A 128,497-nucleotide genomic window follows, 5' to 3' on the forward strand; every position below is an offset into this window, starting at 1 on the left:
CTAGCAATTATACGTTCTTGGGGGCCCCCTACCGACCTGGAGGCCAGATTTATTAATTAAAGAAAGTGTAACAGACTGAAATATTAACTAAATTATAGTAAGTGATGAACTAATTAAACTTATCAAGATGATAAGGCATTAACAGAGACGTTCATCATGATAACTAACTAAATAAATAATCCAACATAGATTTTGATGTCAGGAAAAGATTCATATGTTTTTCACAACTCAGTTTCCTTAAGTTATCGCCTCATTATCTGAACATCACTGGACTCGCTGCTCCACATGCAGCTGTGGTTTGAGTGGTTTCCAGTTAGAGAAAAATCAGCTGTGCAGTCAGTTGCGTTTGGACGGAGAGAGAGGGTTCAGGAGAGACAGAGAGAGCTGCTGTGCGCGACAGATCTCAGCTCTCAAAATCAACCAGTCAGTGTCCCAAAACACGAGAAGAGCTTCTGATCATCAAACCAACCAGCTCGCAGACTGACTTCGCTCTCCGCGCAAACTTCGCGCCGAAGCTCCAGCATGTCCAGCGGGGGCCAACACCGCGGATGTGCCACATGACGCGGACCCGAGAAACTGAAAGCAGTGCTCAAACTTTGCCCACGGAGATCAGTGTGACTCTTCACGAAGCGCACACGCAACTTTCGGCGTGTTTTCCGCTCCTGTGACACTTTCCGCCCGTCACCTGGCCCGTCACTTGGGATTGCTGGGATTCAGCGGCGTGTCTCTTTTATGTTCAGCCGAGGAGACGTGTAGTTTTTCAGGGTGGTCCGCTCTAAGGAAGGTGACATGCAGGTTCTCGGTTGGACCACAGTTCTCCTCTGTCAGTGGATCCTACAGAAGGTGAGTTGTACTTAGAATAGATGAAGAACAAACTGATATTTTTCTTATTTCCTAGAAATCACCTGCTGAAAACTGCACAGGTGCATGCACTCAGTGGCGATTGAACATGTTTACAACACAAGAAACATCCGTAGTTAAATGAAAAATAACTACGGACAGCCTGGAAGACTTGAAACAGTCCTGATGTGTCTTTGTTTCTTGCATTTTCCTTTTTCCGTTTTGACTGGAAAGAAAGAAAGAAAAAAACCGCATGTGCGCCTCCGCTTCCATGCGCGCAGATTTGTGCTGCCTGAGCGCTTCCTTTTCATTCCCAGTTAAGCAGCCCTCCTTATCCATTTATCTATTTGCCCTCCCAGCAACTTCCTCTAAAATTTTCTTCAGAAGTTGAACACGCCCGTGGCTTGGTTTATTATCTTCCCATCGCTATGTGGCAAAGAGTTGGTGCGCTCAGTCGTGTTTGCTGAAGCTGCTGCAGTGTGAGTTAAATGTGCGCTTATGCACACACATAAGCGCAAGTGGCTATTTTGGAACCAAAGTTTTCATCAAAATCTCACTTTAACCTTAATGTTGCTCTTGTTCTGTCTTCACTCCCAGGGATAGAAGATTAAGATGCACCTGAAGTGAAAGGCTGATACACAACAGACCTCTGTCTGCTTTAGCTTTTCAGACTAAATATTATAATTATTTTTTTTTTTGTCTTTCACCAACTCAGCCTCTAAAATATCACACAAACTTTGCTTCCTTTCTGTCTTGTTCATCTTCATCTCCACATCTTAAATTTTATGGCACATATTTTGTTATCTTAGTAAAAAAAGGAAAGTCCTTAAGTTTTTTTGTTTTCACTTCTCTACAATTTGTTTCCTATATAAGGTGCACCTTAATAAATTTCAATATTGAGATGTTCATCTATTTTAATATTTCAGTTTAAAAAAATAAAGTAATATCTTTTCTAGATTTATTGTTCACAAACTGATATATTTTGATTGTCCAGCTGAAATGTCTGCTTATGAAACTGTACACAATATATCCTGAGGACCTGTTTGGGGCTCCTCTTACGTTATTTGCTGCATCAGCGCAGTGTGACATAGAGGTGATCAAACCTGTAGCTCTGCTGGGATGTTAACGAAGCCCAGATTGCTTGTATAGAGCTTGTCTGTGTTGTTCGGTCTGGCATCTGAACTTCATCTTGAAAATCGTTCATGGACTCTACGTGGTTTAGGTCTGGTGAATTTGTGGTCCAGTCGGGCGCAGTATCAAAAAATGTGAAAACTTCACACCGAACCTTATGCACCTCAATTTTTTTGAGGTGCATAATCTTCCTCCAGACCGTGGGGACTTTGTTTCCAAATTAAATTCAAAAATCACTTTGAATAAAGGTCCTGTCCTGTTTCAGACCTTTTCTCCTCCAAGAGTGGCTTAACACAGATACTGTTGCAACTGGAGCACAGTTCTTGGAAACATGTTCCTGTGGCTGAAGCTTCAGCCTCAGCCACAGTTTCCCTTAAACTCTTGGATGAACTTTACTTCACAATTCTTTAATAACTGTGGTTGTATCTGCTGCTTGTGCAACATTTACTAGCATGCATTTTCCTTACACTCAACTTATCTTTCATATACTTGAACACAGTAAACTGAATAGCAACTTTATTAACAAGGACCTTCGGTGACTTATCTTCCTTATTAAGGATGTGAATGACTGTTGCCATGACTACTGTCAGGTCAGCAGTTCGTCCATGATTATGTATGCCAAATTACTACATTTCTGTATCAAATATACTTTTCAAATCATTTTTATGCAATGCAATATTGAAAATTTTAAAGAAACACAATTTTTGATTTTTGTTTTCCGTCTGCCAAAATCCTTCGAATTAAAGAAAATTAACTTCTGAAATAAATCTCTCTGCACAGAATGGCTCTTCAGTAACACTTAAGAAAATAAATTAACTATTACAGTATTCTAGTTCACTGAGAGGCAGTTCAGGGTTCAATGAGCTGCCCTGATGTGTAAAGCAAATCTTATTAACAGTCTAATGTTGCTTGATTAGAGAGACTAATTGAAGTGTTATGAACTCACAGAGGTGTGGATGGGTTGGGAATCTTTGCTGCCCACAGATTTGCCTGGTGACAAGAAACCACAAGTATTTTTTTTCCTAAAAAGAAATACATACTTGTTCTTTGTTTCTGTTGGATTGTTTCCAAATCAGGAGATGGGAGGGCTATTTTGTTTTGTGAAAGGTGAGATGCAAACCTGTTGACAAGACTAAATGCAAATGGTGTCTCTTGCAGGGGGGGGACTGCCACAGTTTGGGGTTCAAGTGTTAGGATTGATTCTGTATAAGATTATTTTCAGCCAAGCGTTGCAGTCTTTGTGTCTGTTGGTGAAAAAAAAAATCACTACTGTGGCGCTTGAGTAATTTGGCTGACATTGCGTGACAAGTTGCATCTTTGGGAGCACAATTAGCTTGAGGGACATAAATGTGAAACGGTAAAATATGCAATGAAAAAAAGCTGAACACAGATAAAGTAAAAAATGAGAAAAGGGGGTAAACAGTGTAGAGACAACCTAAATATGATGATTTGTGTAAACTAAACCAACCCAAAGTCATTACTCAAGATCACTTAGACATTTAGCAAGAAAAATGAAAAGTGGGTAGCATTAATCTAAATTTTCAAAACTGTTTATTTTTGATTAAATTTTAACCGTTTTAGTATAATTAAACAATTGATAAAATTTTTTGGTAAAGAAAGTAATGAAACTGTAGTTTCCCCTGTGCAAGCACTGCAACATTATAATATATTTCACCTTGTTCTTTGAAATCATATCTCCAGTAACAGCACTACAGAAGAAGAAAAGATGTGTGAAAAGCTTCTTTGCTCCTTCATGCTCCCAGGAGAAACAATAGCATTAGCCAGCATCTCAAACTGACGAAATCCTCTTATCTCCCCCCATAAAACAACTATCCGTATACCCCAGGGACATTACGGCAACTGAGTCACTTTAATTTCATTGTATATCGCCCCTCTTCCTTTGCAATCATGTCTCATGTATTCTGCATAGCTTTGCATTTCAGTGTGTCTATGTGTCTTGGTAAAACGTGCAGGAGAGATGCACCCGTGTGTTATTCCATGCCCACATGTTATGATTCCATTCTCAACATGATAGTGGTGGAAGGAAAAAAAATGATCAATCAGCAAACAGCGGGATCAGATGTTTTTCCATCATGGATTAATCCAGGTGGTTGGTGCTTTCCCTCCCACTCTTGTCCTTTCGCCCGTCTGTGGATCATCTTGACTGTCAAAACATTCCAGCTTCAGTCAGCATGAGCCACCACTGCTCTGTAATCTGTGTGAATTATATTCTCTATTCACTGATTAGATGTGTAATCTGTTGAATCATGATGACAGAAGCAATCACATTACTGCCATATCTGTTGTCTCTGAAATTGCTCCCAGAGATCAGATACTCCTTTAACCTAAAAAAACCCTAACATGGATTCCTACAGCGTCTTAATGAATTCTGACATGAATTGGTTGGGATTAAACCAACAATTCATTTTATCTAACTTCTTTGCTTCCTTTCTAGCATCCCTATGTCTCATTTTTGATCCACCATGGCTCTTGAAATGAATCATTACGTTTCTTTGTGTGGTTAATGTTTACATTTTTTTTGTCGTCCTTATAGGAGAGATTATTCCGTCTAAAGAATATATATGGAAAAGAAATATAAATTTTAGCTTAACATAATTTACAGCATCATGGCTTCTTACAACTAACAAATGAAAGCAAGACCAGAGTCAGGCGTGCGTGCTGCTAGAAGAGCTTTACTGCAGCTCTAACAATAACACTTTCTGTGAGAAAGAAGAAACAATGGAGTTTAAGTGGGGCGGAAGAGAGCTGCACAAAATAACCACCCAGAATCTCTTTTGGTTCACATGTGGTGAATAAAAAGGTCTTTGCACGTCATTTTTGTTTCACTCAACAAATCATTCATGAGAATCATTTGTATGTTACGGCACAACGCTTCCATCATTGTAGGAATTAGGGACATACCAATCCATCATGTTTGAAATATGCCAATTTTTCTTTTATTAGGTTTTTATCGGTTACTTGCAAGTAAAATAGTGAACCATTTAATTTTTTTCAAGAATCCTCACAGTGTTCAATAAGTAAACACACCAACAACATTTACTTTTGTACTCTTTAGTTTAGCAAAGATCAGATAAAGGTTGGGAGAACAGAATACATCATGCTTCTAAGAAATAAAATAAGAATCTTACAGAATCACAATTAGCAGGTCTGACCTCTGAAAACGGACACGACCGAATGTCACAATCTCACCGTTACAAATGTACAACGAGGTTGTTCAGTCAAGTCAAGGAATTGTGCAATGTTGTGGCATGTCTAACATAACGCTGCATAACTTAAATATTTTTATGATGTGCCACCATAACTGTCTTATGGCTCCACAATCAGGTGAAAGATAAGCATTAAACTCCAGCCGTGGTCAAGAGTGGAGGTAGGATTATGCATATAGTAAATGTTATTAAACTTAATAGAATGAGTATGGTGGTGAACTGCTTTTTATTAGAAGAAGTCTGACCTGCTTAAATGATTCAGCTCATCACAGCTTAGCTGAATTGATCAGAGAACTAAGGAAAAACGTGATTTAATGTCACTGTCAAAATAATTTCTCATGTCTTTTGACAATCACTCTGAGATAAACAAAGTCACAGACACGAGCCCACTGCTCTGTCTATATGAATGTTTTATGGTTGTTTTGCAGAGCAATAAAGATTATACCACACAACTTTCTAATGAAAGTACTCTCAATAACAAACTTGCAGAGAATACTACAATTGTTTAAAAAATATATTTAATAATGAGGATCAGATATCCAAGAACTCCATAATTTATTTTGGAGAAAAATAAATACTGATGTTTTCAAGAATAGTGTTGAAGATTTGCCCTTTATTTTTATTCTCATATTTGTAAAATCGAAGTTGTGATGGAACTGTTTCCTTGCAGAGAAAAAATAAAGTGCCTCAAATGTATGTATATTGTTGAAAAGAATGTGTTGTGAAGAAAATTGTTTGTATATGGGCATTGAGAGTATTTTGAGTTTATGTTCTTGATTTAACTAGTATGTGGAATTAGGCCCTTTGAAAGAAAAATATTTCTAATGACTAGTATTCATGCTACTGGTGAGGAACAGAAGTAAGTTAGATTCTTTTTCTTAACTTCCATCCAGCTATGATGAATCAGATGTATGAGGTTTAAATACAGATACATATCAGAACTTTTCAACCATAACAGAAGAGTCGAAGTTGTGTTTGAAGCTGGTTTCAGGGTCAGGTCACTAAACATTTTTAAATCAAGATCCAGATTGGAACTATGTTCCAATTTAGACTTACTGACCCGTCAAAACAAGCCTGGCTGTGCTGCTTTCAGGATGTAAGATCCAAGGAGATGCTGCTGCACTTTGGAACACTTTCTTTCCTTTTAAACAAACAAAATAGTCAAAAATAAACCCGAACATATCCTTGCTACAAATGATTCAAAACAGTGCAGCTTAATTTAAATGCTGGAAAAAAAAAAATCTAACTCATTCTTATTCTTTGTAAATGCCATGTTTTATTAATACCAGGAGTTGCTTCCAAACCAGACTACAAAACACGAGGACATTTAAAATCAGATGTGCTTACTAAGCAGATGAAAAGTTGGTTTAAAAGTTTTAAATGATTGCTTTGCATGTAGCAGGTTTTGTCCATCAAGTCCACAAGTTTTATGCTTTATTGCTTTAGAGTCACACAGAGCTCAGCAACATTTAAAGCCTCAAACAAGGTCTGACTTTTTTTTTCATCGCTCATCATTTTGTATTTTACGCCCTCACAGAATAGTTTTTTAAAGACTGCTGATGTTTAATTTTCTCTTCTTAGTTAGTGCTGAAACACCCAAATATTTATTACCATTTCTACTGCTTTTTAAACACTTTAATCTAAATGTTTGTTTTATGGCCGACAATAAAAGATATTATTTAACTCAGCCAGCAATTTTTCAGTTCCCAAAAAGACATTTTCTAATTATTATGTTTCTGTTTGGTTTTATATTGTTATATATTAGGCTTTAAGTTATGGCCAACAAAAGCACCAAGTTAAACCTTTTGTTTATCTGAACTAGTAAAGTCTACTTGAACAAGCTGATAAAGATTGTAGAAACATGAACAACCACAGACCATTGGTAACTTTGTTGATGTTTTATTGATGCTATGAAAAATGAAGCCCTTTCACAGTTTTGAATTGTAGAGTGAAGAGTCTGGCAGTTGCACTGACTAGTGATTTCCAACTTATGCATGTAAAAACACTTGATTATACCTTATTTCTAAGGAATACTGCTCGGATTCACTTCAAATGACAGCCAAACAAAAGCTCGCCAGATGATGATAACCCTGTTGAAGCAGAATCTTACTCAACATTTTATCCTAAAAAATGTTTTTCTTTACCCTGAGTGCTTTAATGCATTATATAGATAATTTTATCATGATCGTTTCCTGATCTCCACCACAGACCAAGTATTTATGTTTCTGCACACAGTGTTATTATGGTTTAGAGTGAAATGTTTTAATCATGCACCAGCACAACTTTAAACAACCCACTGTACATATTTTATTAGTATTTGAATTGTTTACGTTGTATTCCACCTTTTATTTCTTCATTATCTATGCAGTATTTTTGGCATGAGGTAGACGTTAGATGACGGGGAGGTTTGAAGAAGCACCTTCGACATTTTATCTGCATGAAGTTTGAAGAAATGGCAAGAAGCAGACATAAGTGCTCTAACGAGAAACATGACTATTGAAGTTGAATCACACCGTAGTTGTAAGAACGGTCTTAATGTGTGATACTCAAAGAGTAGTTTTTTCTTTGAATAATTATAATTTTTGTTTGTTTTGGGCAGTAAGAATTTTGACTAAATTCTAATTAAATCATATATCAGTGTATCGGATTTGGTTTTCTTTGATTATTCAAACTGGAAATAGGAGGATTTTCACATTGTATAGCAATCTTCTGTTTTTATATTCTTTTTATATTTAACCTAAAGAGGAGGTTAGTAAATACTAGTAAATAAAACTTCAGAGCTAAATGGCATTTTCATTTGACTCTTAAATTAGTAAATAGTTTTACAATCCTTCAGAAGTGAAGTTTTAATTGTCAATTCTTGTTCAGCAGTATTTCATTAGTGACTTTCTTAAGTTCAGATTTTGTGCCCAAAACCCAAAGTTAAGGGTTTCTTAAATATACAAGTTTGCAATAATCTGTGTTAATGCACGCAGATGGATAACAGATCATTTTAGAAAAGGCCAATAAGACAAAGAACATCTGCCTTTAAACTGCTTCATAAACAAGAAGATTTTTGAGTGGCCTAATCAAAGTCCAGACTTCAAGTTCAATGCTTTGGTTTGATCTTAGACAGTTGCTACTGTAGCAAAACCAGTGATTAGACTTATGGGACAATTATTATTCCTCGTAGGGCCAAGCTGGTTTGCTCCTTTAATGGGTAAGTTGATCATTTTAAACCTGTTTGTTGTATTTACTAATGTTATTTTTGATTTAATGATCAAAAACACTATGTGCTGTGACAAGAAAAAGCTCAATTAAAGCAAGTGTGTGATGGGCCAAATAAATTTTTAAAGCACTGTAATGAATTACTATTGAACATTACGTGGGGAAATTGACTGCCTGAGAGGAGGCAGTGGAGGCTGAAAGGAGAAACTTGGAGGAGATCGACGGGATCGGCGAAGAAATGACTTGCTTCTGCTGCGTTTGTCACAAAACGCAACGCAAATCATCCCTGAAGGTGTTCATAAACACATTCTGAGCTGAGGGGGAAAAAAAAAATTAGCAAATGCTTGAAGTAGTTTCCTAATTTCCTCCTGTTGTCGTGAGCAACATGGGCGCCACAAGGAGATTGTCTTGTGAAGCCAGGGAGGGAAGCATCATGATAGAGGTGGGCGTGTTGTTGTCCTGTACAGTCTGACAAGATCAAACATCAATCACTGAACAACATATGCTGAGCAGAAGACCAGAGGGAACTGTTTATCACCTCCCTTGATTAGAACTGATGTCAATATTAAGGAAGATCAGTAAATTAGCACATTGTTGAAAATCGTTATAGGCATGTTTTATTTTGTGTAGAAGTTTCCTCATGTGTAGAAATTGACATAATCACCGACTTAATTATTTGATTTATTGTAATAATTGTTTACCATTTTTATGTTTGTCAATGATAAAACAAAGAGCTATATATAGTCTTGGTATGAACAAGTCGTTTTGTTTAAACAATCCCATCCCTGCTTATGAGAAGAACAAAAAAAATTGGGATTTTAACCAAAAATGGCAGATTAAGGAATCAAAGTCACCAAAAGGAGCGTGAGGTCACCTGGTATTGAAGCTCGTTAGACATCAGTGTCACAGGATCTGAATAAATCTGATAGAAGTAAGGACCAAAGATCTGCTGCCAACAGGAGCCTCACTGGTCAGGAGTTTGTGCGTTGGACATGAATCAAGCTAGACTGATTAATAACTTGATAAATGGTTTCCTAATTTTTTATGTTTTTAATTTTTCTGTTTTAAAACACTGAATTTCTGATGTAACAAGGCAAATATGACAATTATATTCTTAAAATGCTACTGAACTATAAAAGAATTAGCATTCTCTTTTTATTCTTTATAAGTAAGGACATAAAGATTTTTGTTTGTAAAATTATATTAAAGATCATTGGCAAAACAAACCAACTACAACGACAAGAAAAAAAAAATTCAAATGTGTCTTGTTGATAGGATTTGACTAGTACCAGCAGTATCAGCAGTACTTATAGTAGTAGACATGCAAGCGTGAGCCAGCTGTTGCAAAAAAATTTAATTCCCTTAATTTGGGAACTTGATGTGCACAGATTCAATTGATGTTTGGAATGTATTTTAATTGGGTTTTAAAATCTTTAGTTTTATGATTTGTTATTGTCGGCATGCTGCTGCTGTTCCTGACCACGTCTCGCTTGAAAAAGGGATTTTTATCTCAACGAGGAATACTTGGTTATAAATAAAGGTTACAAACAAAACAAAATAAGCAAATTATCATTATTTTGGTTTGTGAAATTGGAGTTTAGGACAAATTCATACTTCCAGGATAAGAAACAAAACACATTTTATTTATATACAGAAAAAAAAAAACAATGCACAAATTCGCACACAAAGTATGACGTTTCCTGTTAAATTCACAACAAAAAAAGTGTCACCATTTGAAGAGAAATTCATACACTTTGCAAATGTATATATTTCGCTGTCAATAAACAATGTTGCAACAAAGAAATAATGGACCAAACGTAAATATATGTTCATAATTGTGTTGTTGGAGTGACATTACCCAGAAACATAAATCTTTGATACAAACATTTAATCAGTGATGGCGACTTCACAGCTGAATGTTATTGAAAATAGAAGAGAAAAGACAAGAAAAAATATTTTTTTTTCCCTCCATGTAGAAATTATGTGAAGGTGGAATGGAAATGAGCAGATTTTCTCAATGGTAAAACATTACAACAAAAACTAAGAATAAAACATCTTACAGTAAGAACAAGTTGACAATTCAAAAAATACTTTACAGGTATAAAAGGTAGAATACGCATATTAAGGAAATGTGTAGAAGTAGGAGAGTAAAGTAATACATGTCCAAGTGTACATGTGCAAAAACATAACAGACCAGTTACAAAATATGGAAATCTTTGCACATAATAGCAGTCTGAGTTTGTTGGAAGCAGTGATGACTATAAAATTTAACCGCTGCTGTCTGGAAGGATGTACAGTTATGCTCATAAGTGCGCCTAGGACGCAGCAGTCTGTCAGTAGGAGCTCTGCAGTCCTGCAACAGCCTTACGCATGGGGTGGGAAACATTGTCCAAGAATGATGTTTACGCCAGAGTGCTTCCGTTTCCCAGAGCTGGCCTTCCTGATGACCTTATCTAACCGCTTCCATACAGCTGTAAAAATCTGCTGATTCACAAACTACACTGCAGAAGATGGCTAATGCCACCACTAAGTGAAAAAGGCCTCCAGGAATGCCCCCTATAAAGTCAAAAAGATCTCAACAGGAGAAGTCTGCAGCAGACCCTTCCTTCAAAGAGAATCAGTGTTGTGATTCCGGTCCAGTTTCTTACAGATGAACACACTCTTTTCTATTCTGTGTTGGACATCGTAATTTATAGAGAGTCTCAAAAATTATTTTCTTCCTCAACTTCATAGTGACAGATATGCTTTTGTTAGAAAACATTCTATATTATGTGCATATTAGTCCCATTCTTACATTTTAACATAAACTTGTGTTTTTTGTCAAGTGTAGTGTTGCTTTTCTTGCAGCTTTAAAAGTGAAGTAAGTATTTTCCAAACATTTTAACACTAAAATGTATGGAATCTCCAGGTCTGAACAAAAAGTGCATCTTTTTGTTAAAATGTTGGAATTGTTATCATCTTCTGTTTGTATGGAAATTTCTCTTCACATTGGGTGAAAATGTTACTTGTTTTTCTTTTTCTGGTAAAAATATGCCGCTCTTGTTTTGACCAATTTTCTTCCAGAGTTTGTTTTTGTCCTCTTTTGCATTATTTAATAAAATAAAGTGGCACAGGGAGGTTATGGGTAAAATGGTCAGCCCTATTTACTCATGTTGCTCCACTTTGAGAGGTCCCCAGTCATCTTTGTGATATGGGCAGGGTGTGAATCTCCCTCCCCCCTCTCTTTTTCCTGGCTGTGAGGAGCACAGTCGAGCTTTGGAAATAGATCACATCAGAAGGGACGGTTGGCTCTCGATGATGGACACCATGTTTGTTTCATACATGCTTGATGAGTAGCTCAGCTCTCAGAGGGGGCCACCAGTTGTGGCGTAACACCACTGCTGATGGTCAATGTGTTGCCGAGTCTCAGTTTCCCCAGGGAGGAAATGCACACTGTGCTTCATACTCTAGCTATCTGATCCACCGGTGTGGCCCTGTGTTTGCTGATGTGAGAAGCATGCATTATAGCTCAACACTAGCCCACATGTTGTACTGAAAGGAAACAATTGAATATATAACACTGTGAATGCAAGATATTTTAAAATGATCTTTCCTGTCTTCATTTTCAAATAATATCCTCTTCTGTATTTGTGTGTGAAATAAAAAGTGTTCTGGATTTTCTTCCAATGATCGAGTAATAATTCATTATGCCAGTGAATCAACCAATAATCAGCCTCAGTGATCAGCAGGTGAAATTCAAAAAATGCAATTTTTTAAAAATTCCTTTTAGTTTATTGCATCAATAAACAAAATATTGATCAATGGAGTCTATTTTGAGTTTAGTAAATTTAAGATAAAGGATGTGAGCATACACTTTCATGGCTAAATGAGGATAATACTGCAATTTATTCATTTCTCATCAAATTTAAAACGTCTACCCTTATTAAGAAACCTGCTGCTCCAATTCTCCTTATAAATGTGAATTCATTGTAATTCTTCATCTAAAACAAAGTTCTAACATAAAGAAATCAGTCTTTATGTGTTTATTGTAGTAAGAAAACTTGAAATAGAAATCAATACCAGTTAACCCTATGCAACGGAACACCTGCTTGCTGTTTTTCTATTGTATTTTTCGGAGATGAGGATTAATTTTCACCCCCGAAAAGTAAATGGAAAACCAGAACGCTGGCATTCCACTGCAGGTTAAGGGGTTCACGTTTGATTTGTGCTTCTTTATTCTGTTTCATACGCATTTAATTTCACGTGTCAATGCTTCAATTCATGAGTTTAGAGCTGAATAAAACTAACGTGTTCACAGGAAAAAGAAAAATAAAATTTCTCAAAGAAAAGCTTTTCGATTAGATTTGAACGCCCTGACCTTTTTGGTCTTGATAACAATGGTCGACACAGAATTACCTTGTAGCTACCAAGAAAATACTTGAGATTTAAAGTTGGTCACAACATACTTCAAACATGAGAAACATGATGATCCAAACTTAACTTTTTGACCTATAAAGCAAATTACAATGTGAAACATACTGGTGGCAGGATTATGCTGATTGGTGGACTTCCTTTAGTTGAAGAGAGGATGGATGGAGTTATGTGCAGGATAAACTACACAAAAAACAGATTGAGGGTTTAAAACATTTGAGGAAACGTTCAATGACACTAAACATTACAGCCAGAGCGGGGATATGATAGATCACAGCATGTTCATGTGTTAGAATAGATCAGTCTTAAACGTAAATCTAATTGAGGACCTTTGGCAAACCTACAAAACAATCTGATGTATACCAACCTGACTTGCAAGATTTTGGAAAGACAAATGATTAAAATAATATTGTATATAATAGAAATCATTAGAAAATAGCTGTTTTTGTGGGTAAAGCACGAAAAACTAGAAGAGTTTTTTCCTTTGTAAATTATGTTGGCATAGTCACAAAGGTGAGAATTATACTTCTTAACTCTTTCTCATTTATTCAACTCTCACCTTTTGTAATTAATGAACAGGGCTTATGTATTTACATCTAATGAATGATAGTAACTTACCAGAGAGAGACACAGGACAGGACTTTATTTGAGTAATGAGATATTAAAGTGTAATCCAAGCGACATGTAATATATAACTCATGGCGCAGATGGCGGTGAATGCTCAGGGTCAGATCAGTGTGAAGACCTTGCACCCCACAGGGGCGTGGAGGATGGATTAGTTTTTATCATTTTTTAAATATCTCTTACAGAGCTTGTAATGCATTAATTCATACAAGCATTGGATTTATTTGAAAACTGAAGCAGAATGAGAAGAGGAAACACGCACACACAGCTAGATTGGTGACCCCTTTAGTAAGCTCCACTGATGTTCAGACAAACACACTATCCTAATAAATAAAAGATTCTGTGTAAATCCACTGGTGATAAAATCTGGGGGATTTGATGCTGCTGTGTTGTTTTTTAAGAAGACATGTAATAACAGACCCTTGTTTGCATTCCCTTTTAGTCCAGGCAGCACTGCAGGATTTGTGTTGGGTGCATTATTAAGATGAAAGCAAGACAATATGATTGTGTTTTTTTCTTGTTTTTCACAGTTTGTTCACTGTAGACTGTTATTCCAAGTCAAAACTTTCTTCATATATTGTTTCCTGAATTCAGGTGTGTTGGAGAGAGGAGATTTAAGTCCAGATCGGGGCACTCAGCAGAACCATTTGGTCACAGATCCCCTGCACATCTCTCAGTCTTTTTCTGTCTTTCTTTCTGGCTTTCATCTTACACCTCTCTCACCTGCCACCTGCCTGTCAAAACCGTCACAATTGAGCTTCTATCTTTTTCTCCATTGCTCATCCTGCAAGCTGTTCTACCTGCAAGCTGATTTTGTCTAACCCTTCAACTATTTGGCCAGTGTCTTTGATTAAAATGGAAAATTAGAAAAAATATATATATATATATATAAGGATGATATTCTTGTGTTAGTTTCAGCTTATTTTGCTCTGAAAGTTTCTACAGTAGAGACAGGATTTTATATTTCTCTTCCGCTCTCCTGGTGGTTTCTGGCTCCAGTCACTGTGTTTCTCCCTGGGTGTTTCTGAATTAAGACATGGCTCTTCTGACTGCTGAATTATATAAAAATCTCTGCTTGGTTTTTAGTTAATTAGCCAAAGCAGAGAGCAAATGGATGGGGGGAGAGATGGGTAGGCTCATGGCAAAAGCCGTGTGTGTTTGTGTGTGTGTTGATGTGGCTACGATAGACTCTCCCTCCTTTAACTTGGTCCAACTTGGCCGAAAGGAGGCTGCTGGGAAGGGAGACTGGGTCAGAGCTGTGGATGAAGACGAGCCCACAGCAAAATGAACTTGAGGCTGTGTGGGCAGCAGGCAAGATCAGAAAAAAAAACATCTGATGTCTTTAGTTCTCACATTTTGGCATTGTGATCCTCACAGATAGCTTAAATGTCATGGTTGTGTGGTATTTAAAGGGTTTAAGGTATGCCACTGCTTCAAAATCTCATTTTGTCCTGTTGTGCACCACGATATGACCAGATATGACACTACGATGATTTTAAATGCCTTCAACATATAACAAAACATCCATGCAAAAATTATGTCAAATTTCTTCATCAGAAAAGTGCAAAATTTCACTCAGACAATTCAAGTGTTTAAAAATGTATTTGCCAACATAACAGTAAGTCTGAGTTTGGCTCCAAAGTATTCACTAGTGGACATGCAGCTCAACATTTCATGGAGTGATGAACTGACCTCTACCCCCTGAACGTGTCTTTCACACGTCAGGCAGTGGGGAGAGGGTCTCTGACCTCGAGTCCAAGGGATGTGCTGGGGTGGTGGAGACTGAAAAGAACCAAGGAAAACCTGGCAGTAGCACCAGCAGCTCATGAAATGAAATGCAGAGTGCAGCAGGACACTTTGTAGCTTAAACACACATATTAGGAATGAGCTCATCCAGATATCTGTATCGATATAGGGTACCTTAGGATTACTGCTTACACCATGTCTCAGGCTTTGCCTCTTTTATTAAAATATAGGAGAAAGAAATGATCAGAATCTTAACTAAAGTTTATTTGTAACTATACTGATCCCAAATCATTGATAAAGAAATAAAAAACTGGTAGCTTCTGATGTCTGGTGTCCATGCCAACAAGTGGAGGAAGTGGTCTGGTCACTCTTATGGTGCTTCCACACCAGGATAGTTCAAATAGGTCTTTTTGATTGGGGAGGGGAATGCCAAAATTCAATGAAGGCCAAAAGACCTTCATTGAATTTTGGTTCTATTTGAACCTGCACTTTAGAAACTGCCTGGACGACATGTTGCGGATACAACAGCTGCTCACTTGGAGCACTAGCACAAGACGTTGCCCAGTATGAGCAGCAACAAACTATCCAACATGTTGCTCTGCATATGTTAGATAAATACAGCTGTACAAAATAACGATGAGGGAGATGAAAATATCATCATGTTATGCTACTCTTACGTTGACTCAGCAAAGTGTTGAAAGGATTTAAAAATTTGGAGTTCAAAGATGTCTGTAAATCATACATTGCTTCCTTCATTTGCTTTACTTTTTCTCATTGTTTGGTAGACAGTCCAGGAGTTTTCCCATTGAAAATCAACGGTACCAGGGTTCACTGTAAAGGTCAAAACTGACACTGACGTTTCCAGGTGGGTCAGGGTTTGTTTGTTTGGTCCACATCAGAGATTAGATGAGCTTTCACAAGTGCAAAAAACAAAGTGGTCAATCCAAGAAAACTCTGGTCTACACCAAACAATACAGTTTAGCAAACCCTTTGTAGCTGCAGTCATATGGTTACATGTGGGGATTTCCTCAGGGTTCGTGCTGCTGATATGAGAGAGAGAGAGTGTTGGCTTGTTGGCTTGTCCTCTGCAGACAGATCTCAGTTAACAAAACTTTCTTGTGATATATATTTTATGGAGCTTTGACATTAATATCTGTTGTTGCTCTCAATGGAGCAAACAGTGGAAAGTTGTGGTAAAAGTAGCAAAAGTAACAATTCAAATGATGATTTTAGTTTTGAGGGTTTCTGAACTTTATAATGTAAAGTATATTGCTCTCATGATAAATCTAAATTCTTAAGAAAAATATCACAGTAATGATAAAATGATTGCACATCCCTAGTCCAAAACTTAAGCAAAAATGGAGGACAAATGTAATCATGACTATTTGAAATAAGTACTTTCACAAAAAGGTCAAAATTTCAGAAAAAAAACAGTATTTTATTTTCAGTTATAACACAAAACTATCAAATTTTTCTCTATTTTCAGGCTTTTTAACGCTGCTGGAAAAAGTTATGGATCAGGCGGAGTTATGGCAAACTGTGAGCTTTCCCTCCTCTTATCTTTTTCTTTTGCTGCCAGTCAGTTGGCTGACTAAACCATAATTTTCCTTGCTTAGAGGAAGGACACATTTAGCTGTTTTACGCAACCAAAAGTTGTGTAACAGCCAATAGTTTTGGTTGTTAAAAACATGTCATTGAAACTACATAAGCATCAGCCATTTTACTTTGGTAACTGTGTTTTCCTGGTTAAAATCCCAGTTTTACTCTATTAAAAAGAGAACATAAATAAGAGATAATGGAAAAGTACTGCTATATGTAGATGTTATTTTATTCTGTTTTGCCACAGTATCAATAATTAAAATAACAACAAATGCTATTAACAACATAATGTTTGTAATTACCAATATTGATAGCAGCAAGTTAAAGAAAAGTTTTAAAACTTTTCATAGGTTTCCACACAGTGAAACTCTAATGCTAACCTACGCCTAGCTTGTTACTGAGATCTCATACATTGCACGTTGTTACACCACATATCAGTGAAAATGAAAGTTTATTCTGTTAAACCAACTTAGTTTGGGATTTTTCAGAGACAGAAAATTATTACCAGTACCTAGGTCATCCCAATTTAAGCAAAATAAAATTAATTCCCTTTAATCCAATCAAATCAAGTGTATTTTGAGATTTTAAGATTTATATCAGAACGCTAACTTTCTCTTTTTTTTTTTCTTGCTTTACAATAATACATATTGAGAGGATTCTCTTAGTCACATTAATGGACTCAGCAGACTTTTCTTCCACCCACTTTTTCTCTTTATGTAGACCTGAATAACAACCTTTTCAAAGCAGGATATATGGATGGTCAAGAGGCTGGTTTCAAATCAGCCTCAGCAATTATTTTCCTCTCTTACACAGGTAAGAATATCACAAAACCTCTAAATGTGAGTTATTCACATTATTAAAAAGGCAATTAGCCATCTATTGAGTTAGTCCATTCTGTTCATTTTTAAACCACTTCTGCTGCACCACTGATTAATCCATGGTTGACACTCGGTCAACGTTTTCAGTGTGCTTATCAAAAGAGACTTGTAGAATCTGGAGACTAAGTATAAAACCATGATGTCCTTATTAATTACAGCATGAAGAAATGTTGATGAAACTTGAATGATCTGATCTTTTCATTATGCCTCATTTTGACAAAGCAGTCATTCTTGAAAACTGGGTTAACATTCTTGATTTAACCCAGGTGAAGTTACATTTCCCCAACAAGATTTGGGAAAACAGAGAACAGAAAACCTTTAGACAGACTGAGTGTCCCGAAGCCTCAGTTCGCTCTGCTCAGCAGATGTCACCCTCCCCTCAGCAAAGTCTCAAAGCAGACCCTAACCTGCAAGTAGCAACATGACCAGTCAGTGACAGTGACATAATGTGGCACCTAGAGGACCAGTCAGACAGAGAATGAAGGATGAGAGGTGATAGATGGGGAAAGAAATGGAAAAACTACCACATATGCTGCAGCAGTGAGAGACTGGACACCTCTCTACACAGGACTGCACTACAGTATGTTCAGCCAAGGAGAGTGTGAACAATGTAAATCAGCCTTTTCAAGAAGGGCAACAGCAGAACAGCTTGATCCCTTAGTGGCCAGCTCTGAGACTCTCCTTATAACTCTGAACTGAGTGGATGTTTGGATACTGCTGAAAATATGTTGCATGAGTGAGAAGGAGGAAAAGTTAGGGTTACATCAAGGCAAACTTTCCCATGAAACTGTTGGGAAAGTAAAGGAACGCATTTGCACAGAATAAAATAGTCACTACAATTTCTCCATGTGTCAGGCTGAAGACTTTTTTTCTTGAAAACTTCCAGGCAAAGCAAAATATACTAAGCACACATTCATTGAAAAAAAAAGTACTTTGAATCATCAAGCAAAGCTCCATTTAGTAAACTGCAGAATAAAGAGGATTACCTACCAACAAAATTAGCTAATTAGCCAATTAGAAAAGAGCTTCTCTTTTTACATTATTGTCATTATTCTGTTTACATGCTAAACACCGCTGTGTTCGTAGTCAATACCATTGGCAAAGGAACAGAAAAATGCTAGATTCAAACACGTAGATATTGTTTACACTGCATCCTTATTGCTGATCAACTCAGTGACTTCTTAGTTTCTTTGCAGCCCATTTGACATTTATTTTTAAGAATCGCCTGGTGAATTTTTTAAAAAAGTATTTGAACAAAAATCTTGTTTGCCTCAAAGAAAAAAAATACAAAACAAGGAGTTTGTAAGCTATTGACTTCAAAATAAAATATCTTACAAAGGAAGGTAAAAACCTACAGACTTGACCTTGACTTGCCAGATAAAGACTGTTTCTGCAGGAAACAGTCAATCTGACCTTGATTAGTAAACAAACTTCCATATTTATTACTTTTGCACAGCTGAATGTAATATAAAATGCTTTAGAGAAGTTATAAACAAAGGAAAATCCTTCAAACAACGATTTGCACTGCAAAGAGTGCAAAAAGTTCTCCATGCAAAAAGTTTTAGATGGTGTGATTTGGTTGTAAGTTTGCACTAGAGCAGATCAGCAATTTGTATGCAAAACATTTCATTTATAAGGAGTTGGTACTTGCAGAACAATACCTGAGGGCATAAATGACAGCAATTGGCCAGGATCTGGGAGATACAGAAGAGTCATGCATGACATAGGTGCCCTCATTACCCACTGGATGAAACATCTGCCACATCTGGTGACAGTTATTTAAGAATTATGGCAGACATTTACTGAACCTAGTAGACAAGTTTGTGACCATATTATGACAATTTGACCATAAGACAAGTGCCCAGTTGATCAGAAATTTAAAAGATGTATCTCTTTGCAATCATTAAAAGTACAACAACTATCACAGTGCTACCCAGTAGTCCTGACACGACATTCTTCAATGTGGAAGTAGCTGCTGAAGTTTAAAATGTAGACATTTTTAGTGTGGCATTTAAAAAAATAAGACAAAGACAGCAGAAAAGCAAGCTGTTGAAAAGTAAAGTATATGACCTATATGCGGAAAGGTGAAGTTCGGTAAGGGTAACACACTGTAACATACACTACATACTGGGCATTCTTTACTCCACAGAGTACTGTGCATACTCGACAGTACATTTTTACAACTGTGTTCATGTATTTGGTGGTGCACAATAAACTACTCGGTGGAAAACAAAGATGACAAGGTTCAGAGTCAGTGCAGTCAGTAGTAAAGACACCACATAAGCCAGACTTGAACTTTAGGCAGCACTATGGGGTGTGGTGGCTGTCCTGGTGGAGATGAAATGGAGCTAAGTGCCCAACTAGCTCATCAAACTAATCTGTCCTTTCATATTACAGGAAATGAAGGTCTTTGTTATGAGGAATGAATACAAATATTATGTTTGACTATGAAATTTCAACTGTCCACGGACAGATCTCTGCAGCTCACAGAACACTCTCTATGCCTGAGTGTGTTTGAGCCTTAAATTATGAACACTGCAATCATTTAAAGTAACCAATATTTGCTTCACTTTACAATTACAGAATATGGGACAATAAGACCAGAAGGATACAGAGGGCATGTTCGTTCACAAGACTTGATCTGACCTATGTTTGAGGTTATTTAGTTGAACGACCTTGCAGAATATTTTGATTTCGTGAGATCTCCTGCCAGTGCTCTGAAAAATGTCCCTGCATTGTCTGAAGGAAAAGTAATCACATAAAAGTTGCCACCTTTAAATTGTCAAGATAACTGATTTGGAGAATACATTGATTATGTTAATATTTTATTTCTCAAACACATTTAGAAAACAATAATGAAAAGAAATACTGCTGTTTTGTTTGTTATAACAAAATTCCTCTCACTGACTGTCTTTGTTTTTATCTCATAGACTTTTGCTTTGCTCCAAATTGTCTTGTATTTCAGGTAGTCATATCCTCCTCCTTTTTTCTCTGTCGTTGTGCGTGGTGTGGTGAGGTGTTTTTGTGCAGTCTAGATAAGGAGGCCAGGGTGAACCTACGTCTTGCTGCATCAAGCAGTGGAGTATTGAGAGGCCAGCTTTGTGTCCCTGCGACCTGCTGAGACTCATAAATCAAACAAATGCACACACAAGGACAGAAAGAAAGAGATTAAAAAGATATCTATGAGTGATTGAGCACTATGTTGCCTTGTGAAAAAGAAGGCCCAACACAAATACTACTGTAAATATACATATCTGTGCAGGAGTGCCTGTGTGAGACCTTGAACGAGTAAACCCTGACATCAGGAGGGACATGTCCTCAAAATTTATGTCCTTTGCGAACATAATTTCTGGGATCGACTTGACGGCTTAACCTTAAAGTAATATCAGAAATGACAAATCCACAAATTTTGCCCCAGTATAATTGTCTGCCTCAAGGTTTATTACATCTAACAGAATCTCATCAGCCAGAGCAATTTCTGCTAACCAGAGGTGCTTTATGCAGAGATTGCCACATCCACTGGATCGAGATTAAAATGAGGTTACAAATGAATGTGCCTGATAAATGTTTTGTAGTTTTTAATCCACAAGGCCAGTCTTTTGTATGAACCCCATCACCCATCCAAGCTGACATGTTTTTATGCTAACATCAATTTAAATCAACAACAAAAAGCCGTATGTTACAAAAATATTCAACATCTATTGCTTCTATTTTTGTAAAATGTCTCTAATAACTTTGCAGCTCATCTAAACCTGCTATGTTTCTTTATGTCACATAATTATTTTTGTTTTGATTTTTTCCAGTCATAACAAATGTTTTTTTTTCGTTGAGATATGAACCCACCTTCACATTTTCATTCGCTACATCTCTGGTTGCAACGATTAGATTCAGTTGCCAAATGGCTTGGTTAATGATTTCATTCTTGTCCTGCATTGAGATATCAGACCTCTCTGTCACCTTTTTATTCACATATCCAATGCTGCACAGACTCTGCTACGTAGGAGGGTAATTGTATGCTCATTTTATACATCAGGTTCAATGTCATGTTGGATAACACGCTGTCACGGGTCATGCTGTTTTATTTCTTTGGAGATGTTTTTGCAACTTTTTCTCAGTTTATCAGTCATGTTTATGTTTTTTTTTCTTGCAGGCAGAGTATTATTTTCTTTCCTCAGTGGCACAGATAACATAGTGATGTGTCACATAAAGAAAAATGTGAATAGCTGCAGATGCGTCTGATGCAATTTATAGAAACTTTAAATTTGTTTTATTATTATAAATTCTTCCTGGAAAATGTAATATTATATCTATATAGTGCTTTGATTAAACTTTTTTAATGTCAGTAACTGTCAACTAAAAATGTGGTACCATGGGAAAAAAGCAGCGAATGCATCAATAAAAATCCTACAGTTTTTAAAGCAATACCTCAATGGACTTCTGCTTGTGCTACTACTCTGCGATTAAAGTGGTAGGTGGTATGAGTTAACCTTGATTATAAATACTACGGGCTTATGATATGACAGTTTAAATCTGATGCCAGCTTTGGCGCATTAGCATAGACAATAGGTAAAATACATCAGCTTAAAATGTACTCAACACTACAAAGTAAAATGTATTTAGGAGCAAATGCGCTAGAATGTGTTATATTTTAGCCTCAGCATTATTTAAAATGGTCACAGTGCAAAGTAAATATTGAAGTCTTTCTTTTATACTTCAAAAAGAATAATCACGCAAGCATTACCCTGCAGAACAGCTGGGTGGTAGTCATGTCTGATATATTTAGTCTTCTTTAAACAGACCAGAGGTTGTTTTACCTGTTGGTCCAGACTTGTTGTGCAGGTGTAAATAAGAGAATCCTGGTGTGAATCAAACAACCCGCATTTTTAGATGGCCTCCGTCTGCTTCTGAATGAATTTAATGAAGCTTAGTTCCTCGTCTGATTACAAATTGACCTCGCTCTGGACAAACTATTTTGAAATATACATCTTTTTGGTCTCTATGAACCACCATTGGTGGGAATTATGGTAAAAATGCTAATGCTATTGCTGAATGCACTGAAATTGCACCTGATCTCTGTGCTTTGTAATTGTGCTTGCAGCATGTTATGGGTCAGGACACGCGGAACATGTCATCTAATTTACCCCACGGCAGCATTTGCCAGCTCCATCCCAAAATAAATATCCAATACAAAACTTGCATTTTATGAGCTGCTCATCATCTATAGGACCTAGTGGCAATAAAAATAACTTTTATATTTCCATTTTAAATGAAAGCTGCTGTAAAATGAAGCTGTGATTTTCACTGAGCTTCATTTTTCTTAATGACTTCTTGTGAATTTGCAATAATTTTGGCACCAAAAGGAGGGGTTGATATCTGTTTTTTTATTTCCTTGTAATCGAATTTCCTTGAAACAAAGTGAGCAGCTTTAACAAGAACAGAAACAAATGTGTAAATAAAGACCAGGCTGCTGGCTGTATTGACTTTGGAGTGTATTGGCAATACTAACACAGTGTGCTGGATTGGTTGTTTATGGGTTAATTGCCCCCTTTAGCAACAAAGTAACCATAATGAGAGTATCTGAAACTCTCAGCTGCTTCAATGCTGCTGGAATGGAGGATGGTTATGATCTGTAAAAGAATAAGAAACTCGCAAGATTTTGAAGAGAAACTCAACGCTTTCTTTTCACTTTATGAGGAAGTGTCCTTGCTAAAATAAAATATTATTGTTTTTAACAATAATTAACCCCTACTATTAAGTTTATTAGCAAAGTTGTCCACGTGGTTCCAATAAAAAATACACAAGACCCGTTAAGACCAAAGTTATGAGGATTTTATGTAATTTCAGCACAAATGTTTCTGCATAATTCACATTTGTAGATCAAATTTTCTCCTGGAGATGCATTTAGAAGAATAGTCCACAAGTTTAGAGTTAAAAGACCAGTGGGTATTCCACCTAGATGTAGCAAAAAGAGGAGGTTATCTTGAGGAGGTCGGTGTTCAAAACGTTTCAACTGAATGCAAAAGGCTTACAGCAAGAATTCAGTGGCCGTAGCCACTAAGGTTGATGTTTCTACGGTATAACGTATGCTAAAATATGAAGTGCAGCACCTGAGTTTCCAAACATCCACCACAACTAATTACCCTAAATCACTAGAAAGGTGGTGTCCAATTAGTTTAAAACTAAATAAACAGGCCAAAAAAGTTTCAGTTTGGTGGCAGAGGATTCAAAATTGGATCATTTTGTGTCTGTGGAGCAGCAGTATGACTGTAGGAGGAAAAATGAAGCATAAAAATCCAGCATTCCTTCAGTGAGACGTTGGTGTGGCTCAGTTATTTGCTGGAGCTGCTTTGTTTGCTCTGGCACTGGAAACACATGGGGAGCCAATCAAGTGTCATGTAATCCTGGGAGAAAATGTCATGCTGTGTGCATTGGACCTTCTAATGAGACAATGATTTGGCCCAAATATCAAAGGTTTGAACTAACGAAGTTCTGGAAGACACTACAGTGGCGGTCATTGTCAGCTGACTTGAATTCTATTGAAAATCTCTATTTAGTCTAACACACACGATGCTTGCATAAAAAAAATAATAGCAGATGATCTGATGTTGCTTGCATGGTTCTGGATGGAGGTTAATTTAAAACCTCAGTTGAGATGTTTTCTTTTATTGTCTTCAATTGATTTCTCTTAAATATACAGGTAAGATACAAATAATACCTCTTTTTATTCTTTTAATTGAAGTGAAATCTTGATGAACAACTGGTCTTTAATATGACATATCTCTCGAAAGGGGCTTGACAAGCAAAACATATGCACATTGCTATCTAAATTACATGTTTTTCTTAGTGTGGCGAAATGGAGATATCCAATTGCCAGGAGTTATTGTTTGCTTTGCTGAAAGCTTCAGAGTGCAAGATGTATAATGTCATTACCGATTCAGACGGCAGAGGGGTTTTGTCAGGAAGGGTGCAGGGAAGGAGGAGAAGAGGAGTGAGCAAAAAGAGGGGAAAAAAGTCAGCTGAAATTAAAAAAAATGCCACAGAATGAAATAAAGATGAGTGCTCCACTGAGCCACAGACTGAATATAAAAGACAATCCTGTGAAATATACATGGCTGGCATGAGAGCTGAGCCGAATGCTAAGCTCCATTTTCTACCTGTTACCCACAATGCACGCCCTGATCCTGAGCCTGTTGATCACCGCGCAACATTCAGGGATCATCCCAATGGCTCTGATCTCTGCAATGGAGCTGTTTTTTTTTTTATCACACAGGCAACAAGAGACAAGAAGGCAAGGAAGAATAGAGACCAGCTCCCATTTTTAATAAGATTTAATGTTATTTTTCCCTGTCTGTAATGCTTTTATTATTGCAGATCGGCTTAACAGTGAAAGGTATTGATTGTGAGTGAGAGCTCCAACTGGGACTAAAGGAAGGAAGAGATGGGAGGTGAGGGCTGTTAATGGCAGGTTATTTGTTTTTGTTTAAAAAGCATGTTTTTTTTTTCTTTCCCTGCTTTGTGTAAGATTTTGTTTTCCAGCATTTTATCCAAACGAGGAGAGTGCATTTCTGTATTCGAATAAATCATGTCAGTCAATCTTCACTCACTTAAGAATCCACATCTGGAAGATTCTGACTAACAAGTCCTGACGTGCAAACACAATCTAACAGCAAGAGTAGGTGTCTGGAGCATGAAAATACGACCAATAAAAAACACATTTTTACTGGCGATGCAGTGTGAGGAAGCAAGTGAAAAAGGAAAAAGCGACTCGCAAAATGATTTATGTATATAGAACTTTTTCTGCACTTTGTCATATTAAAACCTACAAAGTTTAAGGAATTTTTTGGGACCCGAACAGTAATGTACAATTGGGAGGTGGAAGGAAAATGATTTTGAGACATTTTTCTACAAATATAAATCTGTAAATTGTGTCACTTCATGTTTTGCAACCTCTTTTCACTCCAGTCACAGTTGCAGGGCTTTTATGGTATGTTTTGTCCCATTTTGCAAAAAAATAGGCTAAATGTTTTCCCATTCTTGCAAAACTGCTCAAGTTCGGTCAGATTGAATCAACATCTGTGAACACAAATTTTTAAGACCTTTCACAGATTTTCAATTGCATGTAGTTCTGGGTGTGACGAAGCCATTGTAACATATGAATGTGACTTGATCAATTGCCACCACTGCGTTTTACAGCTAGAAAGTGTTACAGGTCAAACAAATGATTTGGTCCAGTCTAACTAAATAACCAGAAAACCTTCTTCAACAGGTAAACTTCTGAAAATCATGTATCTACTTGCTTCCAGTTCACAATTATGCATTAATTTGGGTTGGTATATTATAAAATCCAAATAAAATGCACTGATGTTTGTAGTTGAAAGTCAACAAAATATTATAATAAATATGGTATGGTGATAAATATGTAAAAGTATTAATACACCTTACAATACATTTTGTAAACAAAAATATTAATGCATTACTAACAAGCTGTTAATAAATTATTAATAATTAATAAGTAAATTGCACTGTTAATTAATTGTGTTGGTTTGAATAGAGACAGATTTCTCATTTCTAATTAAATTGCGAGTGCTAACAAATCCATAACTTTATGCTTAACTGATAGGTGGCTGCTCTCTTGTTTTTCAGTTAGATTCATTAAAGCCCAATTTATGACAGTAATTTATTTAATTATCTTGGCCTTTGAAGTACACCCTAAGCAGAAAGATTAAATGAAACTAAAGAAAAACACAAAAGCGGAGCCACACAAAGATGATGAGTGGGAAACGATGTTCCTATTCTCAGCCATGCAGTTGGGAAGCAGGACTGATGATCTTCCTAACCTTAATATGAAGCAGCCAAGGTCAGTTGTCCACTGATGCATTGTGGGCAAGGTGTCCTGGACCTGGAGGAGTGCTGCTGTTTGTGTTGTCTCAGTTGTTTTTTTTGTGTGTGACATTGCTGCAGAATTGATCTTCGTTCTATGTGAAGAAAAGCAAAAAAAGATACATCCAGCAGGGCAGCACTTGTCTTGTGAGTTATACACTTGATCTGTCACTGTTTTCACAACTTATACAATGATTATCTTACACCTGCTCCTGGTGAAAAGATAAACTTTGTTTCTTTTGTAGACATTTATCTTTAGGAAAATAAACCACTGAATAACAATGAAGGCTTAGAAATGATTGTTATTGATTGAGATATGAGCACGTTACACAATTATTTTTCACAATACTTTGCTTTTCTCCCAGCTGAGGACATTTTTACATTTTCTGATGATTTTGATCAACTTGATGTATTCCAAATTTGATAGACTGCAAAACAAAACAGGTCACTTTTTGTTGATAAATGTAAATATTAGTAAAAGAACTTGAGATTAATTAGTGTTTTACAATAACATAATCTTTCATTGGGAAAGTTAGAAAAATTAAGCCTTTAATGACTTATTTGAGGGGAAATCAAATCAGTCATTAGATCCTGGTGGTCTTGCTGTGAAACAAAGAAACTGAAAATGGAGGCATAAGGGTGTAAAATCCCTTTATTCGCATTGTTAATCATGGTGGAAGATCTGTGATTCTGTGGGTCTGTTTATTCTTGTTGAAGTGGATGTCATTGAAATACCAGAAGATTTTAAATGAAATCTGGCTTCCTGAGCCAGAAAACTGACAGAGTCATGACTGAGTGTTTCAACAGGATAGTAATCAGAAACATTCTCCACCTTTGAAATATGCCGTATAAAAAAAGAGATTGTATAAAATGTTAACAGTAGAGATGCCAATAAGTGTTGCAGAACTGACCTGACTCCAAAACAGGTATGTTTTAGAGTGAAACAGTTATGTTTCACTCAGGTATGTTTCAAACAGGTATGTTTCAATCATCAAAAACATACCTGAGGTTTGCTTTAATTCATTCCTACTTGTTTGAGAAATCCTTGAATCTCCAGCAGCAGTTAATCAAGTGTGCCTGATGATGTGTTTCTTTTATAGTTGGAACTCAGAAACTCCCATTTTCCAGTAATAAAAATCAACTGGAAAGTGTGAGCAACTGTGTCTTTTAAAGGCCGACTTTGCATTTCAATATGGCCGCGACTTGCATCAACAGTAGTAACCTGAGGGTTATTTTACACAATACTTTTTTATAAGAGCGCATCTAATATTAATATTACTCTAACCTAAACAAATTAAATGTTGGTGGAAAGTAAAGCTTAAAAAGATGTTCATATTGCAAAAAATGAACTTATACATAGTTATCACCATGTTGAAATCCTGAGTTCTGCATTTTGATTGTAAAACACAGATACTGTGTTGTATATCGCACCACAAAATGTGGTGAGAGATAAAATCTCTAATATCTAAGATCTGATACTATTTTTTTAAGTATTAGATCAGAAACTGATTGAAGAATTTCACCTGACTTGGAAAAAGCAAAAACAAATAGAAAAAGACAAAACATGAAGCTGTGTAAACATTTTAAGGGAAGCTAATGTGGTGGAAGATGGAGCAGAAGGGAGGGTGAAACATTGACTAGAAAGAGGAAGAGTCAGGCTGTCTCTCGTGCTTGGGTCATTAATTTGTGTTCTAATTAGCAGGAATGCCACAGTTGAAATGTGACGCCTGCATAAGGACGTCCGGGCGTGTGTGAATGTGTCTTTGACCTGCCTGAGCTCCAAGTCTCCTGGCTTGTTAGTAATGACAGATTGACGCTCTCCTGCACCCCTCCATGCAGCCCACCCCCACCATGCACCAGGCCCGATTCACTCCTCTACCCCACCCACCCATCTGCTCTGGAAACATGCCAGATCTTTAGACCTGTCTTCTGTTTACACCATGTGGGCATTTGTGAGAGTGTGTATTTCAATCAGTTCAGTTTTGTTATTATTGAACTGGTTTCACCAGCAGGGAGTACAAAAGAAAACGTAGTCATGCTTCGGTTGCATCCATCATCGTAGCTGCTGGGATTTTCAAGGCCAGGCTAACTTTAAGTGATGTTTTGCTTTTGCATCTCAAAGAAAAAAAAAATCTATTTCTGCTCCACAAAATATTATGGCAATGAGATTTATCAATAAATCAGGTTCGTTTGTTGAAGATGAGAAGAATTAGGAGTCCTTGAGTTTACATTTTCAAGGGCCCAGCCCAAACATCCCGCTCGGTTCTCTGAGAGAGCTGGAATTGACTGTGCAGGTCACTGTTCATTTCCTGTGTTTCTCATTGTGGATAAACTGCTTCAACCAAGCTTTTCATCAGCTGTCCCCCGACTTTTTTTTAAAGACCCAACCGTGCAGAAAGCATTTGCCTCCCTGGGGCCTGAAACATTAATTTAGATAGTGCCAATATCCAATTTTCCAATGTTTCTTTTGGACATATCTTTAAGGAAGAGGGCAGAAAAATGTATCAGTGTTGCTATCCTCTGGTCAGTGACATCACATTTATTAAGGCTGAGTGTTTGTGTGCTTAAGGGGGGGTTGTTTGTTTTTGTGTGTGTGTGGGTGTGCATGTGTGTGTGTGTTTCAAGCTATTTCACAGGAGCGTCTAGCCCAGGGACAGAGCCGAGCTGGTCCTCCCTGTAATTGAACCAGAGATCCTGCCAGACTATTAGTCACATGTCTCGCTCTGTCCAGAACCTTTTATCGTTGTTGAATCAACACAATCTGCGCGAATGAGAGCCGCTCAGTAATACAAATGTAGCTCTCAAAGAAGGCGGCGAAACATTTTTCTTTAGACAAATGTTGAACTTTACTCTTTTTGTGCCAGAAAAAAATTTAATATTTAAAGGATAACTTGAGCGCAGAAAATTCAAAACATGCCCTAAATTTGGTCAAGTGTTTTGATTTATGAGTTAAGATTAATTTCTTTATTATAATGATAATAATTACTGTGCATCTCTTGTGGTTTTTTTGAGTACTTGTATAGTTATTGGCTATGTTGTACACCACTATAATAAAGTAAAGGTTAAAAATGAACAAATACATGGAAATGATAAAAGAAAATACACTAGAATCTATTGCAGTTCAAGCACCTGCATCTTGGATCAGATAACGATATTAACTTATCTCTGGATAAAGTATCTACTTCTTTATCGATAAAGTATCTATTACTTTATCCAGTGTATTAAAACATGAAATTGGAGACAAGAATTTTAGTTTCCCCAAATTTAAGTTATACTTGAAAACCAGCTTGAAAATACTTCAGTTTGAACTGAGCCTTTAGAAAGCTAGAATATTCATATCATTCTTCTGAAAATATTAATATAGAAATGTCGACAATTTTGTATTTTTGTCAGTTTATGTTTAAAAATAATACTTCAACAGTATCAGAATTAATAATGTTTGCTAAATGTGTTCTATTTGAACATATAACGCTTCTTTTCCAGTCTCGTATTGAGCAAAACTATTTACCTCAATAACTCTATAGAAGCCTGTTAATCATGAATTAGTAGATTGCAGTGTGTTGTGCCCTGAAAACGCCCAAAACATGCAAGAAAAAGTGTTTCAAGGAAGACACTGAAATAACTTATAGAAGGTATTCTTGCTCATCTTCTGTTAGATCGCAGGTATTTTATTTCTTCTGAAGAAACTTGAGCACTTCAGAACAGCCAACATTTTGTTAGAATGAGAAAAAGATTTGGAGCGCTAACTTTAAACTTCTTCATGATAAAGTTATGTAAAAAGCACTTTTCATTGTCTTTTGGAGACATTTCTGTAGTCACCAATAATTTCAATATGCAAGTTTAAATGTCAACAATGAGCATCTGTGCACCGCCTGCGAGAGATGAACCAGATTGTTTGATTATGCTTGTCTGAGTAACAATGTGCTTCTTTTCTCTCTTCATGTAAACTGTAGTCTTGGTTCTTAAAATGCAAACCCAGGTTATGTAAATAGATTTCTTAATTAAAGAGAGCAGAAGAGACTTGGAGTGATAAGAAATGTTTCAAATCACTTGAACTAGTCTCTAACATTTCCTTTTCTCACTGTCTTATCTTGTTTTTTCTTTTATTTTACACCTCAAACTATCCTCACGCCTGCTACCTTCCCATCCCCTGTTAAGAGTTTATATGAAGTCCGGTCACTCTGGTCCATTGTGGAATTGATTGGGTTTCTATACGCAGTATATGCTCAACACCCCCCATGTTGCAGTTCATCCTAAGAACAGAACAGAATGAAAGCAGGTCTGCTGGTCAGCACTCTGATTTTTCTGCATCCAGATGGTGGATGTGAAAGATCCCAGTATGGGGTCCCAATGCTGCGTCCTTGAAGCCAGGTGATTTATATACTGGCAAAGGCATCCGAAAGGCAGCAGAGGGGGGAACTGACTATACATTGTGCGCTCAAATAGTACATGCTGCATCACGTCGGATTTGTTTTTTTCTTTCAATTGTATGTCGTTTTAAATTCTGTTAAATTAAATTATCCTTGCTCATTAGAGTTGTGGTGAAGCTAATCTTGTGCACTTTGCAATGATAAACAAATGTTGTCAGTTCAGCCTCAGCAGCAGATGTGTGGTGTGTTTGCATAGTGTTGAGGTGAAGAGGGGAATGTTGCAGTTCCCTGGTGCCTGCCTCTCCTCAGGGTTTTATCCTCCAGCACCTCCCACTGTTTCCACTTCAATTAACCCCAGCCTTGGTTGTGGTTAAAATGGTTCTGCACACCACCAGAGAGCCATGGCTCCCCTCTCAGGCTTAAGTTTGAGTCCTATCCCTGAGCCCCCCACACATGGAGAGCATCTTCCACAGCAGGGGAGGACCAAACATGGAAGCACATAGTCTTTTCATCTTTTATCCCATTACATCCTAAAAGTCAACTGAATCCCAGACCAGGGAACCGAGGCTGGAAGGCTTTTGGTTCTGGCAGAAAGATGAAAGGAAAATGTGGAAAGAAGCAACAGAAAAGGGAAAGAATTGATGATGAAGAATGAAGGGGTGGGAAAGTAAGAATAGAAAGATGGATTTATGGAAGAATGGAAAACATTAAGACAGACAGCACAACACAAAGCATTGATACATTTGGACTGAAGAGCTCTGGGTTTCCTTACTAAGCTTTGGAACCAATTTCAATAATGAACATAATTTCACTAACTAGGATCAATTTGAAATTATAAGAATTAATTTGGAATTTAATCAATTCAATAACTTATAAAATTAGATAACTTTTGTTCCCAAGAATTCAAATCAAAGTGTGGCTAAGGTATTAAACATGTAGATTTGTTCAAGTATGGTTACATATTTTAAGCTTTTGTTTTGGTTAATTTTATAGTTTTTGCCTTAAACTGAACAAAAAGTCTTGATTAAGTTTTTCCTAGGCAACAAATGTCCCAGTTTTTGGGTGGTGGCTCTTGAACCACAGACTGCTGCTGTTATTCCCACTTTTTTATACACCACTCAACTTTTCATCAATATGCTTGGACAAAACATTATACATTTTCTTTCTTCTGTAGCAATGGTCTTTAGTTGTGTGATTTCCTTGTGAATGCTATGACCTGATGTTTCAGGTCATAGGTCAAAATGTAATTGTCTCATGTCAAATTCTAATTCCTACATTCAGTTTAACAATCAATACATAAATTCAGTTATTGGCCTGAATTATTACAGATGTCCCAATCATATTCTAATCATTGATTAGATAGTGCTAGGTTTCTGATTTCAAGGTTTTCCAAAAGTTTTAAGAGGTCACAGTTTTGAAACAACAATTTGGGGTCATGATGTTTTTGCACTTCAAAAGTTTTTTATATCAGTTTCTTTCCGCGTCTCCCCAAAATGTGGTTGAAGTCTGACGGATGTGTATGAAAGGAACCCTCTGTTTTTCTCTCATTTTTGAAAACAGAAAGAGAGTGACAAGGACCAATTTTTGATACTTTTTATGGAAGGCATAGGGTTCTATAAAAAAAATTATTTAGGTGTGAAGAAAAGAGGAAAAGCAAAACTTTTTCCCTCTTTTTTTTGTTGCAGTTGTAAGAATTTCAAATAACATTTTATTTAGTAAATGTAAACATCTATGGTTATAAAAACACATATACGCACATCATAACCAAGCCCCAGGATTATTTTCTTGTATTTCTCTTAAAATTCAGCAGTTTTTTTTTTTTTCCTCACCCACCAAAATGAACCCCTGACCCTTAAGCAGGATGGAAATCACTTTGGGATCCTACCAATTTCACCAACTAAATAATGAAGCTTTTGAAATGAATTATTATGATCAACACAGCCGAAGACGGCATTGAGACTAAGCAGAGCAAAAATCAAAGCTCACTGTTATTACTGTTGATCTTGAGGTCGTCATTGACTTTAATTAAAGCAGTTTCTGTGTGGTGATTGTCTCTAAAGATCATATGCTATCCAATTTACTCAAATATAAAAATGGATCTTAGGAGAAAATATTGGAATAAAGGAAATGGAAAAGGGAACTGAAGGAATTAAAAAACAAAAGCAAAATTTACAAAATCGCATTACAGCTATAGATAAAGAGCAAAAAAAAAACAAACAATAAAAAATACCAATGAAAAATCAAAGACTGGAGAAGAGAAGACATTAGTAAATAAAGGAATGAGATATAAGGATTGGGTGAGAAGCAACGATTAAGCCATTCCATAATGATATAATAACGACATTAAAAATAAAGGAAACAAAGACACAGCAAGTCCTGGTCAAAGCTAAAAAGAAATCTGATTAAATTTATTAACAATCTCTGCAATGAACAGTTCAGATGAAATATGGATTTAATTTGATTTAATCTCTACAATGATATATCTGCTTCAACATCAAACTGATCCAGTCCAAACATATGTTTTTATACCACTGATGTCTGTTATTTCTATTCTGCACACAACCAGGGATCATTTTGGAAGCTCTTTGTTGCCATCTAGTGGCCAGTTGAACCCATATTACTGGATTTTGCTAATTTCTCTACTAAATACCTTAAAATGAGTTTTACTGAACATAATTTTTAAATATATATTTGTTTCTCTATTCAGGCAGGCAGGAAGGGGTTAGACACAGAATATTTCTCTTGGTATTGTATTCATGATTGAAATTGCAGTATTTCTGTTTTGGTTTATTTCCTCTTTATTTTTATCACATCTAAAATTCTCATAATGATTAATATGGAATAAAAAATAAATACAAATAGTTTTTTGATTTACTTTCGTCATTTTGAGGTTGCCCCTTTGTACCTGTGTTTTCCCTGAAAAGTAAAGATCTTTGTTTAAAACATGTTTAGAAATATAATGAATTTCATATTCGTCATATTCAAAAGTTTGGAATTTTGAAGAAAAGAAAAAAAGCATTTACATGTGTTAATTAATCAACAGATTTATTTAAAAATTATCCAAAGAAGCAGCTCTAAAATGTTGCTAAAAGGTCTAAAGGTCTAAAATTTTGCCAGCCAGATTTTAACAAGATGTTTTATCAAGGGGATAAGATATGTTGCACCATTTGGTTTTCCTATAGATGTTTTTTTGATTACATCAAACTTTTTTTCTCTCCATTCCCTGTGAATCTGAAAATAAGTGAGTTCGTGTCAGCTGGGGTTTAGAGTGTGGAAGTGATAAGTGACCTTTGTGTAAGCATCTGTAAAAATGTGACTTTATCTCCTCTTGAAGCATCTTTCAAGACTGTTTAAAAAGATAAACACATGGAGCCTCCGGGCCTTTTAATAGGTCTTGTTGCTGGATATGAGACATTTTCTCTTACTTTGGGTTCCTGTTTGCAGAGTACATTTAATCCTGATTGCCGTTGGACCTGTCCCTGAAACAATTACTGATATATTTATGTACATCAATGCTTGATATGCAAATGAATCAAGTGAATTTATGAACTGGCATGCATTGTCTGTGTATTGTGAACAAAGCTGATGCCATTACAGAATGTTAAATTTCATATTTGGTGTCCACTGGGCCTTGTATTGTGTTTAAGCAATGCAAAATGATCAGAAAACACACATTGTCAACAATCACAGATGTTTCCATCACGGTCTATAGGGCAGCAATATGTTGTCAGATTTTCCAGGGTGTGACTTCACAATGCACAAAGCTTTGCATGTTCTTACTCAGTATGTTTTCTTTTGAATAAACCTGTAAGCAGTTCAACAAGCTAAATAACTGTATGATGGCAAAACTGAACAACTGACAGTTTTAAAGAACTTATTCATGCTCACAACAGAGAAAATTGAATAAACAACATTTGGTACAAATAAAGGGAAAGACAAACATTAAAAACTAAATATAAAAATGTTTCACGCTACGGAGAGAAAGCAGGCGAGACACAACTGAATATAGTTTAAAATGAAATGAAACAAGTTTGCGGTAGCAGAACCGCAGGTGGTTGGAAAAAAGGAAACGCCAACGGAATGAAAAAGAACAGGTCTTTATTACAGCAAGTAACTTTGACACACTCGTGTTGTGCCCAGTGCCAGTCCATCCGTCATCCGGCTCTCCTACTGATGAGCACTGGAAACAAATCTGAGGGAGCCGGGCTTTAGTTTGCCGCCTGGGCGACTTGTCGGAGTTGTCACGATCCTGCGTGTCCCTGTATCCCTCCCCAGCTGACGTCTCCCAGGCTCAGTTTCACCCGCTGGGAATCTCTTCCTCCCTGCTCCATCCTTCTTTCCATCTCTATCTATTCATTATGCAGATATGCTATTTTTTTCTGTTCCAGTCCCTCTTGTTTATTCGACTCTTTATTTATCTCCAACGTTGCTGCTGTTTATCTGTCGGCAGAGCCTGTGTGAATTTGCGCTTGGTAAGTTGCGAAACACAGGGCATCAATCACTGTCACTTAGCTGCTTAACATGTCAGCTGCAGACAGAGCTGTTCCTCCACACTTTTACTGCTTCGTCTAACCTCGATGAATTTTCAACTCCTTCAATACATAAATCTACAAGAAGGGGAATGAGTGAAAGAGGAGGCGAGAGAGCTGGATGAGGACAAGTACTTTTGTGCTTTTGCAATCTGAGTCGAATATATGTTTACACATTTGCAAATGAGAAATCTAGGAGTAGAGTGTCAGATGTCATATTCTGGAAGCCCCTGGCAGCCGGCCTGGCTCTGCAGCCGCTCCTGCAGCAGACTTCTGCAACAGTTATTTAGATGAATGATTAAAGTTAAGCCACAGCCAGCAAGAGCCTCCCCATTCTTATTTAAGGGAAGAATGGGCAAGCTGTCATCTTTTGATGCATTGCCTGCCATCCTGCATGCAAACAACACACGCTCTGCCTACAGTCCCTCTCTTCATTTCATATGTGTCCCTAAAGATATTCCTTAGTGATTGATCAGGTACTACTGTGGCATCATTGGAGACACATGGGAAGTCTGCCCACCCAGACAACTGGGGGGAATACACCCCCACAAGTTGATCTGATTAGTAGGAGGAATAAAGGAGGAGTACAGCCCTTTGTTAATCCATGTGTGCTAAAGTCTGGTTACTGAAAAGGACAATCCAGCAAAGGATTTAACTAACAGTGTAGAGAGATCTAAACCAGACTTTGGTAAAAAATAAAAAAAATAAAACAATAAATGATGCAGTTATTGGAATTGACATTATGCAGTAGGATTATTTTACATAAACAATTGATTGGTAAATTAAGTGAAAAGACATAGCATCATATTTAACCTAATTTTATTTTACTTAGCCTATTTTAGTTAAGCACTATACTTCACAACATTAATCTGAACATTTGTTGGATGTATCATGACTTTTATTTTTAAGATAAAAGATAGGCTGGACTGGAAATATTGTGATATATCAATAAAAGAATATCAGTAAATCTAATGGGTGTCAAAAGAACAAAATCTAAAACACATCAAGTGTTAAACCTGAAGTTCACCCTAAACAAGAAGCGGGTCTAACTTAAGAAGACAAAACTAAGTTATTGTCATAGTTCACCATTTGTTTTAAATTCACATTCAGAACATAAACCTGCTGTTGTTAATTTACATTCTTTTTATTGAATAACATTAAATTGTATAGAATATGGCATCAGCCACCAGTAAACATATTAAATGTGTCATTGCATAGCATTTGCAACATGGCCTTTCCCATCTTATTTACATCTGTTTAATTCTCCTGATTTCATTGCTCACATAAACTGTATTTTAATTTGGGCTACCATTTACATATTTCTGTGCTTTATTTGTCAAAAAGCAAACTCACTAAAATTCTGTTTGGAAAGTGATTCATTAGACAACAATTGTGAAAGTAGTCACACTCTGAACTTAACGTACCTCTGACAAAATAAATAAATAAATAAATAAAAAATAAAAAATAAAAAAACGAATTATCTTTAAACATGTCAATATACAAATATGTCTCTCAATTAAATTTCCCACATGTATGTTTTAATTCCAACTATATTTAAAATAGATGGAGGCCATTTTGAGATGTGGGTTCTTTCTTCAGCTCCACATTGTTGTGCCTGGACTCACAGCCTGTGGCACACAGAAGCACATCAACAACAAAAACAGGATGCAGGTACAACCTTGCATAATCTATTCATTTTGTTGTTTACTTAAACTTTTTCCACACCATTTTGATGGTAAAGTTTAGTCTGTCTGACCTTTCAGAAACTCTTTTCCACTGCTTGATTTCTAATGCAGTCTTTATTTTATGACTAAGTTTTTGGCCTAATGTGAGGCGCCAATGCAGTTAGATGCTGCTTTTATCGCTAAAATAATTCAGTTGTTGCTGTTGTGTTATTTTAAAATTTAACTGCGTAAAAACAAACAAACAAAATAGTAGGAGGTAGACATGTAAAATATATTTACAAATCTTCCAGACTTCTTTTAAGCCATTATTAAATGAGTGGTTGAGCGGATGAGCACAAATTAAGGACGTATACAAATGGCGTCTTTAGGACCTAATCTAATCTCTTCCCCATATAAATAACAGATTGGTAAAAAGAAAAAAATTGATGACATTTTAAATTTTAATTAATGGGATTTAGCTAAATTGATCAGGCTAAGTGCAATACCTGCATATTGATATAAAATACAATTTTAACTGAATAATCTTGTTTTTTAAGTTTCTTTACATTGGGCTATTTATGTTGTTAAAGTTGTTACATTTCTGTGAGAATACACTTCTATCGTTATGTGCAAAATTATTACTTGAGTTATGATGGCCTTCTTGCTAAACCTAAATCTGCAAAAGCCATAAATAAAAAAGAAAAATAAAATAAATACTATTTCTACCTTAGAATGCAAAACATATCTGGATATTTGTTTTCTGATGCAACCCTAATGACATGGTTGCTTTTAAGTGGACAAGAGGATCAAAAATTACACTTGATGTTTTGAAGTCCTTCTACAGATGGCTGACTCATCCAGAAGTGGACCAAATCTTAAACTAGAGGACACTTCAGCGTCAAATCGAGCCCATTGAAAGTATGAAAGACTAAACTGACATATCCTGCTAAAAAATAACACTCGGGTTCTTTACTTCATTATCAGAGGCCAAATAAAGCCACCCAGATCAATCAGCAGGGAATCTGGTAAGAGGGGTGAAGCTAAAATCAGGACAATCCTAAAGAAAAACCTACTGGAAGCTGCAAAAGACTTGAGGTTAACCTTTTAGACTGACAGCAACTTTTAGCATTCAGCCAGAATGTTTATTTTTTATGCAGCATTATGGCTTATGTGAGTGTTGGAAAGGGTCAAAGTTTAAATTTAAATCCAGTTGGAAATGTGTGGTAAAGTTTATAAATATGATGGTGTAACCATATATGTTGACTTTTATACACTAAAAGGTGCAGTCTCATTGTGGTAGAGTCACATTTTACATTCGAATGTACTTTTTCAGTTTTTCAACATGTCTAAAAAAAGGAGAGAGACATGATGCATCATGATGGTGTGCTTTAAACATCTTCATATCATTTGTTGACTAAACAAACAAGCCAAAGAGTAAAAAGACAGTTGATTCAAAAGCATTAGTTTTAATGGATACAATGGGATTTCTCAACTTTTCTCTTTCTGAAATTATATTGCATATTGCACTTGAACTAGAATGTATATATTTTCCCTCTTGGATTAGCTATTTTTCTTTGCCTTTACACAATCGTTTCTTCTTTTGTTTCTTTCTTATAAAAACTTAAAAAGAGAAAGTTTCTCTCGTGAGAAAACTTATGTTTTCTCCTAAATTCAAAAAAGAACTTCAGCCTAACTAAAATTATTTCAGAACTGAACAGGTCTTCTTGAAACAATATTAGAGATATTACTTCTCAAGAAACCTCTGATTATTCTCTTTGGGCTGAAGTGATTCTCATTTTTGTATTATTGCACTCATAATCTCACTGTGTGTCGTATATATATTGTCTTTTTACCTTTTTTCTCTTTCTTTGCACTTTCGCCTCATATTGTCTTACACACCTCTCTTTTCTCTTTTCCCCCCCTTTGGACTTTTATTCTTTTATTCGTTTTCTTTTTCTCTCTTGCTGTGTTATCTGCCTGGGCTCCATTTCCTTGCTCTCTGATACTCCCTGACTCAGTAGCTTTCATTTTCATGATAATCCAGAGACGCCACTGGACTGCGAAATCGCTTTTACTGCCTTTTTTTTCTCCTTGCCTTCTTGCCTCTCTCCTTTATGCTTTTTTTCTGCTTCTTTCCCTTACTCTGTTTTTCCCCCACAGGTCTGGTTTATCTATTTTCCTCCTGGCTTTATTGTGCTTTTTGTAATTAAATTTAATTTTAGCACTCCAGTTTTTTTTTTCTTTTTAAGAGGAGTGTTAAAAGTTTGCAAAGTTTCCTGTTATTTCTTTATTTCGTAAACAGAGTGAAGTTACTGCTCTGTTTAGTGATAGATCAGACTTATTGTGAAAGAACTTTAAAATAAATGGTTTAAACAATACAAGTTAGCATTCTTTTTTTTTCTGCCAAAATATGCTGGATCAAAATGTAGATATAAGGCCTACTATGACACATTTGCTCATAAAACTATACGGTAGGAGATACAAAATTTGCAACAATAATTTGAAATGATATTTTAACAATGTTTTTCAAAGAAATTACAGCTTGCAGCAAGATGGATGAAACAATAATCAGAAAATTGTTTTAATCATTTGCCAATTTTAATCCTTTTAACAAAATAAACCAAAACAAATATCATATCAGCGTCATACATTTTTCATTGAACTGATAACTAAGGCATTAAAGTCATAACTAAGGCATTAAAGTCACTGCTGAAAATATCCTCTATAAAAACATATGGTGCACTTAAAAATATTTACCCCAATACAGTATGCACTAATGACTTCAACTAATGAGTTTTAAGAGATGGTATTTTATGAAAATTTGTTGTCATAAATTATATGTTTTGAACAATAGCATACAGATTCTCCATTTTTATATTACCACAAAGAATTTACAAACAAAAACTGCAGTGCTGGTGGGTTTTTTTGAGAAATCTCTAAGTCCAAGAGGAGATCAAATGAAGTTAAAATGTCTTTAAAGAAATGCTTCTTTGATTTAGCTACAGTCAGAAATAACCTTTGGTCTGCTGTGTGTATGAATATTTGTGTTTTGTCCGGTCATTAATAGTATGTATCATCACTTTACACTTAACTGAAAGGACTGTAGTGATAATCGCACAACAATCAATGGGTAAAGACTGTGCTGAGTTATGTCTGCGGTGGTAGCCCACTGGGATCTGCTTCATTCATGGAGTGATTTAAGATGTCTACTCAGAATCAAAGCTAAGTCCAGCCAATTGCTGGAGAGAATTTGTTACTTCTGGCTTTTCCAACATATTTTTGAAAAGGACAGAATAGAAGAAATTATAGTACAAAATTTACAATTTATGTAAATTACAAATATTGTTAGTAATTTACATAAGTGAATATTTTGTCATTTGACAATCAATAGTAAATATGTTGCTTTGACAGCAGAAATAATTAAATATGAAGTCCTAATGGTCTCACATTTTTAGAGTCTCAATTTGCTTTCTAGAAAGCAAAACAGCAAAATATGACAAGAGAGACATTTTCTAAAACCACCTGATGTATATGTGAATTCACCTAGTAAATGTTACTCTACAAGAAGAAAAAAGACCCAAATCCCCTGGAGGAGATTTCAGGTCTTGCTCCACTGAACAGAATGAAGAAGTCAAAAATCCAGAAGCAATTTGCAGTGGCCAAAGGCCCAGATTCTTCCAATAAAACGGATCAGTGACGGTTGCTTTAGGCAGTTTCAGTGCACCAAACTGTATAGCTTGTCTGTAGGAGCACTGTGCAGATACAGAGATATCTGTGCAGGAACTGCAAATACAGTTAGTCTTGAACATGGTAGGATCCAAAAATGAGTATAGGACATTGGTTCAAAAAGAATATGAAAAGTTAGCCAACTGTTGTTAGTATCTTGTAAAGGAATTATAAAAGACTTAAGCTTTTGGACGTCAGAGTGAATATGAAATAACCTGACTTAGGGAACAAATTAATACCTCATTTTGCATACCCGAAAAAAATTGTGGTACAAACTTAAGGATACTGTTTATAATCCTTCTAATGTGGTACACAACATGTCAAAAGTAAGTTTTCTCTTGTTTTGTGCACTGTTGAGTTACGCAACTCCGTGCCTCCCCATCCATCGCTCTTAACTTTAACTTGACTTTTATTAGTTTTTATCTTGTATTTTTGCTTTAAATGATACTGAAATCAGAACTTTTGGTTTCATATTTTTCCACAGTGGGAAACTTGTGCTCATCATTACATTTTGAGAACCTCGGCAAGATGTTAAATTCTAACCATTCAAAATGTCAATGATTTTTTGGCATTAAATTGCAACAAGACCATTATATAAGCAACACATTCTTAATCTTCTTAATCCAAAAAAATAATTCATAACAGAATTTTCTTCCACGCAAATTTCTTTCCTGTTTCCACACATTTTCTCACTCAGCAGCTTCTGATTCTTAAAGTTTGGTAACGCTCTTGGAACAGAAAAACAATCTGTAAAATTAGAACCTGTGGTTTGTAGTGTGGTGGGCGTGGAGTTGTACATTTGACTCGCCTGTGTGACAGCGGATCAATGCACCCGGGAGCAGGGGTAGAAATGAATTGATTGTCACCAATAAAATTCCAATTAAACTACGGAGAAGGGCTCAGAGAAAGCTTGGAGACATCAGCTCTCATCTTCACATCAGTCCTTGCTGGGGTTGGGACTAGGATGTGGGCAGGAGAGCCAGCTTGGTCATTTCCTCTGAATATTTTTGCCATCATGTGTGGAAGTTATAGATGAATGGAAGATTGAGCAAACTGCGGATGGGGGATCAGATAGCCGATAAATAGAGCATGAAAGTAGTGAGAGGAAAGGCAGCGGTGTTAACCATTGATCCAAAGCATTGTTAATGATAAAAAGAAACCTTAACTGTGGTGATATGTGTGAGATCAGCTTTCAGCAGTCAATTGTGAAGCTCATTTGACCTTATTTAATCAGCAAGAATATATTTCTCTCTCTAAACCAGTCTCTATATTTTCAGTAAGGTGAGTCTTGTTACTTTGGTCTAACTATCTTTGCTGTTCCTGCAGTCTCCTTATTGAACAGACATTTTATTCTTACATGTACTTCCAAGTAAGTTAAAGGCCTTCCATCTAGGCAGCAACTAAGTATGCTTTTTGCTCATATGAAGCTACAAATGAAGTTATAAGATGATTCATGTTCTCCTTTCCAAGAAAATGTACAAGATCTCCTTACCCTCCCCTCTTCTCCGCTCTCTTCTTCACTAATAACATTTTCTTCACTATATCCTTCTATCTCCCAAGCTCAGTAATCTGATTGTTCCTTTTATGATACTGCTGTTATTGAGTTGCCTGCATCATACATATGTATAAGTCTGCCACCATACTTATATCACCTTCTGCTGCTGTTTCCTCCAGGATCTGACCAAACAGCAATATTCAAACTAATGCTGTGTTAAACATGTGTAAAAGAATCGCTCTGAGAGGAGTTCTGCAGACTTCCATCACAAGGGACTCATAATAATCAATTTGTCTTTTTCTGATGGTTTTGCTGATGCCATTTGTGCAGCCTTGTGCAATGTCACACTTAATAAGAACAAGATTAATATTTAGATTACTCAGAAAAATTCTGAAATGTTGAATGCTCTAAATTCAAGATTGAAAGTATATGTGAATTTAAAGACTAAATTTTGGCAGATCTTAATCTTTTAGAAACTATGTTCATTTTCATCTTTCTTTTGTCCTCATTTGGGTTTTTTTGTTTGCAAGAATGTTAATTTTTGACACTCAGGACTAAATCTCATACAGCTGTGGCTGTAAAAGCACTGTGAGTTTAATATATAATTCCAGAACAAACCAGACTCAGCTATGTTTATATACATGTTGATCAAAGACCAAAGTTACAAACATCAGAATGGTCCACGTTACAGCAGCCAGGTAACCACAGCTTTACAGGAGCTTCACTTATGAGCAAAATTTGATTTTGCATATTTTAAGTTCTATAGTCTCCTATTGAAATGCTCCATTGACAACACAAGATCCTTCAAGGTACGTTGTAGTATGGGGCACTAAGATGATAATAGTGAATCCTTAGAGTCTGTAAATTGTGTGTTGGGTCGTCTATGGATTGGAGTTATTAGTGTAGTTCCATGCACGGATAAGAAATTGAAATCTAGATCAATTTGAAAGCCAAGCCAAAACTTCTAACTCATTATTGTGCTTCCTCAATCTTTATACTGCAGTGTATTATTCACCTGAAGAAGGTCACTGTCTTCTGGAAATACTATTTTTTTTTAAATATATACACATTGTAGATAGTCTGCAACAATACCTATGCACTGTAGATATATGTGTCTAATCAGTACTTACATTAAAGGCTCGACCCAGGGATTTCTGACAAAACATTGCACAAAGGATCACACTTCTGCTGTTGGCTTGCATGTCTCATACACCCAGTCATTCATGTAAAGTAAAGGAAAGTGATTCATCACACCAGGTAATGTTTTTCCAGTTTTCAACGTTCATGTTCCTATGCTTGGTTATTTTTGCAGTTAAATAAATTAAAATTCATTATTTTAAGAATCCCACAGGGAAATTAAATGTTCTTGTAACTCATCATTTTCTTCAAAGAGTTGTAGATGCTGATGGCTGTCGGCAGAAAGGACCTCCTGTAGCGGTCAGTATCACATCAACTTTGAAGAATCCCGACACAAGACAGTGATGTTGTCTGAGATTATAAAGAGGATGCTCAGGGTTGTCTACCAAGTTCCTGATTTTATGAAGAGTCTTTCTTCAAGTTATAACTACCAAGGTTCCACAGTAGACCCCAGTACAGAACCACCCTTCTTCATTAGGTAGTCAAGCCTTTTGAGCTCCTGGTTCAGATGTTGCTATCTCAAAGATGATGGCAGTACAGATTATAGTTTTGTCAACAGACTTATAAAATACTGTCAGTATCTTACAGCAAACCTCTAAACTCAAGACCTAACCTAAAAAGTATGACCTGCAGAAGCATGCTGTACTACTTGGAAAAAAAATATGAACAGAAACTTACTGCTAAGAGTTCAGTATGTAGTTTGCAGAGATGACACTTCACAGTAACATGTCCTAGATGACAGCATTTTTTATTGACAATATTTCCTTTTCCTGCTTCTCTTCAATGGATGTGATCATGCAGCCATGCCTCAGTAGAACACATTATCTGAGTTCATGTCAGGGCTTGGGGTCCATCCAACTTGTTAGCTAACAACCTGACACTGTTCTATCATGACTGATGGAAGAGATGGTTTGAGCCTCCTCCTTCTCTCTCTCTCCTCTGCTTCTGCTCTGTGTCCATGCTGCCTCCTTTCCAACTCTACTGGGATTTGTGGTTCCAGTTGTGGTATTATTCAGTTTTGGGGATGTTAATCAACTGTGTCTGATTGCTGTAGTTACACATAATAACAAATTACCAATATACATATAACACATATATATATATGTGTGTGTGTGTGTGTGTGTATGTGTGTGTGTGGGGGTGTGTGTGTATGTGTGTGTATTGGGAATTCTTATACAATTCTATAAAGCAGAAAAGCCATAAACTTCTCCCCGTAGTTGAATTGAACTACACTCCCTATGTCTATCAGATAACCTTGCTTCTTTTGAGAGGCAGTGATGTTCCTTCCTTGAATCAATACTTAGAGAAACTCACCACTGTAGAACATCTCAAAGAACTGCAGTTTTGTTGATAATTTGACCCAGTTATCCAACCATTGATCCCTTCTCTAATGCTCTCAGACAAAATGTTAACTTTTTGCATGCCATAACCCACCTCTATGCTCACCTACATAAATGCCTTTTGTGATTCTTTGCTCAAAATTTCTGCAAAAGTTGGTAGCAACATGTAATAATTCTTTTAAATGTGTAACTTGTGGCATGAACTTAACATCTTTAGAGAAATCATGGTAAGAACTGGATAACTTAAGTTAATTAGAATTTGTAGTTACATTTTGCATATCATTTCTGTTCAACACAATGTAATATGACTTTATGCCCTGGTCAGAAACGTTTATTCATTAATCTTATTATTTTTTAATTGTTTTGCTGCCAGAAAGTTTTAAAATCAACTTATAGAGTTCTTCCCATAGATAACATTTAACCCTGCAATGGCAAGGTTAAATTGAGGATCTAAAATCCAGCATTGATTATAACTCCTGAGAAAAACTTCATCAAAAGTTGTCATATTGTAAAATTTTGAAACTTTTGGACATAATGTAGGGTTTATGTCTCTCTTCCTCTGCGTATTTCTAACCTTAAATTCAACAAAATATAAAATTTCCTGATGTTTCACCGGACCTTTGAATATCACTTTTTATTTTTGGCTGCCACTTATAAGCCTGAGTTTGATCTTTCTGTTTTTGTCCCTTTATCATGCCAACAGTACCCCTCTGGGTACCACTCTTCAAGTTATTGTAATGGAACTGATTGGCACCTGAAGGTAAAGAAAAGCACCGGGCTTCATTTCCAAACCCTTTCCTGGATGCAACAGCCTGATATGACCTTACAGCAAACATTCCCTGTCTCAAAAAGTCCATAATTTATAGATTTTTCTGTCAAGAGAAAATATCAGATATTTCTTCTAACAAACCCTCACCCTTTAAATGGATTTACTGTCAGCCACAAAATATTTCATATTTATGCTAATGGAAAGTCCATCTGTTTAGTCTCTGCTGACATTTTATTACTTCCGTGCCACAAATGAAGAGGCCCTTCTTCCACACTCATCTGCCCTCCATCTCCATCCTTCCTTCCCCTGCCTTCGTGTCAATGTTTGTTAAAGTTGCTGACCGTGAACACTCTCATTCTCCATCTTCAGTCAGACTTACGTCAACCTCAGACCTGATCATGAAATCATTTTCTTTTCCAGCTCCATTCAGTTGACCCTGAAGGTTAGGTTGCACTTCACGTTGCGATGTTGCTCCTGAAGATGTTAAGGATTATGATGATTATGCTACTTCGAGCTCTGCGCCATACACCGGAGAAATGATTAGGAGGACTGCACCAGCAGAGTTTTAGCCTGACAGATGGCAACACATGGAGCTAGCTGACAGCACTGCTGACAGCGCGTTCACATGAAGTCCCCATATTGCATGCACTGTGCACACTGTTTGTTGCTGTATATATTCTGATGTTTTTCCTGTCGTCAGCCGAGGCTTATTCCTACCTGTCAATGCCAAAGTCGGCTCACGTCGCACATTCGCCGGCTTAAAAATTGCAAGACCTCTGCATGCGCTTTCCGTCATGGCACAAAAGGGAATAAGGGTGTGTTGAAAATCTGCAGTAAGACATTATTCCAGTCACTTGTCATTTATCAAAACCTTTCTTGGTTGGTAATTCATTCCTCCAGCGGTCAATAAACTTTCTGTTATTTTCCTTCCAATCAATCTACTTAGAAATCTGCTCTGCAGCCATGTTAATGACTGGGAAGCAGAAATAGAGAGTTTAATTGAATGACTGAATAGATTAGGACCTGTATTGAGTGCTGTACTTTTACTTCAATGAGTCGCAATATGTGACTGCTATTAGGGTCAGTGATTGATGGAAATGAGACTAGCACAAGTCTGATGGTTAGTGTGCCCTGGATAGGAGTGATGGAAGACAGAAACTGTCCTTGCATGAGTGCACACAAAGATGCAGTCCTTTCGACTTGAAACGCTGTTTTTGTCTCAGAAAGTGGTTGTTTATCAGCTAAAAAATAGTTTGTAACTCAATCCAAAAGGATCCTCAGGGGAGGAGCACGTAACCCCTCTCAATAGTTGTAATAATTCTTGCTGTCACTTCATGACAGCTTCGAGCTAGAAGTCTGCATATGTGCAAATGCTGCACTGTGTGTGTATTAGTTCTGTGTTTGTGTGTATGGGTGGCAGTGGCATGGTTGTGATTGATGAGACATAAAAGAGAGCAGACCGAGATTTCCAGTCAATCAGCTCTGCGAATAACCACCCAGGCTGTGGATTAAAGGCAGAAAGCTGTCTGAACAAAGACCCACAACTATTACCTTACGCAGAGTTGTTTTGCTCTGCCGAACAACTCTGACAACAAAATTAAAGTGTGTTAGCAAAAATAGACGGTTTTGTTTACTTGAATTGAGCAGATGAAATGTGGAGAGATCTAACGACAATGCCCGAGGAGATAAAACTTGTGTGAGATAAAAAAAGAATGGAAAAAAGAGTGACCCCAGAAGCATTTTCCAATGAAAGAAATTCTGAGTTCAATGAAAATGGAAACACCAAAAATATCATACATGGTTTATTTTTGGTTGCATGTATTATGTATACAAAATAAGATTAAACAAGCACTAGTTGCAGCTTCTTTTTATTGTTATCCAGAGTTCACTGGTTGTTACAGGGACAAAGAGGGTTGGAATTATCGCATCTCAACAGATGGAGTAATTAACAAATAAAAGTATGACATAATGTTAGAAATAATTACATTAAGAGTAATTATTGTCACTTTATTAACATCTGGTTTGACTATAAGACCTGAAATGTTTATATCCTCAAACCTTTCTTCCTGGATCTTTCTTTTACCCTGAACATTTTTGTGAACATTTCCACTGTGGAGGTCAAAACTGGAACATCAGTGTCAGCAGATGCTAAGGAGATAGATCATTTCAATGCAGCAAGGTTAGCTGAAGCTTGCTGAGGGACTCTGTGAGAGAGAGAGGTTCAAATTGTAAATTAAAAGCTGTCATTTTCATTATATAAGCTACAGTAACGATTCTGTCATAGCCACTACACGTTATAAGTTACTAAGAGTCAGACTCGTCATTAGATTTGAACTGTAACAGATCTCAAAGGGATTTTACGAATGTAGACATCAGTATGTTTACACTTTCAGCATCTTAAAATAGGAGAAATGACTCTGGTGGGATTTAAAACCCACTCTTTGAGCTACGAACTTGTGGTAATGTCACAATATTTCAGAAGAAGTTTGAGACAGACACACATATTTGCTATACAAGTCTGAGAGAAATGCCTTAAAGGAACATAAAGTGCATACTTTTGAATCACAATGGCAAAATCTGTTAATTATCCCTCTATGGCTGTTCTTAATGCCTGAGAACATAACTTATTTAAAAGTCTTAAAAATTATTTTTGCACAAATGCTTCACTCCCTTTTTCACCTCAGATAGATTCTGGAGTTAATGGTTTAATATTTATGACCTTTAGATTTTGCCATATCTAAACGGATATGGCAAAAACAGTTATTGTTTCTGGGGTAAATTTGTATTCTGATCATTTGTTTTGTGATGATCGATGCATGTTGAAATGAAGGAATGCAATAATGTCATAATGAAAAGTTCAGACATGGCACATTCAACATGAATGTTATGGGCAGGACTTTGCTTGGTCCCCCATAATTACAAGCCCAGAAATGTAACAATATTGCGACACTAATTCAATAAGTTTTTTATTTTGTGTTTTTTACAAAAATGAGAGAAAGGATGTTTATATTTCTTGTTGGGCTGAAATTTGATCTCATCTGCATTATGTCGGTTTTAGACAGTTGTCTATGAAAACAAAATACTTTTTCAAAGCATTTCCCTTTTCCTTTCAAGTTGGGTTTGTCTGCGATCAATATGTTGAACACCAGTCATAGAAATCCCAGTTTGCAAAATCAGAACCAACATCTAATCAATGTTCAAGATTACCAGTCTCCTGTTGGAGTCATTTGTTTTGGACAAAGGATGCTGCCTCCCCCTTTGAATTCGGAGAATAATAGAGGAATTAATCCAACAGCTGCACATAATGAGACCCATTCAAAAGTCACCACTGGCCACATTTTTTCACATTCTCTAAACTTTTTGCTCTTTCTTCCAGCGCTCCTGATGACGCTACAACAGTCCTAATTCCTTCAAACTCAGTTAATTGAAAAGTAACACATTAGAAATGTTAATTCTTTGTATTTTTGTTGTTGTGTAGGAGAGTATGTAAAAAAATATTAATTTCAAGAGGGATCTGCATATTAATAAATAGTTTTCCGTTTTCTTTTGTCTTTTCAGGTCCAAGGGTTGGAGAAGCAAGTGGACTTCTCAGAGTTGGGCCCTGTTGGCTCAGTAATGACGAGTCTTCCTTATGTCAAGCCTCCACACCAAACACGCACATTTTCCACATCCATTGACCAGACACCCCTGAAGTCCAAGCCACCCACCTACACGTTCTTCAATCCCTATGACTCAGGCCGGAACCAGTCCTTGTTACTGGATCAGACTGGCTACCGCTCGAAGCGCAAGCCATCATTAAAGACGAACATGAAGACCAAGAAGATCTTCGGCTGGGGAGACTTCTATTTCACCGTTAAGACCGTGAAGTTCAGCCTGTTGGTGACGGGGAAGATTGTTGATCACGTCAATGGTACATTCACCGTTTACTTCCGCCACAACTCGTCCAGCCTTGGGAATGTGTCAGTGAGCATTGTGCCGCCGTCAAAAGTGGTAGAGTTTGAAGTTCTACCGCAGCATCATCTGCACCCCTATACCCAGCAGGACGTCCAGATCCAGGAAACACAACAGGCCACCATTGACCCCAAAGAGGGGAAGACCTTCAACTGTCGGGAGGAGTACGAGAAAACCGACAGGTCAAAGAAATCCAAACCCTGCCAGTATGATCCGTCTAAGACCTGCTTCACGGAGCACACTCAGTCTCATTCTGCCTGGCTCTGTGGCAAACCCTTCAAGGTGATCTGCATCTTCATCTCTTTTTTAAGCAACGATTACAAGTTAGTTCAAAAAGTGTGTCCGGACTACAACTTCCAAAGTGAGCGTCCTTATTTTGGATGAATACATTGGACTCGAGCGAGGAGGAGGAAAAAGACAATGTTCATGATCTCAGTGATGAGTAAAAGGATGAATATGGAAATGATACCCATTATGATGAAGAAACAAGGGTTGTTTACCCCTCTGAACTGGAGTGAATTGTGGATTTAAATAAATGTATAATCAAAGCTATGGAATGTACAGGAAATGGTGGATTTCTCTGATATATTTTCCAACTTTGTATTTGTTAATCTTCGTTTTTATGTTTTCTTTTCTGTAAATAATGTACTCATCCCCAGCAGACTTTATTGTTTTTAGATCTATGTTTCTCAGTGTTATTACTTTCTGCAGTTAAAAACAGCCCGAATGGGTATTATTCCCTCTGAGTACAGACTGAGCCTCTCAGGCAGCTGTGCTGTGCCATCACTGTGTGGCAGACATAATGTTATGGTAGACTGACTGTTAATCATTCTCTCAGCTCTACATTTCAACCCATGGATATAAGAGAGTTATATGTATGAGAAATGCTGTGCTGGATATGCATAAAATATACTGTTTGAACAAGCACATTAAAATCTCTTTAACTGTCTGTCTCTCACTGACTGAATGTTTTCATTTGTTGCTCAAAGCATGATTGGTTAGCACAAGCTGTGCAGAACGTTATCTAACTGTGCAAGACCACTGTAATGAATTAAGACATTTCACTCTGATTAGAAACTCATTTTAGAGCTTTCTGTGGAGATACACTATTTTAATTTTCAAAAATATATTGGCTGAAGCTTGTTATGGGCTGCATTTCCACTTAAAAACCTACCATGACTTCCCTTTGAGGCAAAGTTCCTCCTCTTTTGAAATTGCTATTTATGGAAATAAACTCCTTTAGAAGGATATGTCGTGTCTTTGATTTACTCATACAAATCAAAGACATGACATATCTTTTATTTGCTTACAAAAGAAGATGACATATTCTAATTTACTAAATCTCACAAATGTATAAAATATTGCAGAAATGGAAATAATACTTTGCTGGTTTGTTCATTCACAAAGAGATGGCCAGTATCACTTGGCATGAATGTGTCATTGAACTGAAACAAGACTTTTTTTTTGTAAAGTGCCTTGAGATGACATTTGTTGTAAAATGATGCTATGTGAATGAACTGAATTGAAACTGAAATTAATTATTTAATTTTGATGTCAATTTTATAGGAATAAGCCAAAAATGCTGAAACAATGCATACCATTAAAACTGTAAATTGATTTATTGAGTAGAAATATCTATTGTTCGATTGCATCTGTTGTTTTTTCAAGCTAAAATATAATATTTAGCTTGAAAATGATAAGTTTCTTGAAGACAAGGGCTACATTCACAGATTTCCTTTTGGACTGAGGTTTTTGAGACTAGTAGTCATCACAACTAAGTGAACATGATTCTTCTTAAGGAACTTATTTTTGCTTTAGCAGTGAGTCTCATTTCATCGTCGCACTGAGAGACCCACCACAACCCATCTTTGGTAAACTAAGTGAGAGAAGGTTTTTGTCCTAGATTTTATTTAATATGGCTCCTTCTTTTAGAAACCTTTATTCAGTGCGCTTTTTTAAATAGTACCAATTGTCAATAGAGATCTTCTTAAGGCACTTTACATCCAATAGTTCAAATACAGAAATATATGCTAAATTCAGTCCAAATATGTAGCCAGATTCAAAGTCGAAGCTTTTATCAAACCAGTTGGTAATTTGAGGAAACACAGGTGATAAAACTCAGTGCCTAATTTTTCAACCATCCTCTCTGACCAACAACTGACATCCATCTGTTCACTTTCCAGCAATACGGAGCATTTATGTGGCAATGGCGGAAAATAAAATTCCCTTTTTACAGGATGAAATCTACTACAGAACTTGGCTAAGTGTGAGTGTCCATCAACTGGTTCCATCTAAGAAGAAAAAAGCCAGTTTTGGCCAAGACCATTAAGTCGTAGACACATAGACTAAGTGACTCCAAAATCTTCATTTTTTTTTTTTTTTAATCATTCAAAGACAGATTTGTTTGTTTGCTTTTGATTATGATCTGTATGCAGTGATCACACAAGTGTATGCAGCAATCATAAAGGTCAGAAACTAAAAGTTGGGCTTTTCCGATAGGGAGAAGAATTCAGTTTCATTTAAATACTTATTGTCTGGTCCCTGAAGCAGAAAGCTGTCAGTATGATGTTCTTTCTTACTGTTGACTCATGATCAGTGACTTTGCCTGAGGTAAGTGAGCTGGCAAGTGGCTCTGGGTTGATTTGGGACCTCTTGGATGAGTAGCCTACCTCAATGTCCTCTTGTCATCACAAAATTTCACTCCCTCCTCCCTGCCATGTGCACTGACTACATCGTTTTTGGATACGCAACGGAAAATGTTTTGGAAAGATAGTGTAAGCAGGCCCTGTAGGTAGTCTTCGAAATAAGCTTAGTCATTTGCAGAAATCTACATGTAATCAGGTGTTGGGATGTGAGCAACAAAATTAAACCATTAAATAATAAACCAATAATCACAGTTATTAATGATATTTCATTATTTACTCAAGCTATCTTATCTATTCAAATTTATGTGGTGAGCTAACATGACAGTACACTTTAAAAGTACATTTTAAAACATTTAAGTGATTTTAAAAAATCTATATGGAGCAAACACTTTTTCACCTCTCGATGCCAAAATATGTAAAATGGGATTTTAAGCATCCTTGTGCCATAACATTATCACATTGTGGGTGTATTGTCATATTTGGAGTAACACCTTTTTTTAATCTTGGATTTGATGGAACGGCTGTGTAAGTTAGAGGGTAATCAATCATCAATCAGTTGAGAAAGATCTTTAATCGGTTTAAGGGACTTTGGAGGGAATGTATACTGTTTACAATGTCCTTGAGGGAAAAAATAGCAACTATTACCATTTTTTCCATTATTCCTTTCCTGTCAACTCACTTTTTACAGTTCAGACTAAATCAGCGGATTCAAATGGCAGTCCTTGAGGGCCAGAGTCCTGCAACTTTTAGAAGTGTTCCCTGGCCTACACACTTGAATTAAATGGTAAAACTGCCTCACTAAGTTATACAGAGCTTGGCTAATGAGTTAATATTAGAGCCATGTATGCTGAAGCAGAGAGACATCTTAAAGCTGTAAGACACTGGCCCTTGAGGAATTAAGTTTGAGAACCCTGCTTTAAACAGCTTAATTTCTAATATTGTACGACCTTTTGTCTTCTCAGTTCAAAGGCCTGAATATTTATGTCAATGTTAAATTATGAAACGACATTCCATGCTATTAAAATGTAGTAAAATTAATAAAACATCAAAATATTAAACATTTTGGAGAGGTAACTGAATACATTACACGCCTAGTATGGAAAATTATGTAATTTTATTTTGACTGCCTACAATACCCATCGACCCTTTCGGTGGAACGAGGGTAACCAGCCGTTGCAGACCGCTTGAAGCTCCCTGTTGGGTCTGTGTCAGTTTGCTTGTTGCACCGCTTTACCCACCAGTCTCACAGCTGTAAACATGCTGTCATTCGCTTTCAAGCAGCTCACACGGGTAACTATTATTCTCTAAAATATTTATGTTTTCCGTTTTCCACCTCGGTGTTTTCTGTTGTGTAACTAAGCTAGCGCTTTTGCACAGAAGACCTGTTAACTAGCTAGTCAGCGTGGATCAAGGGGTATAAGTAGAACACCTTAGGGCTAACAGGGTTTACAGTTACTGCTGTAAAAGTTATCGCGTGTAACGGTATACAGCTAGCTGTCTCCTCTCGCCTGCTCAGTTGCTACTTTTTATACATTGACATTTGCTTTTATCAGATGGGCTAGCAGGTTAGCTTTTCTAGTTGCAGTACTGCCTAGTTACTCCTGGATATCTAATGATGCAACCTCCACTGCCTTGTGTCATCATGAGGGGAAACTGCAAGAACCTAAACACATAATTCAGAAACAGTCCTTGTTATCCGTTTATAATCTAATGGGGAACAAATCAGATAGCTTTTTCTAGAATAGCGGTTATATCTTATTTTTATGCATTTCATAGATTTGTACACATCAGCGAGTTTGTTTTTAGATTGCATTTGCAGTTAAATCTACTGGACTGACAAAGAAAATCGTATTTAGACTAGGAGTACACTTCCAAGGTGGATGCACATATTTAAAAATACATTTTATTAACTTTTTCGTAAGCTTTTGAATTCAGTTAAAAGGAGGGTACATTTATTCACTGGGTGTGTAGCCAGACTAACAGACTAAGAAAGAGATAAGTTGTATCTGTGTCACCGACTATGAACAGACAAAACAGCAAAAGTTTCAGCTGATTTGCTCCAAACATCTTTTGGAAAGACATTTAAAGCCCAGAAGATCCATCCTGGATGAAACTTAAGGTTATTTATTCTCAATTGAGAACTATTTTAAAATGTTCAGTTTAAAATGCTTTGTTAATTATGTATGGTTTCCTTTTTAAAAAGTATATGAATACGTTTGTAATTAAATATGTAAGATGCACACAAGGATATGATTAATTTTCTGAGTCACATTATTTAAGACTTTGCAATAAAACAGAACTTCCCCAGTTTGAAAAAAGTTATTCTTCTTCAATTCACATCTTTGACTGAACTCACTATGTTGAATCAAGTCTATAGTTGTGACATATTTTAGTGAAACTTTCATATCTTAAAAGTATAAGTACATTCTATGCAGTAATCGATGCAAGTTTCTACTTTGTTTATAACTCTGATGAACACCTGGGTAAAAGCATCTCTAAGTTTAATATTGTGAAATGACAACTTAATGAGTCTTTATGCAATATCTAATGAGTTAAAAGTTGCCAAACTCCAACATTTATTTATTTATGCAGATAAATAAATGCAGACATTTATTTAAATAAATGTCTATAAGATATTTCTTTTTTTATTTTTCAGTATTTTTGAAAATATATTTTTTTCCCTCATATTTTTACTTTTTGTCGACTTATGTGTGCAAATAGAGTTGGTGGGTTAGTTATTTGTTTACTGTTGTTTATTCTACATTTTTTTACATGTACCACACATATTAGTTTAAACAAGAATTGGATTTATTAAGTTACAAATGTGTGTTTCTGATCACTTTGTTGTAAAGTTGGACTGACCGTAATGTCAAAACTAGATGAGACTGGTTCTGTTCAGGTACTGTTGAAAGTCCAATTGACCTTAATATGTTCTCTCAAAGCAGAAAAATGATTAACTTCCTGACATCCTGCTTTGATGTTAAGCAGTAGATAAAGGCTTGGTGTTCAGCATTGGACGTAGTTGTCAGCAACTTCTTAACTTGTATTAACTAAAATTAGCAGTGTTGGTATGAGTATCTGTCCATGCAGTGCAATCACATGTTGAATGTACAACTTTTCTAAAATATGCAAATGAATTGGGCAAACACAGTTCTTTATGCATTAATCTATGGCTCTGTCTAACTTCAACACTTCACACTTCATTACATTAGCTGCTCAAAATAATCAAATGAGCTGTTCTAACTCCACCAGCATAGTAAATAGCATATTTTATAAGGTTATTTGCTTTTAGTTTATATTGTTTTTTTCTTAAAATGACAAACTCTTTTCTTTTTTAGTGTGTGGAAATATTCTCTCATTTTCAGTTTAGGGAGAAGCTTGGAATTTAGTTAAAAATGTCAAAAGTTAGTTGATTAACTGTATAATTTTTGATCACACAACCTATTTATGGAATATGGCAAATTTCACATATTTACTCAGAAACAGTCTGTGACAGGTTTGAGCCAAATTTTTGTGGCATGCACTCAGCCCTAGTTTTACAAGTCAGTACTTTTCAGTGCGTTTCTTATTAAAGACTTCAGTCAGTTCACATGCATGCATGCTTTTCCTATTGGTGAAAATTGGATAAGTACATTCTGACAGACACAAGATATTTGTACGTTTGTGCTTTCTCGTGTCCTCATGGGTCACATATTAGTGAGAGGTTTTCAGTCCACAGCTATGGTAGACAGCTGATTTTCAGAAGGACAGCAGCAGAATTCATCATATATGGTCATTTGTGGTCTTGGGTTGATATGGGTCCTTTTTTACCACATATTATCTGTTTTGCAGTATGCTATGAGGACATAGTGACAGTTTTAGCAAATATGTAAAATATATTTTTTATAAAAGTCACCTCCTGCAGCTTTAGAGGCATCAGTCTGCATATATTTATTTTTGCATAACATTATCAACATGTACTGCATCCTTACAGTATTTAGACTGTAATTTAAGTTTTTTCTTGTGCCTTGAATCTCCCATGCTGGTATTATTACTCCATTTAAGTGCAGTCCAATTGCCACACATTCCCACATGTGATGGGTCGTGGTGACAGAGTACGACAATGTTCTATGAGTAGTGTTGTGTGATATTAGGAAGTCATACAGTTTAAATATACTGTTGAATATTGCAATGACACTGACATTTTCCACATCGCTCTCTTTATGTTTTGTCCAAAGATTTTTATCCTTCTCATTAAAGAATTAAAAATATTTTTTAGCTTGAAGCAATCAAACCCTAAGAGTTGCTCACCAGCTTTTTGCAAGTCATCTGTATTTTGATGACTTATCTTTGGTGATGAGCTCCTTGTAGGGCTGAAATGATTCCTCGAAAGATTTGTGTACCTGGATTATTAAAATTCCTTGAGGAAAATTTAACTGACTTGAAGCTTCGCTAAATTGTGCTCATTATGTAGCACACTGTTTCCGGCTGGATGATATGCAGCACTCTTACTTCCACCTATTAGTTGTTGTGAAGTGCTAGCAGCTTGGTGTTGAATTGTGCAGCGTTTTGTGAGGGTTTGGGGGAAAAATAAGGATTGTTGAATTTTGCGGTGCGATGGTCGGACTACGACAGCTTTTGTGGCATCGGAATCACGTCGAGAGAGAGTGAGCGAGAGATCTGATTCCTTGGAGAATCATAAACATATTCAAAAGAATGCTAAAATATTCTTTTACAACAGCCCTAGCTCCTTGCCATCACCCTAGACTTTAGCTTCATCCACAGATTCTAGGACTGAGGATACTCACATGATTACTTTAAGTCAAAAGAGAATGTTTATAAAACTGAAGCATTTAAATTACAATCTGCAAGGCCCAAAACTAATTTTGGGCTTTTTTATTTACTACGAAGATTCTGAAAGCATCACCAGCCTTTGATCCGAAAGCAGACCTCCTGGGCTGAGCCTTTGTCCCTTTGTGCTTCTCCACCCCATCCAGATTTCTCAGTCTGGTGTCACCCAGGGCAATTTGTAACAGACAGTCGAACTATTAGTCAGTGACAGGAAAAAGGGGCATCGATGTGTCAGACTGATGGATTTCTGCCCTGTTGACACTTCTTCTCTCCTTTCTTACACATCTTCTTTTTTTTTTTTACCGTTCCACCACTATAGTCCCGTTTGTTTTTCTTGTGTTGCAGGGTTGATTGTTTTGGTGTAGCCACTGAAGGACAGCAGTCATCTGTAAAATTGACTTGCCTCAGGAACTGGCAGAAAATAGACAAAAAATAATACAAAACTGGGATTAATTAAATTATTTAATTTATTCTGCTTTCATAATTTTTGGTACTATTCTTTTCACACACATTTGACAAGAAAAGCAACAAATTCTGGTCATCACAAAGACAAGGTCTGTTATCTTGTTATTAGCATCCAGGTTAATGTGGCGTATTCAACCCTTTTCTCTCTGCAGAGTTCACCTTCAAACAACAGTGTAATCTGTTGTCTAAAAATAGTCCCACTGTGACATATTTGGTGCTCACATGCTGGCTCTCACTTTTTTTGGATCACTTTATCTTGTGTTTATTAATTAATCTTCCGTAATCATCAGTGCAGAGAAAGGAAGCAGAAGAGAGGCAGATCACAGGGACAACGTGTGAGTTGTCTGCAGAAGCCCAGAGCTATTTTATTTTGGTGCCTAATAAGGGCACCATTTGTGTATTACATGCCTGAGTTTGTTTAGCAGCTCCAGCTGACAGGATGGGGACAAGAGGATGGGAAATGGGGAAGAAAGAAGCTTACAACAGGCAGAAGGACCCTTGTCTACCAGATAATGGATGCATCGTTGGCTTATTTTGGGGTCATTTCAGCTGTTGACTTTCATTGCGTTGGTTTGCCCCAGTGGAAATGCAAGAGAGCAAATGATAGCTTCTGTCTGGATTTAATGACCCCTCTGATTTCATTGTGAGATGTAGATCCTCAGAGGCAACTCTGCTTTTCTTTTCCAAAGATCTTTCATTTCTAAGATTACCACTCCCACCACCAAAGGAATTCCAGGTTAGACTTTGTTTTAAATTAGTAATTAACTTGGCAATAATGTAATTTGTTCTTCTTGTATAGATTTCTGGCCTATTCTAATTTCTCTATAAAATCCATATTAAAACTTGATTCTGATTAGCTATTCCTGCACTAAACAGTATTAGAACATGATGGGATGGCAATTTTATTGAAAGATATTCTTCTTCCTGTTGTTGTCATGCATGTTTCCTGCACACCTTATAACCTCTAGCATCTCTGATATGCTAAAGTTAAAAAACAGTCAGGCTATCCGTGGATATATACTGCAGTAAGACTGTTCAAGTTGTTGAATGTCTTACTGGTAACTAGTAACAGTACTGAAATATTAGCCAGTGGCTATTGGCTAACTATCAGTGTAGCGAATAGCTATTGGCTACACTGATAGTTTAGTGATAACTACACTGATGTAGTGATAACTAGTGCATAGCCATGATAGGATTAAAAAAAAATCTTTTAGATTTGTAATTGTCTTTAATCTTATTTTAGGAATTACTTTGTCTAACATTAGTAAAATTACTTCTCTGGCTCTGGAGGCACCCTAACCCTAACGCTGTTTTGAAATCTGTGATTTTGTGGTCTGAACACCTGCTCTGTCCTGTCCGAGTAATAAATCTTAAAGAACAAAACTGTTCAAAGTTTTGCTCTCTCTCGCTCTTTCACAGCTTGAATAAGTCACAAATGTAACTAGAAAATTGTAGAAAATTAAATTTCTTGTTAATAAGCTTCTCATGTCTTTATGCTTCCTCAGACTAGATTTTTAAACCTTGAATTCATCCTGGTGATTAACTTTTGAGTCTGTTTTCCTTAAAAAGGTTTCCACACTCTAGGCTGCTGACCTCAATGTAAAATTATTTGCATATTATTATTATTTCCGGACTTATCTAGAATTTGTGGATTTATTGGATTTTTTCAGATTACCACTGAGGGACCATTGATCAGACCAATCAAGTTGAAAAGTTGCAAATTCTAATCAAAGGATGACTTCTCAGTGCATTTCCACTGGAGTCTCTCTCCTATCTTACACTATTCAACCTTTCTTGAAAATATCAAGTAAAACTTTTAAATCATTTTTTTTTTGTTGTTCTTTTTGCACCTTAAATGTAGAAAAAGGCCTCTTTGAAAGGCAAAATGCCCTCAACATTTTGCTGCATTTAAGAAGATGATAATAACTCTTGTTAAATGAATGTCCTTAGTTGGTCCGGAGGATTGTGTTAATTGCTTTTTAATGGTGCTATTAAAGGGAGGCTGTCCCTCACACCCTAGCCCACCTGTACAGATGATAACTACAGGTTAGATGTGGCGTGATTGATCAAAGCACAGTTATAATCATGTTGTTGATTAAATGTCAGGAAGAAGCCAGTTTATTCTGCATGTAATCAACCAGTCATGGGTTTAATTTAACCCCCAATGCGTTCTCTCACAAAGTACCGTTTTTAAAAAAATAATAATAATCATGCCTCATATCTATTTATGTAAACCGGTGTCTTTTCTTGCTGCTTGAAAGTTTTTTGGCTGTCCAAGCAGTATGTTGATAAAAAGCTGAGGAGTGGAGGCAGAATTCAACCCAGTAGGAGGATTCATATTTCAAAAAGGACCCGTTAAATTTTTAGTCTCTGTACTCTTGTGCGATCCGGCGTTCCAGCAGCAGCAGCAGAACTTGCCAGTCCAGATTAGATAAGCAGGAAGTGCTGAATCTGTTCTCTTTATACATCCCTTCTGGTACATTGAGGCAGTAAAAGTCAGTCGCTCAGTTTGTTGAACTGCTGATGGAAGCATAATTGAATAACTGTGCTGATTATTGATATCGTGCAAACACAATCTTCCAATTGTACCAAACTATGCATTGAAGTGAAAGAGAAAATGAGCTGAGAAAAAGTCTTGGAAAAAAAAAAAAATTATAATAAAATGTATCTGGCTCTTGCTTTGAAATGTATTTAAGTCTGAGACATTATGTGCTCTGTAACTTGCCTGCATCCCTTAGAATAGTTAAAAATGTTCACTGAAACTGATAACAGAAGTACTTTTTTCCCCCCTATAATTGTGTTGGTCTTTATGAACCACAACCTACTTTCAGCCCAATAATCCAGTTTCAGAAAATGTGTTTCCAAAACTGACACACTTTAATTTGAACATTTTCCATCTGTGGTACTTCGGTCATCCTCGCCCCGTTCCTGCCCCCAGCCCTTGTGCCAGCGGCCCTCCATTCGTCTCAGTGTACGGTTCCAGCAGTCCCATGCAGCCACTCGTACAGTGGATGAAGATGGATCCTGGACCGGACAGGAGAGTCTGGCTGAGGACGACCCAGAAATGTGGGCTCTGCTGCGGAAGGAGAAGGACAGACAGTGCCGTGGTTTGGAGCTCATTGCATCTGAGGTATTTACAAATCAACTGTGAGAATTAATCATTTTCATCTTTTTGTTTATAGTTATGATCATCTTTATGCAGTTTTAAAATGTATTTGGCATTTTTTATTACTTTCTGAGTATGGGGGGAAAATGGTAAACTGAGTCAGGAAAACTGTTTGTGCTTCTTCCATTATCTGGAAGATAAAAACTGAAATTGTATTAAATAAAGGCCAGTCCAATTTTTTATTTTTTTTTACTAAATGTTTTCTCAGTTCATTGTGTCAAATCAGAAGACTTTGCCCAATTCCCCTGCCCCCCATGTCCAATTTTATTTTAATTGCGAGAGACCTTGTTTCTAAAGCGTACAATGATGTAAAACTTCACACAAAGTCTAACAAGAACCAAGGAATGTTAGAAACTTATTGGCAGGCTGTCTAGCTATTAAATAAAATCTTTTTATTTAATAAAATGCTTACAGAAAACTTTACTCATTATAAGATGGGATATCTGAATACTCCCTAGAGCCAAAATTGGTAAGTCATTTTATTTTTATTCCTGAGCCTCTCATTGTGAAATGGAGAATGTTACTATTCAGGAGAGCAGACAGTGTTTTATCTTCTGTTGTTCTTTCTCTCTTCCCTTGTTTCTTTTTTGCCACAGTAGTTGTTCAGTGGAGTATATCAGCCTCTTCTCAGCACAAAGCCTGACCGCTCTAGTGTGAGATAAAACTGAGATCTTCATCCTGCTTCCTCTCTAACTCTCTCTGCATGGCTCATCAGAGCAACAGTCAGGCAGACACACCTTGAAAGAAAAGACATACATTTTGACACACGTTACCAACCCACCCACCCAACACACACACCTCAAAGCGACTGCTTTTTCTTTGCTAATACATGCACATTTATTGACATGGCAGACGGGTGCAACAGAAATCTGTTACTGGAGCTGTTATCTTCCTTGATCTCCTCCTTCCTCTTCTGATAAGCATTACCATAACCACTCACACAATACACCAGCACCACCCAATCAAAACAGAGGATGGGGGGATGCATTTTCTTTCTGCCGAGACAGACTTTACAGTTTAAAGAGTATTCACACTTGGTCTGAAAAATATATTGTTGTCACAATGTCTGTTTTTAAATTACTATTATTGGATGGAGTCTCATTGCCGTAGATGACCAAACTTGACATATACAGTCGTACCAGAAATACTCAAGGTTACAAAGGGTTGCACCACATTGGTGGGCATGAAAGAAAAGAAAACATACTCATTAAATTATGATCATCACAATATTTAACAATATCAACATTGCAAGATTTTCAAATGTCAAGCAAGACTAATTTATAGAAAATTTACTTTTTGGCATTTTAACACAGAAAAAAAACCCCACTAGCACTCATTTTTTTCTGCATTTGCAAATGCAAGTAATTTGATTATGTCTCTACCAGCAGCTAGAGGACTTTGTTAGAAAAGAAGTTAATACTCATTAAAGAATGTCAAGCATTCTTTAATTCTATACATCCTCAATGGATTTAGGTCTGGACTTTAACTGGGCCATTCTAAAAAGGGAATGTCTTTCAAATCTAAACTATTGTTGTATGTTTGGGATTGTTGTCCTGTGGGAAGTAAATTTCTCAACCTTTATATAAGGTCTCTAGCTTGTTTCTTGCTCCATCCATTTTTCACATCCTGTATCTGCTGAAAAGACAAGTTTTTGCAAAGCACTGTATTGCAGACCAGTGTTATAAAATACACTAGCTATGCTGCAAAGGTTAAACTGGAAAACCTAAGCTGGATGTCTGGGTATCTGACATTTACTCAGATAAGTTTAGTTGTTTATTCCATCTATTGACTACAAATATAAGGTCCCTGATAAGGACCAAAGTCTTATCATTTTACTGCTGTTTGTCTTTTACTGTGATTACACAACAATCATTTGCATTTCATAAAATGTGAATGACATGTCAGGCATGATAAGAAAGAACAACAACTCAGGTTTTAGTCCAAATCTGAGATGTTGTTTAACTTAAGAATGGAGTCTTTAATGGAGTATGTAAGACGTTTGTACCTATTTTTCAGCTGAACATACTAACAATACTTTATCTATGAAAGGATATTTCAATATAGGACATAAAAATGGGACACATGAATATACCTCAGCATGTGCACAAACACGTATCACATTATCGTGTGTCCTCCAGCAGTGTAGAGATAAACACTCAGAAGTGTTGAGTGTTAGTCTATGGCTGACCACAGGTTCAATACTGTAATGATTGCTTCTAGCCAAAGGGGGATTTCTCACTATCACTTAACAGACTTTAATTTGCCATCCTTGTCCCTTCTATCCTCTCATGTCATTGATCTGAGTGTGTGTGTGTGTGTGTGTGTTGTCATTACAGAATTTCTGCAGCCGAGCAGCTCTGGAAGCTCAGGGCTCATGTCTGAACAACAAATATTCTGAAGGCTACCCAGGGAGAAGGTCAGTGTTTATTCAGCCACACCTCAGCTTATTAACAGTGCTGATACTTTGGGCTTTGGGACATTTGCTGCAGATCCACAAAAATAAAGGAATACTTGCATGCACACTGATTTATGCTGGGTTCTGCATGTTACATACCCTAATTGTGTTACTAATCCACCGCCCCTAGGTTGCTGACGAAGATTCCCAATGGGGAACATTGGATATATTTACAGTTTCTAATTGCGTTTTCATTTACTTTAGTGTGGTAATTTTTAAAATTGATTATTTTGTGAGAATATTCACATATCAGCAATGAAAATAAAGTTTTAATACTGTGAAACACTCATTGTTTGATTTCTTAAATAAATGCCTCCTTTCTATTGTATTTGGTGTTAGTTTTGAACCCTCTGCTCACATTTGCCCTCTCTGCTGTTTTACACTTTAGTGTAATGAAACAAAACATAATCCGATTCTTTTTAAAGGTTTTTGCTGGGGCAGTCAGTCTCTTTTTTTATCTGCAATTCCACTGAAACGTTTTCAATATTTTTAGCCTGAAATGCCCTCAGTTTGTTATAACATATTTGGGTCAAAGATAGGAGAAGCTTTTTTCAACTAATGTTTCAATTTCTGATTAATGCTTTTGAAGTGATAAAACATTTTGATGACATGGATTTTGATGTTATGCTTTGTATACAAAACAATTCATGCAAATGAATTTATACTTTTTCTGGGTTTTCAGAGCACAGTTTACTTAATTACTTACATTAGGAGTTGTTCAAGAAAAGAAGCAACTATTTTTGCATAACCTCATCTTGATATGTAATGGACTATTTTAACAGGAGGGTAACGATGAAGGAAACAAACCTGCAAGTCTGAATTAAGATGAATGAATAAAGTAACAAATGTTTAGCATATTATGGTATTTTTCCCTGAACTTTTAACCCCACAGAACTTATTATTTAAAACAATCTCTTTGGGATTGTTTATTGCAAGGGTTTCCAATGAACCGTGCTGTTAATGCAAATTATATCCTCTAACTCATCTAACTGATGAAAAAGAATTATAAAATTGAGAGATGCTTTCTGAAAATCATGTATTGCCTAAAACCTGGTGATATGTTAACTTCTAGTTGTAGAGCATGCATACTTATTGTTTGCAGCACAATATCTACACCCTCTTATTTAACCAGTTTTAATTAGCTGGGGAAATGTCCTTTTGATCTGCAATGGGAGAGATATTGTCACAAAGTCACAGAGCTCCTGCTTCATTTAAAGTCTTAAATTTAACAGTTGTTCATTAATTGCCTTGAGCATCAACTTTCATCAAACTGATTGATATTAGTTTAAGATTTAAAATCTAAAACTTTCTTGTAACATCACCTACCGACATCATCAAGTGAGAGTTTGTATTTGTAGTTTTACAAATCCTGATGTCCTGGGGGAGAAAAACAAGCTTCCCTTAAGGAACTGAAACAAGAGAATGCATTTGATTTTAAAGCCATAAGCTTTATTTCAGTTCCATAATCTTTATATTTTAAGTAAAGTTATTTCAACTACTGCAAACGTAACAAATTCTAATGAGTTGCATATTAACATACAAAAGACAACACTTTTGCCCTTGCTGATTTTGATACCAACTGTATCCTGAGTACAGTTGGTACCCTGTACCCAGGATACCAACTCAGTGTTTTACACAAACAGACATAAACTTCTGACTTTTCATAGCAGTTACTCTGAAAAATACTGCTTCTTGCTTCCTAAGGACCAAAAAATGTCTCTCTTTCATGTTTTGAATGTTGAAATATTAAGGCCAAATAAAGACTTGCCGATTGAGTACATGTTGTCCGTTCTTTTTCTTTTTGACAAATATATTTTTTTCTGCTTTTTTTCTTTGGCCTTAGATACTACGGTGGAGCAGAAGTGGTTGACCAAATTGAGCTTCTGTGTCAGAAACGAGCTTTGGATGCCTTTGACCTGGACCCAGAGAAGTGGGGCGTCAACGTTCAGCCATACTCAGGTTCTCCTGCTAACTTTGCTGCCTACACAGCTGTACTCAAGCCACATGACCGCATCATGGGCCTGGACCTGCCCGATGGTGGACAGTCAGTATTCACTGCTCCTTTTTATTCTGTTCTCCCCCTTTGGAGCTTTTCTTGTTCTTATTCTCTTTCTTTTCAAAGCTGCCCCAGTTTCTTTGTTGACCAAAACTAGTGTGTCACTTTGAGGCTTGAATACCCAACACCATTGTTCATTCCTTCTTTTTTATATACTTTCTATTATTAAAGCAATTTATTGTTATTGCATAAAGTTGTCAGAGTTGCGCATTAAAGATACATATTTTTTCTGCAGTCTGACCCATGGCTACATGTCAGATGTGAAGAGGATCTCTGCAACATCAATCTACTTTGAGTCCATGCCTTACAAGCTCAACGTAAGCAGATGCTTCCAGCATACATTTCAAAACACACCAAAGAAAGATAAGACTGATGTGGTTAAAAAATGTTAATGCAGCTAAAAGTTTACGCATTTCAAAAACAGAATGTTCAAATTTCTTCAAATATTTTAATTTAGAATCTTTTTCTGCTTAAGAGGAGTCTTAAGCAGAAAAGCCAGCTTCATTGGCTGTCTTGAAGCCTTTTCACCTACTTCTACTCTGAAGTTATGAAAAACAGACTTTAAAAAGTAGAACATGTTCCAAGTTTTTGTTTTATATAAGCGTAAAGCATTTATGTATTAGCACTATTTTGATCCCTGTGAATTTGCAATGCTTGCATTGCAGCAATACTTAACTGGATTTCCATAACTGCTCTTGTAATGGGAACAATTAGACATGTTCCTATAAAAGCATTAAGCAACCTAAACATATGTGCATAATTGTGATTAACAATAAACTAAAGCTGAGCAGCCATTTAATAAAATTACAACAAATGTGTGAATACAAAGGTAATGTCGTGGAGACTGACCAGCTCAGTAAGCACAAGAATGCTGTTGGCACCTGTTGATTGTGTTATTTGTAAAATATCTGAAATTATTTGTTGGATTGATTTGAATGTATGTGAAAAAGTTTGGAAATTAGCCACTCATTGTAATAGCCCCTCAAAAACATTATGAGCCATTCATAGTTTCAAATACACCGTGACATTTGCTTTTCAATGAACAATCAAACTTGTTTGTTGAAAAATGCTGGCTGTGATTTGAGTGACTAGTACTATGGGAACTCGCCCTTGGAAAAGTAATTTGTCATCTCAGTTGACTGGATGCTCTTCCCAAATTTAGGAAGTCATGCAACCCACCATTTTCAGATCTTTTCCATTCCTCATTTCTTTTTCCTCTTTGGGAAATTTTCTTACAACAATTTTAAACCAATGTTTGAATGTCACATTACTGTTAAGTTCCTATACTGATAAAGGTGGCAGTATAGCAGCAGCTCAGGTGTGTTTTTGTCCCCAATTCTATAAAGAATATTACCAGGACCTTTTGGCAATATGTGTGTTTCTTTTTTTTATTTTTTGTTTTCTTCAAAACAGAATGAAATTTAAACCATACACCCCAGATCTTTTCTGTTTATAATAACATCCAGTTCACAAGTCTAAGTGACTAAATGACTTCACTTTAATGATGAACATAATGGCACTTTGATATTGCATAATTTCTTGGCACCCACTACAGTATTATAGAAACTTAATGTACAATGAGCAACTAACAAAACAGCTGTTCATCACAAAGCGCTGTCTGCACACCGAGATCCATTTATTGTTCCCTGACAGTGAGTTTTGGCAGAAGGAAGAGCGTGTGTCACACTGAAACCTTTGACTGATCTTATCGCGGTCCTGGGAGAGTCTCACTTGTTGCTCTGACCTGCAGTCACCACTTATTTTTGGCCAGATTGTGTTGCAGCTGTTAATGTTTAAGACCATGGTTTATTGTAAAGTCTGGAAGTAGTTGTAGTTTTCTAATACCTGTTTTTACCCTTCCTAACCCGTTCTGCTATATCTGCTATATAAATAAAGTTGCCTTTGAAATAAAATAGAAGAATAGTGAGGAAATTTGGGTGTTGTAACAGAAAAAAGAAATACATGCAGAGAAAGTCTGTGAATGTCATTTCATTGGAAATTTACTTTAATGAAGGATGGAAAAATTGTGAAAAAAAATATATTTTCAGACTTTATTTGCACCATTTACCAAGTGTCCAAGGAGTCCTTCCCTTTATACTTTATTCCTTCCTTCTTTATTTCCTACAATTAATCCTTTGTTTTTGTCCTTGCACTTTTCCTTTCTTTCTGTCATCCTACCCTCTTTTGTTGAGCTTCCTCCTTTCCTTCTTTCTTATGCATCCTCCTTTTTGACCAGTCTTCCTTTCTTGTTCTTCCTTCCTTGTTGTTCCTTCTCTCCCTGGATTTTATATTTAAAACCCAACAAGTTGTAAAAATAGTTGCTACAAATTGGTGAACTGCCAATCTGCGTGTTTTATATTTTACAACAAACATAAATAACTGAACTCTGGAAAGTGAAGCCTAGAATTGTAAGGACAAAAAATGTTGAGGAATCCTTGATTTAAAACATTTATTTACTTGTTGACTTAAATTGTGATCTGTAAAAATCTGTGTCCCGGAAATGTAACAAGATTTATATCCAACAAATATGATCACTCCTCAGAATGTTTAATGTATTTTCTACCGAGGGATCGTGATTGTATGGTAGTGTTGGTAGCAGCTGATGGATGGCAATGAGGCTCTGCTTGTCCAGGCCTGCTGATGTATGGGCAGGCAGGACCCCTCTGCGAGAGAGATAATGGGAAATCGACAGGCTGGCCAGCACCACTGGTTCCCTCCTCACAATGAGCAGGTTGATGGAGTGAGGAGGGCATCCATAGATGTGCTCTTGAGATGGGAGATTATCAGGTTGTCTAAATAAAGCTTTCTCTCCTCCTTTCTGTTCTTTTTCTCTTGTCTCCTGCTCCCTTCTTCTCCAATGTGTCTGTCTGCCACTATGTTTTTCTGCTTCCTTCAGCTGTCCTTCGTTGTCTGTCCTCCAAAGCTGGGAAGAAGATTAGATGGGTAAAGCTGTAGGTTAAGGACGCAGACAGGAAGGCCAGTTCATGTCTCCTTTAACTCCGTCCTGAGAGAAACAGATTAACTACCATGTTTCTTAAATTGCCCAGTTTATTGAAAAGGAGCAGGAAGAATCTTAAAACCAGCATGATCCGTTCAGCCTCATCTCACCAGTTTAGGAGGCCCCTGAAAGGCTGAATTAGGATAAGTAGTGGTGCATTACTGCAATTGCTCCATCTTCCTGCATGATATGATTGGTGTAAATGTCTTCCTTAGATACATTCCTTCCTCTTTTAAAAGTGCCCAAAGTACTTCAATTGCAAAGGCTTCAAATGAGCTTCAAATGGAAAAATCTCTTCTCCGTGTTGATATGCCCGCTCTTCATCTTCAAATATCTAAGTTTTTTTTTTTCATCCTCTCATTTTCTCTTTTTTTCCCCTTCTGACCCTTAACGCTCCCTTATATTCTGATATTCCTCCCCCACTACTACTTCTTTCAATATTTCTTTTCTCTCCTCTCTACCTGTCTGTTTTTAAACAGCCTGCAACGGGACTCATAGACTATGAGCAGATGGAGATGACAGCCAAGCTGTTCCGGCCCAGGCTCATCATCGCTGGCACCAGCGCCTACGCTCGCCTCATTGACTATGCCCGCATCAAGAAGGTGAACTGAGCTCCCTAATATTCAAACCTCACCCTTCTTTCACCCTACCTGTTTGCTCCACCACTCACTGTGTTAAGGAGTTCAGAGCAGCTTTGTCCTTTAACGTAAAACTTAGTCATCCTTTTTCATTTAGATGTCAAATACACCCATCTGCTGTAACTATAGGTCAGACCCTGCTGGACTTTCTTCCAAACACATTTTTACTAACTTCTATTCAGCTGTAGAAATTGCATAGCTCTAAATCCAGTAACCCTCATTTTTCAGATATTTTTTTAAAACACATTTCAAAACACTTTTCATGCACATACAGATGCTTTCATCCTTTGTTGGCTCACAGCAACAACTTTTAAACACACACTTCACTGTCCTCTTTGACGGTGCACAAGGAGGCCCTTTATCTGTTTTTGTTATACCAACCAGCTAATTTACTTTATTCACTCCATGACTGGTTGCCTTTGTGGCAGAGCTCCACTTTAGATAGCACCATCAGATGGAGTGTCCTACCATTATGGAGCTGTGTTTTCATCAACCACTAGACTTTGACAGTCATGCTACCTTCATTTTCTTCCGCTGTTGCCGTTCTGACACTCTTTGCCCTGCTTTTTTCCAGCAAACATACATCCAGTTTATGTATTAAAGGAAGGGAATGTTATTATGTTGCATATTAATTGTAATGCAGTTTACTGTTCTGATCCCATGCCAGAGATTCATTTACATTTTACCAAGCTATTTATTATTTGTGTCTTTTTCAATAAATGTTGGCAAGGGAAAGCATAGATGTACTGAATGTTGCCTTCATATTTTAGGCCTGTTAGGACTGCCAATGAGAGTGTAATTACACATCTTGAAATATCTTGCCTTTGAGAAGATGGGTAACGTCTGCAGATGTAGAGTTAGTTATCAAATCGTAATCATGCAGAGAAAATGCTAATGCAGAACATCTGAGACTCTGCTTCCTTTACGTAACTTTCAACAAAGGCAACTGAATAAAGTACGCTTTGTCTTTGATTTACAAATAATTGAGTTAGATGTTAAAGCAGTTTCTTTATTTTAGTAATAATTTACTGTACCAAAAAATGTAACATTTAAACATTTGTTTAGTCACTTCTTCTCCTCACAGCTATGCACAGGTATCAATGCCTACTTGCTCGCGGACATGGCTCATATTAGTGGCCTGGTAGCTGCAAAGGCAGTCCCTTCGCCGTTTGAACATGCTGATCTGGTCACTTCCACCACACACAAGTCTCTCAGAGGATCCAGGTAACGATACTTATTGTTCCATAAAGTATAAAAATACAATTATGAAGTAGAAGAAACTGTTGGTAGATTTTCTTTGACCAGTTTCTAAATGTGCTTTGATATACCCATTTGATTGAAAGGCTTAGATACGGACACAGCAAACTATGCTGTGGCTGTATATTTTGGTTTTCTTTCTTTCATTTACCTCCATCCAATAGAGAATAAAAATATTTTGGCAGCATGATGATGTTTCCACCACCTTGTTTCTCTGTTACGCTTGTTTTTCTTTATTTGTGTCTTATTTTCAAAATAAGACACAAAACCATTCATTATTTTCTTTCCACTGCTCCATTCTATAGTATTTTTGATGAATTAAACTATATATCTGTGAAAGACATTGACATTTGCTGTTTTAAAATCCTGTGTGTGAATATGTTTGCATGGCTCATAGAAAATAACAAATCACTAAATCAAGAATAACGTTCAGAATTGTAAGTTTTCAGCTGTAAATTTGTAATTGCAACAGTGTTTTATTGGGGGATGACTTTGTTCTGTTTAGGGCTGGCCTTATCTTTTACCGTAAGGGCGTCCACTCGGTGGACAAGAAAGGAAAAGAAATCATGTACGACCTGGAAGACAAAGTCAACTTTGCAGTGTTTCCCTCCCTGCAGGGTGGACCTCACAACCATGCCATTGCTGGAGTAGCAGTGGCTCTTAAACAGGTCAGTTTAACAAAAAAATGCTTAGTAGAAATGTGAATACAAAGTTTTGATTTGTCTGGAAAGCAGACCTGTTATTGCTGTTATCTACCAAAAAAGAGTAAATCTGAATGTTGTTGATCTGTGTTCTTGCAAAGTGAATTAATCTTTTTCTGTTTATCTTCCCCTATTTTTTTGTATTGTTAACTGTATAAATTTTGACACTGTCTTCTGTTCGAGGAAAGACAGTAAAATACTTGGTCTTGGCATCACAGTTCTCTGAGGCTAATCCCACTGTTTCTCTATTGTTTGTATGTCCAGGCTCAGTCTCCTATGTTCAGGGACTATATAGCCCAGGTACTAAAGAATGCAAAGGCTATGGCTGGAGCTCTTCTTAGCAAAGGCTACACTCTGGTATCAGGTAATCATACATGTTTTACACTTGACTTTTTTTTTAACCTGCAGATAAGACACTGATTCATCTAACAGTGCTGAAACAAACTCATGAGAACCCCCTGTCACAAAGATGCAAATTACACAGCAGGAGGAAAAACAAAGGTGCATTTAAATTCATGATGTGTAAATGGACTAATGCCAATAAGGCTGCCTTGTCAGTCAGAAAAATCAAATCTGATGAACGTGTTCGCTCTGTGATTGTGAACAAATGCTTGACTCTTGTTTAGCATTTAATATGCTGGCCTCAGCTCCTTTTTGATCTATGGCCCTAAGTTGATACTTTTTTTTAAAAATTGACTTGTTTGTGCTTACACCGCAGTATGTAATTTCTTTTGTCATGTAAGTAAAATAAAAACAAGAAGAATTTCTATTGCTAAAATGGAAATTTAATTCAGTTTTCCGAAAGCTAGCAGCTGAAGGTCTTGGTACAACATGAATATATTTTAAATCAACTGGGGTCTAATCCATCACTGCCTCAATGTATTGGAATGATTAACAAAATGGAAAAAAAAATCTGATAAATTAAATGGTGAAATTAAATAAAACAAGATATTCGATGGTTTTCTTATTTTGAGGACGATGCTCTGCAGTAACTCAAGAGCTTTCTTTAGTCCATAAGATCTGACTCATGAATCTTTAGGGAACAATAAAACCTCAAACTGCAGCATTAAACATAGCAACTGAGAAAGCATCGTAATTGTATTTATGCACTTAGATTCTTATCAGTTTTAGAAAACATTTTCTTGTCTGTCTGAAATATATCAAAATTCACCTGAAGGAGAGATCTTGAGTTATGAACTAAAGCAGCTCTCCAGATTACCAAGATCTATACCAGCATGTGAAGGAGCTAATTATTTTTATTTAGATGGTTTGAAAATGTTTACAAACATTTTAAAACTGTAGTTATTTTAACATCAACATTTCAGATAAAATTAAGTGATTATATGTTGGAACCAATCTCTCTCTGATCACACTGGTTTATCTACACAATTAATAAAGCAAAGAAAAATAAACATAGCAAAAATCATGAACTCTAACCACTTACAGATAATTTCCAAAGAAAGTTAAATTGACATTCAGACTTTTAATATAATAGTAAAGGTCTGACTTTATGAAAAGGCATTATTAATGTCTCTTTCTCTAAAACCCAGACTACAGTTTTTGCAGTTACCAGGAATCTCCAGATACCTAACATGACTTTAAAGGAAATATTTAAAGGGTAAAAAGAGGAATGTGATCAGGTGAGCTTCCCTTGGTTTATTACCTCCAATCACAACTTCTGTTTGATCACACCTCTGTCTGAACACTGAATCTGGACCTCAGCAGGTGTGGTTCCCACACTCCTCTCTCCACTGCAGGCAAAACTGAACGTCTTTAGAAAAACATTATTATCAGAGCGGAAAGGTCACCCTCAGGCCTGCTGGCCTGCTCTCTCCAGGGACTGACCTGTGAATGTCTCCATGACATCCTCACTTGAAGGGATCACCCTTACCTCGACTGTGGAATGAGCGTCTCTCTTTGTCCATTGTCAAGCAGACAAACATGCTTTTTCTTAAGACCATTTTAAATATTCCTTTTCCATGATGCCAGTGTTTATAATCATTGGCGTCATGTAGTTCCTTTTCAAAAGACACGTTTTTTGTTTGTTTTTATGTAAACTTTTTGAATAATGTGGATTCTCTAACAGAGGGCTTAAACAATCAAATTAATTATGATTAGTGGATTATTGAAATAAATCAACATCTGCAAGTTGATTTATTCAGTGTACCAGAATAAAGACCAGAATAAATGGTCTTTATTCTGGTACACTGCTCTCAACTAGTCCTTTTTTTTTTTTGTTAATTCAGAAATTTAGAAGACTTCATAATTTTTTTAAATTTATTGTATCTGTAGTTTTGTTTATTTTGGATATTTAAAATGTCTTCCAGTCCCAGTGTTAAATGTTCATTTGAATTGGATGTTTATTGATCTTTGAGAATGTGTTCTTGCATTATATTTGCTTGAAAAAGTTATCAAAACAACATTATCATTTAATGCAATAACTTCTGAGGAAATTAATCATCCAGCAAAATTTATCATGACAGGCCTAGTTGTGTAACTGGTAAGCTGGATAGAGCTTTTGCTAACCTGGATGAAAAAAAGTGTGTGAATTCATTTTGACATTTAATTGATAGTGATTTAATTGTGGATCATTTCAAAAGCTTGAGTTTCGAACAAGCAGAATAAAGTCCTTCAACATTGACAGATAATTGAACATGTATTTTCAGGCATCTCCATAAACCATTAATCACAGTGGCTTCAGAGATGTACACATAACATGTTGAATTATTCAGCATTAGCTCATCAAATTAGCTCAATCTAATGCCACAATGACTGCATTTTTTTCCCAATTCTGTTTGAGGGAAATATATGTGGAGTCTGATTTCTGTAGGTTTCTAATTCTGTATTTACTTGTACCAAAGCTAAGTTACAGATGCACTGCCAGCCTTTTCCAAGTCCCTGTACGCTAGCCTCAACTGAGGTACAACAAGGCTGTGTTGAAATGTACCACCTGCACTACAATTAATTTGTTATATGTTTAATAACCCCATTGTAGTAATTAATTGTCTTGTATTCTTTTAAGTCAATTAACTGTAAAATATTGTACATGGGAAGTGCATATGACCAGGTTTCAGAAGACAAAAATTAACCAGATTACTAAATGAAAAAGTTTTTTATAACAATATAGCTTTAAAATAAAATAAGATATAAAAAAAATACTGGATTTACAGTGTTTAAACTGTCTAAAATATGTCAGGGCGAAAGAGAAACATCTATAAACCCAAGAAATTCAGAGAATTTATACTCAAAAAACATTTTTGAACAGTTTTCAATCTTGGCTACTTTCAAGATCTACATCTGCAAGTTGATATATCTGTTTATGATATATCTGTTTTTGTGTGGAGTCTGGGAAGATTAGTGGCTATTGAGCTTGTGGAAGCTATTCAAATACATAAACTATTCATTTATCACTTTGATTAGACAAGTTTCTCAAGTGGGAACATTTAGTTCTGTAGCATTTGTCAGATGTTTTGTACGAGGCGAGCGTTAAATAAAGTATCTTGAGGTCAGTTTTGGAAGGCTGCATATGGATATTTTTCATTTAAAAGTAAAAATAATGAGAAAAGCAATTAGTTTAAAAGCCTTTCTGAGAAGAAATGTGATTAGACTTAGTCATACAGCTGTTGATGATGCATTGGATTAAAATGTTTCAGGTGGAACTGACAACCACCTGGTTCTGGTGGACCTGCGGCCAAAAGGCATAGACGGCGCTCGAGCTGAAAGAGTGCTGGAGCTCGCGTCGATCACGGCCAATAAGAACACGTGTCCTGGAGACAAGAGCGCCTTGACCCCCGGAGGCCTCAGGCTGGGTAAGAATCGCTTTCACAATATAGTAAAATAATGGGCTTCTCATTCTCAGTTTATGATCAGAAGCCAAAATTAGAAAAAGGGGAAACCAACATATTCTGTCTTATGAGTTTACTCTTTTGCAGAAATATGTTTTATTTTTGCAAGTTCATTATGCATTGAAGATCTTGCCTTAAATGCCTTCACTGTTTGTGTTTCTGTACAGCATGATGGATAATTAGATCTTTAACAATCAGACATTTTCTTCCTCCATTTTATTCTAATAAATGCATCAGGGGAAAAAAAGGGTTCTGCATATTTTTAATGGAAGTTGTAGTTTATAAACCACCAGAAAGTGGAGGAATTGTAAGATAATCCCCATTTATTCATGAATGTATATCTTCCTTTAGCTGCATTTTTTTGTTGCTTTGTTGATTTTTGCTTGTATCAAAGAGCAGACTGTTGGTTGATGTGTTTATAGACTGTAAAAGTGTTTTAGACTGTTTTAACAAGTAGGAAGAACAATCAGGTTCTTCAGTTTTTGATCTACTGATAAAAGAAAAATCAATCCATTCAAATATGTGGTCACTGCTTCTACACCACCTGAGTATTGATAGGTTAAAGATTTTTTGATCATATAACATTTTAACCTCAAAGGGAAGAAAGTTATTACAAATATTTAACTTTTTCGTTCTGAAATTAGACATACAGTTGAATTGGTGCTTTTGAGTAGCTTGTCAGCAAATAAATATACTTCCGGATCTATAAAAGTCCTGTTTTAATGGGATTTTCCACCAAGTAGGTCTAAACTGCTAAGAAGAATTTTTTTCTGAAACACCCAAATGTGTGCTCCCAAGCAAAAAAGTTTTTCCTAGAAAGTACAGTTAAAGGCACAGTCTTTGAGCTGCAGTGCAATGTTTTGCAGATCTGCATTTTTTCTTTTTACTTTTAACATAAAGTAATGTCTATGTTACTTTATGTTTTGAACAATTTTCACAGTAGAATCGCATCCACTGTCTTAATTTATTTTGACACACTGACAAAATAACAAATTCAGATTAATTGTCAATTCAAAAAGCTTGAGAGACAAAAAGAAAGTCTGGGAGAAATTACAAAAGAGTGAGAGAAAATGTAAGTAATTGGATTTTATTTTTGGTCGAAGGCGCTCCAGCTCTGACATCCAGACAGTTCAAAGAAGACGACTTTGTGCAGGTTGTCGAGTTTATGGATGAGGGATTTAAGATCGCTTTGGATGTCAAGAAAAAGACAGGTAAGCCTGTTTGAAAAGAGGTAAATTAAGTCTGTAACTGTTGTTGCTGTGAACATATTTATGTTTGTGTTAGTGAGTTAAATCAGAAAGCTGGATGAGGGGAGACAATTTTTCAGCTGATGGAAAGACTAAAAGAAGTAACTAAATCATAGTATTTTACTGTTTTCTTCTACAGTGAAGCTCCAGGACTTCAAGAACTTCCTCCTCCAGGACCCAGAGACGGTGGCGCGCATTGCAGATCTGCGACACCGGGTGGAGGCTTTTGCCAGGCCGTTCCCCATGCCTGGCTTCTGCGACCATTAGGCGGAGTCACAGGTCTGTAACAGCCAGGTGGCAGACAGCTGGCTGGGCAGAAGTGTCCAGGGAGAAAATGGAAAAATGTCATAGTAGTGAAATGTGGATAGTGCCTGAGAATTAGGATTACTTTAGTTCATTTTTTTGTCTTTTTGCAATCAGACCTGCAGAGACACATTGTCTGTTCATACTACTTTGCTGTCATTCATTGATATATTGGGAAAAAAAAAAACAGGATTTCGATTGAAGAGAATAATCAGAAAAAAAATGACCTACCGATTTTTTTGTGTCACAGAAGAAGCCGCTCTTTGTGGCGTGTGAGATTATTCTCAGCTGTCTTCACACAGTTTATTTAGTGCAAATGTGAAAGGAAAAAAACTGGTCAAATCAAAGCTACACAAACACTTTTCAGTCTGACTTTCTACAAATTTATATCTTCAGGACACACTTCAAGTCTTAATTTTTTAAAGTTTCCTATAATGTGAATCACCTGTTATTTTCACAATAAGATTTTTTTACAGCTCTGTGGCATCATTTGCTGCTTTGAAATGTCTTAATTTTTTTCTGGAAAGATGCAATTCAACTTAAGATGTCAGAATATTATTTTTTGAAATGCAATTTGAAAATATTTTGAGCCAAACTTATATGAAACTATATATTTTAACATGATATAGTTTATTACAACACTACAAATTATGTCCAGGATATTTTTGACTCATTTAACCTGTTTTTTTGTTTGTTTCCTTGTTTACACAACAGGAGCATGTTGTAGATTTCAGATTTTAATTGTTCTGTGCTTTGCTATGAAATCAGTATTATAACTAATTAATTCAGTTGTACGGATATCGACTAATCATGCCAACCTTTCATGCAGTTTGTTTACAAAGATTATATACTTTTCTATTTATGGTTTTTAAAAACTAAATACAAAATCTCCATCATTTGACCATGTAAAGAGTTTTGAAAAGATTTCTTTTTTAACTGTTCTTTCTGTCATGTCTAATTTATCTAATTTTTCATCATATTCTTCGAAACTTAAAACAGTCAGGAAATGTTCACAGTTTAGTGCTGTTATCATGGTCACTGCATCAGTGATAAAGCGGGATTTCTGTTTGTGAACAGCATGATGAGGACATACTTCTTAACTCTGAGATTGTTTCTTTCTTTGCACAAAGCACAAAATTCAAAGTACATTTATTACAAAGCATTTTTCCACATATTGCAACTCTTGAACTAAGCATTTGCCAAAATATACCAGGAAGTATTTTTGCTAACGTGTTTATTCATCAACTGCTGGTCTATGAAGCATTTGAGACACTGTCATTGTACACTGAAACCTGAAATTTTGATAGCATAATGCTAATAAAATTAATCATACAACGGGAAGCTGTATGTGGTGTGATTTATTTTTTACAAAAGAATTTTTAATTAGGGCCTGATTAATCTTTATGTAGATCTAAGCGTAGACGAACAAACCTACTGTAAAAGTAGAGGCTTATGAGTTTCCTATGTTTGGATTAGTGTCAAACAGAATCATAAAACACTTTTTAGCATTCTGAGACGTCTTAAAGTTTTTTATGATCTTTCATTCAAAGGTACTAATGCAGCCAATCAGGCCCACGTAATCTCTTACAAGTTTCAAGTTATAAAAGTAAAACGGTCTTGTAAGTTTTAATTCTGACTTGGAAAGTTAAATATTCTATATTGCTGTTGCACATATAAAAAATTGTGGAAGATGCAGGAATATAAGATGTTTATGTGGAGTTCTGACTAATTATGTTCCATGAAACCAGTAATGTGCAACACTATAATGTGTAGGTTTGTTGTTTGAGTCCATAGAATAGAGAATAATACATTAATTAGCTGCATTTTTAAATTTCTTTCGGTCTTTTGTGGTTTTATTTTATTGTGTGTGTGCGTTTATGTTTGTCTTTGTATGTGGTTGAAGGTTACACTTTCTGGTTGAACCTGCACTGATTTTCTTTTTCTCCAGAATTTTCTTTTTCTCCAGAATTTGTACACAGTGAGTGACACCAGCTTACACATCATTGCATTGATATGCATTGTTTTTAGGATTCTGGAGTTCAGTCTCTTGCCCAAGGCCACTCCGACATGCGGTGGGGGTTAACTGAAATTAAACTCACAATCTCCAGATTGTCAGACAACTACTCTACTCCTCTGCACCTCAGCTGCCCCTGTTCTGCTTGAAAACCAAAAATGGACCATAGAGCTAATCAAAGGTCCAGAGAAATGACTCCTCACGACAGAATGAAATCTGAAGCTACAAACTAGATTTCAACTTGGTTTGGAGAGTTATGTTGCAGCTCACTGTCAAAATGTCAGAGGAAAACTTTCCTTTGGGATTTCATGGCTGCGTTTTTTAGTTTTTCAATACCTTCTATTGACATCTTTGTGTCGCTGGTTTCAGGATTCACCTGTGCAATAAATAATTCGACTGTATTCCTGTGAATTTTGTTTTTCTGTCACCTTTGCCTGTCACATTTTTACCTGAGGCTTGTCTGCTACAAAGGATATATAATGTGGTTTTAGGATGCTTGAATTCCTGATTATCTGCTGCAATGTTTTGGCCACTGTTGCGATCGTAGGCAGGTTGCTGTTTGTTCAGGTTACTTTTTCTCATTTTAGTAGTGAGATGTGGGGAAGCATTTCCATTCGAGGTTGTTCTCCAGGGTTTGTTAATGAGAGCTGGCACAGGACTCGGTTCTTAATGGGCTTCTATGGTAGTCGGTTTTTGGCATGTGCAATGAAGCTTAAACTACTCATACAGGACTTATTTTAATGTTTTGTTTTCTTTGTCTGTTGAGGATTTTTTGTTATTACACCCAGTTGAGTAGTTTATGTAAAACGTGTATTAACCATGTGACAGCAAAACATTTTTAAGAACCTGAATTGCATTTATTTTGTGTTATATTTTCTGTGGTTAATAACCAATAAAAATCTCAAGATGCTTAGAGAATTTCAGGTCTTGGGGTCAATGGTAAGGTTCCATGTGGGTTAGAGTTTCATACTAAGTACCTGCATAAAAGTGAACCCAGTGTCAAATGGGTTTGCAGTTTTTGAGAACATACCAAATGGTGTGTTTTTAAAACCTTTTCATTTTAAAACAGTTACATATTTTCTGTCCCCCAACACTTGAATGCACCAGATCATTGCCCCAACAGCCCTATGAACACTCAGTTTGCTATTTTTTCACATGAAATTGAAAATAAGTTGGAAAAAGACACAGACCTTTGGCAATCTTGCAGCCAATATGCCAAAAACAGAAGAAAATAAAGCAAATGTTTTTTTGTAACTGAGATGCATTTGTGGGGCAGGAAATCCAAGGCTGGCATCTTGTGAAAACAGAAGTAAATAAAGTTTTCAGGACGACAGGCTGCCTGCGGAGAATACTTCGCTTTGGGGATTACGGGGCAGGAACGGCTGATCCTCTCTAACACAGTGGCTTGACTGCCAAATGAGACAGTTTCTGTGTGTATTCTTAGTCGCTCAAATTATTTTAATTCTGAAAGCATAAAATGAAGCAAACTAAATCAATATTGCTGGTTTAAAGATAACTATCAAGTGTCTTTAGCTCAAAATGATGGCAGTCATTTATACTTGTATACATACACACAATGTTGTCTTCTAATAAATTTAAAGTTCATCCCTCTTCAAAGTACCATAAAGATGATATGAGTGGCAGGAAGAAGATAGATTGTGTTCTGAATTGTTATGATTAAAAATTTATATATATATATATATATATATATATATATATATATATATATATCTGTGTGTGTTTTCCTGTTATCCTTGGAACCCTCCCATGGCTGCCATTTTGCCCAGTTTCTCTATTGTTGTTAAACCATGAACACTGACCTTGACTGAAATAAATGTGGTCTGCTTTTCCCTAGATGATTTTTTAAGCCGTTTTCTGATTGGATGAGTCATTGATGTGCTCTTAGGACAATTTTGTAGCCAGGGCCCCTCCTGGAAAAATTCACTTCTGTTTCGTGTTTCTCCATTTAGTGACGACACCCATTGTGTTTCCTTGGAGTCCCAAAGCCTCAGACAAATTGCTAAAGTGTTAAATGTCACTTTTTTCATTCAGGCATATAGTTTTTAGGATTTTATAATGCGTTTTTTTGTTTGTTTGTTTTATCTTATTTCATTTTGCCACACAGGGTTGTTTCAAGCTATTTCTTAATTCTAGCCATTAAATTCAAAGTCAACTTTAACCCCCTAAAGTTTGGTTAATCAGAGTACATTTATTATTCCCTAAGGGGAAGATTTGCCTTTGCTAAAAACATTTTTTTCTGACTTTAAAATGATTACAATCTGAAGCATTTAGGTTTGACCAAATAAATCAAAAACAGGCTAAATCTGAGGAAACACTTTATCCCTGCACTATATGAGGGTGTAATAAGACACTATAGTGTGTAAGTGACACTTGTTTGCCAACAAGTTGTTTTCTTCACTTAAGCTGATTTATATTAAAAACAGAGGCTTAAATTGTAAAATAATCTGGAACTGAATAATATATATATAAACAATATAAAAAAAAAACCTAACCTAAAATACAGTTAATTTCTGAAATTATTCTGGTTGCACATTTGAAGAGTATCATGATTTTGAAAATTGAACTAAAAAGCTAAATTATTTAATAGAGTATAATACCTGCTGCGGCTGGATAAAGAACATTAATTTCCACATTCTTTTAAAAATAACTACCTCTTGCTTGAGTCAAGGCTCTGATTGACAAGTTGCTTCTCAGCAGGAGGCCTTTGTCTGCTTCTCAGGCAAACCCACTCCTCTCTCAGCTTCTGCATTGAAAGCAAACAGTAGAACAGTGAAGCCCCAAAACACTCAGACTACACCTTTAAAATGACTTCGACATGTGATGCCATCGTTTTTGGTTCATATGAGTTACATGAGGCTTTCAAATTACATGTCTGATATTTTAGTTATATTAAAAACACAAAACATTATTATTAGTGTTTTACTGTTGTCAACTGAATCAGCAGCAGGTGGATAACACAGGGGTTAGGATTACTGCGTTCACATAACAACTCAAAGTGAAGCGATGCCCTCACACTCTCAGGACCACTTGTCTTTCATTAAGAGATAATTGCATAGCATTAGCGCGGCTTTAATATATAAATATGACTTGGAAAACCATTATGTTGAACAGACGTCTCTCCTGGTCTGTTTTCTTTAACCGGTCATATCAACTTCTGGCATATTTAATTATGACAGGTAATGAAGTGACAGAGATGCATCTATCCAACCTGTCTGTGCACTCAACTTATCCTTACACAGACATGACGGGCCGAAGACACATTTCTAATTAATTGCTGACAGTGTCATTTGTCCCTCTCCTCATTAAATAGATGTGATTTATTGTCCGATCAGCCACCGGGGGGATTTAATTTGATCATCTCTCCATTTGAGACTCTGCCTGCATGAATGTGTTTTTGTACAGCGGCAAAGGGCAGATCAGAGGGAGTTTTAGGCCTTTGATAGATGACCAACATTACAGGGAAATGTACCAGATGGGCGATACTGTCTACTATTATTACCATTACGACTGAGAAGTACTTTTTCATCGCACTTTCACGTTTATAAACCTATTCATTTTACCAAATGGTTTTAGAGTCTCCACTGCTAGAATATATCACCAAAGTTAGTTTATTTTTCATAAAATAATCATGGAAGTATTACCTGCTTTCAATATAGTGAATATATCAGTGGGAAGACAAACGTCAAAACTGGGATTGTATGCAATATGTTACGGAGATCAGTTGGCAAACTGTCAGTAAATAATTTAAGTGCATGTAGCAAAAGTGTTTTACTTCTACAATATGGCCGACCATTCATTCCTGTGGATGTGTGGATTATTTTATACATTTCTGAAGGTTTGTCAATGAGGCAAAATTCCTTTACGTCCGACAAAACTTGCACAGCATTTCAGAAAACAGCATGTCAACAATCAAGAATGTCGGTAGTGTGATTCCATTCTTTTGGTTACTTGGCTTAGCATCACTTTTTTTGTTTGTTTTTTTTTCCACACCTGCAGCCAGAGACTCTCTTTTTGTTCTACCACTGCCAAGCTGCAAACTCTTCTTGCTCCTGGATCAGTGGGGGAATCAAAACACCAGGCAGACAGTTCAGCAGAAATCTTTGTCCTGCTATCCATATGCTGCAAGCTATTTTCATGCCATTATTTTTGTGGACCTGCCTGTTGTTTCAGTCTCTTTGGGATGATATGATTCCTGTGGATTTTCTTTCATTTTGAGGTGAGTCATGCAGTTTTCTTTTCTTTGTATGTCTGTTTATAAATGGTCAACTTGCATTGTTGCATAACATTTGAAAAACTGCAGGTACACATTTGTTGTTGTTAAGCCAGGACCAAAAAAAAAAAACACTCCCCTTTGTCCAAGTAGTTTTATTTGACTTTGCTCCAACAACTTTATCAAAAGAGATTACAATTCTCCAGAATGGGGTTCAAGCTTTAAATGTCACCCCATTTTTGTTAATGAGGAATCTAAAACTAATAAGGCCTGTCCTGGTTTGTAGCATAAAGTTGTGGACAAACCCAGGATTGATGTTCCTGCTCTGGGAGAAAACGTTAAGTGATGAAAAGCTTCGCTATCTTGGCCAGATCAATGGATCTGCCCAAGGCCTCTCAACATCCACACACGAACGCTGCCACCGTCGCCTCCTGTTTTCAGGCATGTCCTATTTACTTATTTATTCAAACCCTCCTGCACTCACAACTTACTTCTTATCTTACCCATTAAAATTAATCCTCATCTAAAAATATCTACTCGCTCAGAGAGGATGGAACCAGGGTGGAGGTGGCCTTTATCAGTTTCCCTCCTGCCTCTCTCGTGTAGCGATGTGATGTCGTCTTCTGAGGAGAACATTTTAAGAAAATGCAGCATTTGTGGAACAACCTTTTTCAGACATTTCCCAATTTATTTCTCACAGATGTCTGATTGCAAGCTGTTTGAAATATACAATAGTTTTGGAAAGAAAATGGTTAACATTGTGATTAGGTCTATAGTAATTCACCCCCTATATTTCTTCAGTACAGGTGCTCTGAGTTGGAAAAACAATCAAACGTTATAATGAGAAGCTCTATATTAGATCAGTTTTTCCTAAAACAAAATACAATACTGTATGTAAGTGTACAAAAATAAATATTAAGACAAGTTGTGAAAGTAATATAGACTTAGAAAGCAGTGTTTCTATCTTGTGTGAATCTATTTTCAGAGCTATTCTGATCTTCCTTCCCAAACAGAGTACTACTGACTCAGTGTTCCTGTATTTAGCTGTATTTTCTTTAGAGAGCCATTGATATTACACTTTTTATATTTTTCATAAAACAAACTGCTGGTCCAGTGTTTCTGTTTGCTTTCTGTCCCCCCTAAAGCTTAGTGGTTCTGTTTCATAGTTCATCTTTTAAATGTTGATCAGCAGACAACTGGATCCGTTTCTTACTTTGTTTCATCAATTTGAATAAATCTGATTAATTTCAAATTAAAGCAGAATTAAGATCCATATAACTGCATAGAAACTTGATCTGTTTTTTGTTTTGTTTTTTAGATAAAATTAGCAGTGAATTGATGAAAACAACTTTGATCTGGTATTTATTTTTTATAAATACCAGATATCTGGAAAAATATTGAGAAATTACATTTGTTTTGTGGTTCAAGTGATGATACAAGATTCCAAAATGCCTTGGGTGCAAAAATGTTTCTCAAATAACATGAAAGTAGGCAAACTGTCCACTGTGACCCAACACAAAGTCCTGGACTTGACTGTAAAAAAAAACAAAGCAATAAAACGAAGTGCTAATTATAATCAGGAAGCTGGTGTGTTGAGCCTGAAGTGCTCTCTGTACCGTTTTACATTAGCAGAAGCAACACAATCACAGTTACCAGTGTAGCTGTTCAGGCAGGATAACTGTAGAGTGTGTGACCTTGCTATTATGCCCTGGTGTGATGCTTTGGCGTGGCTGATTACCTGTCAGCAGGTTTTCTGTATCTGACATAAGCGAATACACACACCTACACATACACACACAATAACAGACCGTACCCACTGGGCAGGTCACTACGCTGTTGGATGAAGCATATTGCTGTTAAAAAAGTGCACACACAGACACACATGGAGCCCTAAATGGGCCCATGCAGGGTCTGGAACATAGATTGTCTATAAAGCAGTGTATTAGCAGAGCCCAGGGGCCTGACATTGAGACAAGTTTGTGTGTCATTAGGGAAGGATTTTATGTTGTCTGCTGTCTACTGATGCTAACCGATGCTAAGGAGCACACAAACGAGCTCGCACAGACAAAACTTCATCATCCACTGATTCCTCCAGGAGGGGAGAATTATGCTACCAGGAGACACATATTTGCAGAAAGTACCGATTCATTTCTCTTACTCAGTTCCAGATTGAAAATGATATTTTATGCTCAGCATCTGAAATCGTCTAAAAATGTTCTCTGACCCACACAAGCCTTCTCCTCTCATGATTGATTTCTATTTTGGTCCTTTTTATCTGCAACTTCACATCTCAGCATGCATGCATGTGTGACTTACTTATCCCAGCAGTGCTGGATTTGTGAAGTGATTAGCTGAGTAAATAATGTTTTATTCTGAAAATTATAAGCAATCCTCTGAGCTCAGTAGAGCATAGTCTGTTACAGAAGTTAGCTAAGCAGCTGTGCTTTGCTTTTTGTTCATTTCCCAAAGTTAATTTGCAGATAAAATGTTTTCCTACCTTGAACCTTAACTCAAGGTTCAAGGTAACGTTCTCTTGCGAAGGTGTTGCAGTATTAGCACATTCCCCACCACCACCAGACAACCTAATTGTCAATCTCATTTTCATTTAAAGTGGAAACCCAGATGTCTACATCCACAGCAACACTGATTCTGGGGGATCCCAAGGTGTTCCCAGGCTAGAGGGGATGTATTGCTTATTTAATTACTTTTTCTAAGAGGGAAGGGTCAACACAGAAAGACAGAATCAAGCATATAATTTATAGAAAGAGAGCATAAATTCATACTTTAGATGTTGGCTCCTTCCAGAAAGGTGTCACAGCTAAACTGAGACGCCAGACCAGGTGTCACTTTTATGCATCGGGAAAAACAGAGAAAGAGAGCATAAAGTTAATGGCAGCAATAGCTGCAGACAATGCAGAAATGGCGCATAGTCGGCAAAAATAGCAAAGTGAGGAACAGTGTCCAGTATGTCCAGCAGTGGTCAAGGCCCATTACATCATAACTACCGGGAATCTAGTTATCAAAAGAAAAGTTTTAATCAGTTGTAAAAGTAGACAGGGTGTCTGAGACCCTCAAGAGTCGGATAACTGAAAGATCTGTCTCCCATTCTAGAAACAACTGCTGTGTCTTGTGAGATAGATTCAGAAATTCACCAAAGGCCCATAAAAACTTGATTGAAGGGTTTATTTTTGCTCTCTTAGATGTTTGAAGCCATGATTAAAGAAAAAAAAAAGAAAGAATGATTGATCACCTGATTCATTCAACTCATTTTTCTTTTCTTTGAACACAAAATCAAAATTTGTGCATAATGATGCAGAGAAACTTCTTTGCCTGTATTCTCTGAAAATAGTCAGAATATAAACCAAATGTGCCATAATGTGAGCAGTTTACTTTCCTCTTTTATTATTTAATGGTAAATGTATAAAAAGGATCAGACGTTTCGTTTGGGTTTATTCTGATATGTTTGTAGAGCCGGTGCTGCATTTGCTCAGGTCACAGTTTTCCATGCAGCGGTCCCGAGTTCAAATCCCGTCCCCGGGCGTTCACCGCGTCTTTCTCTGTCCTACTTCCTTTCATATTTTTATTTATTCAAATGAGAATTTTATTTAAAATTTACAAGTAAAATAGTTTTTTTTATTCTTTTATATTGAAACTAAAAAAAGCAAGTCAAATTATTTCTTAATAATCAATTAAAACATCTTTAATGGCATTACATTGAACATTGCCTTAGTTGAATCTTGAGCAGGTTTTTGCATGTTTCAACTGGTGTTTTATTTAGTAATGAGCTCCAAATGTTTGAGGTTGGAGAGGCTCCTCGCCATAACCCTAATCCTTCGCTCTTGTCACAGATACTTTCAGTTTGAAGTCTGACTGGGAAACACCAGAGCAATAATATTGTTCAGAAGAAACATGTTGGTAAAATTAAAAGATCAGTTTAAACAAACATCTGCTAGGGGGAATAAATAATTTTGGACTTATGTCTGTATGAACCCAAATTGGCCACAAATTCTAATTCATTTCCGATCATTTGCTCCTTTCAGTGCGAGAAAGTCCTGCTGCTCAAAATTTGAACACGCTACCAATGTAACTGACTTCATCATAAGCTGAATACTAAAGAAATGATTAAATGGACAAGACAGAGGAAATAATATGTTTTAATCAAACTAGCATGAAACTGTCTGATAGAGCGTATGTTTAATAGTCAGGAGTAGTCACTGAAAATTCTTGGTTATTAATGCTAAATGGTGAACTAAACACTATAAATACGACAAGCAACATAATTAAGCAAACATACATTGAATTTATTTAGATTTTAAAAAATAATTCTCTTTGTAAATGAAATGTGCAGAACTCTTGATGTAAAGGGAAAGCTTGTTAAAGCACGGATCATTTTATGCCATCATCTGATCAGTTGAATGTTACAAGATAAAGCTGATCACTCTAAAATTCGAACCATCTTTTAATGTTTTTCTTCTTTGTATTATTTTCTCAGAGTTGACATTGCAGAGGTACACACAAGGTTACATGAGCATACAGTTTTACATAAGGTGAGGTGACAGCTGTAATCGGAGGTCCTCCTGAACGTGGTGCCCCTGAACATGCCTGGAGGACCTTTAGAAGTCGGGTCTGTCCTTCTTCAGGCTCTTGTAGTCTGTGTTGATGGCAACAAACTGTGGAGGGAAGGTGGAATACATTTAAATCTGCTTTGCTTAAATTAAATTAATCAGCGCTGTCTTCAGCGGGGCTGAAGAGGGGCTTCAAAATTGTACAAACATGCTCGCACAAACATGATTTACAATGATTTTTGTCATTTTTCTCCTCCAGATTCTCAGGAGAGATTACAGTCATTTAAAAATAAAAGACTTGCTTTTTTATTGCACGGGTTATTTTTGCTACATGTACTTTTTATGATCAATTTAACAGTTAAAGCTTCTCCCCTTTCTTCACTTTCACTCCCCCATCCTCATTATGATTATTGTTTGGACATTGGTGGAATTTCAATGCACGACCTTTGACTTGCTAGTGAGAATTAAACATGTTTCGTCGGGACTTTTCGTCTGCAGTAACTTTTATTCCTCTGACTTTACAAATCTTCAGAAAGTTATCTTTCCTCTAAAATCACATCATTTACATCAGTGCAAATCAAATGGTTGATTTCTTCGTATTGAGTAAATAAAGTGTTCATTTGTTTCTTCTGATACGCCTTTCCTTGCAAATGCGTATCAGAAGAAACCTCATTGTGTTGTAAGGGACAAAAATATGACAAGCACCTCAGCCTCATGCACTTTGTAGTATGTCTCAATTTTAAATAGCAAATTTCAATTAGATGGGCAAGACTTAATAAACCAGTGATGATTGAGAAGTGGGACAAAATGGGTTTAAATTTTCCCACATTTGTTCTAGTTATTCCTCAAGCTTCTGTACACAAATATGACAAATAATGGTTTGGAAATGTAAAGATGCTAAGGTACAGGCTCCCAGTTGCAATTTTTTTTTATATATAAAATTTTTAATGGACCTGACCCAGAACTTTGTCATCGCCATCTGACAAAATAAATATAAAATTATTTTTTAAAGATCCTATTGGTGATATTTTTACTCAGTTTTACAGACAAACGTTTCAAGAAATATTATTTGAAATAAAAAAGCAACATAAAGTTCATCTGAAGGAGTTGATGCAGAACTGAAGGTGGTGACAAACAAGTGACTAAAAAGAAATACTTGATACATGTGAAGAAATGTCATTTATGTAAAAGACATTGAAAAGAACTATTTGCATGTTTAAGTGAGATTTGTCAACATTATCACTGAAAGAGTCACACTGTCAGTTAAAAACTGACGGAGTTCATGAAATGCCAAACGACCTCAATTTACATGATGCTAGTCTGATCATCAGGTCTGTGAAATCTTTACAGTATACTAAACAAAACACTATAGAATAACATAAGCTAACTGGAGCTGCTTAGCCCTGTTGGCAAAGGAAGAAAAAGAAAGAGGTCAGAGTTCTGGTCCAGGACAAGAGATTTTAAAGACACTATCCACAATATTTAATATAAAAAATATTCAGCAAACACCAGAAAAATATTCATTGTTGTGGTGACATGGCCCAGGTTAGTGTAGTCAGATATTTGAAAAAATTATATTTTGTGTATATTTTATTTCAATTGTGTGCTTTATCCATAGGACCTGTTATGTCCCTCTTTTCAAGAATCACTGAAACACATATCTCAAACATCACTGTGTGCTTTAAGCATGTGACACTGAAGCATACTTAATATGAGAGATATCAATATTTCTGCAGTCACCACATGCTCATCCAGGAGCTGAAAGCTGCAAATAAGTGACAGTCTGCTGTTTTGCTTACATAGAAAACCTTTTCAATCATTATTAATAATAAACTGAACTTACAATACGCTTAGGGTGTTTGCTAGATTTTCTTTGACTCAGAGAAGCAGTGGTGGTTTTGTCAAGATTATAATTCTGTGAAGAGGAAGGCAGCTGTAAATTATGAGATGGGAATTGTCACCTTGTACTGATAGGTCGGATCGAGCTTGTTCCAGGGCTCAGGGTTGTTCTTTTTGTCCCAGAAGCTGCAAACGTGGAACGATCCACAGAAAGAGAAGAAGGGAGAACAAAATATGAATATAAGAGGAAATAAAAGAATGAGTGCAGAATAACTTGGGGCAGAATTACAGGATGTCAAATAATGTAACAAATAAGAAATAAAAAGGAAGGAGAAGAATGACGGAGGCAAAACGAAACTCACAAACTAAAGGGAGACAAAAGTCAGGAGAGGAAAAAGTGATTATGAGATGAAGTCAGCCCAGTGAATTGGCAGTCCTTTCCCTGTTCATTAACCAAAGTCTGGATTTCACAGCACTCCAGAGCGACAGTCCATTCCTCCACTTCCCCCTCCAGCAGCACATTACGGCGCCAAAGCACAAACAAATGGGGATGGCAGAAGGAGCGCGTCTGTCCCCCTGTGTGTCCATTACAACAAACACTGGGCAGCCTGCGAGGGAGGCAGCCACTGACCATAGCACTCATCACCAGCTGGTGATGAGGTCAGGCTTTATGGCTGACCCTCAGAACAAGAGGTTCTGTGTGGCATGAAATGGGACGTTGTCTATCTACATTTACTCTACGTGAGTGGTCACAGAGTTCGCTGCCTTGGTGGGGCTCTGGTAGACAAAATTCAATGTTTTTTTATTATTTTTTTGTCTGTACGACTTGCTCATCACTCCATTTTAAAAAAGATAATTCATGATTTGGTTTTGAAGAGGCTCTGTTTGAAGGATCATACTTATTTAATCTCTTAACCCGAGGAGATAAGCAACTATGGGATAAAATGTCTACCGTAATACTATAAAAAAAAATCTGTTGTTTATACAAATTCACAATTTGTAAATCTTTAAACTACTTTGATGTTTACAGTGAGTAGTTGACTCACAGTAGAGGTTTATTGTTTGCAAAAAGCCAGGTGCCAATATTTTCCTGTGTAAAACACTTCAGTGTTTCCACACACACCTGTTGTTCGTGCAAGATGTTTTTTATTTGTACTTTATTTTTATCTTTGAGTAATATAGTGATCCTGCTAAATTCACCATGCAAAAAACTAGTTGTTATATAGACTGTTTGTCTTAACGGTATTGTGTGAATAGATGGCACTTGGCAAAAATCCAAAGACTTACTTTTAAAATTCAGACACTAATTGTTGCTTTTTTTTTGTTTTGTTTAACTTCAGTTTTCTTGCAGCTAAAATCATCTAAAGTTCTTTTGATTCATTGACTTCACCTGCACCCTCTGCAGGTGCAGGTGACGTTGATGCATACTTAATATGCGGAAGGTGTTTTAAACACCAGAGCAGGTGCATGCACATGTAGTATAAAAAAAGTCAGCGCAGTTCCAAAAGCTTCACTTTTTGTTTTAGAAGAAGAATGTGACGTACTCATAGTCTAATTAAAATGATCATATTTCCAGCCATTTATTTTGAATCTTGTGTGTCGACATTTGATCATCAAAAACATGGACACACTCGCTAAAAAAAACCTCACTGTGTTCATCATAGTGTAAAAAGAAGAAAATTGAAAAAAAAAATGATAAAACTTTTTCTTCAAAACCATAATCCATTGCCACTGGACATTTGTGTAATAGGTCTACTGCCAGATGGGGGAGACAAAATTTCTGCTTAGTCTAAGCAGCTCTTTGTGGATGATGAGCTCAGCTCTGGGTGTGTTTTGCTGAAGAGGCTTTTCGTTCACTTTCTTTAATGACTGCATAACATTTGGACCTAGATTCTGCTAACTTTAGCAGAATCTATCCTTCCATTTTATTTTAGGTAAACTTGAATCCTGTGTTATTAGTTACTTCATAATCCCTAAGTAGAACATTACCACCCCCATGCTTTTGAGTTGGCAACTTTGCTAATCTATTAATTTTCTTTTTCTTTTTTACATAGCATGTGTTTAGTAATGGTGGCCAAAGAGCTCCATACTCCTCCTCTGACCTACCCAGATGTTGCTGTGCACACTTCACTTGCTTTTATGAGAAAGTCGGTCAGCTTTCCCTCTTGTGATTATTTAATGTTGATTGTCTGCGTCAGTGCAGCAGGGAGGAGCAGTGCAGCGCTCCACTTTTGTTGGGTAAATCCTCAACAGTAGCTTTACAGCTCTAAGCAAGGAGCATAATATTACAACTTCATGACTTAATACAACAAGTACAACCCCCTCAACATTTATACACACCTGTGGTAAAGTATTTTAAAATGTAAAATAAAATAAAAATAACTAAATACTAAATTCACAGTTTTACTGTAGGAGCACAAAGTAATTTTTTATATTAAATAACCTAAAAAGTTTAATATATGAAACTTGTTTTTGGTCAAAATTACAGATGACACTTGAAACTCATGTCAGTACTTACAAAGTAGACCTGACACACATTTTAAAATGTGCTTTACTTTTCAATTTTCCAAGAATTTTAATAATCCATGACTTCCTTTTCCTGCTGATATGAATAATGTGATTCTGAGACATCCTAATCTCAGCCCTTCTTTGAGATGGGAAAGATTAGAAAATATGCTATTCAAGTTAGGAAGCTCTTTTGAGGTCAATATATACAAGCTACTTCTCATAGCACTGTTGGTAAAAATGTTGTAAAGGGTTAATAGAGGAGAGATGATGTGATGACTTCCTGCAGGCGGAGTTTCAGAAAGACCAGGTTTTCAAGAGATAGAGGCGCAATTTCAAGTCTTTATATAACTACTTCAAATTTTTTCAGTCATATTTGATACCAATAGCATTTTTACAACAACTGAAGTTAACGCAGTTATTTCATTGTGCTATAAAATGACACTATGTGGCTGAAGAACACACAATACTGTCCCATCAAAGTTTGTGGTTGTTTGGAGACAAACGGCAGCAGAAGTAAATTCACTAAACCAGGCAGTCTTACGTGACATGGGGCCCTCTTGCCAGACGGATGAGGTAGAGTGTGGCCCCTGAGATGCCCAGAGTCATGAAGAAAAACTGAGGGATTAACTAAAGGCAGGGGAGAAAGGACAAATTAGTCTCAGACCACTATGATACATGTCATAAGTACATTGCATCCCGTCACTCCATTGGCTATATGAACATGCATTTGTGTGGAACCCACACACACGTACACACGCCTACACACGCACGCATACAGGTAGTTATTATCATTCTTCTTTCACCTCTCTGTGCCCTTTTGCATATGCATGAAGCTCAGGCCATGTGCGAGGTTGCTCACTGTCAGCACGGGTTGAAAAGGCAAGGACACTAAAGAAGCAAGAACCATCATCTGTACGTGTGTCTGCGGGTGTGTGTGTGCGTGTGTGTGTTTGTGTGTGTTTGCAGCAGATTTTCTTCCTATAACACTATAGCTGTCAGATTGAGCAAAACACACACTTTCACACAAACTCAGTAAATTTAGACACTACTGTCAGCAAATGTGTGTGCAGAGGTTCTGACTGGTGACTCAGATGGGAATTAAAATAAAAAAGCATGTTAAAGGGACAGGAGGATTATGTGATTTGTCATCTTAAACACCTAAGCTTAGGTGAGAGAAACCTTAAACCGCGCTGCATCTATTTGTCGACACTTAACTGCCTTATATTTCTTGCCTGTTTTTACCATGCACGAATCAGAGGGAGAGCCACACCGCTGGCGAACATCTGTTTGCGGCACACACAGATCTAGTCAAGCTGTAGAGAGCTGACAGTTTGATCAGGTTGAACTGAAGGATGTCTCTACTCAGCTGCATCCAGACATCTGTCCTCCGCTAAATGTAATGCCACTCGCCTAGTTGTTGATTAGAAAGATGTCTAATGATAAAACTTTAATTCTTAACAACATTGAAACTTCTGGTGGATACAGCAGTATTCCCTCAGGTACACAGAACCACAAAGGACTTCTAGAGAAAACGCTACTCCCATAAAGGAAGGAGCATGCTATAAATCTTTTCATGAATAAATCCAACTGTTTACTGTTTGGCTTAATCCATTTCACAATGTTACCTCTACTCCTATTCAAAGATTAAAACCTTTCCCTTAGCCCCATGTTCATAACTGTGAGGGCTGCAGGTTAAAATACACTATGTTACCAAATGATTTCGCTTGTATGTCTCAACACACAGATAAGCTTGAGTAATATCCCCTGTTAATCCATAGGGTTTAGCATCAAGTTGGCCCAGCCTTTTCCACTAAAACAGCTTACACTCTTTGGGAATTTCTTCCACAAGGTTTAGAAATGTTCTTCCAGAAGAGCATTTATGAGGTCAGACACTAGTGTCAGACAAGAAGGCCTGGATCTCAGTGTCTGCTCTAATATATCCCTGAGGTGTTCTGCTAGGTTGAGGTTAGGACTTTGTGCAGGCCAGTCAATTTCTTTCACAACAAACTTGCTCATTTATGTGTTTCCGGACCTCGACTTTTGTATTGTAGCCAGTCAGGATGGAACAGGAAAGCTATCTCCACACTGTTCCCATGCTGAGCATTTACTTTCACTGGAACTAAGGAGCTGAGTCTTGCAAAACATCTATTGGATTACCAGAAAGAGATGCATGATTTGTGGCTCCAAAGAAAATCTCTCCTCTGCTATAAAATTCAATCAGTGCTTCTCAACACTGCATCTGATGCAGGAACAAATACTACATTTTATCAAGTGCCATCATCAATACACATCATATAATATGTTGGTCAATGTTCTAATTATAATAGTTCAAAAGTAAATCTAAACAGTTGTGTTTTTAGTCTTGATTTAAAGGAACTCTGTGTTTTTTCACAGGGACTGCAGCTTTATGTCTGAACAGCTGTGGGATTGATTGGAACATTTAAATTCAATGGTTTGGTTGCTTGAATGAATCTCTTTTTAATAAAGAGCATCGTCCTGTAAGAGACAGCCCACCAAGATACAATGGGTCATAAATAATCTCACATTCTCTCAGTTTAAAGTAGGAAGCTAGCTGTTTCAAAACGTTTTGGTAATCGTGCAAACTAACAATTAGTTCCCTTTTATTATGACCATGAATGTCATATTAAATTTGGGATTGTGTTGGTGTCTACATAAAATCACGATTTTAAGTAGACATTTATGGAATAAATATTTTTTCCATAATGTTATAACAGATTATGGAATAAACAGCTATGAAGTGGTGCACAAGTTTAAATTTATTAAAATAAATTTTAGAATGGATTTCCTATGATCCATAAAGAAATTGCTATTAAATAGCTCCAATTTAGTAAATTTGAATTTAGTAAATTGAATTAAACTAAAGTAGCTCAATTTAGTTTACATTGCGCTAAACTAGACTAAAGTTTAGCTCAATTTACTAAACAGAGCATAACTTAATTTTCTAACTGAAACACATAATACAGATTAACATAGAATGATGCTTTTTAGCTTTTATTTCTGTTATTTATTATGATTTTCCACTTACAGCCATTAAATACTTGGATGATCAAGGCAACACAATTATTTTGTTTTCAAAAAGTACTTTTAATCAAACATCATCACGTGCAAACTATGTTGAGATATTTTAGCTCTAAGTTGATTTTTAGAAAGTAATTTAAGAAACTCATTGTAAGCTTGATTTATCCACTTCAAAACATGTTCAGGAGCATATTTGAAATCCATCCATCATTAGTTTGTCGATACTCACTATCCATCCTTCCATCATCCATCTCTAAATTCATTTATCACCGTTATGAGTCTTCCAGCACACTGGTTGTTAGGTTGAGCGTCTACCTTTCATATGCAACACTTATTACTACTGTGGACCATCTGAGGACCTGATGTTCCAGCTTGTATTTGCTCTCCTCCATACGTTTGCTGCCTTTTGCTTTATAGATTGTCTTCATTCTACATTCTCTGTCTGCCCATTTGCTTTTTTGCCCATCCACATGTCATCCATCCATCAGTTTGTCCACTGATTTATCATCTGTAATCCATCTGTCTGTCCATAAGCCATTCATCTCCTCACAGTTCAAGCTATTCCAGATTTCATGTTTAAACACTCCTCTCATTGAAACTATCTGCAGAAAATTCAAAGACAATTTCTTATGTATGCAAAATGTACTTTAAGATGATAAATCTGAAACTACCACGTACAAAAGTATTTTATTTTATCATTAAATTCTGTATGGGAAACCTTACTTTCAGTGTAAAGCATCTCTGCAGACTCTATGACCTTGGAAATTGGTTCATAGAGCACACACACACGCACACTATGCACTGAGTGCAGAAGCATCAGCTCTGTCATCACCAGAGTAAACACAAGCAGCAAACACACACACACACACACACACACACACACACAGAAGCAGGTCACCTTTGATCTGACACATACACACAAACAAGGAGCAAATAATGAAGACATGCTCGTGTATAGGAAGTCATCTACTGCATGGTTCTGATATCTTCACACTGAGCCACAAACTGAGAGGTTCACCTTTCACCATCCAGCCTGACCAATATAGGAAGTGTTTTATACTCGCAGGGGTTCGATACTGTTGCTGCCCTTATTACTTTTCTGGTGTACTGCCAAGCCAGCCCTGTCAGTCCATGAATTTGGGTCACCCTCAGTATAGCTCTGAGGCAACAGAGGGGAAAAAAAAAACAAGTGCACACAGCTTGTGTTGTCCTTTCTTCTTTTTATTTATTAAGATAGTAAAGCAAATTAAGAAGCTAGGGAAATTATGTGCTGTCACAGTGCTGGTTTCAAACATTTGAATGTTATTTAGGAACTCACACTCGAAGGTCTTTTAAGTTTCCAGAGTATCTGGAGCTTTCAGCTGAAGAGTTCACCTTTTTTCTGTGTTGGGTGTATTGTATTTTTTTATTTTTTTTAATTCTCATTAATAGGTGTTTTCATGGCAAAAAACTGTTGGAGAACTGGATTTTGTTTGTCTTTGGCAACACCTCTAGCTCTTACATTTTGTAGTTTTCTTTGTCATATTTGCCTCATATTGTATTTCAAACATTCTATGTAAAGCATTGTTATCTGTGTTATATCTTTGTTGCATATTGTTTTTCTAAAAAAAAAATGTTACAAATAAATTAAAGAAACTTGTGCATAAAAAATTATGCATCCAATCTATACTGCTTGTCTGTACTTCTTGCATTTATCCAATAGTTTAAAATGTTTTTTAATCCTTACAATTGTGTCTAGACTCATTTCTCAAAAAGAATTAAGGTTCAACAAATAACATGTAATCCAACCTACCCCTGGATGTTTCTTCGCATGCTGAATCATGTCCTTAATCATCTTTATTATTCCTCTGAAAACGTGTCCTCCTTAATAAAAGCCAAACCACATAAAACGAGGAACCAGCTGTTAGTCACTAACTGATGACTGTATCCATATGAGATAATGTCTCTGTGCGGATTTATTGAAATAGTTTTTTGTTGGCTGACGTACAGTTTGTCCCCCAGAGCAGTGAGACCTGCTGCCAGTCTCCCAGTCGTCCTGCCTCCCTCTCGTATAAGAGAGAGGGTCAGAGGTGACAGGGAGACAGAGGCAGAGACATAAGTCCTAATCCTCACTCTACGTTTATACTGAAGCTCATCAAGTGCTCTGTGTCCTAAACTTTTTCTTCTTTGGTACTGAAACAAGTGCAGAACAGTTTGTTATTGTTAACCAGCCTCTTTTTGTATGTATTAGAACTTTGAAATCATACCTCTGGAGACGCTGGATTCTGCTCTTTTTTTGCAGTGCATCATGCCAACTCTAAGGAGGAGTTACACCAACAGCCAGCATGTCCCTTGAGTCCAGACCTTTGTCGTGAGCATGGTAATGGCAATTGATTAGTCAATGGTGCTGCACTTGCAGACTTTAAAGGTTCCTTTACAACACTCTGCAATCTAATGAACCTCATGTAATTAATACCTTAATGCTATGCAGGGTAAATTGCACAACCTACTGCTGATCTTTACTTAAGCTAACTGTGGTCAGATCATTTATCATGCTTATGTTAAGAGTGCAGAGTCACTGTACTTTATTTGCCTCATATCATCATGAATTTATGTTAATTTACAACCAAAATCTTTCCTCCCATAAAAGTGTTGGTTGTAATGAGACAGCTGGTCTGTCACATACAAATTAGATTATATATGACTGATCAACATAAAGTAGTTTTTTGATGAAAGTTTTTCATCAAGAAGTTCATGGTAACTTTGGTCCCTCTGTCAGCAGAAATATTGTCAGGAAGACCGCGAGTATTTAAAAAAAACTTTGTAGTTTTCCCCAAGCCAAACAGGGAATCAAACTGTTTGGGCTGCATAAAAATATGTGGAAGAAAACTACAACTCCACATTAGTGTGAATACCAAACAATCTCCAGTGTGAAACATGGTGGTGATGTAAATGCCACCATGTGGTCAGATGATGAGATTATGGGTGGAGCTAAATATAGAGCAACTCCACATGAAATCCTGTTAGAGGCTGCAGAATACTTTACCTTCACCTTCTAGCAGGACAGTTCAGTTCAGTTGAACTGGTATTTAAATTGCTATATAATTGGTGATTTACATGCCACCAATTCGCAACAAATGTTGTCTTGAGATACTATGCAAACAGGTCAATTGAATTCTATCATACAATGATCCTAATTAATCCTGGTTATCAAACAGGGCATTATGTTTAGCTCATTATTTAAGACATTTGGTATATAATCAACCCCACACAGGTTGCATTGAGTCATTCACAATGACTCTAAATATACAGGAAGAGATACAAAAACTGCTGTAGAATAGAGTGCATTTATGTACTTGAAAGGCCAAATGGTGTATTCTCTGCATTTGGCTGTAGGAATAAGAGGGAAAAAATTAGCAAGGAAATGAAAAGCCAGAAACAAAAAAGCATATAAAGGCTTACATTTATAAAATAAAATGTAGATACATATATGAAAGACAAGAAAGGACAAATTGAAGATTGGAATATAAGAGAAAACTGGCAAACTCAATCAAGAATTCACCAAAAACAAGAATCTACATAACAACTTTCTCTTTGCCACCATCAGACCGTGACACAAACTTCTTCATGAGCTCGGACAGTCTGTGCATTGCCAATTAGTCACCATTAATAGCACCTCACACAGCTTTATGCTGCGATGAACGGAGGGGAAATAGTGGTGGCGCCATCAGCTGCAGGAGGCCCAGGAGCAGCCGCACCCAAACCACACAAGAGATTCTGAATATAAAAACAAACCAACAATCAGTAGAGAATCTGAGGCAAGAATTTCTGTTGAGGTGTTCTCCATTCAATCTGACTGAGATTGTTTTAATTAGAGTATTATTCCAAAGAATGGTGACCAAAACAGCATTTTTCTGTATGATAAACAACACACATATGTCATTGTTGAGTTTACTCTACCTGCATCACTTTTAACTTGTGTCTGCTGTATTAAAGTTGTATAAATGTTTGGGAGTGATTTATGCTACACTGCCGTCATGCTGCTATCTTATGAGTCCCTATAAGTTGTTTTACCTGATGCTTTTTGGTAGAAAGAATGCTATTTCTGTGTACTACATGTCAAAGGTAATGGGTGTAATTTTTCACCCAGCAAGGATAAGGAGATTGATGAAGGCTGATGGGGAAGGAAAGGTGCTCAACAAAAGAGCTTTGAAGGAAAATGAGATGCATTAAGACGAGAGAGGTGAGAGAAAATGTCGATATGCGCTCCCCCATTCACTCATCACTCTCTCTTATTGTTCTCCAGAGCAGATTGCAAACTGAGTGTTTCAAAGAGACAAAATGTAGTATTTAAATGCGTTTCCTATTGGTGATAATGCTAAGAGGAAGGGTGGCTTTAATGAGATTTTCTTCTTATGAATTGATTCAACACATGGAAGCTGTCTAGAGTCCTGACCCCACCCTGTTTGCGGTTTCCCATAACCTTCATTAAAGACCCCAGGATTCACCTTTTAGTAAATTGTTTTTACTGCTCTTCAGTCTCTATAGGTTACTTTAAGACTGCGATGTAGCTCACGTACTTAGTTTTCTGTAAGGCCTAAAATTTACCTAGAGAGTGGGACACTGGTTCGCTCGTATAGTATGATTTGAAAAGGTTGTGAACAGCTGCTGGATACAGATTGAGATGTTGGGTAGTGTTGATGATAATTTTATCCCTACAAGAGGCCCAATCTTTGTGGTGGGCAAATTAAACTTATGTTTGGAAATTGCATTATCTGATAGCACTGATCACATTTAAGCAAGATAATATACCTTCACATAGTTTTTAAAAGGTTAAAAATTATTTGCGAAAGCTGGTGGCCTTAAAAAACAGATTTAACCCAGAGATCTCTAAAAATGGCCATTTGTGGGATGCACTTGACAAACATCAATTCAAAGAGCTCACATCAAGAAAAATTTCAGTAGAAGTCCTGTTCCAAAGCTTGATTAATTTAATTTAGTATCATGAAAGCAATTTTACCGCAATGACTAATATGGATGCTATTATCACAACTCCTGTTGCTGCTGCTGCTGATGTTCTGAAGACGACTGATGTGTGTGACTTTGGGTCAGGTCAAGACCTTATGACTTATTGTGTCATGTTATGACTAGACAGAATACATATCAGCATTGTATGTGTGTTGGTATTTTTCAATGTTTTTTGATTATGTAATGACATAAGATGATTATATAAGCTCAACAACAAATATATTTATTGGCTTTAATCTGTTATTTAGGTCTTTCAACCACCAGATTTGTGCAATGTATTATTATACTTATTCAGTTTTAAAGTGTTTCAGGAACACTTGATCATTCACGTAGCATCTTTGAAAAAAAATGTGGACACTGATACTAGAAATGGAAAAACATGTTTTGCACTGACTTGGTATTTTAGCCTTGAATAGCTTCGGTGACAAACCAACTTCTTTCGCACAACTTGAACACAACAATAGTCTCTTAAAATAATTTTGGGAATCATAACTCATTTTAAATTTATGATTTTAAATCAGCAGACATTTGAAAATATTTAAAAAGGAAAATATTTCTTTGCTTTATTTCTTGGAGCCTTTCACCCAGCATGAACACATGGTTAAATACACATATGTTGCGTAATATTCCTGAAGTTCGCCTTCTGACCCCTTCACACACATCATTAGAGTTTCTATAAATTTTCAACAAGCTTTTCTATTGTTCAAAGAAACCAGAGAGTAATTGGAGCCACATGTCTTTAGACACATCTGAGGAATACGGGAGGCTTTTTCAAACCAGGTCTGTCACCTTGGACAAACAAAGAGTGACCCAAACATGTGAACCCACCCGGATATCCTCCGGCTAATATATGACTGTTCTTGTGAGAAAAACTCTTTGGTTCCACCTTCTAACATGTAAAAACTATAACAATCTTCCTGTCACACAAACATACTTTTAAACTAAAGGCCCAGTAATTTCAGGCTTAAAAATCACATTAATTTTCCTTTACTGTCAGTTTTGTGATTTTAGTTATTGTGAAAGCATCCAGATTTTGCACCACTCTTCAAGTCCACCCCAGGTGATTTGTACATGTAACCTGTAGCGAGAATGTAACATTTTGGTCAAATGTCCACTATTTCAGATAGAAAAATCTTTATCATTACAGTACAATATATTCTAACATCATATTTTTGAAAAAAGCAAATATATTTCTCTCAGATCATTTTCATACTTTTTGAACTGGTTGCACAGCTGGCACTGTTGCCTTGCAGCAAGAATTTCGACCAGGAGTCTCTCTGCATGGAGTTTACATGTTCTCCCTACACATGCACAGGTTTTACTCCAGATTTCACCCACAGTCCAAAAACATGATTGTTGGGTTAATTAGTCTTTCTACATACATAGTGAGTGCATGCATGGTTGTTTGTTCTGTGTGTTTCCATGTTGCCCTGTGTTGATCTGGTGACCTATATAGTATGTAGTCTGCCTCTCACATAATGACTGCTGGAGATAGGTACAACCTACAACTTCCTTAAATCAACCTAAGAAAATAACTAAGAAAACTAAGTGTTTACTGCCTTTACAAGGCAGTAAACACTAGAGTCTTTGAATCTCATGACAGATGAAAAAAACATAATGAAAAATAATCAAGATTTGAATTAAATTGAAGGGTGTTATTTACACCTTCCTTTGAACATCAAATCACCACAGAAACTGTGTGCAGTTCAGGTTGACTAATCAGTAGATGAAATGTTTGCAGCAGCAACAGCATGGGATCTGATTTTTAAACTCCACAGAGATTTTTTTTTAAATTTTATATAAATCCCGGACAAGAATTATGCAAAGCAGGAGTTGAGAGGAGTGTACAGCATCTGTGGGGAATTATCCATCTGCAAATGATCTCATTTTAGTTTGTTAAAGTCAGTGAAAATGTAGAAAGTCATCGTTAGACTGTGACCATCGTCATTTGTTATTTTTCTGAGCAGAAGGTGGAGGAGAAAGTTGTTTTTAAAGCAGATGCATTTCAGCTAATAAACATGTGTGCCTGTGAGCATGAAAAACATCCCAAGCTGTTAAAAAAAAAAATACCAGCCACCGGTCGTGACAAATTGTTTCAAACATGTGCACAGATGCACACGTTTTACATCTCAATTGGCACACACACAGAGATAACCAGAACTAGTGTTTTAATAACATGAGGGATGTTTTTTTTTTTTTTTAAAGTAGGAAAGTAGTGCATTTTAAATCCCGACACTGTAAGCAGCCGATGCGTTTCACACCACAGAGGTTTGGATGATGGTCATAACTTTGTGTGCCCAAAACCAGGTCCCGTGAGTTCTGCAATTGCTTTGATGCATATTTCAAAAGGACTGTGACATGAATGCCAAAAAAAACATTGCCTCCCGTTCCTCCAGACACGACACACAGTATCTTCACCATTTCTCTTTTGTCATTTATTTTTCTCTACTGAATCTGAATTCTTGGAGCAATTTTATTTTAAGTTCTGTGGGAACCCAAACACTTTCCTTGCAGATCAACAAATGACAGAGCAATGTGGATACTGCTGAAGAAAATGACCAAATTAAAACTTCAGTGCAAGTCCATCAGGTGACAGAAATCTTTTTGACTGTTTTTACATTAAAAACATTCCCCTGCAGCTTAATTTACTAGATAATTACCACAAGTGATTTGTTGTGCCAAGCTATTTCCTCCCATTTATTGTTTTGCTACTTAAATGAATAAAGCTGTTTTACTGCAAGGCTTATTCAGATATACAAAGTTTATTGAATTTAAATTGATTTAACAGAAATCAATGACCATGTTTTTATATTATGCTCTTGCATCATAATAGGTTTAATAAATTAAATAATGAGAGCTACTGGAAGAGTAAAAACTAAAACGTCTCACAAAGGATTGGCTTTTATTTGTCTAATTATCATCATTAACCACATCAGCATATGTTTTCATGGATATGTATCAGATCAATGTGTAATAAACCCTTTGCTTTATTGTAATATTGAAATTTGCTTCATATTTTAGCCCCCTGTAGACCCTGTGCAGGCGGGAAAAGTTGAAAATACAAACTTAAACAGTTCACTAGAGCAACAACTATATGCTAAATGTTCTTAAATATAAAAAGAGCGATGGAGGGTTTAAGCAACCAAACAGATTAGTCATGAATTTACTTATTCCAAACAAACGCTCTCACCTTTCCAAGCTGATCACAGTGCAAAGATTCTGAATGTGAACATGAGAAAAACCCTGTTTACAGTTGCAACGACAAATAAACCCCCACGTTTTTATAACTAGCTATTAGAAAAACACTCATGAATTAATGGAAACTGTGTCTCACGATGTCTCATCCCGTCATAGAACAAACTGAAACATGAGGTCAGTCCTTTCACAGTGAATTTGCTAGAGACATTTGGACAGAATATTGTTTGTTGTTTAATGCTTTTTTCATCATTATATATCTTTAAATGACATAAAATTGTGCATGTGTTCTGTAAAAACATATTTATATTGTAAAACATAATAGCAGCAACTGATTTATTCAAAAACATCTTAGTGTGTGTAAATATTTACACAACTTAGCTAATATATATTCCTTGCGACTACTTAATGTGATCACTTTGCAAGCAGCTTAGTTCTGATAAATGGACAAGATTAAATATGGAATGATATTACCTCTTATAAATATTAACACAAAATTGTTAACTCAATCACACTTTCAGAGAAGAGAAGTTCATACCTTTTGAATTTGTTTGTAATTTCAGCTCCATGTGTTTAACACATGCGCTGCATGTGCTAAAGGGAAGCAAAAACACATTAAAAGGTGAGAGACGAAGAAGCACAGTCAGCTAAATCATTTCTAAGTAGTTTTCTTCTCATTTTCATCTTCACTTTACTGAAAAGTTATCAGTTACCATAAAAACAGCGGTATTTTTATTTCTGAGCGCATGACTATTGAGTCAACGCAAAAATATTCTACAGCAGATCCTGCATAAGATTATCTGCATTTTTCATAAGAGGAAAACTTTTCCAGCTGCATTATAGATTGACTGGAGTGTCATAAATTCTGCCAAATAGCCTAATATCATAATATTATAGGCAACGTCATATCTGAATGTGAGGAATAATAGCCTTTCCTCCTTCTGTCTGCAGGTCTTGATGAAAACCTAATTTTATTGCCACAATCATAATGGAATTATCTCCAGGTGTGAGGAGGGCATTTAATGAAATCATTACAAAGGATTACTTGCTCTTTTTCACGGTCTTATTAAAAGAGCCTTTGTGATTGGAGGCAGAGTGTGAGAGCCTGGCTTTTTTTTTCACACTCCACTCTGACTGATTGCATGTTTGTCAGGCTTGCGGCTGCACAATTTGTGGCATAAAAGCCTGCAGGGAGTCATAAGATCTGATTGGGAATATTGAGGGGGGGGGAAGTAAGGAAGGAAAAAATTGTATTGGCTCCTGCTGTATTGATGTTTCAACACGGGGCTCTAATTTTCTAATTATCATCTTTTCAAAGAACACTTTTTTTCTACTGAACGTTTGTTTTTGATGCACGATTTGTCTTTTTAGGACAAGGGAGTTTCTTTTCCTCTTATGTCCATCCCTCTGTTACACTTCTTCTCAGTGACCTTCTTCATGAATTTCCTTCCAATTTTTCTCTATCTACCTCTTCAAGCTCATCTACTTTTTATTAACAGCCATCTTACTTCATCCCTCTCAGTATTGAACTGTATTCAACCTCCTCTGTAAATCCTTTTCCTGCTGTGCCGCGGGGACAGAGGCGTACACTATGGATGTTAAGTTTAATGAGCAGCACAGCCATATCACTGCAGAATTGTCGTTCATAATTCTTTTGGATTGAATCTTGAATTGTAAAATCAATGTCTGCTTGCCCCTTTGCCCACTTTGATATTTCTTTATATGACAAAGCAACTTTGTTTCTCCCCTCATCAACTTGTGTTAGCCTGAAGATTGACATACATCAGTGTTTGAAGGGGAATCTATCTTTATTTGGGTCATTGTTGCTGCTGCTGTTGAACGTAATAAACGTGCATTTTATTAATCCCAAAGAAAAAATTGATTGTTGCATTTCATTGTGCAACACAAGAAGAATGTTGTGTTGCATTCCTTCTTCCTGAAGGCCAGCATAGACAGTCACACTTCAGCATGACTTTCTTCAGCTTCCTGCAGCCCTTTTCATTGAATACGTATAAACTGGGCCTGAGATGCTTTCAAATGAGTCAGAACATTTGATGGGTATTCCTCTGATAGGGCCTGGAAAGACACAGAGTTGGTGGTTATTGCACATCTCTGTTTAAGTGATGTATTCGCTCCCATTTTGAAAAGCTTAGAACTCATTTCTCAAAGACATGTTGTGTCTTTGACGTACAGAATATTGCTTTTGAAAAGCTATTTTCAAAGGGACCCGTTGAAATAACTTTTAGACAGGTGTTTAACATACTTTTTATTAAGCCCCCATTTCTGTATCAGATATGTTTTTTATTAGTCGGATGTAGTTATTCTAATGTTAAGTGTCATATTTTCATTAGCTGTAATAGGAAAATGGTCAACAGAATCGTTAACAGAAATGAATATTTAAAATCATCAGGCTATGTAATATTACTGAAATATATGGACTTTCATTCATATCGATATTCATATCAATTCATATTATATAAATTAAATTGTATGATAACACCATGAATATAACCATGTTCATCCACAACCACAGAATCAGTGTAATAAATAATGACCCAGATTGTTGTCTGAAGCCTAACTCAAAATGTTATTCACTACAAAACATGATAGAAAGAGAAACTTCTTCAGAATTCAGACTCATAATGGCTGTTCCAATTTTGTCAGCTCACCAGAAGCCTCAGTGTGTCGTTTTTCAGGAACTCATAGTGCTGCTGCGTTAACCCAAGAAACTTTGCAGATCACCCAGACCTCCTTGTATGTGGTCAACATATTTGAAGTAAATAACTTTTATTGCACGACTCTTTCAACACTGAGACAAACTCTGCTTTATTGTCATGATTGTTTCATCACTGTTATTTGGACTGAGCCATCAAAAACCTCAAGCTGACCTTAACTGACAGCCCACAGTGAACTCTTCACACACTGCAATGTAAAGGAAAAAATATATATATTTCTGTCGAAAAGTTAAGAAAAGATAAAACAAATTCAAAAGGGTAATGTTTTAAGCTTGACAACATCAATTGTGATGACTATACACAACTGGCTCTACTCCAAATCTTCTCGGTGGATGAACATATTGTTAAATTTATGTATTTGACTAAAATCCAGGTATTTACCCACCTGATCACTACCAATATACCTGCATTTCCATAGACAGCAGGACTTATTCTGGAAGTGTGTTATTTGTCTGCTAAAAGCACAAACTGAAAGTGTGACACATCTCTCTTTGCAGCCTCTCTTTGCAGCTGTATCAGACAGCCAACTCTTGTTTCTCACAAAGGCCTGTCAGGAAGTCAGTCAACAGCATGGCAAGTAAGCACATGGCCAAATAAAGAATGGTCACAGCAGGGTCCCGTCCATCATGAGGCATCGCATTATTAACATCATTATTAAATCTGCAGCCGCCGTTCCTCTTGCCAGCTGCCATTTCATATTTTACACTTTGATTAAAGCATAATAAAGCAGCAGTCGCCAAGTGACATGCAGCTTAATCCCACTGTAAACATCAGAAAAACAAAAGGCAACCTAATTATTGATTACAAGAAACAGTTTGAAGGAAACGTAATGAAATTATGTGCAAGACAAACAAAAAAAATAAAAACTACAATGATGGGATAAATTATGGATGGCAAAATCCATAATCCATGTGTTACAGCCCCCTGGCCTCTTGAGGCTGTGTAGGCTTCGTTCTGTTGTGCAGGTTCAGCTGAGACAGAGCACCTTTCTGATTGGCAGCTTGGAGGCTGCAGGAGAGCAGCCACTCCATTGGACAAGCAGAGGATTGTCAAGCCAATCAGATGTTGATGTGCATCCCCTACTCCCTATAAAAGGCTTGTGAAACCTTTCCTCCAGAGCAGCTGGCAGTAAAAGTTGGTGTTTACAACTGCTTTGGGCAGTTTAGAATGATTTTGATCTTGTTTGTTCTGCTAAGCAGTTTGACTCTGTTCTAGATTGACTATATATAAGCTGGAAGCTTGTGTTTGGGAGGCTCGGTGCTCCCTTTGGGTCCTTTCTTTGGGTTGTTTTGAGTTTACTTTAGACTCACTTGCTTGAACATTTTGTAATTTAATTTTCACTTAGTAATTCTTGAATTTGTTAGTCCTTTTATTTTCTTTTAATTGGGTTAAGTTGTAATGTGTTTTGGTTTTGTGAAACTGTCTTTTACAATAAAGAATTTTACATTCCACTTGTTTTCTCTGGACACATCTTTATATTACCGCCCCTGAAGTCCTAGACCTTGGGGGTGTAACACCATGTATGAGCATCTTAACAAACAAAATTAAATTCAGTGACAGAAAAACAAACTTTCATGTCAGTGCATTATAGGTGGACTCATAGGTCTTGTTTCAATTATATTTACATTAAATGCAATTTTGACCATTTTTTTAAATTTAAGTTGATATTTTACTTTTATGAATAAACAAAAGCTATGTGCTTTTGTTTGTGGCAGTGAGTGACGATACTTTGAGCACTCCATGCTATAGAACTGTTTAGAACTTTGATGATATTTTGGATTTTGAGTAAATTATGGTCGAGAGCAAAGCAGGTATGGATATTCAAGATGTCACAAATGCAGGATTTTTGTGCCCTTGCTGGCAGATAATCAGTTTTGTGGTGGTATCTGTTCCACATTTAATATTTTGTGTTTCACAAACATCACATTGTCATAGTTTGCATATTATGCTTTTGTTTGACTGAGGTCAGAGTTGACTGAAAATTTTCACGGCCGTTCCTTTTTGAATAGGTTTGGACAAAACTGTGACTCCAAAGCAGAACCGTGAACTGAAAACAGATTTATTTATTCCATTAAGATTCACAAATCTATTCAGAAATGTTCCACTGATGATAATGAATTCAAGTCCTTGATCAGCTGACTAAAAATCCACCTCATTCACACAAAAACTACTAAACTGATGGTTAATTTGTAGTCAAGTAAAAACAAGTCTTTGACTTTAATTGGATAAACTTTTTTATTATTGTGTGGGTGAATAGTTTCCGTCTTTTTTATAATTGTTGAGATAAGCAAGCAAGACTTCGCATAACGATCTGAAAAAAAAAAAATTTCACTGAGGTTAGAAATAGGAGTCATCAAGAAACGCAAATCTTGTTCACAGCTGTTGTCAAACTGAGATGAATGGGTCTGCCTAACTACTCAGGAACAATGTTTAAAACAAAATGAATCCAGGTTTTGAATAAACGTGTTAAGCATTTGCCTACTGTCTGGTCAGCACTTATTCCCCTTAGCTGAAGAACAGAGGGGAAGGGTTGTGGAGCAGCGAGCGGCAAGAAATCAGGCACTCAGCAGCTCCACAATACCCCATTAGTCTTCATTTTCAGCAGGACATGCAACAGGGCCCTTATGTCTTAAAGAACAAACTAAAATTTATTGGGCCAGCTAGTTTGAGTTAATTGAAAGAAATTGTCTGTCTGCTTGCCTTCCATTAGGTTTACAGCATGTAGTGAGTCAGGGCTGGTTGATCATATGGGGCCCGAGCTTATTGCCCTCTGCTCATCACCCCAGCCTGGTTTCATGTTAATGGTTTGATCCATGGTCAACCTCCACTCAGCAGACAGTCTGAGCAGAGGGAATGATTCAAGGAGGAATTGTTTAGAAAGAATTTATGAGATTTGTTCATCATGACGTGTGAGACAAACAGAATAAAATTGACAATGGCGGTTCAGTAATTGCTTATCACTGAGTGTCTGTACTTGTTGTGTTCTTTGTTCAGTTTTCTCCCAGAGCTCAAACAGTGATTATGAATGATTATCTTTTATACAGTGAACCAGGACATTGCTGGTCTTCCTGGAAGTTGTTAATTTCTCAACGTATCATTGGGTCCAAGTTTTTGGAGGGAAATTGTTTGGCTCTGCAAAACATTGTTCAGTTCACACAAGACTTGAGACCGTCTCCTGAGGCATTTTGGAGGAGATGCTGGGAATGCTTTGTCAGGATTTCTGGTAGAAGTTCTCAGCTCAAAGTCGGGCTTGTTTCTTGTTAGTGTTGGACCTTAACAAGGGTGGAAAAAAGCTGTGATTGGCTGGATCTGTAGTCAAATAAATATTTATGATTTGCCACAACTGGTCACTCGGGCTCATTATTATGTTGGTCTGTAACCGTCCAGCCCTTAAACTGCTTATAACACTGATTAAACGGTGGTCACAGAGTTCCTGGCTGTGAAATGAGGGTGCTAAGCCATTCAGATTCCTAAATCTGACCCCCAGTCAGGGTGTCTGGTTTAGGAACCAGCTAAATGAGGACCTATGGTTTAGGAACCTCAGGATAATCTATCTTGGTTGAAGACGTTGTGGCTCTTTTGGAGTATTTGGCCCTCTGGAGCAATTCTCAGCTGAGTTAGCCAAATCACAACCTTCACATGCAACATGTGTGTGCTGATTAAAAAAATGCAAATCCAACAATTAAAATAAATAAATAAAAATTTAATTGAAAAGATTAGAGAATGAGTGAAATATCAAATCACCTCTATATGTGTTTATATTCTTTATCTGCAGCTCTGAAGTGAGTCATTCATGAAGCTTGGACTGTTTGACAAGTGTCAGACTGCTGGGTTAAACTTGCAAACATAATCCACACCTGCCAAAAACCACTTTAACAACTCACACCTGTTGCCTCCTGTCTGTCGCAGCAGACGAGATAAACTCCCATTCTCTCCCTCAGCTCGGTTCTAATTACCAACATTTAGCAGCGGATATTCCAAATCCAGATCCACTGAGAATATATGGAGGCAGAACACAAATGTTCAAATGCACACACAAAAAATGTATAAACACCGGCATGTCTGGTGAGAAACTGACTGGCAGTGGTGTTTAAAATAATAAGATGCAGCTGTTGATCGTAGCGACTGTCTCCAGGTTTACTTCCCTGTGGCCTCGATGGCAGCAGAGGAACCGTGATGAAGGCAGACAGCTGACAGGTGCTCCAGGATGCTGCTGCCATCAGGTGCATCTGCTAAACTTAACTCCGAGACAGGAAGACGTAGAAGAAGGGGGGAAAACAGCAAAGGAAGAAGGAAGGAGAGAGCAAGAGTTAGGGGGAGAGGAAAGAGAGAGAGGCAGAAGAGTGGCCAGAAAGAAAGACAAAGAGGGGGAAGGGTGTAAAGATAAAAAAGGAAGCACATGTGTGAGCCGTGTGTGCTCCTTGAAACTTTACTCCAGAGCTCTGTGTAAAGAAATTCACAGGACTGCTTTGAAAGTGCGAGGCTGCAGGTGCCCCTTCGTCTAGACACTGACACTCTGAAGGGCTAACAAGTTTACTGAGCAGGTGAGGAGATGGAGAAGTAGAGCAGGAAAGAGAAAAAGGGGGAGATAATGGGCACGTGCAGGAAATGATGGAGAGGGAATGGGAAGGAGTAATAGGAACAATAAAAAATTAAATAAAGGAGGAGGAAGAGAAGGCGGTTTGTCAAGAAGCGAGTTTTAGTGTGTGCAAAGTATGTGTGTATTTGCCATATGTTTATATTCCACTGTCTGTTTCAGCATTTTACAGCTACATGCCTTCCAACTCTTGTCAAAAAGAAAGAGCGCGGTCAGGGTGTGATTATACAGCTTTAATGTGACAGTGGTTATGCTCTCTGAGTGTCTCTGCCTGTAATAAAAGGTGCACATCCCAGGCCTGCGCTGAGGCCGGGGTTTGAGCCCTTCATCAAAGCAAAGGCCGAGCACAGATCAAGTGTTCACGTTTTGACACAATGTGACTAAATTTGACATTGAGTGTAACCGAGGAGGTGATCTTACAGACCTCTATTCTCTTGTATGTCCTGCTTTTTTTTTTGGTGGGGGGGGAGGAACATTCCTAAGACGCAAATGTGTCTCGGTGAGCCGAGAGAGGAGCCTGACGGAGCCTGGTGCTTTGCAGGTAGCCCGACAGAGTGGCTTGGAGCACTGTCACCAATTTGTTCCTAGCCATGGGGGACATGCAGGGGATGGAGAGGCAGTGGCAGCTCCCTGTCCTCATCATAGCTAATGAGGCCTCGGCTTCTTCTCCTACTTCCTCTGTGTGTGTGCGTGTGTGTGTGTGCTGTGTGTGTGACAGCAGTTTGTAGAAGTTTGTGTCAGAGTGCTGCCAAAGCTCCTCTTTCTGAAAAATTGTGGCTGGTATCTGACTCAGACCAGCGTGTACTCTTATATACAAGTCTTCTTGCTGAATAATTCACCTGATCAAGACACACACACACACACACGCACTCACACACACAGTGGAAAGGAGGGAACAGGTCTTGTTCAAGGCAGCTACGATTCAATACACAATTCAGGAACATCACACCAGCTGAGACTTTCTTTCTCAGCTGAAAATGGTTAAGAAATCAAGACAAAGGAAACAGGGAGTTGCCTGCTATGATAGCCAAAAGAAAACCTGCACAATGTAGAATGATCTGAACCTTCCAGTAACAGTCAGCCTACCTTTAGGTAGTTTAAGTGTTATTCATTTGTCTCTTTTGCACAGAACTTTCTGATTTTACGATGGTATATTTTGCTGTAATGTGACATGATACTGTATTTCATTTTATTATTTTATTGTGTGTGCATGCTTCCATTCACATACTTTTTTGCAATAAAAAAATATGAGTTTTACTATTTTGCACTTTGCTTTTGGTACACATGACTTTCCCCATCGAGGGACAATAAAGGATATTCTATTCTATTCTGTTCTATTCCATGTGTTGAAGCCGTGATGTAAACTGAAATAAACACAGCTTTATCTGTAGGACAGGAGCTCCCCTGTGTGTTCAAAAGTCAGAAGCGCAGTGTTTTTCTTACTTTTGCTCAAAAAAAGAATTGCTTTGGGTCTTTCTTTAAAATGCAAAAGTAATGCAGAGGTAGATATAGAAACAATTATAAAACAAATCCTATTTTAGTATCCTGCATTCTTATGTTTTAATGTTGTCTTTGATATCTTTATCCATAAGAAAATTGATTCCTGACATTCATTTTTCAAAATCATGTCATGATTGTTACAAAAAATGAATCAAGATAAATAACTTTATTAATTTAAGCAGTGATTGGCTTCCTGTTGAGCTGAATTTCTTTTTATTTAAAAAAAAAAGTCAAACATATGGATGATGGGAAAAGCTTTTAATTTTCATCAGTTTTCTTTTTCAACTGCATCATACCTGCCAACATCTGCTAACATTCATGAGACACTGAATGTTAAAACTAAAATCAAATCTACTCAAAACTATGCATTTCCAGTCATTTGATGAACATTTTACTAAAACCAATTTATTATCAAGGTAGAGGTTCAGGTGAATGATTCATGAAAACTAGTCATTAACCTGAACTTTATTTGAAGATCATACTTAGAAATTGCATTACACTTATTTTTATCTGAATGCTATGCAGCTGTTGGCCTTTTTCTTTAAATAAGAATGCTTGTCCATCTATGGAAAAGTTAACATTATGAGTCAGAGTTTTACTATTTTAGTTTACAGTTCATGAAGTGGGTTTGTATTCTAGTTTCAGTACCAAACACCTTTCTGTCTGGAGTTCATCCAGTTCTTCTGAGGGCCTGGAGGGCCTGACTTTCTGTTCCTCAGTATTTATTTCAGCTACCATTGCTTCCAGGCTATGGAGTGGGCTACCTTTAAATCCTCAAGTCGTTGTTCCAAGTCCTCCTTCTCCATGTCTTTCACGGCTTTGTGAACCTGGGAAGCAATGACCACAGCTTTCAGGACTTCTGGCTCACTGAGTCTATCTAGTCTCTCAAGTTTTATCTTTGTTTATGCAGCGAATGTCACATACTTTTTTGCAATAAAAAAATATGAGTCATTATTCTTATCCAGAAGTGTTTGCATGCATGTGCTTTGCTGTATTTTTAATTTCATGACTAAAAACAAGAAGTTGAAGATAATCTCTAAAGTAAACCACATCAAAGAATTGCAACAATCTCTAGTAATAATACACAAAGGGGCTTGTAATATTTGCATTGTTGGACTCTAATGAGTAGTCGGCAGCAGGAGTGGAGAGTACTGAAGAATATGTAGAAAGTCAAAGGGTCAAATTTATTTTGGTTCTTGCTTTGAATACCAAATGGTCTATAATAATGTGCTCCATTTGTCCTTGGAAGTCAAAATTTACAAGATCCAAGTCATAACATTTAACTGGATTTATCCTTCATTTATCCTCTAATTTCCAACTTGGAAAGCTAAAGGTTAATTAATGTAGTTTTTTTATGTGGCAGGAATAAACATAGCTGATGGTTTATAGCTCATCAATTCAGTGGTACACATAGATTGTGCATTAAAACATTGGTTTGTGAACATGTTTCTTTGTGTTTGAATGACCAGGACGCAGAAAAAACATGGTCATCTAGTGCGCCACCTGGTGATCAAACAATGTCACATCAGTTGAAACTCAAGTATGATTTGTCTATTTTTAAAATATGGGTCGGAAAAAACAACTTGTCCTCTACTACAAGCTTTAAGGACAAATAAATAGAAACAAAACGTTTTTATTATTATAATTTTTGTTTAACATTGAAATGAGAATACAAATCCTACCATGTCATTTTACACCTGCCTCTAATTTCTTTTCTGTGGGGTTCTTTGACCAGCAGAAACAATTGGATGCTTCCTGAAATACATCTTTAAACAATCATTTGGATTTTTAAAGGCGTAGCCAATTATTAGACTCTTTTATTAACATTTTTGTTTCTATTGCTCACCAAAAGTAAAGATCTTATATCATTTGAATCAAGTATATGTAGCAACTTTAACATTTAGCTTAATCAGTCATAAAATTTAAACAAGCTGAAAAACGAATGAGCAAAACTGGGCTAAGAAGATGCTTATTATTTCCTTTTTGTATAACATTAATTCAAATGTTTATGGCATTGTGTGGGCTAAAGAAGAAATTGATAAAGATTTTGTTTGCCACATACAGTTTTTATAATATAGATAAAGTTTAATGTAATTATGCCAAAAACATAAGATATGTAACTTAACAGGATTGATGTGGAGTCACTCCTTAGTTTAGGGTATCCTATTTTTAAAAAACAGGGTATTTCTTAAAAGTAACGTAAGGGTAAAAAAGGAAGGAAAAAAGATGACAATACCACTGAGAAATTATAAAGGAGAAAAGGGGTGAAAGGTTTAAACAGAGGAAACGTGAAGTATTGTGCTGACTCCCAAAACACCAGAATATAGCAGAGTCAGCTATTAGAGGAAAGTGGAAAAGAGATCAGATTTTTTTCTCTCAATATTCCCACCTGAATTTTCTAACATTAATGCATCCAACCATAAAGTGTCTCAGTTCAGAAAAGGTCAAGAGAGAAATCTTCCAGAGCTGAAAACATAAATCCATGAATGCAAAAAATAAAAGCCCAAAAAAAACTAGACATTCTTTTCTTTCCTTTTATTGCAAGAATGAATAAATACTAAGACATAACATCAGACTTTCTTTGCACAACCAAATTGATCTATTACAGCAGTAACAAAAGCAGAAAATATTTTACCAGGTTTCACAAATGCAAAAAGAGGTTATGCTGTACTGAACAAAAGAGCAATGAAGGAAAAAATAATAAACACAAAAGCTTTGATTTTTATGACAGGATGTGTTGTTTCATGATGGAGAGGAGAGAAGAGTCATCAGGGAGCAGGTGTGGGTGGTTTAAAGAGTCCGGTCTTTCTGAAGTAGCGAACGATGAGAGGCACTGATACCACTGTGATGCTGATGCGAACTGGAGCGAAGAGCTTATGGACGGCATAGGCAAGGACAAACGTGCTGGTTCCTGCTGCCATTTTAGATTGAACCAACTCCTCACTGAAGCCCAGTTTGCATAGCAATGCCGTCATGTCGATGCCACTGCAGGGACAAGACACAAATCAGTTAGAAAGCACATATTTAAATGGGACCTATTATGCTTCCTTTTAAATAGGTTAGCTTAGGGCTATGGGCTGTAAAAACATGTTCAGATGATGAGATTTCACCTCAGTTTTGCCTATTTTGAGCTCTTTTCAGAATGAGCTGTTAGGGATTCTTGTCACTTTAAATCTAAATAAGCTGCTGCAGGCTACTACCCCAATGCCAAGTCTTTATACTCAAATATTATGCAAATGGGAACGGCTACAAACAGATGTGTGGTTGTACAACCGTACATCTTAAATCCTGAGTCAGACCCAAAAACAGAAGAAGTGGAGTTTCCTGTATGCATCAAACAGTTTCTTAATAGTAAACCATCAAGAAAACACTTGTCTTTTAAAACACATACTGTAGAGCGCCTGAAGCGGTAAAACCAGAAGAACAAATGTGTTCTTCTAATAACAAAGTGGGTGGAGGACAGCACAAGTTGTGATGTCAGTATCGGGAGGTTTGTGAAACACTTTGTAATCCAGACACCAACAAAATATTGCCAGAAAACAGCTGAGTACAAACAGAAGTACAAGAACATGTTAAAAGGGAATTTTGCAAAACAGATCTCTTTTAACATACCATCACAATTTATACTAAACATTTTGAAAAACCTTCTGATTTAATATAAATACTGCTTTAAAAACCTGCAATAGATACAAACCATAGATGTTGCATTAATACAACCACAAGATGGCGACAACTTATTGATGATGATTATGACATAAAATTTGATGAAATATCATCTATATTATATTTCATTAAAAAAATGCATTTTCTCACATTTTTTAAACAGTGGTGATTTGCCAATGAGACAAATACTTTAGCATGTTTCCTCCTGAGCAACCTAAAAATAAGTAAGAAAATGTACATAGGCTGAGTTCCAGTGAACATTGGGCTTAAAGATTCAAGATGCAGAGTAAAGCAATACTACAAATGCTGTTCTCAAAAGTATTAATCTTATTTTTGAGCTGTAGTAGTTGTGTGGTTTGTGTGTCTCACAGTCCTGATCACAGTTAACGTTAGCTTTAACATTCACCTAAATTATGAACTTTAACTAGTTCTCCATTTCTCTGACTTCATGACATAGCTGTGACCTTTTTGTGTGAGCAGTTTGGAGCAATAAATATATAAAGAATGTGGCTTCGAGCTTCCTCTGTCAATGCAGCCTTTCTCATGCTTCAACAGCGCAGCTAATCTCAGCAGCACACTGAACTCTGCTAAAGATGTGGATCCATTTTACACTGTGGCAACTGTTCCCCCTGCCACATGCCAGGGCTCACAGTGATAGTGCTTAATGTCACTGTAAATTACAATGATTATCACCCCTTACAGGATGAAATCTCTCCAGCTTGTCACACTATGTTATCCAAATCCCTCTGTTATGCGAGCACAAACTATTTAGACTTGAACTCCTGCCAAAAGTAGGATGTGTTAGGTTAGTATGGTTTTTTTATTGAGCAACTTGAGCAACAGATGGCAGCGAAGCTGAAGGGAGACTCAATGTTAAGCTTTGCACACCCTGCACAGCGAAAACACAGCAAAACTTACTGTAGGTTCCTGACTTGATAAAGATAGTGGTAGAATTTTAAAAATAATGAGGCCAGTAGCGTGTCATAAACTAAAAAAATAGAATATCTCTCCCTGATTCTAGTCCTTACACTAGCAAACTAGCTAAGAGAATGTTATACATTTGTTAGTTTATAAACCATTGAAAATCTGTTGTTCTTTTATAAGCCTTCCAGACCAATAGGTCATCTGGTTCAAGTCTCCTCTGCAACTTCAGAGTCACAACCAAAAAAAAAAAAAAAAGTTGAAGTACAACTCAAAACCATGTCTTTCTCACTCTCTGCATTGGCCAGGCTATACACAGACTTGTTGCCATACCAACTGACAACAACGCCCCTAAAAAAAAAAACACACTGAAATATTTTCCACACAAAGAGCAAAACATTCAGTCTGTTGCAGTTGCACGGTTTTAGGTTTCATATTTATTTTGCATTTATTAATAAGTGATTGTTGTGGTACCAGGAGAAAACTAAATATATCGCTGCACTTCACTGTATCAAGTCACAATGTCTGGGATCATGAGCGCCCCCTGCCATGAGTCAAGAGAACTGCCTGCCTCACATCGAATCTGTTCTCTGCCGTTTCTGATCGCTCCCCATCTTTACACACTAAACACGTTACACACAAAGTTGGTAACAAACACTGTACATTATATAGATAAGCTAAATTATGGAAAATCAGTTTATATATTAAATGTTTTTTAGCCATTTTATTGGTGAAGTTCAGACAGGAGGAGCATGCTCTGATGGAATGGCAGCCAGTGCAGTTAGCGTGAGGTTGTGCAATCCCAGGTGAGGCTCAGAACGCTGCTGCCTCACCAGCTGCGCTTCCAAACATTTGAATGGGAAAATGGGAAAATTCAGCAATTTTGAAGAAAAAAAATAATCAAAATTGGTGAAGCTAAATAAAAACTAAAAACTTTATAGTTCAAACCACATGGCGAAAATAGCTATATCAATTATTTTATCATTATATGTTGTGCCTCACTTGCCTATCCTGACTGCACATCACAGAACCAAATATGGGGAAGCAGAATTCAGTTTTTATGTTCCTCTAATCTGGAACAAACGTCCAGAAAACTGCAAAAATGCTTTCCATAAATGCTAAAAGCCTATTTATTTATAGTTTTCGATTTACAACCTTTCATCATTTTCCTTTATTTTGCTGTTTTTTGCTTGTTTGTTGTTTTATGTTTTCATTATGTAAAGCACAAATTTCAATTGCCATATGGCTGAAATGTGCAATGCAAAGGGAAGGCCACATTGGCTGCATTATGTCTATTTGCATTCTCTGGGTATGTGGAGCCCCCAAACTTAATGGATTAAAATGACTAGCAAATTTTACTTTTTCATAATTACAGCTGGAACATATGTGAATTGGGGCAGCTTTACTGAAAAACCCACCAAATTTAAATACAGTTTATGTGAACAAAGGTACAAAAAGAGAACTAAGGGGATGTAAATAAGATGAGAAAGGCCAGAATGCAAGTTATCCAGGATGACATAGTTTAGGTGGTGAACTAATATAGAAACATAAATTTGTTTAGTTGTGAACAGAACTTTGAACTAGTTCTTGTAAGGCTGATCTTGCACACTTTTCACTGCAGTGAAAGAAATATTTTAAATCTTAGACTGACATATTGCTCCTTCACAGTTTTGTACTGTTTGATATTTCTGGTAATTTCAGAAAAATAAATAACACAGAAAAGTTTTTCTATAGGTTTGCACGTAGCTTCTGGTCCACTTGAAATGCTGTGATGTAACATTAAACCGGTCATTCATGCTCAAAAACTACCTCTGTGGATAGATTAAAACATCATAAAAATCCTCATTCCTACAACAATGTCAAAGAACTCAACCAATTATTAGGTTTCACACAAAGCCAGGTTGGAGAGATATTTTGTGTTTTGTTTTGGGTTTTTTTTTTTACTCTTTTTAAAGAAATTATAATTCGAAAACAGCATTTTAATTAACTTTTGTGATGGCACTGTAAAGTGGCTCTTGCAAGTTTTTAAAGGTAAATTTCTCTAAGGGTTGATTGAGCTGCACTAGATTTCTGGAAGTGAGTCATGTTACCTGGATATAAGGAGGTAGAACATTCCCAGAGACATGAGAGATATTCCAATATGAAAGGAAACTCCCACTGCTCCATATTCTTTAAAGACTTTTTTTAGCTGCTGGGTTTTGTTGGGTTTTTCTTCCCCAGGCTCTGGTGTGCTTCCGTGGTCTTTTTCTGTGCTGAAGGTAGAGGAAGGCTCCTGGAGATCCTGAACAAAAGGCAAATAACATGTGGAGTTAAAAAGGAAGTAAAAAGTTAAATTTCACAGTTAGTCAGGGTTGAAGTACACATAAAGTTTAAAATAATTTGTTAAACTGGTGTTTTTCTGTGCTGTGAATGTGTGCGAACAAAGCCTGGGCTTTAATGAGCTTCTCTGTTAATGGAGCAGAAGAGTCAGCTGATTAAACACATTCTGCTGCTGCTGTGTGCATCACCACACACCCTGTCACACTCATTAAACACGTCTCCCACACACACAAAAAGCCTCTCATCAGCACAAAAGCACACAGATGACTCTGGTCGTGACCTCCTGCCTCCTGCCACACCATCTGCAGACGTCCGACACATCGCCGGAACATGACGGGTCGCTGCGGAGCGAGGCGGGTTATTGTGGAGCGAGTGTGGGGCAGATCAGTGAACCAACATCACACAAAAGGGCCTCAACAAGCGACAGCCTGCATCAAAACACTGAGAAGGCCTGTCAGTTACCAAACATAGTCATCTGTCGGACAAAAGTCACATGAGCTGCATTTTACAACTGCAGTCATGTTTAACGTAAGAGAACCAGTGCAACAAGATTCAAGGAGTTGAGGAAATGCCACGATGGAGAAAAGCATGCCGTAAAAGTTCTCCTGTGTAAAGATGAAACATGAGTCTCTGTGAAAACAGGAAATGCCTCTGTTCTATTTTCAGGCCAACAGTGGACTGTGTGCTTTTGAAGCTGAAAAAGCTCTCACTGAACTGTAGTAGCTGCAGCTTTTTAAAAGCTCATAAAACACTAATATAATGGCAGTGAACTCAGGGTGCTGAAACAGATCAAACGAAACACGTACACAACACTCTGACCATGTGGTGTAAATTTGTAAGCAGCTCTTCCAAACTGCATTTCCATGGGCAAATTAGTCTGGTTCAAAGGTGATCAAAGGAGGGCGGATTAGACAGAGAATTGGGGGTCAAGGGATTATGTCTGTGGTAAAGTAGGTTTTCTCAAGGCTCATCATCATTTGAGGCAGTCTTATAGCACAGAGATATTGAAGTGAGATGCTGTCAGCAGCTGTAATGTCATATCTGCACTCTTCTCTTACAATGATTTCCTTTACGATAATTCTCATCCTCACAGCGAGGTTCATCAGAGACTAGCTCCACAATGTGGCAGTGGACAGGATATAATGGGGTAATGTCGTTATTTTAATCCCATAGAAACATTGTGGGATGAGTTTGGATATGCTATTCAGGCCTGACTGAATAACCCAAGACATGCGCTGTAACCCGAGTGTTCAAGTTCAAACTTTTCAAACTTTTCAGGAAGAGCAGAGCAATACCAAAGAAACCAGCTGATCTTTTGTTTTCGCTACTATTTGTCTTGTTAAATTTTGGCATTAGATTCTGGATGCAGCTCTAGCCTTGGCCACATTTTCATCATGCTGCCATCAATAGACAATGGATGAATCCAGAGGGGGTGAGAGAGCAGGGCCCTTTTTCTTGCCGTTCAGCACTTAGACAGGCCGAGCTAAAAGTAAAGGCGGGCACCACCGTGGGGAGGGTCATGTGAGCGAGCAGCTAACAGGAGCTTTGCCAGGAAGGTTGAATAGGACAAGAACAGTGGGACTGCTGTGTCTGATAACAGCTTTTCACTGCCATGAAAACACATGCAAAGTCACAGTGGCATGCAAACAGGGACAAAGACACACTCAAGCGCTGAGCAAACACAGAGCGGGAGGGAAGTGGTGGTTCTCCCAGTCAGGCTTCTGAGTCTCCAGAAACTGCAACTCTGATTTACCTTGCAGTGAACTTTATAGATGTTTCAAGTGCAGGTCAGTTCTGGGAAGCTCATTGTTCTCTTGACTATAACAGAGTCATTATTGAAATGCTACAAACTGTGAAATTCTGTCCACTGTCCAGTATGCATTTTAATTTAAAATAAAAAATAATAATAATTCAAGAAATTATTGACCATTTGAAAGCTCAGGTCACAGAACACTTTTCAGATTCTAGTTAAACATAAGCTTCTTTTTCATTATCTTGCAAAGGTCTCTATCTCTTGACATGTGAAGTGCACAAACTTTAAATTAATTTAAATTTTATTTGACAGACCAACATAAATCAGCACATAACACTGAAGTGAAAGGAGAAGGAAACTTGATTCAAACTTTTTTTTTTACAAATAAAAATTTGAAAACTGTGGTGTGCATATGTATCCAGCTGAAACTTTTAGGCTCAACTTTTGTAGTGAAAACTTAATGACTTTCAGTTTAAAACCTAAAACTACCCATACATTTCGTTTTAACTTTAATTATATTCCATCTTTACATACTAAGGCCAACCTTTTGGTTTTACTTAAATATCCATTAACTGCAGGACTTTCCCTTGTTGGGAGTGAACTGGACAACTTCAACCACTCCTAGCTGAGCCTTATCTCTAATGGACCTTTGACATTTTAGTGCTGTTGCTCATCAGTATCGTTGAGATAGTAAAATGTAGCTCCAAACTCCAAGGCCTCTGTTCATGTCCAAAAGCAGCTCCACCAACATATATGTACATATTTTTAGGATTTATTTCATTTATTTTTTTAATCTAAATTAGGTGTTCTTTTTTCTAATGTTGATTTGGTTCCTGATGTTTATTTTAGTTTTGTTACATATTGAAAAGTTGTACATAAACTTGAAAATAGCTCTGAATCTAAGATAACATAATTAGATTGCTTCATTTGTCTGTCCAAAAGTCCAAATTCAAGCTGTTGCTCAATATTCAGTGCTGTGCAAAATTTTAAACAACCTTAATTTTTTTCATACATTGCGGTGGCCTGGTTTTAAAGATTAGTGGGTTTTTTTGAAGATATTTTAAAGTTTTTCTTTAGAGAATGACATTTTTTACCCAGCAATATATAGTATTTTTGTCAGAATATTAAAATTACTATTTGACAGGATTACTCGTTTAGGTGTTTATTTTACAATAAAAAGAACAAAAAAACTAAAATATGGCCAACTAATTGTTTTGATCATATCATTAATACATATATATGTTTCTATTATTTCATTATTTTAATTGTAAGTCAAAAATAAAGTACAAATTCAAGAAACTGCAAAGACCTACTAGTAGCGGCTGAATTGAAAAGAATAACAAAAGGGGAGGAGAAAATGACAGGCTTAGAAAAAACTATTTAGTTGATTATACATCAGCTCTTTTGAGATAATCTTCTTGAATTTAATATCTACTTTTCTAGATGAACCAGTTTAGACTTTATTTTTTGAGATTTGACTAAAGTAATGAACTTGTGACAAGATACTGTAAACAAAAACCGAAAGAAATAGTGCATGAATGTTTGCAACACAAACATTCAGCTCTTAGACTCTATAACCTTACCACAACTAAATGTTTCCACAACAAAATACCTAAAAAAAAAAAATCAAGTAAGATCCATAGGATGAATGTTTTGTTTTTTTCACTGTAATATTTGAGGGTCAAAATAAGAGATTTCTGCAGCTTCTGTTTGGACTGTGGTCACAGTTTATGCAAGGTCAAAGGGTAAGTCTGCATTTCACTCTGTAGACTCTTGTGAGGAAAACTCTAATTTCTGCCCTCCTCCACAACTCTGCTAATACTGGAGTAACTACAACTGGCTAATCAGATTAAATGTATAAAACCTTGAACTGGCTCTAGACCAAGAACCACATACAATTATTTAAAAGCTTATAATGCATTAACAAAGTTAGTATTTTAATCAAAATACTAATTAATTGGGAGCAATTATTCATTTTCTATTAATTCTTTTTCCAAACACTTTTTTAAAAACATGATAAAAGTGATTAATCCTGTTGAGTGTCCAAGTGTTTTTAAAAATCAGTCAATGGTATCTTCTTATTCATGTCAATTAAATTAATTGAAATGCTTTAATGTATTGAATGTGAAAAGTTTTTTTTTTTTTTTTTTTAATTATTTGTCAGAAATAGCCAACAAAATTCTTAATTTAATGACAAACGTGTGTATCCGGCTTAAAATGGTTAAAAGACACCAGGAAAGTCTGAGTTCTTGACATTTAAAGAAATGATGGATAATGCACATATAGTTCTGACCCAATTCATTATCTCAGACCTGTCTGGAATGTTTTACTACTATGAACACTGAAAGTGAAATTTTATTGCCCCTTTTGTTGACTCACTACTTAAAGCCACGTGTCAAGGAGCAAAGTGAACCTGAGTTTAACTGAGCACGTAGGCTGGTTTTAACTATCATGACTCACTCTTAATAACCCCCATCAGAGCAGTCAGGAGTGGGGTTTTCAGACAAAATTGCTCATTGCAGCGCCGAGCATTGAGTTTTTCTTGTAGTGCAGGCACAATAATAACATATGCACAGTAGAGAGTTGTATAACAAGCCTGCTCGGTTACATCAGGGCTTCCTCAGGGAGCTGAGGAAGGCGCCGCAGCCTTCCTGCTTTCTGAATATTTTATGGTAAAGTCATGAATCCTCTCAGCAGAGGGACAGAGAAACCAGGCTGCATGTGGGAGCCGTTTGGTCCCACCTGAGTTAAACACTGAATTACCGCTTTGCTGCTGTCGGTCTGCTCCTCGCTCCTCTTCGTGGCAGCGCTGGAGGAGGCAGCCCTGGTCTGCATGCTTCTGCTGCCCGTGTTACCTGTAAGCAAAGCGGCGCCCTTCGTGTGCCCTCCGAGCCTTGTGTTTGAGAATTCACCGCCCACTCGGTGCACGCTTCTGGATAAATTCACAGCCACCGCTGCAACCCGGTCCAATAGAGCCCACTCTGTTATTATCAGACGAGCCGACGCGCCCCAGTTCTGGACGGGCTCAGGTTTTCGGTGTGCCCGCTTTGGCTGGAGCCCGCCGGCGGACGCGCCGAGGAAGCGGAGCCGCTGAAACGCGTGGCCTGTCCCGCCTGTCAGCGAGAAGTCCCCCCGTCCGGCTGCTTTGACCAGAAACGAGCCCGGACGTTTGAAAACCTGGTCCAGAGCCGCTGCTGTCAGTCTCTCCGTACGGCACAAAAACATTGTCGGGGCGCCTCCGCAGGCGAGTGTAGAGTTTCTAGAAAATTAAATACAGCGAGTTAATCAATCCGAACAACTAATTATGAGAGTGGAGGGCTGTAAACATGCTGCCCTGTGGCCTCTCATGTCCCCTCAGGTCCTCCTGTTGTCCTATTAACGCCGACAGCCAATCCGGACTGACGCGCAACCGCAGATAGTAAAAACCTGAGAGAAGGGCGGGGGTATTTAAAGGCATAACCATATTTATCTAATAGAGTTACATCATGATCTGAATACCAGCGATGTCAACAAGGATGGAGCAAATTTCCAGGAAATGCTTGGAAGCTCGTGAAAGAAAACCCAAATCATTTGACCCAAGTCATACATTTAAAATGCAGTTTTGACAAAGTAAATGCATTTAAGCTTGTAGAAGTTTTACAAAAACTTGTAAAGGTTTTGGAAGCTAGCAATAAGTGTGGTAAACCTAATTGGTGTAAAACAAAGTACACCAATTAGGTGCAATTTAATTAAATAAATAAGTTAATTAATTAATTGATACAATTTAATTTAATTTAATTGCACAAACCAATTTGTTTGTAACAAAACAAGAACAAAAGACAAAGAGTTTCTCTTTTTTAACAACAGACAGTGAGGAAAAATGTATCTTTCTTCAAGTTGGTTCATAAAACCAACCTGGTTTCAGTTCTCTGGCAGAGATTACTATTTTGAAAATGAAAAATAAAAACATTTTAAAAAGAATCTTTTTGAAATAGTTATTGTCCAAGCAGACGGAAACATTCACATGTACTTACTATAAATGATCATGTTGATATAGGTTGTGTCATGGGGAAAAAAATGAGGTGGGAGATCACAAAGTGGATGGTTGTTATCCCTGCACACAGTGTGCTGTTACATGACTTATCCCTGTTATGCAGCCTCATTGTCTGCAGTTATCTAAGCTTTGAGATGCAGTGTCACAATTAGATAAAACTGCAGGGGAATCTACACACAGGATAAGAAATTTAACCAACTGTGCAGATCACACAAATCGCATTTTGAGGAAGACTTTAGAGAAAACAAACATTCCTTTGGGTTCCCCTAATTGTGCAAAGTTGACAGAAATTTAAACCTTTTAAGGAAGGCCTCCTTTCAAGGATGTGGTGGCATGGACCAGATAATTTCAGCTCCACTGTCTATATATTTCACTTCCGTCATTATTCTTATGTTATCAAAACATGCTGATGCATGTATAAATACGACAGTTCGTTTTTATGGGAGGAGTCTGACTGGTTTCTCTGACATTTGAAACATTTGATAAATTATGCGCATCTACATGTGAATAACGTGAAAGCCAGAATGAAAAGTGATAGTAAGTAGGAGGTGAGATAAAAAGGGTGGGTTGTTGGCAAGAAGCTATCAAAAATGTCTCAAAGCAGTGGAGCCCTTAATCAGCAAGGCCACAAAACCAGCTTGTGAGAGGGTTCAAAACTGCTACAAGTTTTAACTATTTCAGGTGGATGAAATGTTAAAAAAATAACCTGTTTCAGAGGAAACAATGTTATTTTGTACATGACTGAAACAGGAAAGAGGGGTGTAATTTGTCTTGGATGGACGTTTTTAAGGAGGGTTGGTAGGAGGTTTGAGATTAGGTTTGGAAGGAAACAGGGCGAACACATATAGTGTGTTCTCTGTTGTCAAGTTTCATTCTGACCCATTATTGTCTCGTCCAATTCTAGCCAAGTTGGGTGTGTGTTCACAGGCAAAATGTTCTTTATTAACATTTTGCCTCCATATTCATGACGGGCATGAATATGGGGGAGAATGTGGGAATATGAGCTGCCCACGAGTTGTGGTCAATGCCCCCATGAAGTCATTTTGTATAGTTTTCTCAAACTTTCTTGGTATATTTGTTTGCTGCCTGATTCAGTTGACACTCTTCTTTCACGATTGATAAAAAGGTATTGTCTTCAAGACAATATCTGGGTCTATCAATTTGCAGCTTGCCACCTTGCCTACTACTACAGTCCTATCACAGCTTGTAAATGGTGATTGATTATGGGTCTATCAATAAATGCAATCAACTCATTTGCATTTCAAAAAGCAGGGAATTACTGTGCAGTATCTGAAAGTACTGCGCAGTAACCATAGCTGACACACCAGTCATTCATTATTACTAACTACGGTGTTGCAAGGGACCTTCAAAACATTCAATGAATGCACCCTGTAAGTCGAATACTGAAGAGAAGTGAGTAGCTGATGCGTCAACATGTGACTTAGAGGAAACTTGATCAAGCATCCATATATATGATGAGTAGGGACTAAGAATGTGTTGTGTAAGAACTGATTAATGCTACTCCCATTGAGAAAAGGCTTTAGTACATTGGAAATGCCCAGTCAAATAATTGAAAATGTTTCTATTTGAGCCTGTACTGCAATCGTGTTTTGACAATTATATAGACAAACGTGACCACAGCATGCACACACTGAGTTGTCATCAAATGAAAAGCGACTAACATTAAATTGAAAGTAAATAGTTTGGAGAGAAGAGGCAGGCATGCAGGAACTGGCCCCAGATCAGGAATTGAACCGTAGACAACCACATTGAAGACTATAGCTTCTGCACGTGTTGCACATGGTGTACCAACTGATCCATACAGCATCCTCTGCTTCGTAATATTCTTAATGGTGGAAAGCTCATTTGGTAAAATCCAGACCTAAAAATTACACTGTGTTCCTTCCGGCTATAAAGTTAAATTGTAATAAATCCACTCATGTATCACGAAGGTTGATGTTAAAAACATTTCTTGAGAATCATGTCACATATATCTTAGTCATAGTTATAGTAACTATAACTGCATTATATCTATGTTTTTCTCAAGAATAATTTATGCAGTCCATTGTTCTTTAATTTTACCCTCAAGGTTTTGTAACTTCCTCTTTATTTCCCACTGAACTGTGTTATGTGGTCATAGTCTTGTTAATCTTTTGCCTAGCAGATTTCATAACTCTTCATGCTCATCCAACCTTCTTCCGCTGTTTTTTTTTTCAGTTTTACAGAGAGTAATAATTCTTAAAACACAAATGTGATAAGGAAAAGAGAACTAAATCTTTCAAAAAATCACATTGTTTGAAAAATCTGTAAACACCAGACTTCTGAAAATGTTTATTTTATTATTTTTTACTTCCATGATTTGATAATGCACTTTGCTGTTGGCCTAAATGCGGCAGATTTAATGATTGTGGCCATTACATGCTGACACAGGATGGTAGGTCACTGTGGTTGCTCCTCTTTTTTCTTTGGCATGCAATTTCTAAACACCAACAACCTTATGATGTCTTGAAAAGGACAAGTTTAGACATGATGTCTGTGCTGTATTGTTTACTGTACTAGTGAACTAATGATCTTGACTATAAAATCAAAATTGTTGGGCAGCTAAAATTCCTAGCAAAATAGTTGGAAACAGGTCTTAAAATTAAAAAAAATCAAAGGGGAAGATTTGTTAGGTTCAAGTTTTTACCAGCTTTAATTAATCAGACATTTTGGCTGATTTACAGAAAAATGAACTGTAAACACTGAATTTTACAGTGTTTACATTCCTATGTGACATTCTTCCACTCCACTAAAACGTTGATAACAATATCAGGAGTGCTACTTGATCTTGATTTTCTGTTTCAACACAAAACTGCAAACTAAACATGTCTACTTTCATTTTTGCCTGTTATTTTTTGAGTTGTGCCTAGACAACATGCAGAAAAGTCAACAGCAGTTAAGGCAATCCAAGTTATATAAAAACTGTAATTGATTCAACTTCAATCAAATTTTTCAAACAATGGCTTCAAAACTAAAAATTGTGGTGCAGCATATTTCTCATACATCATATGTATATATTGATGATACCATTATTTTGTCCTTTTCTTTTATTTTTATACGTTAATGGAATTATGCAATATAAGTATGACTTTTGGTGAGATTGTTGTATCATTGCAGCAAAACAAATTCGACCCTACATATCTCTGATACTGTCACATTAAGTGTCAGATTTTATGGAAATGTAGACAGCAGCTCTATTGTCTACATTTCAAATAGTTCAAAGGAAAAAATAAAGTCAGGATCACCAAAAATGATTAGAATAGAAAAACAGAGCTAAAGATTTTTAGCTATGTAAATCTTTAGCTACACTGATGAAGTCTGATGAACAAGGATAAGGACAACTTATGTCCTTGTCCTCGTACATCTGTCAAACAAGGACATAAGTTAAACAAACATCTCAGTTTTAAGGCATTAAGTAGAAAACAACCTATTTTTTAGGTTTCACATAAAAGTGTTAGTGCTCCTCTAAACATCTGCCTGTCATGTTTCTTAACAGATCAGACATCTTGTTGACGCTAGGATTTTAATTAGGGAAAACTATCATAGGTACCACAGTTCCTTAGAGAGAGAATGTGGCCATGTATCTTTGCATGTATACCTCTAACAGCAAACAAATATAGATTCAATCCCTCAATTAAAATATGCATATATATTTTTTTAGGCGATTTCACAGATATGTAGGAACAACTCAAAGAACTCTGGAACCTCTGATTTTGGGTCTGGATCTAAACGGTGTCTGGTTTCTGCCACTGCTTAGTTGTAGGCTTCACTGCAACACTTTTGGGATCGTTTCTCTGTCTTCTTTCAGCATCCCTCCTTTTATAAACCCCAATGAATGGTTGGTATGCTTTTGTAATGCTGCTTCTGGATTCAATCCTTGCTTTTCAATGAAGCGGACAGAAGAACCGGGATCAGAGCCAGCTGGCCTGGATTCAGTCTTGCTTAGGCACATTAGCAAAGACAGGCAACATGAGAGAGGTTAATGCAGTCCAGAACCCGAATTTTCAGCACCATTGTCCTCCACTCAGTCTTTATGTTGTGGGTACATTTACTGTCCACTGAGAGGGCTACTGATGAAAAGGGATTTCCCTGTTGATTTGCTCTAACAGCATCACAGACTGTAAGCTGATATAGATGTTTGACAAATGAGCTTTGGGTTTTTCCATTGATTCCTTTTTTTCAAATTCTTGAGCTGCCTGAGAGGCCACTGTTACTTTTACTGTCACCCTCATTTAAAACTAGCAGCAGAAACACAAAGTCTAAAAACAAAAACTGAAACGTTCACGTTTGTTATCTTCGACGATCTTCAATCATTTTCCTCTGCAGTCAAACGATCACGATTCTATTATTTCTGTACTCGTGTTGTAATAAAACTGATTAGCAGGATCATTTTGGATTTTTTTTTTCTCC

At 36.7% G+C, this 128,497-nt stretch overlaps 4 protein-coding genes across 4 annotated transcripts; 2 read left to right on the top strand and 2 right to left on the bottom strand.

Moving 5' to 3' along the window:
• The first annotated feature begins 274 nt into the window (after positions 1 to 274).
• Positions 275 to 50,452, top strand: LOC129358137 (neurexophilin-2). Its single transcript, XM_055026987.1, has 2 exons — positions 275 to 843; positions 49,131 to 50,452. Exons 1-2 carry the CDS (start codon positions 790 to 792, stop codon positions 49,905 to 49,907), a joined length of 831 nt encoding a protein of 276 aa, XP_054882962.1. The 5' UTR covers positions 275 to 789; the 3' UTR covers positions 49,908 to 50,452.
• A 2,875-nt stretch (positions 50,453 to 53,327) lies between these two features.
• shmt2 (serine hydroxymethyltransferase 2 (mitochondrial)) lies at positions 53,328 to 77,470 on the top strand. Its single transcript, XM_055026988.1, has 12 exons — positions 53,328 to 53,458; positions 60,402 to 60,593; positions 62,966 to 63,045; positions 64,928 to 65,128; positions 65,376 to 65,457; positions 68,618 to 68,740; positions 69,861 to 70,000; positions 70,539 to 70,701; positions 70,999 to 71,098; positions 74,388 to 74,543; positions 75,683 to 75,790; positions 75,966 to 77,470. The coding sequence occupies exons 1-12, from the start codon at positions 53,426 to 53,428 to the stop codon at positions 76,091 to 76,093; spliced, it is 1,506 nt and encodes a 501-aa protein (XP_054882963.1). The 5' UTR covers positions 53,328 to 53,425; the 3' UTR covers positions 76,094 to 77,470.
• A 9,040-nt stretch (positions 77,471 to 86,510) lies between these two features.
• LOC129358541 (cytochrome c oxidase subunit NDUFA4) lies at positions 86,511 to 96,373 on the bottom strand. The gene is made up of 4 exons (XM_055027670.1): positions 96,118 to 96,373; positions 91,828 to 91,913; positions 88,901 to 88,964; positions 86,511 to 87,044 (listed from the first exon to the last, which is right to left on the bottom strand). The coding sequence occupies exons 1-4, from the start codon at positions 96,157 to 96,159 to the stop codon at positions 86,988 to 86,990; spliced, it is 249 nt and encodes an 82-aa protein (XP_054883645.1). The 5' UTR covers positions 96,160 to 96,373; the 3' UTR covers positions 86,511 to 86,987.
• Positions 96,374 to 113,879: 17,506 nt separating this feature from the next.
• Positions 113,880 to 123,415, bottom strand: fam210b (family with sequence similarity 210 member B). Its single transcript, XM_055027497.1, has 3 exons — positions 122,779 to 123,415; positions 118,034 to 118,224; positions 113,880 to 114,344 (listed from the first exon to the last, which is right to left on the bottom strand). The coding sequence occupies exons 1-3, from the start codon at positions 123,238 to 123,240 to the stop codon at positions 114,128 to 114,130; spliced, it is 870 nt and encodes a 289-aa protein (XP_054883472.1). The 5' UTR covers positions 123,241 to 123,415; the 3' UTR covers positions 113,880 to 114,127.
• Between the last annotated feature and the right edge of the window lie 5,082 nt (positions 123,416 to 128,497).

This window comes from Poeciliopsis prolifica, unplaced genomic scaffold, assembly GCF_027474105.1.
Source record: "Poeciliopsis prolifica strain line A6 unplaced genomic scaffold, Auburn_PproV2 SCAFFOLD003, whole genome shotgun sequence".
Lineage (NCBI taxonomy): Eukaryota > Metazoa > Chordata > Actinopteri > Cyprinodontiformes > Poeciliidae > Poeciliopsis > Poeciliopsis prolifica.

Coding starts and splice junctions, on each gene's coding strand:
- LOC129358137 (XM_055026987.1), top strand. CDS start 790: ATGCAGGTTCTCGGTTGGACCACAGTTCTCCTCTGTCAGTGGATCCTA. Junction 844..49,130: donor GTCAGTGGATCCTACAGAAG/GTGAGTTGTACT, acceptor TTGTCTTTTCAG/GTCCAAGGGTTGGAGAAGCA.
- shmt2 (XM_055026988.1), top strand. CDS start 53,426: ATGCTGTCATTCGCTTTCAAGCAGCTCACACGG. Junction 53,459..60,401: donor CTTTCAAGCAGCTCACACGG/GTAACTATTATT, acceptor TCCTGCCCCCAG/CCCTTGTGCCAGCGGCCCTC. Junction 71,099..74,387: donor AGGCTACACTCTGGTATCAG/GTAATCATACAT, acceptor AAAATGTTTCAG/GTGGAACTGACAACCACCTG.
- LOC129358541 (XM_055027670.1), bottom strand. CDS start 96,159: ATGATTAAGGACATGATTCAGCATGCGAAGAAACATCCAGGG. Junction 91,914..96,117: donor ATGCGAAGAAACATCCAGGG/GTAGGTTGGATT, acceptor CCCTGCCTTTAG/TTAATCCCTCAGTTTTTCTT. Junction 87,045..88,900: donor ATCCGACCTATCAGTACAAG/GTGACAATTCCC, acceptor TTCCCTCCACAG/TTTGTTGCCATCAACACAGA.
- fam210b (XM_055027497.1), bottom strand. CDS start 123,240: ATGTTTTTGTGCCGTACGGAGAGACTGACAGCAGCGGCTCTGGACCAG. Junction 118,225..122,778: donor AGACCGACAGCAGCAAAGCG/GTAATTCAGTGT, acceptor CCTTTTGTTCAG/GATCTCCAGGAGCCTTCCTC. Junction 114,345..118,033: donor TTCTACCTCCTTATATCCAG/GTAACATGACTC, acceptor TTGTCCCTGCAG/TGGCATCGACATGACGGCAT.